At 40.0% G+C, this 124,493-nt stretch overlaps 3 protein-coding genes across 9 annotated transcripts; 2 read left to right on the top strand and 1 right to left on the bottom strand.

Annotated features, from left to right (window-relative positions):
- Positions 1 to 53,788: 53,788 nt before the first annotated feature.
- SLC25A14 (solute carrier family 25 member 14) lies at positions 53,789 to 88,337 on the top strand. Of its 7 annotated transcripts, none has more exons than XM_081566598.1 (11): positions 53,789 to 53,854; positions 54,460 to 55,191; positions 59,054 to 59,147; positions 60,658 to 60,805; positions 63,303 to 63,397; positions 64,676 to 64,761; positions 68,209 to 68,304; positions 76,380 to 76,504; positions 77,300 to 77,435; positions 86,562 to 86,642; positions 87,900 to 88,337. In XM_081566598.1, exons 3-11 carry the CDS (start codon positions 59,084 to 59,086, stop codon positions 87,939 to 87,941), a joined length of 873 nt encoding a protein of 290 aa, XP_081422724.1. In that variant the 5' UTR covers positions 53,789 to 53,854; positions 54,460 to 55,191; positions 59,054 to 59,083; the 3' UTR covers positions 87,942 to 88,337. The 7 variants fall into 7 exon arrangements, with proteins under 7 accessions (XP_081422724.1, XP_081422725.1, XP_081422723.1 ...); XM_081566599.1 differs by lacking the exon at positions 54,460 to 55,191 and adding an exon at positions 53,985 to 54,155; XM_081566597.1 differs by lacking the exon at positions 54,460 to 55,191 and adding an exon at positions 53,985 to 54,225.
- Positions 88,338 to 104,167: 15,830 nt separating this feature from the next.
- GPR119 (G protein-coupled receptor 119) lies at positions 104,168 to 105,175 on the bottom strand. The gene has a single exon (XM_081564231.1). It carries the CDS (start codon positions 105,173 to 105,175, stop codon positions 104,168 to 104,170), a length of 1,008 nt encoding a protein of 335 aa, XP_081420357.1.
- Positions 105,176 to 113,532: 8,357 nt separating this feature from the next.
- RBMX2 (RNA binding motif protein X-linked 2) lies at positions 113,533 to 124,065 on the top strand. The gene is made up of 6 exons (XM_081566593.1): positions 113,533 to 113,593; positions 113,794 to 113,909; positions 115,037 to 115,088; positions 120,060 to 120,189; positions 121,814 to 121,991; positions 122,449 to 124,065. Exons 1-6 carry the CDS (start codon positions 113,589 to 113,591, stop codon positions 122,982 to 122,984), a joined length of 1,017 nt encoding a protein of 338 aa, XP_081422719.1. The 5' UTR covers positions 113,533 to 113,588; the 3' UTR covers positions 122,985 to 124,065.
- Positions 124,066 to 124,493: the final 428 nt, after the last annotated feature.

Raw genomic sequence — 124,493 nt, 5'->3', positions numbered from 1 at the left:
AAAAAAATGCCTGGTGAGAATGGAATCAGCACATGGGAAATTATTTGGATGATTTTGACTAGTCTATCCTTAAAACTCCTCTCCAGGCTTCTGGTTCTTTTGACTAACTGTCCCTATGTTCCTTTATTTCACCCAGGACTACCATTAATCAGGATTTACTCCTGTATAGCCTTTTTGGGGGCAATTTTTAAACTGAGATAAACTAACATAAAAATTCACCATTTTAAAGTGTACAGTACAGTGATCTCTAATATACTCACAATATTGTATGATTATCTCCACTGTCTAATAAGAAAATTTCCATCATCCCCCAAAAGAAATCCCATACTTGTTAATAGCCACTCCCAAGTGCCTTCTACCCACATCCCCAGCAACAATTCTGTGTCTCTACAGATCTACCTATTCTGGACATTGCACATAGATGGGATCACAGTATGTAGCTCTTTGTGTCTAGCTTCTTTTACTTACCATAATGTTTTTGAGGTAGGTTCATCATGTAGTAGCCTGTATCAGTAGTCCATTCCTTTTTAATGACTGCATAATATTTCATTGTATAGACATACCAGTTTTTGTTTATCCATTCTTCAGCTGATGGATATTTGGGTTGTTTCCACTTTTGGTCTATTATAAATAATGCAGCTATAAACACTGGTGTATAAGACTTTTTAAAAAAACAACTTTATTGAGATACAGTTCACATATCATACAATTCATTTATTTAAAGTGTATAATTCAGTTTTTGAATCATAATCACAGATATCAATGACCATCACCATGGTTAATTTCCAGAAATCCCCTACATATAAACTACCAAGCATAGTTAGAAAGTAGACTAGTAGTAGCCTAGGACTGTGGTGGGGGGTAGTTGGGGAGTGGGTGGGTAGGGACATGGTAGTTAACATGTATGTGTAATATGTAATTACCCTCTCCTATAAAGAGGGTAATTTGAGTTTGAATAAAGTCACTGATTGCAATAAATAAAGAAAGCATTAACACTTAAGCATTGTCCCACTTGCTTCATTTCTCTGTTCCCTTCCCAGGTGGTGCTAGTGATAAAGAATCCTCCTGACAATGCAGGAGACATAAGAGACACGGGTTCAATCCCTGGGTCAGAAAGATCCTCTGCAGAAGGGCACTCCAGTATTCAGGCCTGGAGAATCCTATGGACAGAGGAACTTGGTGGGCTACAGTTCAAAGGGTCACAATGAGTCAGGCACAACTGACATGACTTAGCACATACTCTCAATGTCCTGATATCAATAACTATTGAGCAACTACTGCCTCAGTATAAGAAGACTACTGATGGTTTATACCTAAATCACCTAATCCACAGCTTCGTGGATATCTTTATACCTTGCATTGAGTTTGTCTACAAAGAAAAACTTTCTTTCTTTTTTTAAAATAAATTTATTGAGTCATTTAAAGTAACTATTCATGGTTTGCTTGCTTTTTAAAAATTATTTATTTTTGGCTGCTCTGGATCTCCATTGTTGCACATGGGCTTTCTCTAGTTTTGATGCATCAGCTTCTCATTGCAGTGGCTTCTCTTGTGGAGTATGGGCTGTAGAGCACTTGGGCATCAGCAGCTGTGGTGCATCTGCTTAGTTGCCATGGCATGTAGAATATTCCTGGACCAGGGATGGAACCCATGTCTCCTTCGTTGGCAGGTGGACTCCTATCCAGTGGACCACCAGGGAAGTCTGAGACATCCTTTCAAACTCAAATTATTCTCTTTCCTATACTAAGAAGTGCCAAGTGAGCAGTTGAGGTTCCATTTATATATAGGAGAGGCTTACTCAACACTATTAGTTGGAAGTAGATTTTAGATTTTGCACTCTACACAAAAAAGAGAAATGGTCAGTTGTCAATACAAATGGAGGGGTGGCTACTAATAGGCAGGCTGATGGAGATTATGGAAAAATTAAATATCACATTGAGAAAGAATGGTTGATAACATGAAGCAGGGCTGCAGCAAGTAATTGAATAGCAAATCAGGAGAAGAAAACTAGTTACTCAACTTCTCCTGAGTCATGTCGCATTTACTTTGAAGAGAACTCCTACAACATATATTCAAATGTAAATAAAAAAATCCAAATTCAAGTAGAAAAATATTTGAGTGTTGCATCTTTTGTGGGATACCCTTGATTCCATTTTCCCTCCACTAGTTAAAAAAGGCCATTCCCAAGCAAAATGGTGACATCGTGAAAGAAGTTTGTCTGCAAGTCCTTTTTCTTCTTCCCTTTCCATGTCTCCTCCCCTACTACCAACACACTCCAGTATCCTGGAAATTCATGATGCTTTTGTGTGTTTATGACACCTACCTGAGTTTGCCTTCTCCAGAGACTGTCTCTTTCTATGTCTTTTTATTCTTACGTCTTGCCCTTATTTTTCTCTGAAACCTCACCTACCTTTAGCATAACCTTCAGAGACTTGCTCTTTGCTAGGTAGGTATTGTAATTAACTGACCTGGGCTAATGGACTGGTTTTATTCCTAAAGAGTGTTTGCACACAGGAAAGCATGGCAATTCTTATGCCTTGGAAGTTGGCTATGGTAGGAAAATTACTAATCAAGGCTTACTTGTTCTAAGAGAACTGATTTACTAGTGCAACACTGATTCAATTCTGTGGTTCCAGTGCCTATGGCCCAATGCTTAACTAACAGGTGTCTCTGGAAGCTCCACATCTTCTCTTTAAGTAAAGCAGCAGCTCCATGTTTATATTTTGAACTTCTACCTAATATTTATGTGAAAAAAGTTTCACTGATACAAATAAATAATAAACATTTGAAAACTATTGTTCTAGACCAACTAACTGATTTTAAAAATGAGTCAATGGAAAATTGTTGCTGGTCAGTCTCAGTCATGTCCAACTCTTTGCAACCCCATGGACTGCAGCACGTCAGGCTTCCCTGTACTTCACAATCTCCCAGAGTTTGCCCAAAGTCATGTCCATTGAATCAGTGATGCCATCCAACCATCTCATCTTCTGTTGTCCCCTTCTCTTCCTGCCTTCAATCTTTCCCAGCATTAGGGTCTTTACCAATGAGCTGGATCTTCACATCGGGTGGCCAAAGTATTAGAACTTCAACTTCAGCATCAGTCCTTCCAATGAATATTCAGGACTGATTTCCTTTACGATTGACTGGTTTGATTGCCTTGCTGATCAGGGGACTCTCAAGAGTCTTCTTCAAACCACAGTTCAAAAGTATCAATTCTTTGGCACTCAACCTTCTTTATGGTCCAACTCTCACATCCATACATGACTACTGGAAAAACCATAGCTTTGACTAGTTGGACCTTTGTCAGCAAAGTGATGTCTCTGCTTTTGAATACATTATCTAGGTTTGTCATAGCTTTTCTTCCAATGAGCAAGTGTCTTTTAATTTCTGGGCCACAGTCACCATTTGCAGTGATTTTGGAGCCCAAGAAAATAAAGTCTGTTACTATTTCCACCTTTCCCCCATCTATTTGTCATGAATTGATGGGACCAGATGCCATGATCTTAGTTTTTTGAATGTTGAGTTTTAAACCAGCTTTTTCACTCTCCTCTTTCACTTTCATCAAGAGGCTCTTTAGTTCCTCTTCGCTTTCTGCCATAAGGGTGGTGTCATCTGCATATGTGAGGTTATTGATGTTTCTCCCAGCAATCTTGATTCCAGCTTGAGCTTCATCCAGCCCGGCATTTTGTATGATGTACTCTGCATATAAGTTAAATAAGCAAGGTGACAACACACAGCCTTGACGTACTCCTTTCCCAATTTTGAACCACTTTGTTGTTTCATGTTCAGTTCTAACTGTTGCTTCTTTTAATGGAAAATTGAAAAGACTAAAAAGAGTTGTCCAATATCACACAAACGGCAGAGAAAAATGACAGGACAAGTACTAGAACCTAGGTCTCCTTATTTCCATACACTCACTTGTGGCTCAAATGGTAAAAATCTGCCTGCAACGTGGGAGACCCTGGTTCGATCCCTGGGTCAGGAAGATCCCCTGGAGAAGGGAATGGCAACTCACTCCAGTATTCTTGCCTGGTGAATTTCATGGACAGAGAAGCTTGGTGGGGTACAGTCCATGGGATCACAAAGAGTCAGAAATGACTGAGAGACTAAAACTTTCACTTTCCTTATTTCCAATCTAATTAATACTCTTCCTATTTGTACTCAATGGTCACACATTAAAATTTTCCTGTTCTGTTTCTCATTGTATGAAAAAAACCAAAGATATCAAGTAGTACATCTGATTGCATAACCAAAGTTCCCAGTAATGTATGCTTACTATGAAAGACGGGCCTTCTAGAGAAAATATCCTCTCAGAACATTTTAGTGAATGGAAGAATTGTATGCAAGAAGAAGGAAGAAGCAGCAGTAGAGATAGTGGGTATATAGTAATGATTACAATTGTAATAGTTTATATAACTAAAAACCATATAACACTTGTTTTGTGCCAACACTGTTCTCAGCAATTTATAATATTGATTATTCAATACAATGTATGTATTCTTTTTTATCAACCCCATTTACAGATGGCACAAAGATGCTAAGTACTTTGTTTGCATTCACACAACTAGAAAGTGATAAAGCCAGGATTTGAACCCAGACATTCTGGTTCTAGTATCTGGAACCTTAGCCATTATACTGACCTATCTCTTCAGATGTTCAGCAAATATACGTTGAATGAATTAATGACTGAATAGATCGTATATGCTGGGATCAGAGATTCTTGGGGGCATATCAAATAACAGAGGAATATCAAACAATGCTGACTTCATGTAAAAGAAGTGTAATAGAGCAAGTAGAATGAACCTCTCATTAAGAAAAAAATCACTCTTGTCTTATAAATTTTGGTGGGAAAAATATAATTACATAGGCCTCTAAGATTCTCAGTTAAGTGTTTCTATGTCCTTCACATGTCTGATTGAACCACTTGGCAGTAGAGGGCTCTTGAACAAGTTTCAAGGATGGTCAACCCACTTATATACAGTAATTTCTAGGAAAAGAGAGTTTCACACTCCTCTGGTAACTGTATGCAGAGACTGACTTAGTTGAAAGGTTCAAAATTTTGTAATCAATACTTTGCATTATGCTCTATATTAAAGGGGGGATAGAGAAGTATACAACATAGACCCTTCTCTTATGGTGTTACCATTCAATTGGCAAACAAGGCTCAAAACCCCAGAAATAATTAGTGAGCAATGCAAGAACTCTTATGATCATGTATGTGGTTCAGACTGTCAAGTACAGTGAAAATTCAGAGAATAGGAAACTAGAGCAGATGGAAATAGATGTGAAAGGCCTGGTCTTAAGCTGAGTTTAGACTAAGCAGAGTCTTACATGATGAACATAACTCAATAAGACAGAGAAGAGAATTTTAGGTAAGATGAGAGACATGAAGGAAAACAAGGAGGCATAAATAAAAATAATGCTTCCATGATTCAATAAATAGACCAGTTTGCATAGAGCAGATATTATGCATCAGGGGTAAGAGAATTGAGTTTGGGTATTTATTTATTCATTTACTCATTCACTCATGGAGCAAATGCTAAGTGAGCACAAGGTCATGTGCTGGGAATATTGTGAAAAATGGGACACAATCCTTGCCTTCAAGGTGCTTGTATTCAAGTAGTAGAAACAGATTAATAAGTATAATAGTGATATAATAGAATTATGCTCCAAGAGGGCTCCTGACACAGCCTGGGTGTGTCAGGGAAGGCTTCCTGAAGGACCTGATGGCTGAGCTTAAATTATAGTGGTAGAGAGAAGAATGGACAAATCCTATAGGAGTAAGATCATGCAGCAGTCACATCAATAGTCCACTTCGATCTCCCTGTGAGAGAACCTGCTGTGGAGATCGTTGATGACCGACAGACTCTAGCTATAGTACATTTGAGTCCATTGCAGCTTTTCCACCAGGCTGTGCTTCCCCCTGGGGAATTCTCAGACAATGACTATGCATAGCAGGGTTACTAGTACCAGTCCATTCCTGCCTATTATGAGATACTTTTAATGGGCAATTTTTGCTTGAGTACTCTGCATCCACCTTGTCCAAGACTTTCTTAGAACTGCATCGCATTATGAGGTTCTTCCTACTCGATCTTTCTTTCCTCTTTTCTTTCACAAGTGTCAGACTTGCAACATGGTTTCTAAGCTCCTCCCACCTCTTCTTGCTTGCTCCCTTTTTATCCTTTAAAAATGGTTCTTCCAATAAATATTTTGCGTGTCCAGTCCCATCTGACATCTGCTTTTCCAAGGGATTAAACTGACACAAAGCAGCAAAATATATTCAGGAGAACTAGAAATCACACAGTATTACTTGTGAGTAAGGGCCAATGGAGGGAAATTAGATGAAGAGGTAGATGGGGGTGAGGGAGGGGCAGATGAACGAGGGCATTGAACACCTTGCACAGGAACTTGGACTTTAACCCTGTGGACAGACATAGGGAGCCATTGAAAATTTTTATGGAAGAATGAAGTGCAGATTTGTGATTTACTTTGATCTCTCTGGACTCAAAGTGGAAGAGAGACTTGAAGGAATTAAGGCTATATGCATCAACCAGAGACCTGATTTTAAATTGGACCTCTCCTATTTATTATTCACATCTGTAATATGGTAGTATTTGTAAGTAATTTACTCTGAGTCTTTGTTTCCTCATTTGTAAAATAGAGGAAAAGATCTACTCCACAGGACCGTTTTTAAATAACATATGATAATATAGGTAACATGTGCTATATATATAAAATATAGGTAATATCAGTAACTGACATCTTTCTTTTCCCTATTGCTATTATTTTACACTTGTAACTTAAAAAAATTAAAGTATTGGTTAAGATAACAGAAAAAAAGTCTAGATGCTTGGAGACTAATTAGGATGCCTTTGTGGTTTAGAAGGAAATAAAAAGGACAGTGACAATAGGATGGCAGAAGAGAAGAATTTAAGTAATATTTAGGCATAAAAACTGAGAGGATTTGGTGACTGCCTGGTTGTGGGGGTGAAGTGTGAAGATGGAACCTAACATGAGGCCCAGTTCTCTAGTGTGGCTTCTGAGTAGAGAATATGGGAATAAAAGCCAGTTTCAAGTTCCATTTAAGATATGTTTGGGTTGTTGCTCTGTGGATCATGAATGGGACATTGAGATGTCCAGCAATTTGTCATATATAGAAGTCAATACTCAAGAGATAATTCTGAGTTGGGGAAAAAGATTTGGGACAGATTAGTGTGTATATGACCTCACCAAGGGGAGTGTGTCAAGTTAAGAAGAGCAATGAGCGGAAGATGAATTTAAAAGTGACACTCTTTGCATAAATATATGTTACAGAATATTATCTTTGAAACATATTCAAAGGAATCTGAATTCAACAGGATTTGCTATTCATCACTATCCATTTAAAAATACTAATACCAGGAGACCTAGCCATTCCACTTTTAGATATCTAAGAGCAATGAGTATATACGTCCACCCTGAGATATATACAAGAATAGCCATCATATTTTATTTGTAATAACCAAAACCTCTAGAAAAACCAATTGTCCATCAGCCATAGAATAGATAGATAAATAATGGCACATAGAGACATTGGAATATTATATATCAGTGGTTCTCAGAAGCCCTTTGCAACCTTAAAAAATTAATTGAAGACCCCAAGGAGTTTTTATTTATGCAAGTTACTTATAATATTTTTTGTATTAAAAATTTTAAAATATTTATATAATTAATTTTAACAATAATAAATCTATCACATGTTAGCATACATTGCATAATGCATATATCGTAATGACAACTACAGCTAAAGGTTGTCACCATAGATTCTACAGAGGTTAAAGGATAATAAGAAAACATTGTGAATGACATTATGTCAACATATTCAACAAGGATGAAAAGGACAAATTTATTGAAAAATACAGTTTACCAAAATATGCACGAGAAGCAGAAAGTCTGAATATCCCTCTATCTATTAAACAAGTTGAATTTGTTATTAAAAAACTTTTCCACAAGAAAACTGCAAGTCTTCATCACTAAATAGCACCAATTTTACAAACACATTTCAGAAAACAGGAAGAGGAAACACTGTTTAGCTCATTTTGTAAGGCTAGCATAGCCTTAACACCAAGACATGAGAAAGATACTGTAAAAATAAAATTACATATCAATATCCTTCATAAATATAGAGGCAAAAATCTTTAACAAAGCATTACTAAATAAAGAGTCATACTTCAAGACTCTGCTTGCAGGCATGCTCAGTCCCTCAGTTGTGTCCCACTCTTTGTGACCACATGGACTGTACCCCATCAGACTCCTCTGGACTAAGTAGGGTTTATTCCAGAATGCAAGGTTGATTTAACATTCAAAAATCCATCGAAGTAATTCACCATATTAACAGGATAAAAAAGAAAATCCTTACAATCATTTCAATAGTTGTAGAAAGAGCATATGACAAAATCCAATGTCCACTCATGATTGAAATTTTCAAAAAATTAGAAATAGTAAAAAAAAAAAAAACTTCCTCGAATGAATAAAGAGCATCTATAAAACACCAGTAGCTAGCATTATAATTGATGGTGAAAGATTGAATTGTTCTTTCTTAAGATGGGAACAAGGCAAGGATGCTACCCTCTTCTCTTGTATTCAACATGGTATTGAAGGTTCCAGGCATTGAAATGAAAGACAGAAATTGAAAGCACTGAGATTTTTTAAATCCCTATTTGTAGATGATATGATTATTAATGTAGAAAATCCCAGAGAATCTAGAAAACAAATTTTAGAACTAATAAGTGAACTTAGCAAGGTCACAGGATACAGGGTTAATGTAGAAAATCAATTGCATCCTTATATACCAACTTTTGCCAACAAAGGTCCATCTAGTCAAAGCTATGGTTTTTCCAATAGTCATGTATGGATGTGAGACTTGGACTATAAAGAAAGCTGAGCACTGAAGAACTGATGCTTTTGAACTGTGGTGTTGGAGAAGACTCTTGAGAGTCCCTTGGACTGCAAGGAGATCCAACCAGTCCATCCTAAAGGAAATCAGTCCTGAATATTCATTGGAAGGACTGATGCTGAAGCTGAAACTCCAATGCTTTGGCCACCTGATGCGAAGAGCTGACTCATTGGAAAAGACCCTGATGCTGGGAAAGACTGAAGGCGGGAGGAGAAGGGGATGACAGAGGATGAGATGGTTGGATGGCATCACCGACTCGATGGACATGAGTTTGAGTAAGCTCCGGGAGTTGGTAATGGACAGGGAAGCCTAGCATGATGCAGTCCATGGGGTCGCAAAGAGTTGGACATGACTGAGCGACTGAACTGAACTGATACCAACTCTAATGGCAGAAAGCAAAGAGGAACTACAGAGCCTCTTGATGAGGGTTAAAGAGGAGAGCAAAAAAGCTGGTTTAAAACTCAACAGTCAAACAACTAAGATCATGGCATCCGGTCCCATCACTTCATGGCAAATAGATGGGGAAAAAGTGGAAACAGTGACAGATTTTATTTTCTTGGGCTCCAAAATCACTGTATACAATGACTGCAACCACTAAATTAAAAGACACTTGCTGATTGGAAGAAAAGCTATGACAAACCTAGACAGTGTATTCAAAAGCGGAGGCATAATTTTGCTGACAAAGGTCCATCTAGCTGCAATACTTTGGCCACCAGATGTGAAAAGCCAGCCCATTGGAAAAGACCCTGATGCTGGGAAAGGTTGAGGGCATTAGGAGAAGGGGGCAACAGAGGATGAGATGTTTGGATGGCAAAGGTTGAGGGCATTAGGAGAAGGGGGCAACAGAGGATGAGATGTTTGGATGGCATCACCGACTCAATGGACATGAGTTTGAGCGAACTCCAGGAGACAGTGAAAGAAGAGAAGCCTGGCATGCTGCACTCCATGGGATCATGAGTCAGAGATGACTTAGCAACTGAACAACAGCAACAATACCAAGAGTAAACAATTGGAAAATGAAACTCAAAAAACAAATCTACAATAGCACTAAAATGTAAAATATTTATAAATAAATCTGATTGAATTTCTCTACTTGGAAATTGCAAAACAAAACTGAGGAAAATTGAAAAGTACAGAAATATACCATGATTCAATAATGTTAAGTGACAATTCTCCCCAAATCTATAGGCATAACACAAACGCAAAACTCCAGTAAGTTTTTTTTTTTAATTTTTAAAATGCACCATTGAGAAAAAGAAAAGGCAAGCCAGATACTGGGAAAAATATTCACAATACATATATCAAACAAAGGAAATATCCAGAATATGCACACACACACAGTCAATAATAATAAGATAAAATAACAATGCAAAAAAATTTCAACATACATTTGACAAAAAGAAGAGACAAATGGCCAATAAGGTCATGAAAAAATACTTGAAGTCATTAGTCATTGGGGAAAGGAAATAAAAAACCACATTGAGATACCACCCATTAGAATAGACAAAAATTAAAAAACTGACCATATCAAGTGTTAGCAAGGATGTGCAGCAACTGGAAATCTCATACTCTGCTTGTGTAAATGTACCATGAGTACGACCAATTTGGAAAGCAGTTTGACAGTTTCTGAAAATTTTTAACATAAGCCTACAATATGATCCAGCCATTCCACTTCCAGATATGCATCTGTGAGAAATGAAAACATATGTTCAAATTGACTTGTACACAAATGTTCATAGCAATTCTATTTGTAAGAGACCAAACTGGGAACAACCTAAATGTCTATCAACAGATGAATGGATAAACAAATTGTGGTATACAATGGAAATTGAGGTATATCCTCAAAATGGAAAGCATCAATAAAAAGGAACCATTATTAATGCATGAAACAATATAGATGCATCTTAAAGCCACCATGCTGACTGAAAGAAGTCATTAGAAAAATACATAGAGTGTGATTCCATTTGGTTAAAATCCCAGAATGCAAACGAATCTATAATGACAGAATGCACAGATCAATGAGTACCTGTACTTGAGCTGGGGATGGAAGGAGAGATTCAAAAGGTTGAGGTATGAGGAAATTTTGGGGAATGATGGAAATGTTTTATATTTTTCTTTCTTCCTTTTGAACTTACATTTTCATTCCATTTCTCTACAGAATTTTATCCTCATGAAATATATTTCTATTTTTGAAAGTCTTTAAACATCCTCAAATATTTCTCTGTGATAAAATCATAGGCATATTCTTAAGCTGGTAAATTTTAGGGAAGAATTCAAAATGAAGTTGAGAATCTGGAAATTCTACTTTGAAGATGATGGATGACAGCATTCATTTGGCATTTACTATGTTAAATTACTAAATAACATTATCTATGGATGTCTTATTTGACTACATAATTACTGGATAGTTCATTGAAGGCAGGAATGTATCTCAGATGTCTGGCACACAGTAGATGGCTCATTGATTTATTTTCTCATTCGTATATGCAATAAAGATTTCTTGAGCATTTATATGTAAAGTACTTACCAGGACTTGGGCATATAATGAAGGATGTATCCAGAGCTCCATAAATTTCTCTTGATAATTGATTGACAATTATTAGGCACATTTCAAAAATAGTGTGATTCTATTTTCCCCTATAAGTATAGGTGCATTATAGGTCCTATTAACCCTGTTGTAAAATCAAAGACACTAAGAGACGGAGATTAAGTGACTCACTTGGGATTGTGCACTTTGTTGTGAGTGAAGCAATCATTAAGACCCTTACAGGTTCTTTCCTGAAGCAAGGTGCTAGAGGAATTCATTCAGATTGACTGGGGTTTATATTTTCATTTAAACGTTCTCATTTCACTTCTGCTACATCCACCTTCTCAGACTCATATTTCTGAATTGCTTTACTTCCACTTTAGACACTGTCAGGATAAATTAGACACCAAGGGTCCATGGTATTACCTGAAGCAGAAATAATGTAAGTACAAAATACAACAAAGCAGTTTTTTATTTCTATATAGTGTAATCCTTTTTTTTTCCAGAGATTTTTTTTCCCTAGGAGCAAAAATGGAAATGATAACTTGGGTGGATGTTGAAGCATAAAAAAAGAAAATAAAATTTTATTTTACTATATATCCTCCAGCAAGTGTAGCCAAAGGAGTGTAGGTAATAGTAAATATTTTATTGCCTGACAATGCATCTACAAATCATTCTGCTGAATAATCTGGTAGATTCCTGACTATGAGCAGATAAAGGGTAATGACTCTGATTACACATAAACTTGGATCACATACAAGTGCCATTTTTGCTGTAATCACCCATCCATGGCCTAGCCCACTCAGTTGACATGGCATATTGTTAATAAAGCATTAGTGCCACAAGTACCACCTTCCCAGGTGGGACTAGCGGTAAAGAACCTGCCTGCCAATACAGGAGATGTAAGAGATACAGGATCGATTCCTGGGTTGGGAAGATCCCTGGACAAGGGCATGGCAACACACTCCAAAATTCTTGGAGCATTATATATATATGAAATATATATATGAATGATATCATATCACATTTTTCACTGAGGCCATTGTTTCAGACAATTGTGGTTTCCAACAAGATAAACGCAGTGTAAGACAACATACTTGTGGTGTGTGCGTGCTAAGTTGCTTCAGTTGTGCCTGACTCTGTGTGACCCTATAGACTATAGCCTACCAGGCTCCTCTGTTCATGTGATTCTCTAGGCAAGAGAGAATCCACTGGAGTGGATGCCATGCCCTCCTTCAGGAGTGTATGCCATGCCCTCTTCCTGACCCAGGAATCGAACCCTAGTCTCTTATGCCTCCTGAATTATATCAAGATCAAAATAATTTAGACTACTAATAGTAGCTGTTCATGAAGGATTAAAATATGGGTTTTACTGTATAGAGTTTATGACTCACCATTGCTGTTATGTTCTGTCTCCATTCTGGTCCCTCTGAAAGAGCCAAGATTATCAAGTCAAGTCTTTTTTTTTAAATTAATTTATTTATTTTTATTGGAGGCTAATTACTTTACAGTATTGTAGTGGTTTTTGCCAAACATGGACATGAATTAGCCACGGGCGCACATGTGTTCCCCATTCTGAACCCCCCTCCCACCTCCCTCCTCATCCCATCCCTCAGGGTCATCCCAGTGCACCAGCCCTGAGCACCCTGTCTCATGCATCGAACCTGGACTGGCGATCCACTTCATATATGATAATATACACGTTTCAACACTACCCTCTCAAATCATCCCACCCGCGCCTTCTCCCAAATAGTCCAAAAGACTGTTCTCTACATCTGTGTCTCTTTTGTTGTCTCGCATATAGGGTCATCATTACCATCTTTATAAATTCCATATATATGCGTTAGTATACTGTGTTGGTGTTTTTCTTTCTGGCTTACTTCACTCTGTATAATAGGCTCCAGTTTCATCCACCTCATTAGAACTGATTCAAATGTATTCTTTTTAATGGCTGAGTAATATTCCATTGTGTATATGTACCACCGCATTCTTATCCATTTGTTGGCTGATGGGCATCTAGGTTGCTTCCTTGTCCTGGCTATTATAAACAGTGCTTCGATGAACATTGGGGTACATGTGTCTCTTTCAATTCTGGTTTCCTTGGTGTGTATGCCCAGCAGTGGGATTTCTGGGTCATATGGCAGTTCTATTTCCAGTTTTTTAAGGAATTTCCACACTGTTCTCCACAGTGGCTGTACTAGTTTGGATTCCCACCACCAGTGTAAGAGGGTTCCTTTTTCTCCACACCCTCTCCAGCATTTATTGTTTGTAGATCAAGTCAAGTCTTGTGGGAGAAACAAAGCTCCCCCATCAGAATGTGAACTGCATGCAGGTGCAGAACCTGATTTATTTAGCAGTGTCTTCCTAGTATATTGTTCTTAGAATGTGCATGCATGCTCAGTTGCTAAGTCTTGTCCGACTCTTTGTGACCCTATGGACTGTAGCCTGCCAGGCTCTTCTGTCCATAAGATTTCCCAGGCAAGAATACTGGAGTGGGTTATCCATTTAAAATATAGTAGTGTGTACATGCCCATCCCCAACTCCCTAACTATCCCTTCCCCCCATCCTTCCCCCCAGCAACATAAGCTTGTTCCTTGAAGTCTGCGAGTCTGTTTCTGTTTTGTAAGTAAGTTCATTTGTATCATTTCTTTTTATATTTCACATATAAGAGATGTCATATTTCCCCTTCTCTGTCTGAGTATGACACTCTTTAGGTCCATCCATGTTCCTGCAAATGGCATTATTTTATTCTTTTTCATGGCTGAGTAATATTCCATTGTATATATGTACCACATCTTCTTTATCCAGTCCTCTGTTGATGGACATTTAGGTTGCTTCCGTGTCCGGGCTATTGTAAATAGTGCTGCAATGAACTTTGGGGTGCATGTATCTTTTTGAGTTTTTATTTTCTCTGGATATATGCAAAGGACTGATATTGCTAGATTATATGGTAGTTCTATTTTTAGTTTCTTAAGGAACCTCCATACTATTCTCCATAGTGGTTGTACCAATTTACATTCCCACCAACAGTATTATGAGGGCTCCCTTTTCTCCACACCCTTTCCACCATTTATTGTTTGTAGACTTTTTTTGGTTTGTTTGTAGACTTTTTTGATGATGGCCATTCTCACTGGTGTGAGGTGATACAGCATTGCAGTTTTGACTTGCATTTATCTAATAATTAGCTATGTTGAGCATCTTTTCACATGCTTTTGGGCCATCTGCACATCTTTGGAGAAATGTCTATTCAGATCTTCTGCCCATTTTTTGTTGGGTTAGTTTTTTTTTTTTTTGACACAGAGCTGCTTGAGCTGTCTGTATATTTTGGAGATTAATTCCTTGTTAGTCTCTTTGTTTGCAAATATTTTCTCCCATTCTGTGGGTTGTCTTTTAGTTTTGTTTATAGTTTCCCTTGCTATGCAAAAGCTTTTAAGTTTAATTAGGTCCCATTTGTTTATTTTTGTTTTTATTTTCATTACTCTAGGAAGTGGATCAAAAAATATCTTCCTGAGATTTATGTTAAAGAGTGTTCTGCCTATGTTTTCCTCTAAGAGGCTAGCCTTACATTTAGGTCTTTGTACCTAATTGTTTTGATAGCACTTTCTTTGCTCCCTCTTATTAGGCTGCTAATTACCCATACCAATGGCATGGGCCTATAGGTAAGCCATAGTCTCAGGAGAATATAATGCAAGTGAGAAAACAAGGCACAATTTAGTATTTGCCTCCTTCAAATGTCTATATCAATTGCCTCATAGGTCTGCAAATGTGCGCAAGAGGTGGTAGTGCTGTTTTTTCCCCCTCAGATATAAAAAGAACAAGATATCAAATGTTCTGAATGAACCACAGCCGAAAACCAAGTGAGAAATTCACCAATTTAAGACTCTCTTGGAAGAGAACACTCAAGAATGTTGAAAGAGTCCATGGAGTCGCTAAAGAATTATGAAGGGTACAGTCTTTTTCCTCACCGAGAAGTCTCCATGGCACCGCTCTACATGCGGTCTGTTAGGAAAGCCCGGACAGTGGTGGAATGCTTAGTGTAAACCTTGACAAACATGCTAATTAATATTCTAACGAACATTCTTTTTCCTCATTCATCTTCACTTTAGAGAGAATTATAAAGGTGTTCAGAAGGCAGGGTCAACAACTGGAGAAGGTTCAAAGGAGAATCGCTGAGGAAGTCAGAGAGAAAGAAAAACAGAAAAAGAGAGAAAAGAAAAAAAGGCAAGCAAACAAGCTGGTGGGAAGGGGAGTGTCCGTGGGGGTTGAGGCTGCTCGTATGAGACGATTCTGTAGAGCTAATCTCCTGCCACTCATTCCGGCAGACAACTGGGCTGGGGCCCCAGACCCCTAGACTCTCGTAGCTCCAGCTGTGCAGGACCAGGCGGAAGGACAAGTAGTCCCCTTTTAGGGCGGCTCGTCCTCCCAGAGGCTAGGGCAAAGTGAGGCGCATGGACTGGACCGGAGCTTCTCTCCTAGTGCCACAGTCTCCATGGGTGGATTTCACGTCCCCGGAAAAAGCATTCATTCCTCTACAGTTAAGTATGCTGCTCTGTCACTGTGAAGCATAATGTTAGCTGTAAGTTTTTGTAGATGTTCTTTACCAAACTGAGAAAGTTCCTCTCTATTCCTTTTTATATGCTACTACTGCTGCTAAGTCGCTTCAGTCGTGTCCGACTCTGTGCGACCCCATAGACGGCAGCCCACCAGGCTCCGCCGTCCCTGGGATTCTCCAGGCAAGAACACTGGAGTGGGTTGCCATTTCCTCCTCCAATACGTGAAAGTGAAAAGTGAAAGTGAAATCGCTCGGTCGTGTCCGACTCTTCGCGACCCCATGGACTGCAGCCTACCAGGCTCCTCCGTCCATGGGATTTTCCAGGCAAGAGTACTGGAGTGGGGTGCCATTGCCTTCTCCGCTTTTTATATGAATGGGGGTTAAATTTGCCAAATGCTTTGCGGTATCAATTGACATGATCATAGGTTTTTTCTTCTTTAGCCTATTGATATGGTTGGTTACGGGGCTTCCCAGGTGGCTCAGTGGTAAAGAATCCGCCTGCCCATGCAGGAGATGTGGGTTCAATCCCTGGGTCGGAAAGGACCCCTGGCGAAGGAAATGGCAACCCACTCCAGTATTCTTGCCTGGAAAATTCCACGGACAGAGGAACCTTATGGTCTACAGTCCCATGGGGTTGCGAATAGTAGAACAGGAGTGAGGGACTGATCACATGGCTGATTACATTGAATGATCTTTAAATGTTTAACTAGCCTTTTGTACATGGAGTAAAGCCTACATGGTTGCAATTTGTTTCATAATTTTTTAGTCTATTGTTAGAAGATTTTGTTGAAGATTTTTGTGTCTAAATTCATGGGAGATATTGGTCTCTAGTTCCTGTTTTGTGCTCGTTGTCTGGGTAATACCAGCCTCATAAAATAAGTTGAGAAGTGTTAGCTCCTGTTTTCTTTTCTGGAGGAGGTTGCATAGAAATGGTATTTTCATTTAAATGTTTGGTATAATTATTCAGTTCCCAGCCCAAGGATCGAACCTGGGTCTCTTGCATTGGCAGGTGGATTCTTTACTGTCTGAGCCACAAGGGAAGCCTCCCGTAATTATTCAGTAAAATTATCTGAGCCTTGAATTTCTTTTTGAGAAGGTTTTAAATTACGAATTTACATTCTTTAGTAGTTATAGGAGTATTCACAGTAACTTTTTTGTCTTTAATGAGTTTCGTTTGTGGTTTTCAAGCAATTGGGTTATTTCACCTAAACTCTAGAATTGCTTGCAATATTTGCTTTCTCTCCTTTTGATGTCTGCAGGATCTGTAGTGATACTACCTGCTTCATTCCTGATATTGGTAATTGTGTCTTTTTTTTGTCAAACTTGTTAGAGGTTTGTGAATTTGATTGATCTTTTAAAGGATCCAGCTCTTTGTTTCATGGATTTTCTTTATTGTTTTCCTGTTTTCAGTTTTATTGATTTCTGTCCTTAGGTACAGGCCTTTTGGAAACTCGGTGTAGAGCAGAAAAAGCTTGTGTAACAAATAATTATAACTGTATGGTTCTATTTATTTAAAATGGCCAGAAAAAGCAAATCTATAGACACAGAAAATAAACTAGTGGTTGCTAAGCCCTGAGGGTGGATATGGGGATGAACTAACTGTAAATAGGCCTGAGGGACCTTACTGGGGAGACTAAATGTTCTAAAACTAAGTTATGGTGATGGTTGAACAACTTGGTAAATTTACTAAAAGTCATTCAATTGTACACTTGAAATTGGTGAATTTTATTTATTTTTATAGTTTTAAAAAACTTTTTATTTTATATTGGAGTATAGCTAATTAACAATGTTGTGATAGTTTCAGGTGGACAGCAGAGGGACTCGGCCATCCATATACATGTATCCATTCTCCCCTAAATTCCCCTTGAAATGGGTGGGTTTTAGACTATGCAGTTTGTATCTCAGTAAGGTTGTAAAAATAATTATGAAATAATGTGAATAAGTGAATAGTAAAATCAGATAATCTTGTCCTCCTTTAACAGTCAAGGAAATGGAGACTAAGTGATTTGCCCCAAATCACATAACTAACTAGTTAGTGACAGGGTTAGCATGTGAATGAATCTAGTTCTATTAAACCAAGACCAGTCATCACCAGCATGCGTGTGTGCTAAGTTGCTGTGTGTTAAGGCTCCCCTGTCTGTGGGATTCTCCAGGCAAGAATACTGGAGTGGGTGTGCCATGCCCTCCTCTAGGGGATCTTCCTGACCAGGGATCAAACCCAAGTCTCCTGCGTTGGCAGGCGGGTTCTTTACCACTAGCGCCACCTGGGAAGTCCAGCCATCACCAGAGGTACTAATAAAAGAAGGGACAGAGACGTGCATGTCAGGAAATAGATACCCTTCCCACAAGTGGAGGTTGCCCCTCTCTCAGAAATGTCTTCACCCTGTGAAGCAAAAATCTCACTGAGTGGTGACCTAGACAGCATCTCACATGCCAGTTGGTGGGGCTATGCAAGCCAGCTAGCCTCTGGCAGACCCTTTGACTTGATCAGAGTGCTTAGTTTCAAGCAACAAATACCAATTCTGAGTGATTAAGGAAAGAAAAGGAAATGAACAGCTCACAGAATCATTGTGAGGGTTACGAAGTAAGCTCAGAGCTGGGCAGCTAGGAACAATGCTCAAAATCACACTGCAGGTTCCGCCCAATGGGAAGACTGCTGTTCCTGATGTTCCCAGGTATCCTGGACTCTGCCCCTTCCTTTACCACCACTGCCACCTTGGGTTTACAATTTGGCCAGTTTGCAACTGGGGCTGTTGCAAGAGAGAAAACTCACTGCTTTCATAGTTAATATGTGACTAGTTCTTGACTCAAATTCGTATGTAGGTGCTTCTGATTGGCCCCATGTTTTTGTTGTTCAGTTGCTCAGTCGTGTCTGACTCTTTGCGACCCCATGGACTGCAGCACGTCAGGCTTCCCTGTCCTTCACTATTTTCCGGAGTTTGCTTGTGTCCATTGAGCCGGTGATGCCATCCAACCATCTCATCCTCTGTCATCCCCTTCTCCTCCTGCCTTCAATCTTTCCCACCATCAGGGTCTTTTCAAATGAGTTGGCTCTTCACATCAGGTGGCCAAAGTATTGGAGCTTCAGCTTCAGCATCAGTCCTTCCAATGAATATTCAGGACTGATTTCCTTTACAATTGAATGGTTTGATCTCCTTAACTGTCCAAGGGACTCTCAAGAGCCTTCTCCAGCACCACAGTTCCAAGCATCAATTCTTCGGTGCTCAGCTTTCTTTATGGTCCAGCTATTACATCCATACATGACTATTGGAAAAACCATAGCTTTGACTAGACAGACTTTTGTCCTCAAAGTGATGTCTCTGCTTCTGAATACACTGTCTAGGTTTGTCATGGCTTTTCTTCCAAGGAGCAAGCGTCTTTTAATTTCATGGCTGCAGTCACTGTCTGCAGTGATTTTGGAGCCCAAGAAAATAAAATCTGCCACTGTTTCCATCTTTTTCCCCATCTATTTGCCATGAAGTGATGGGACCAGATGCCGTGATCTTCATTTTTTAAATGTTGAGTTTTAAACCAGCTTTTTCATTCTTCTCTTTCACCTTCATCACGAGGCACTTTAGTTCCTCTTCACATTCTGCCATTAGGATGGTATCATCTGCATATCTGAGGCTATTGATATTTCTCCCAGCAATCTTGATTCTAGCTTGTGCTTCATCCAGTCTGGCATTTTGCATGATGTACACTGCATATAAGTTAAAAAGCAGGATAACAATATACAGCCTTGACGTACTCCTTTTCCTATTTGGAACCAGTCTATTGTTCCATGTCCAGTTCTAACTGTTGCTTCTTGACCTGCATGCAGATTTCTCAAGAGGCAGGTCAGGTGGTCTGGTATCCCCATCTCTTTAAGAATTTTCCACAGTTTGTTGTGATCCACACAGTCAAAGGCTTTGGCATAGTCAGTAAAGCAGAAATAGATGTTTTTCTGGCATTCTATTGCTTTTTCTATGATCCAACAGATGTTGGCAATTTGATCACTGATTCCTCTTCCTTTTCTAAATCCAGCTTGAACATCTGGAAGTTCTCAGTTCATGTACTATTGAAGCCTAGCTTGAAGGATTTTGAGCATTACTTTGCTAGCGTGTGAGATGAAGTGCAATTGTGTGGTAGTTTGAACACTCTTTGGCATTTGCTCTTCTTTGGGATTGGAATGAAAGCTGACTTTTTACAGTCCTGTGAACACGGCTGAGTTTTCCAAATTTACTGGCATATTGAGTGCAGCACTTCCACAGTATCATCTTTTAGGATTTGAAATAGCTCAGCTGGAATTCCATCACCTCCACTAGCTGTGTTCATAGTGATGCTTCTTATGGCCCACTTGACTTTGCACCCAAGAATGTCTGGCTCTAGATAAGTGCTCACACCATCATGGCTATCTGGGTCATTAAGACCATTTTTTTACAGTTCTTCTGTGTATTCTTGCCACCTCTCCTTAATCTCTTCTGCTTCTGTTTCGTTCATACCATTTCTGTCCTTTATTGTGCCCATCTTTGCATGGAATGTTCCCTTGGTATTTCTAATTTTCTTGAAGAAATCTCTAGTCTTTCCCATTCTATTGTTTTCCTCTATTTCTTTGCATTGTTCACTTAAGAAGGCTCTTATCTCTCTCCTTGCTTTCCTTGGAACTCTGCATTCAGTTGGGTATATCTTTTCCTTTTTCCTTTGCCTTTTGCTTTGTGTAGATCATGGAACTAAATCCCCATGTAGATTATGGAACTAAATCCAGGCTGCAAGGCAGTCTGGTAAAATGAGTATTTGACACCTTCCTTCTGCTTTCATAGTGAGAGCCAGGCTCCACGTTCCTTCAGGAATTATGTTGGTGAATTCCTTATGCTCAGAAAGCAAGTTCAGATGCTGGGCAGCCAAAACACACACACACACACACACACACACACACACACACACACTCAAATTTCCACTACAGCCTTGCTTAAACTATGGTCCAGAAACCAGCATCATTAGCATCAACTGTTAGAAATTCAGATTCTGCTGCAGATCCTCAGAATCAGAATCTATTTTTCAACAAGCACTCCAGATAATTCATATGTATACTCTATTAAAGTTTTAGAAGTGCTATTCTACCTTGTACAATATGTAGTCCTTTTTAATTTCCTGAGATTAGTCACTGTTACTCTCTACTCATCCTTAGGGTTGTCAGATTTAACCAATAAAAACACAAGACTCTCAGTCAAATTTGAATTTCAAGATAAACAATGACTCCTTTTTTTAGTATGAGTATGTTCTTTATTTTATCTGGCAACTCTGCTCATCCACATGCCCCTCTCTTTGCAGTTAAGAAAATGAACAAAAAGAAGAATGAACATAATGGCTGAGAGGAATGCATGTATACCAGTTTTGACATGGTAGATAATAAGTAACGTAACAGCAGAACATGTAAACTCTACACAGTTTCCAGCATACTGAGTTCTGTGCAAGCATTCCAAGCCTGAGGTCTTTATAATTTGAGGAGTGAGTGGCTTTCTCTTTTAACTGTACTATAGAATAAAGTCTTTTTTCCCCCAATAGACCTATGAATTGCAGCTACTTAATGAACTTTGACCAACACCTTTATCCCATAGAATCAGACTTGCATTCCTTTCAGAATATGGATTAAACAAATCTTAAGTAAAGAAAATACATGGTAAAAAAAAAAGAGAAAATTTGAAAATATGTGCTGACTTTCCTCTGGAGAGTACTTCAAGTATAAGACAGCTTAATTCACTCTAACATTTCAGCCAATACACCTATTGCCAAGCAACCAAATAAGGAATTTTGCATGGTGGGGAGAGAGTGCTTTCTGTTTATAATTCTTAAGAATAAGGGATAAGTTTCCTAGGTAAAAGCTTCTTGCATAGGTGAATAAGAAGTGAGCTCCCTCCAATGAAGGTTAACAACACCTTTCAGTTATCATATTCCTACCCAGTGTTATCCTCTACTGTACTCATTTTTGAATGGTTTCTTTCACTCAACACTGTTATTTTGAGATTCACTCAATCTTATGCATGTATCAGTAGTTCTTCCTTCCTGCTGCTGAATAGTATTCTGCTAGACACTTCAGTTGTTCCAGTTTTAAGCTATTACAAATAGAGCTGCTCGGGACAATTGTATACAAATATCTGTGTAGATATATGCTTTCATTTATCTTTGGTAAATACATAGGGGTGGAATAGCTGGCTCATATGGTAGTAATATGTTTCACTTCAAAAAATATTTCACTGCACCAGGTCTTAGTTGCAACATGCAGAATCTTCGATCTTTGTTGAGGCATGCGAGATCTTTAGTTCGGGCATGTGGGATCTAGTTCTCTGACCAGGGATGGAACCTGGCCCCACTGCATTGGGAGCACAGAGCCTTAGCCACTGGACCACCAAGGAAGCCCCCCTGTTTCACTTTTAAAGAAACTGCCAAACTATTTTCCAAAATGATTGAGTGATTTTACACTCTCTTCAACAATGTATGAGAGCTCCTCCACAACTTCACTAACACTTGGTACAATCAGTTTTTCAATGTTAGACCTTCTTATAGCGTGTAGTGGGCTTCCCAGGTGGCACTAGTGGTAAAGAATCCACCTGCCGATGCAGAAGACGTAAATAAATGTGGGTTCAATCCCTGGGTTGGGAAGATCCCCTGGAGGAGGAAATGGCAACCCACTCCAGTATTCTTGCCTGGAAAATTCCATGGACAGAGGAGCCTGGCAGGCCACAGTCCATGGGGTCACAGAGTGGAACATGAATGAGCACGTGCATACAATTATCCTCTTGACTGGTGATGAAATGTCCAGGGACTGTCACAGGGATTATAGTTCCAGGAAAAAGCAGAATATCCTTCGAGGCTGATGAGTATTAGGGCCTAAAATGTACTTAATTTCCTCTCTAGAGGTTTTATTTCATGTTTGCTGCTACCTTTTATTTTCCTAATTATTTTTTTTGCTTCCACCTTTTGATTCATTGTTTGCAAGTCCCACTGTAGAAGCAAATGTCTATAATAGGTAAATGTCTATAATAGCAAATGTCTATCATTATAGAATTGATAGAATGTCATCATTTTGTTATCCTTAATGAAGCGGTACAAGGAGGAAAAGATCTTCAGAGACTGCTAACTTCAGGGAAACAATAGGTTAGGCCCTAAATGAGTCAATTGACTAGGCTTTTGTTAAATATCAATGTTAAATAATAGAGAAAACAGTTATAAGGTCATTATCAGTCACTTGTACATGCTATTTCTACAAAATAGCTCAGTATTTAATTTATAATACAGAATAGTTACAGAAACTATCTAAAGCTCTTTCCCTCCAAATAGTGGACTAGTTAAATAAGAAGTACATTCAAAAGATGTAGCCATTAAAAATCATCTTTTCCAGGTCTCCTTGGACATATAGCTGTCTCTAGGATTGGAGCAGGAAATTACAGTGTGATCCTGAAACATCTTGTCATATCAGAAAAGTATCAGTGATCACTGGATCTTGCTAAAAAGAGTTCAGGAGCAACTTGAAGATCCCTCCTGTTGTTCAAAGAGGGGAAAATCTGAATATCAATGAGAATAGTAACTCTATTGGATTGAAACATATCAAATCTATTTCAATGCTTAGGTCAGATTGATACTGTAAAACCACACTAGGGAATCAACTCATTTTAAAAACTAGAAAATAAAAGAGAATGAAGGATGTATTTATCTTGCCTTTCATAGGGCATATTGTACTTGAGGATAACCACAGAGTTAGTAAGAGGATGTTTCTCTTTATAAAAGTATTCTAGTTGATAAATGGAGAAGAAATGATAGAATGTCATCATTTTATTATCCTTAATGAAATGGTGCAACCAGGAAAGGATCTTCAGGGGCCATTAACTTCATAAAAACAAACATTGTTTATTTTTATGAAGTCCAAGGCATTTACTTTTTCTTTTCATGCTTGTACTTTTGGTATCATAATTAAGAAATCATTTCCTAATCCAAAGTCACAAAGATTTAACTTATGTTTCCTTCTAAATTTTTATAGTTTTAGGTTGTATTTCAGGTTTTGATCCATCTGAGTGAATTTTATATATGGTTTGAGGTAGGAGCCGAATATCAGTACGTTCTTTTGTATATAAGTATCTATATTGTCACAGAATGATATGCAGAAAACACTATTTTTTCCCATTGAATCAATGTGTCACACTTGCTGAAAATCAATTGCCCATAGTGATATAGCTTACCTCTGGATTCTCATTTTATTTCACTGTTATATATTTTCCTTCCTTATAGAGAAACAACACTGTTTTGATTATTGCAGCTTTATACTAAGTTGTATAATTGAGTAGTATGAATCCTTCACCACAGCTCTTCTTTTCCAAAATTGTTTTGTCTAGTCAAGGTCTTTTGGAATTCCGCATGAAATTTAGGATAAGCTCATTTACTTCTATAAAAAAGGTATTTTGATAGTTCTTTCATCAAACTGAAGACCGATTTGGGAAGAATTACTGTCTTAACCATATTATCTCTCTATTAAATTGGGCTGACTTTCTGCTTATTTAGATCTTTGTTAATTTCTTTCAAGAATAGTTTGTATTTTCCAGTGTACAAATCTTGCATTTCTTGATTAAATATACTAAATATATTCTTAAGTACTTTTTTCCTTGATACCTTTTTAGAGGGAGTGATAATGGATTTTTCAAAAGAGCTTTATTGAGATATAATTTGTATATAATGGATTTTCTGAGTTAAAGAGTACAGTACAGTGGTTTTTTTGTGTATTATGCTATTTTAATAGTGGCAAAATATGTATAACACAAAGCCATTTTATCCATTTTAAGTTTATGATACAGTGGCATTAAATGAATTCATATTATTGTGTTACCATCACCACTATCTTATTTCATAAATTTTTCATCACCCCAAATCGAAAGACTGTAACCATTAAGCAATAACTACACATTTCCGTTGCCTCTCAGTGCCTGGTAACCTCTATTGTGGTTTCTTTTTCTATAAATTTGTGTAATGTAGATAACTCATATAAGTGGAATCACACAGTACGTGTCCTTTTGTGTCTAGCTTATTCACTTAGCATAGTGTTTTCAAGTTTTGTCCATGGTGTAGCATGTATCAGAATCCCATTCCTTTTTTTTTTGAAGTATTTATTTATTTTTGTCTGTGGTGAGTTTTTGTTGCTGCGCAGGCTTTTCTCTAGTTGTGGCAAGCAGGGGCTACACTCTAGTTGTGGTGCGCGGGCTTCTCATTGTGGTGGCACCTCTTATTGCACGGGGCTCTAGGGCATGCAGGCTTCAGTGGTTGTGGCTCCCGGGCTCTAGAACACAGGCTCAATAATTGTGGCTTACAGGCTTAGTTGCTTCGCAGCATGTGGGATCTGGATCCAGGATCAAGGGGATGTGGGATCCTGGAACAAGGATCCAACCCATGTCTCCTGCGTTGGCAGGCAGATTCTTTACCACTGAGCCACTAGGGAAGCACCCATTCTTTGCTTTTTAAAGCTGAATAATATTCCATTGTACATGTATACCATATTTTGTTTGTCCATTTATCTGTCGATGGACATTTGACCTTTTGGCTGTTGTGAATACCACTATTATGAACATGAGTGTACACACACCTGTTTGAGTCTCTGCTATCAATTCTTTTGAGCATATACCCTGCTGCTGCTAAGTCGCTTCAGTCGTGTCCGACTCTGTGCGATCCCATAGATGGCAGCCCACCAGGCTCCCCCATCCCTGGGATTCTCCAGGCAAGAACACTGGAGTGGGTTGCCATTTCCTTCTCCAATGCATGAAAGTGAAAAGTGAAAGTGAAGTCGCTCAGTCGTGTCCGACTCTTAGCGACCCCATGGACTGCAGCCCACCAGGCATATATACAGAAGTGAAATTGGTAGATTGTATGGCTTTGCTATGGATTAAATACTTGTCTTCTAAAATTCATACGTTGAAACTCTAACCCTTAATGTGATGATAGTTGGAGGTGGGGGCTTTGAGAGGTAAGTTTAGATGAAGTCATGAGAATATAGCCCACATGATGAGATTAGTGTCCTTATAAGAAGAAATCCTCTTCTCTTGATTTCTCTCCTCCTATGTGAAGATACAAGAAAGCAGCTGTCTGTGAGCCAGGAAGAGGGCTCTAACTAGCCCTCTAGGGCTCTAACTAGGAATGGAATTGGCTGGCACCTTCATCTTGGACTCCACAGCCTCCAGAATGGTGAGAAATAAATGTCTATTGTTTAAGTCAACTGAGCATACTGAGAAAATAATTATGTGTTTAACTTTTGAGGAACTGTCGAATTGGTTTCCCACAGTGACTGCATCATTTTACTTTCCCGCTTGCAATGCAAAGGTCTTCCAGTTGCTCTGCATTCTCACCAACTTGTTATTTTCTCTTTTCTTTTGAATATGCATGGTAGTGGATGTGAAGTGATGTCTCAGTTGTAGTTTTGATTTGCATTAAAATGATGTCAAACATCTTTTCATGTGTTTATTAGCCATTTTTGGTGAAATGTCTGTGTAAGTTCTTTGCCCAGTTTTTTCCATTACCCATTTTTTTAACTTGACTGTTTATCTTTTTGTTGTTGAATTCATAATGCCCAATGAGAGAAACTAGACAGAATGGTCATATGTATTTTTTATTTTTTTCAAACTTTAAACTTTTTTAGTTTGTATTGGGGCATAGCCAATTAACAATGTTGTGATAATTTCAGGTGAACAGCAAAGGGACTGGCCATACATACACATGTATCTATTCTCCCCCAAACTCCTCCCCCATCCAGGCTGGCACATAACATTGAATAGAGTTCCATGTGCTATGCAATAGGTCACAAAGGTAATATATTGTATGATTTTTCTTAATGTGAAATATCCAGAATACCGAGTGCATAAAGATAGATAGCAGATTAGTGGTTGCCAAGGCATGGATGGAGAGGTGAATGGGGAGTGAGTGTTTATCGGATTTGGAGTGTTCTTCTGGGATAATGAGAGGATTTGAAACTGGATGGGGGTGATGGCTGCGTAGCATTGTAAATGTACTAGATGCCACCAAATAACACTTTAAAATGGTTCATTGTATGTGATGTGAATTTTACCTTAATAAAAATAAACAAGAATACTAGCAAGGTTTAGAGGAATCTTTGTATCTACCAATGTTCAGAGAGTAAATCTAAATAAATTTTCTACCAGGGAATCCCAGAGATGGGATTTTCTTGCTGGCTGATAGAGGAGAATAGTGGGAGTAAACTGGCTTATGATAACATAGATTTAAATCTTGGATTTTTTTTAAACTGACCTCATAAGTCTTCATATATATATATGTGTGTGTGTGTGTGTGTGTGTGTGTGTTTGGCTGTCCTGTGTCTTTGTTGCTGTGAGGGCTTTTCTCCAGTTGTGGTACACAAGCTTCTCATTGTGGTAGCTTCTCTTGTTGTGGAGCACGGGCTCTAAGGCACATGGGCTCAGTAGTTGTGGCTCCCGGGCTCTAGAGCATAGGGTATAGTTGTGGTACAAAGGCTTAATTGCTCCTTGGCATGTGGGATCTTCCCGGATCAGGGATCAAACCTGTGTCCCCTGCATTAGCAGGCGGATTCTTTACCACTGAGCCACCAGGGAAGCCCCCTAAATCTTGGAGTTTAGTTCAGTGATAACTGACATGTCGTGAACTGAAGGGTTTGATTGCTATTAAACAATTTTTAAAATCATATTGTTCCCTCTAGTCCCAAGTGTACAGAGTTATAGGAAATCCCCTGGTGGGAATAATAAAATATGTCATTAAAAATAATTTAAAATGACACATGCAAAGACTGTGTTGTGGCATAAATTTTTTTCTGTTATAATGTCAAATGATTGATACATTACATTCCAGCTCCCATTTTTTGAGTGTCTGCTTTGTAGTATGTTATACAAAAATGCCTGGCAACCCCAGCTTTCATGGGGTTTGAAGTCTACTAAGAAAAAGAAAGCATAAAATAGAAATATTGTGGGCCACAATAGCTATGAAAAGTTCTACCAGTCAGTCCCTCACAGGAGTCACTCGCCATGACTGAGGATTTTGGTAGATGGCTGTTTCTCCCTCTGAATCAGTTGTCTGTAAAGGGTGAAAAGTTGGCTGTTCATTACTCTTGAAAGCAGACGTGAATCCCTCAGATCAGGTTACGGGCTTCCTCCTTCTCCAGGATTTCCTTTTAGCTCTATCACTCAAATGCGGTAGTCTTTTATCACTGGGATAGGGCCTCAAAAGTTATTTAATCCATCTGCCCATTTGATGCTTGGGTCTTTGCTATCAAAAATGATCATTGGGCCTGTATTAGTTAGAAATGCGAAATGACAATTAACAGAAAACTCAAATCTCACTACCCTAATCAATGAGGGTGGACCTAGACTGAAAAACTGCCTGATTCAGAGGCTCAAAAATGGCACCAGAGTCATATTTCTTTCTGCCTGTGCTTCTTGACGTGTGCTTTATTTTGACTTGGCTCATTCTTATTGCTGACACGTGGCTGCCTGCAATTATCAGGGGCTCTTTGTTTCTTTGAGCACATGCAGAGGAGGCTGTTGCTTGCTTCCACATTCCTCCAGATAATGAAAGAAAAAGTTTCTCCAAAGCCCCAGGAAATTGCTACCCTCACCTGCCCTAATTAGATTATGCTCATAGCCAGTGGCAAGGAATGGGACAAGGCTGATTAATTTGGATTTGAATTGTGCTAATTTGCTAAGATTGGAATCATATGTTCTGGGAGGGAATTAGGGCAAGGATGTGACATTAAGGAACAGGAGGTGGCCACTGAGATAAGAAGGAGAGGGTATTGGGGAAGTAACCACAGGATCTGTCTGGTACAGGGTCTTGGGTTAGCCATTGACAGCACCATGAAAATCCCCTGGAGAAGGGAATGACAGCCTACTCCAGTATTCTTGACTGGAACATCCCATGGACAGAGGAGCCTAGCAGGCTACAGTCCATGGGGTTGCAAAGAGTTGGACACAGTTTAGCGACTAAACAACAACGAAGCTACAATTGCCTTCCCTGCTGGACAACTCCCATTTTAAGAAAGTATATTTTCCATTGAATCAACCTTTCTGTTTCTATCCAGCTCAGAGTACCAATGGCTCCTTCTTGCCTTGAATTCATTACTCTGGATGTGCCTTCCTTCTCAGCAGCCTCTTCTGCCTGGGCCTTACCATTCTTTACTGAATTCACTGACCCCAAAGGTGACTGGCTGTCACTGGTATTTCTTCCTGAATTCTGAATTGAACTGAATGGAGGTTCAGTTATCTTTTCTTTCTCCTCCGTTTGTGGGTTCTTCCTCAAGCCAAGTTCAGAAGTTGTGCCAGATAGTGTATGTGATAGAACCTATCTGGTTCTCTGTGGTAAAATGAAGAGGACCGTCCTGATCCATTTCCAAGGACTGGTCCCACTGCAGTTCTGTGACATGTTAACTATGAAAAATTCTCCCAGTCAGTACCCACACAGAAGTCGCCATGACTGAAGATATGGGGAGCTGGCTATTTCTCCCTCTGAATCAACTGTTATTCAAAGGATGAAAAGTTGGATTCTGGTGGGAAGAAATGATTCTGGGCCTGAGGGGCTCCGTGAATGCCGTGTTTGGAAACCTGAAGCCCACACTGCTTTGTCGAGTTTGAGGGAGTTTCTGCCCTTTGTTCTGCACTGGGCTCCGCACCGAATGTGACCAACCTAAACCTACTCCGAGGGTAGGCCGAGGTAGCCTGGCCTCCCTTCAACTCACGCGCGCATCTTCTTCGCCAAGCGCAGCGTAGCCGGTCCAGGCCTGAGTCGCCAGCAGCCAGAGCCGCTGGCTCGGGGACGGCAGCGATCAATGGCCTGGGCAGCGGATCCAGATGCGTCCGCAGCTGCATCTCCTTCTGGCTCCGCTTCGGGGCAGAGGAAGTAGCTGGAAGAGCAGAAGGCTGGAGGCGCCCCGGTGCCCGTCGCCCCGCACTCCCCAGGGGCCTGCAAGCCTCTCGGCCGCCCCGCCTTCCCCTACAGGCGGCTTTGTCCTTCCGCTGTGCAGCATCCCCTTCCCCTCCCCCCTGCTTTAGATTCCCGCCGGCCTTTCTGCGCCCCCCGCCCCTCAGCCTCCAGCGGGTCCCTACTTCCCCCGCGCAGGTGGCGCCAGCGAGGCGGGGACTAACGGGTTAACCAGGGGTTCTTCTAGGCGAAGGGGGCTCGCCAGAACGGGCCCTGGGGCCGAGCCGGTGCTGAGACCACCCCAGCGACAAACATGCCCGCCCGAGGCGGCCCACTAGCTCTATTCCCGGGGACGCCCCCCTAGCCCGGGAGGAAGGGGCGACCCGGACGGCGGGCCGCCTCCCTCGCCTGGACTCAGAGCCCCTGCTCTGGGTGAACCAGAGGCGCTCTCCCCACCCAAGGAACTGAAATCCGGGTGGCTGGATGAGACTGTGGGGTGGCTGGCAGTTTCGGGCTGGCGACGGGGAGAGGAGTGACCCTGGCCCGCGCCCCCACTCCCGCGCTCCTCGGTAGCGCGGGGAACCCCTAGCTCGGTCTGCACTGGGGAGGGATGGGGGCCGCGAATCTGGGATCGCGAGTCCGCGGGCGGCGTGGGGGTCTGGGGCCGGGGCCCGGGCTCGGGGGCGCGTGGGCCAGAGCGCAGCTTTCGAGCACAGCGAGCCTTGTGGTCTTGGTAGGTCCCGAGCCGGTCGGCCGCGGGCGCGACGGCAAAAGTGGGAGGAAGCCAAGCCAAGGGAGGAGGATGCTGGGCGACAGCGAGACGTTGTTTTCTTTTTAACAACGCTCCTTGGACCCGCTTTCCGACTCCAGGGCCCCTTTGAGGGTATCCGGCGGCCGCTCAGACCCGGCCCTGCCACAGGCGCCTTCCCATTCCCAGCATCAGGGCCATTCTATCCTTGCGGGGCGAGCGGGTCACTTCTTGTCTCTCCTCGCCGCTGCTGCCGCCCAGCTGGCAGGGATGCCCCACTGACCTCTCACCCGGCCTGGGCTCTTCCGCCTCCTGCCCACACCGCTTTGGGAACTAGTAGGGGACCTTGGGAATCAGCCCGGCGCCCCCAACCTTCTTCCTCTTTCCCGACGCCCTGCTGCATCTGCCCACTCCCCACTCTGGCTTTGGTGGTCTCTCAGTGAGCCTCTTTCCCCAGTTTAGGACCTGCTGGAAGGGGTCCTAAGATGAAACTCAGAAGCAGCGCGTGGCCACCGTGGGGACCTAGGAGCTGAACAACCTGCTCCACTTCAGTTCGTTATGAGACCTTTCCGCCGCATCTTGGAATGCTGCGCAAGTTTACAAACAAAAAAAGAGAGGAAAGAAAAAAAATGAAAAAAAAAAAAAAGCGATTTGGAGGTTAGGCAGCTTGAATTCCATCTGCTTTGAGCAGTAGTTCTCGGGGCCAGAGTCCAGCTTCCCTGACTTGGACATCTGAATTTTGATGTAATGTCTAGACTTGCAGATTTAAAACTTGACTGCCAGAGGGGTCATTTGATTTAACCAGTTGAAAACAGTGAAATCATGAGTCACTCTCTGACCCTGATACTTACTAGGAATTTAGGTATTTGAGGTCTTATATGAAAAAAGGTTAATTTTTTTTTTTCAATATCCCTTTCATTCCCTTCTCCAAGATCAGATTAATACAGTTAATGCTATCTGGGCTTCCCAGGTGGCGCTAGTGATAAAGAACCTGCCTGCCAATGTAGGAGATGTAAAAGACCCGGTTCCATCCCTGGATGGGGAAGATTCCTCTGGAGAAGCAAATTACAGCCCACTCCAGTATTCTTGTCTGAAGAATCTCCATGAATAGAGGAGCCTGACAGGCTATATAGTCCATAGCGTCGCAAAGAGTCAGACACTACTGAAGCGACTTAGCAGGCATGCACGTGACATCTGAAAGATGTCAGTTGTAAGTACAGGGCTAGAATTTTCAGCCAGTTTTAACTGGGCACTTTTATTTTAAGACTCTTTTGGCTTTCTATTTTTGACACAGGAAATAATTTAATACCTTAAAAAACCCCTTGGTTTTGGCTGATATTTTTTAAATTATTAAATTAATGGGTTGAATTTTGTTGTTAACTGCTGCATAAGAGGCAGAACCAACACTTGTTCTATCGAACTGTCACATGGTGAATCTTTACTGCGTGTGGTAGTGTCACTGGACACAATTTTGACTGCATATATGTAAATGTAGAGTAAATGTAGTGAGAGTTTCTTTCTTCCGAAATGAAGCTCAGAGGCAAAAATTACAATGCAAATATAACAATCTTAAATTCTCTCATGTAAGTGATTAGTTTTTCAAAACAGAACCACCGTATTGTTGGGAAGTAGTATCACTCAATGCATTTGCCGTATATTTGTGGACTATTATTTAAAATGTAAATGAAATAAATGATACAAATGAATAGAAATTTAGATTTAAAATTAAATGAGATTTTTATTCCTGGAGTAGTGCTGTCTTAAGTTTACTTTCTGTGTATTTATGACTAACTCCATTATTAAACATTTAGCCTATTTTTGTTTTTCAAACTTTTGAAACATAAATTTTTATCAACATTCCAGAAGCAAGGTCTATCTTATCTGTAAGGGGAGTGTGAGAATTACATAAAAGAAGCTTTATAAATTGTTTAGTAGAATATCTGGAATTTGTTAAGCACTCTATAAACACTCATTCCTCTTTTTACTTCTGTTCCCATGAAAAGTTGCAAATTGATTCTGATACAAACCATGTTGGGAACTCTTAACAGTCTTGGATGCTCCTTGGAGAGGCAGCTGTTTTGAATTCCTGCAGTTTGTTCTGAGCAAGATATGGACCTCTTAACCATTTTTTCAAGTGCTCAACCAAAGGTTCTGTAAGTCAGGAAAATTAAATTGTTTGTAAAATTGGAGTCATTGGAGAAGTTCCCTACATTAAGAGGTTTTTCTTGGTTTGGGAAATTATTGAGAAAAAACCGGGTCAACCCAGATTCTTATGACAATGCAGATTCTTAGAAGACAGAATGCCTCAGTTTCTCAAATCTTTTTAAAGGGAAGGGAAGATATTTACCTCACAGGGTAGTTATGAGACCTAATGGGGTATGTCTGTCAAGAGTTTGTCATGCTCAATAAATATTAGTTCCTTTTGTTTATTTTTGGTTGCATTGAGTCTTTGTTGCTTCATGCAGGCTTTCTCTAGTTGTGGTGAGTGGGGGCTAATCATCACTGAGGTGACTTCTCTTGTTGTGGAGCATGGGCTCTAGGTAAATAGGCTCCGAAGTTGCAGCCTGCAGGCTCTAGAGCACAGGCTCACTAATTGCGGTCCATGGACTTCAGTTGCTCTGCAGGCTTGTGGAGTCTTCCTGGCCAGGGATTGAACCTGTGTCGCCTACATTGACAGGTGGATTCTTATCCCCTGTACCACCAGGGAAGTCCTTCTTTTTGTGATTTGCTTTTGTTTTCATATATTCTAATACTTTTATTTTGAGAATAACAAGCTTGAAATGATTTCCCTCAATATATTGAACCTCTACTTATTTATGATTTATATCCAATGTTACCTAACTGAAATGATTATTTTAATGTTATTATGTGTTACTGTGCATTTTTTTTTGCATGGAGCAAGGCATTTTCTTGGCCTTTAGCATAGCTAATTTTGCAATAAGGTACCAGCTGTCCTGAATCAAATATCTTCTCTGCATTAAAGATACCACTGTATCTAATTGTTTCTTCTTTCCTCATTTCTTGCTGTGCTGTTCTTAATTTCCCACCAATCCTATCTCCCTCCGTTGTATCACTTTTGCTCAGTATATTTTTTCCAACTTGGAGTCTTATGCTCTTAGATATCTGTACTCTTGTCCTTGGACTGTTTACATAGAAATCTGCCCCCTGCTTTCATTTGTGAAACATTTATTGAGATTCTATTGTATTCAAGTCACTGGAACTGCATGGACAAAATAAAAATGATCAGTCCACATTCCCTGGACAGGAGTGCTGAATTCCATGGGAAAGACAAGTGATTGTACTATATGCTGATAAGTGATATAATGTAGACAGCCCATGGAGTAGTGGAAACACAGAAATACAAGCAACACCTGTTTATGAAGCCTTCAAGGCATGCACTAAACTGAATGAAAATGATAATCTGTTGTGTGATACAAGGAGCAGAAGATTTCTGCCTGGGGACATCTTCCATTATTCAAGTGGTCTTGGTCAAGTAAATCACTCTATCTAGATATCCCATTCCTCGCGTGTAAAGCAAAAATTTGGAACAAGACCATGGTTTCCAAAGTATATTTTATGGAATATTACTAGTGTGCAGATAAACAGCTCCATGATCAAATGCATTTGTGATTACTGGGTGAAACCAAATTAAGCAGATTTGTTTATTGTTGGATTTCTCAGTTTTTGATTGGATATTGTAAATTATACATCTTCAAGAGAGGAATATAATTCTTTACATTTTTTATACCATAGAATGCCTTTGTATCAGAAATTAAATGCTACATAACATTTCAAGAAATATTTAACCTTTAGGTCTATGATTCATTGCGAGTTTATTGCTATATGGAACATAAAATGAGTGAAGTGATTTTTGTATGTGTGTAAGATTATCCAATTTTTACAGCGTCATTTACTGAAAATATTATCCATGTCACCTCAGTGGAAAAATAGTTGACCATACATGTATGGGTCAACTTCTGGACCCTCTGTTCTGTTCTGTTGATCGCTGTGTCTATCCTTCTGGCAGTACTATTATGTCTTGATTACTGTAGCTTTATGATAAATCTTGAAAATAGATAGTGTAAGTCTTTAACTTTGCCATTCTTTTTCAAAATTGTTTTGTCTATTCTAGGTCCTTTGCATATCAATTACGAATTTTAGAATCAGTTTATCAATTTTTACTGGAAAGCCTCCTAGGATTTTGGTTGGTATTGTGTTGAATCTATTCCTCAACTCGAGGAGAACTGACATCATATCAATATTGAGTCTTCCAGCTCATGAGGATAGTATCTTTTTCTATTTAACCCGTCTTTAATTTTGCTTAATGATCTTTCATATTCTTGTAGTTTTCAATGTCTAGGTCTTGCACATTTTTCATTCCATCTATCTCTAAGTATTTCATATTTTGATGCAGGTTTAAATTATTTTGAAAATCTAAATGTCTGACTAATATATGAAAATACAATTGACTCTTGTATATTGACTTTATATGCTGTAACCTTTCTAGGTTCATCTGTTAGTTGTTGTAGCTTTCTGGTATTAATACATTCTTTAAGATTTTCAGTTTCAACAGTTTATCATCTTTGAATAATGAGAACTTAACATTTTCCTTTCTACCCTAGATGCATTTTTTTCTTGTCTTCCTGCTCTGACTAGAATTTCTAGTATAATATTGAATACAAGTGGTAAAAGTGGATAGCTTTGATTTGTTCCTGATGTTAGGGGAAAATCATTCAGTTTCTCATTAAATATGATGTTAGCTATAGGATTTTCTTCAGACTGAGGAAGATCCCTTCTATTCTAAGAGATTTTATGCTTTTGCTAAGAAATTTTATGCTTTTGTCCAATGCTTTCTGTGTCTAATGAATTGATTACGTATTTTCTTTATTCTTTTATTAATATGGTGAATTACAGTGATTTTCTTTTTATAATTGAGGTATAATTTACAATGTTTTGTTAGTTTTAAGTGTACAGTAAAGTGATTTAGTTATACATATACATATTCTTTAAATTTTTTGTTTTTAATTTTTTTATTGAAGTATGATTGACTTACAATGTCATGTTAATTTTAGGTGTACTGCAAGGTCATTCAGTTATATATATACATGTCTGCATATATATTCTTTTTCAGATTATTTTCCCATATAGGTTGCTAAAAAATATTAAGTATACTTCCCTGTGCTGTACAGTAGGTCCTTGTTATAATTTGTTTAATATATAATAGTGTGTATTTGTTAATCCCAAACTCTAAATTTATCCCTTCCCTCTACTTTCCCCTTTGGTAACCAAAAGTTTGCTTTCTATGTCTGTGAGTCTATTTCTGTCTTATAAATAAGTTCATTTATATAATTTTTTTAGATTCCATGAAGTGATATCATATATTTGTTTTTATCTGACTTACTTCACTTAATATGATAATCTCTGGGTCCATCAATGTTGCTGCAAATGGTATTATTTCATTCTTTTTCATGACTGAGTAATATTCCATTTTGTATATACCACATCTTCTTTATCCATTTATTGATGTACATTTAGGTTGCTTCCATGTTTTGACTATTGTAAATAGTGCTACTATGAACACTGGAGTACTTGTATCTTTTCAAATTACAGTTTTCTCTGGATATATGCCCAGGAATGGGATTGTGGGATCATATGGTAGTTCTATTTTTAGTTTCTTAAGGAACTTCCATACTGTTTTCAGTAGTGACTGCACCAATTTACATTTCCGCCAACAGTGTAGGAGAGTTTCTTGTTCTCCACACCTTCTCCAGCATTTATTGTTTGTAGACTTTTTGATGTTGGTCATCCTGAATGATGTGAAGTGATACCTCATTATAGTTTTGATTTGCATTTCTCTAGTAATGAGTGATATTGAGCATCTTTTCATTTGGCCATCTGCATGTCTTCTCTGAAGAAATGTCTATTTAGATGTCCTGCCCAGTTTTTGACTGGGTTGTTTGTTTTTTTGATATTAAGCTGTATCAGCTGTTTGTGTATTTTGGAAATTAATTACTTGTTGGTCACATCATTTGCAAATATTTCTGCCCATTCTGTGGGTTGGCTTTTCATTTTGTTTATGGGTTCTTTTGCTGTGCAAAAGCTTTTAAGTTTAATAAGGCCTCATTTGTTTATTTTTGTTTTTATTTCCATTACTGTAGGAGACAATCCCCCCAAAAATGTTGCTGTGATTTATGTCAAAGAGTGTTCTGCTTATGTTTTCCTCTAGGGGTTTTATATTATCTGGTTTTACATGTAGGTCTTTAATCTATTTTGAGTTTATTTTTGTACATGTGTTAGAGAATGTTCTAATTTCATTCTTTTACATATAGCTGTGCAGTTTTCCCAGTACCACTTATTGAAGAGACTGTCTTTTCTCCATTGTATGTTCTTGCTTCCTTTGTTATACACTGTGCTGTGTACTTAGTCACTCAGTCATGTCCGACTCTTTCATGACCCCATGGACTGTAGCCCACCAGGCTCCTCTTTCCATGGGGATTCTCCAGGCAAGAATACTGGAGTGGGTTGCCATGCCCTCCTCCAGGGGATCTTCCCAACCCAGGTCTCCCACATTGCAGGTGGATTCTTAACCATCTGAGCCACCAGGGAAGCCCAAGAATACTGGAGTGGGTAGCCTATCCCTTCTCCAGGGGAACTTCCTAACCCAGGAGTCCAACTGGGGTCTCCTGCATTGTAGGCAGATTCTTTACCAGCTGAGCTACCTGGGAAGCCCTTGTTGTACATTAATTGATCTTAAGTGCATGGGTTTATTTCTGGGCTTTCTATCCTCTTCCATTGATCTACATGTCTGTTTTTGTACCAGTGCTATACTGTTTTGATTACAATGATTGATTTTTGATTGTCAAACATAATTTGCATTCCTCAGATAAATCCTATGTAGTCATGATGAAGTATCCTTTTTACACATTGTTAGACTTCACTTGCTAAAATTTTGCTAAAAATTTTTGCATATAAGTTCTTGAGGAATCTTGTTCTTTGTTTTCTTTCTTATAATGTCTTTGATTTTGATTCTGGAGTAATGCAGGTCTCATCGAATGGGCTGGAAAGTAATTTGGTAGCTTCTATTTTCTGGAAGTTTGTGTAGAATTGCAATAATTTCTTACTAAATGCTTAGGAACATTCACCAGTGACATCATCTGGGCCTAAAGTTTCTTTTGTGGAAAAGTTTTTAAACTACAAATTAATTTTTGTAATAGTTGTAGGGCTAGTTGGGTTGTTGATTTCTTCTTTTGGAGGCTTTTAAAAAATATTTTAAGTTAATTTTTATTGGAGTATAGTTGCCTTACAATGTTGTGTTAGTTTCTACTGTATAGCAAAGTGAATCAGCCACATGTATACTCATATCTTTTTTTTTCTTTTTTGGATTTCCTTCCCATTTAGGTCACTACAGAGCATTAAGTAGAGTTCCCTGTGCTATACAGTAGGTTCTCATTATTTATCTATTTTATTGTACTAGTGTATATTTGTCAATCCCAGTCTCCCAATTCATCCCATCCTCCCCACCAGTATCCGTATGTCCGTTACTGATTTCTTTTTTTTTTTTTTTAGATTTATTTATTTAGTTTTAGCTGCACTGGGTCTTCGTTGCTACACTCAAGCTTTGTCTAGCTGTAGTGTGTGGGGGCTACTCTTCATTGCAGCGCATGGACTTTTCACTGCAGTGGCTTCTTGTTGCAGAGCATAGGCTCTAGAGCATGGGCTCAGTAGTTGTGGCACACAGGTTAGTTGCTGTGAGGCATGTGGAATCTTCCCAGATCAGGAATCAAACCGGTGTCCCTTGCATTGCAAGGCAGATTCTTAACCACTGGACCACCAGGGAAGCCCCTGATTTCTGCTTGAATGAGCTTTGGTAGTTTGTGTATTTTAAAAAAATTTTCCGTTCATCCTTTTCATTGACATTGTCAAATTTATTATCATAAAGCTGTTGATAGTATTTCCTTATCATTTTACATTCGTACTGGTTAGCTATTTCTAAATAATAAGTTACCCAAAACTTAACAGCTTAAAACAATACATATTTGTTATCTCACAGATTCTGCAGTTCAGGAATTTGGGTACAGCTTAGCTGGGCTTGTCTGGTGGCTCAGACGGTAAAGAATCTGCAGTGTAGGAGACCCAGGTTCAATCCCTGGGTTGGGAAGATTCCCCTGGAGAAGAGAATGGCAGCCCACTCCAGTATTCTTGCCTGGAGAATTCCATGGACAGAGGAGCCTGGCGGGCTACAGTCCATGGGGTCACAAAGTCGGACACGACTGAGCAACTTAACACTTTCACTTTCACTAGCTGGATCCTCAGTTCAAGGTCTCCCATTAGGCTGTAATCAAAGTGTCAGCCAGGGCCAGGGTCTCATCTGAAGACTTGACTAGGAAAGAATCCAATTCTATGCTCACATGAGTGTTAACAGGATTCAGTTCCTTGTGGGTTGTTGAACTGAGGTCCTCAATTTTTTGCTGGATGTTGGCAAGAGATGGCCCTCAGTTCTTTGCCATATTATCTCTCCAGCATGGCAGCTTGTTTCATTAAAGCCAGCCATAGAGGGTAGCAAGATGGAGTCATAGCCTAGTTATGGAAATGACATCCCCCTACCTTTGCCATATTTTACTGGTTAGAAGCAATTCACTAGGTCAGTTCACACTCAAGGGGAGAGGACTACACAGGGGCATGAATGCTAGGAGGCAGGCATCAATGAGGATCATTTTAGACACAATATTTGTAGGATCTATGTTCTATAGTTTATTGACATTCTCAAATAACCAGCTTTTCTTTGTTTTTCTGTTTTCACGGTGTTTGAATTCTGTCATCTTTACTTTGGGTTTATTTGCTTACTTTAAGTGTAATTTGCTTTTTATCTTTTAATTTCTTTTTTCTTTTTTGGCCACACCATGAGGCATGCAGGATCTTAGTTCCTTGACCAGGGATCAAGCCCATTCCCCCTGCAGTGGAAGCACAGAGTCCTAACCACTAGACAACCAGGGAAATCCCTTTTAATTTTTTAACGTGAAAGCTAAGGTCATTGTTTCCAGGTCCTTAATGTTTTCTAATATAGGCATTTAGTGCTATCAACTTTCTTCTAACAATTGCTTTAGCTACATCCTATAAATTTTTCTGACTTCATTTTCTTTTTAGCAGTAGAATTTTTATTTATTTTTATTGAGGTGTAATTGGCATATAACATACTAGTTTCAGATGTACAGCATAATGGTTTAAAATTTGTATATATTGTAAAATGTTCACCACGATAAGTCTACTTATTTGTGTGTTCATAATTTACAGTTATTAACAACTGGCCATGACCAGAAAACTCAGCACCCTAGCATTCTGGTTGACTCAAGCAATGAAAACAGGTTCACGTCATCAATCTTGATATTTCTGTGCCAAGCAACCCTAACAAGATGATACAACAGTGTCTGCTACTCCAGGTATACACAACAAAATCATCAATCCATTGGTAATATAAAGAACACTCTGACAGACACATTCTTTTGGGTTGGCTAAGGATCAGTCATGGTTCTCTTGGAGACAGGCAAGGAGTAAGTTACCAAGCCTGCTGTGTGAACTCTCTACCCACAACACACAAGCATGAGATTTCCCTATTGTTAACTCCTGCAGTTTGAGGAACAGGTCTCAGTGATGGGGCAGTGAAAGAGGGTCAGGGATTGGGCACCATTTGGGTCTATAATCACATATAACCTGGGGCCATTTGTTTCAATGGAAATTACTCTCTTCTTCATTTAAAAATGTGAAGAATAGATACCTCCATTTTTTGTGGGTTTGCTCTTTCCTGATAATGTCAACTTTCTCAGACTCTTAGAATAAAATCCAAAGTTGTTACCAGGATGTTACAGCTCTACCTGGTTTGCCCCAACTCTTTTATGTTTTTGACCTCATCTCCAACTGCTGTCCCTCTTTATCCATCTGCTCCAGCCACTCTGGTGATCTGGATGTTCCTCAAACACACAAAGCTCGCTCCTGCTTAGGGGCCTTTGCTATTGCTGTTCTCTTTGCCTAGAATGTTCTCAAAGATCCTTAGAGCTCCCTCTCTCACCTCTTTCACGCCTCTCTTCAAATATCATTTCATTAGAGAGGCTTTCCTGACCATTTAATCTAAAACAGCAGCCTCTGCCATTCTCTGTGTCCTTTCCTTGCTTCATTTTTCTTTACACTTGATAATATGTTATTAACCTGAATATTTGCTTCCTTTTTGCCTGCTCCTCCGTCAACCAGATAATCTTCTTCATGGGGGCAGGGGCTGTTTTTAGTTCATCACTAGATTTCCCACGCCCAGCAGAGTACCTGGCACACAGTAGGTGCTTGTAGGTACTTATCAGTGAATTAATGAATGACTCTGATATATAGATATATGTCTATCTATCTAGATGTATTTATATATGTATCCATAGATAGAGAGAAGGAAGGCATTTAGAACACAAGATTCTTTATCCTCAGCTCCAGACTACAGAGGAAAACAGCTCAACTAAAGTCAACTTTTCTTGCAGGATGTGAGTATGCAAACATATTTAATATCATAAAATCTCTTTTATAAAGATGATTTTTTTCTTTACTGTTTTCAGATTAGGAGTAACGCTTTTGGAAAAGAAAATGTAAGCAATGAAGAAAGGACTAAGATGGAAAGTGAAAGTCCTCTGGACTGAAGATGAGGAGAGAGCGCGCAGGCCTGGAGACTGAATTGCACTGTGCATCGGGACAGGGCACTGGGGAAACGGCAGCTGCACTAGAGCAGTTGTGTCAACAGGGCCCATTAGGATGTCCCCACAGAGAAACTGGCCACATCAGACTGTCTTGCTTTGCTGCTTATTATCTTCTGTCTATTTTTCTAGGAAAATACCTTTCAGTCTTCATATTTTTTGAAGTTATGAAGCTCGTTGTATACTAAAGAGCTTTTAGTCTGTCAAATTTGTTACAATTTTTTCCCCAAATTATTGTTCGTCGTCTAATTTTTTGGTGTTTTCTGCCATTCAGAAATGATTTTTATTGTGTTGTCAGTTCTAATAATCCTTTACTTTTGTTGTCTCTGCCTCTGATAGCATGCTTAGAAACTCTTCTCCAGCCCCAGGGTTATAAAAGTGTTCACTTGAATTTTCTTCTACTACTGTCATGGTTTGATTTTCTTTTTCATGTTTAAATTTTCAGGGGACCTGGAATTTACTTGGTGAAAAGGCATGTCTGGAATGCTTGTGGTGTGCCAGGTTTTATTCCAAGTGCCTTACATGGATCACCACATCTGAACACTCAGAAACTCAGGAGGTGGGTACTAGTAGGAGCGTTGTTTTCACAGGGGAGGAAATTTAGGAACAGGCAGGGTGGGTACTTGTCCAAGACCACACAGCTGGTTGAAACCTGGCCCATCAGTGGGAAAGCCTAAACAGGGTTAAGGAATAGAGTTGGCATCTGAAAAGTTTCTGAAATATAGTAATCAATAGAAGGTAGAGTTTATTACTACTATTATTATTATTACACGGTTCTCATGAACATAATTTCTGATGGCTGCAAATTATTTGAAAAATAGTGTATATTTAAAGCAAGCACAACTCTAAAATACTATTCCTTCAAAAACATGTTTAGAATTTCATGGTAACAAAACCTTTATTTTAAGAAACAGTTGTCATAAAAAGAAATTCAGGAAGAATATTTATCAACATATGAAGAGTTTTATAGGATAATGGGATTATAGATTTTTACAAAAATCTTATCTCTGTACTCCAGTTTTCTTAAAAGAGCATATTTTTAAAATGTTCTGATCAGAAATAAAGCCATAATAACTGTTCTTATTGTTTTTTTTTTAAAAAAAGCTATAACAAATAATGAAGCTGATATGAAAAGCAGTTTGGTGGTTCCTTGAGAAGTTTAATATAGAATTACTATATTGCCCAACAATTGCACTCCTAGGTATAGGCCCAAGAATTCAAAGCAAGGAGTCAAACAGATTCTTGTACACCAATTTTCAAAGCGGCATTATTTACAGTGACCAAAAGGTGAAAACAACCCAAATGTCCATCAACATATGAATGGATAAGCAATATGTGGTACATATATCAGTTCAGTTTAGTTCAGTCGTTGAGTCGTGTCTGACTCTTTGTGACCCCATGGACCGCAGCACGCCAGGCTTCCCTATACATCATCAACTCCCGGGGCTTACACAAACTCATGTCCATCAAGTCGGTGATAACATCCTACCATCTCATCCTCTGTCATCCCCTTCTCCTCCTGCCTTCAATCTTTTCCAGCATCAGGGTCTTTTCCAATGAGTCAGTTCTTCACATCAGGTGGCCAAAGTATTGGAGTTTCAGTGCTTCAGCATTAGTCCTTCCAATGAGTATTCAGGACTGATTTCCTTTAAGATGGACTGGTTGGATCTCCTTGCAGTTCAAGAGACTCTTAAGAGTCTTCTCCAACACCACAGATCAAAAGCATCAATATTTCAGCTTTCTTTATAGTCCACCTCTCACATCCGTACATGACTACTGGAAATACCACAGCTTTGACTAGATGGACTTTGTTGGCAAAGTAATGTCTCTGCTTTTTAACATGCTGTCTAGTTGGTCATAGCTTTTCTTCCAAGGAGCAAGCGTCTTTTAATTTCATGGCCACAGTCACCATCTGCAGTGATTTTTGGAGCCCCAAAAAATAAAGTCCTCACTGTTTCCATTGTTTCCCCATTTATTTGCCATGAAGTGATCGGACCAGATGCCATGATCTTAGTTTTCTAAATGTTGAGTTTTAAGCCAATTTTTTCACTCTCCTCTTTCACTTTCATCAAGAGACTCTTTAGTTCTTCACTTTCTGCCATAAGGGTGGTGTCATCTGCATATCTGAGGTTATTAATATTTATCCCAGAAATCTTGATTCCAGCTTGTGCTTCATCCAGCCCGGCATTTTGCATGATGTACTCTGCATATAACTTAAATAATCAGGGTGACAATATACAGCCTTGATGTACTCCTTTCCCAATTGGGAACCAGTCTGTTGTTCCATGTCCAGTTGTAACTGTTGCTGCTTGACCTGCATACAGATTTCTCAGGGGCAAGTCAGGTGGTCTGGTATTCCCATCTCTTGAAGAATTTTCCACAGCTTGTTGTGATCCACACAGTCAAAGGATTTGGCATAATCAATAAAGCAGAAGTAGATGTTTTTCTGGCATTCTATTGCTTTTTCTATGATCCAACAGATGTTGGCAATTTGATCACTGATTCCTCTGCCTTTTCTAAATCCAGCTTGAACATCTGGAAGTTCTCAGTTCATGTACTGTTGAAGCCTACCTTGAAGGATTTTGAGCATTACTTTGCTAGCGTGTGAGATGAGTGCAATTGTGCAGTAGTTTGAACGTTCTTTGGCATTTGCTCTTCTTTGGGATTGGAATGAAAGCTGAATTTTTACAATCCTGTGGACATGGCTGAGTTTTCCAAATTTACTGGCATATTGAGTGCAGCATTTTCACAGCATCATCTTTTAGGATTCGAAATAGCTCAGCTGGACTTTTCATCACCTCCACTAGCTTTGTTCATAGTGATGCTTCCTAAGTCCCACTTGACTTTGGACTCCAGGATGTCTGGTTCTAGGTGAGTGATCACACCATTGTGGTTATCTGGGGCATGAAGATATTTTTGGTATAGTTCTTCTGTGTATTCTTGCCACCTCTTCTTAATAGCTTTTGCTTCTGTTATGTCCATACCATTTCTGTCCTTTATCGAGCCCATCTTTGCATGAAATGTTCCCTTGGTATCTCTAATTTTCTAGAATAGATCTCTAGTCTTTCCCATTCTATTGTTTTCCTCTATTTCTTTGCAGTGATCACTGAGGAGGGCTTTCTTATCTCTCCTTGCTATTCTTTGGAACTCTGCATTCAAATTGGCATATCTTTCCTTTTCTGCTTTGCCTTTAGCTTCTCTTCTTTTTCTCAGCTATTTGTAAGGCCTCCTCAAACAACCATTTTGCCTTTTTGCGTTTCTTTTTCTTGAGGATGGTCTTGATCACTGTCTCCTGTACAATGTCATGAACCTCCGCCCATAGTTCTTCAGGCACTCTATCAGATCTAATCCTTTGAATCTATTTGTCACTTCCACTGTATAATCGTAAGGGATTTGATTTAGCTCATACCTGAATGGTCTAGTGGTTTTCCCTACTTTCTTCAATTTAAGTCTGAATTTGGCAATAAGGAGTTCATGATCTGAGCCACAGTCAGCTCCCAGTCTTGTTTTTGCTGACTGTATAGAACTTCTTCATCTTTGGCTGATTTCGGTACTGACCATCTGGTGATGTCCATGTTTAGAGTCTTCTCTTGTGTTGTTGGAAGAGGGTGTTTGCTATGACCAGTGTGTTCTCTTGGCAAAACTCTGTTAGCCTTTGACCTGCTTCATTTTGTACTCCAAGGCCAAATTTGCCTGTTACTCCAGGTATCTCTTGACTTCCTACTTTTGCATTCCAGTCCCCTATAATGAAAAGGACATCTAAGGGGTGTTAGTTCTAAAAGGTCTTGTAGGTCTTCATCGAACCGTTCAACTTCAGCTTCTTCAGCATTACTGGTCTGGGCATAGACTTGGATTACTGTGATATTGCATGGTTTGCCTTGGAAACGAACAAAAATCATTCTGTCATTTTTGAGATTGCATCCAAGTACTGCATTTTGGACTCTTTTCTTTACTATGATGGCTACTCCATTTCTTCTAAGGAGTTCTTGGCCGCAGTAGTCGATATAATGGTCTTCTGAGTTAAATTCATCCATTCCAGTCCATTTTAGTTCGTTTATTCCTAAAATGTCAAGGTTCACTCTTGCCATTTCCTGTTTGACCACTTCCAATTTGCCTTGATTCGTGGACCTTGATTCCAGGTTCCTATGCAATATTGCTCTTTTCAGCATCGGGCTTTACTTCCATCACCAGTCACATCCACAACTGCGTGTTGTTTTCGCTTTTGGTCTGCTGCACCCAGAGCCCTTGCCTATGTGGCAGGCCATTGCTGACCCGTACCTTTGCAGGAGACACTCAAACACAGTTCTGGCTCAGTCTTTGTGGGGTCTCTGGGTCCTGGTGCGCACAAGGTTTGTTTGAGCCCTCTGAGCATTTCTGGCAGGTAAGGGGTTTGATTCTAAATGCAATTTTGCCCCTCCTACTGTCTTGCTGGGGCTTCTCCTTTGCCCTTGGACGTGGGGTATCTTTTTTTGGTGGGACCCGACATTCTCCAGTTGATGGTTGTTCAGTAGCGAGTTGTAGTTTTGGAGTTCTCGCAGGAGAAGATGAGTGCACGTCCTTCTACTCCGCCATCTTAATTGATCTCGCTCTATAATGTTGGTACATATATACAGTGGAATAATTATTGTACAAAGGAAGGAAATTCTGAAATAGAGTACAACATGGATTAACATTGAAACCCTATACTAGGTGAAATAAACTAGATACAAAAGGACAAATATTGTATGATTTCACTTATATGAGATACCTGGAATTGTCACATTCAGAGAGACAGAAAGAACAGTGGATATTAAGGGCTGCAGGGAGAGGAGAAGGGGAAGTGATTGTTTAATGGGCTTATGTTTAAAATAATGGGAAGTTCTGGAAATGGATAGTGACTCATCACAGGTCGCAGTGGTAAAGAACCCGCCTGCAATGCAGAAGAGGCAGCAGGAGCCACAGGTTTGACCCCTGGGTGGAGAAGATATCCTGTAGAAGGCAATGGCCACTCACTCCAAAATTCTTGCCTGGAAAATTCCATGGACAGAGGAGCCTGGTGGGCTACAGTCCAGGTGGTTGCAAAGAGTCAGATACGACTTAGCGATTGAGCATGCATGCAAATGTTGTTTGCACAACATTGTGAATGTACTTAATGCCACTGAACTATTAAAAGGATAAATTATATATATTTTACCATAAACAACAATGACAGCAGCAACAATGACAAAAGGAGTCAAAATTAGACTATTTTGTAGAGTTGTTCAGTTGCTAAGTTGATTGAGTTTGCTCAAATTCATATGCATTGAGTCAGTGATGTTATTTAACCATCTCATCCTCTGCCACCCCTTTCTCCTTTTGCCTTCAGTCTTTCCCAGCATCAGGGTCTTTTCCAGTGAATTGGCTCTTCGCATCAGGTGGCCAAAGTATTGGAGACTGAGCTTCAGCATCAGTCCTTCCAGTGAATATTCAGGGTTGACTTCCTTTAAGATTGACTGGTTTGATCTCCTTGTAGTCCAAGGGATTCTCAAGAGTCTTCTCCAGCACCACAATTTGAAAACATCAATTCTTTGGCACTCAGCCTTCTTTATGGTCCACCTCATGTCTGTCCACAACTATTGGAAAAAACATGGCTTTGACTATATGGATGTTTGTCTCAGAGTGCTGGGCTTAAATGAGATAATTCTTGTGCTGTGGTTAACATAATGCTGGGCTTACAAATATATTTCTAATACTTGGAACCATTTGAAGATGGAATGGGCTTCCTTAGGGATGGGATAGTGAGTCCATGCTACTGGATGTGTTTAACAGGAAGTGGATCAGACTTAAGTTTTGTGTGCAAATGAATTACCTGGGGATAGTGTTTAAATACAGATTCTAATTTAAATAGGTCCTTTGTGGGGCCTGAAATTCTGCATTTATTATTATTATTTTTTTGGAATTTTTTGTTTTTTTAATTTATTTATTTTAGTTGAAGGCTAATTACTTTCCAATATTGTAGTGATTTTTGCCATACATTGATATGTATCAGCCATGGGTTTACATGTATTCCCCATCGTGAACCCCCCTCCCGCCTCCCTCCCCATCCCATCCCTCTGGGTCATCCCAGTGCACCAGCCCCGAGCACCTGTCTCATGCATCGAACCTGGACTGGCGATCTGTTTCACATATGATAATATACATGTTTCAGTGCTATTCTCTCAGATAATCCCACCCTCGCCTTCTCCCACAGAGTCCAAAAGACTGTTCTATACATCTGTGTCTCTTTTGCTGTCTTGCATATAGGGTCATCGTTACCATCTTTCTAAATTCCATATATATGCTTTAGTATACTGTATTGGTGTTTTTCTTTCTGGCTTACTTCACTCTGTATAATAGGCTCCAGTTTCATCCAGCTCATTAGAACTGATTCAAATGTATTCTTTTTAATGGCCGAGTAATATTCCATTGTGTATATGTACCACAGCTTCCTTATCCATTTGTCTGCTGATGGACATCTAGGTTGCTTCCATGTCCTGGCTATTATAAACAGTGCTGTGATGAACATTAGGGTACACGTGTCTCTTTCAGTTCTGGTTTCCTCGGTGTGTATACCCAGCAGTGGGATTGCTGGGTCATATGGCAGTTCTATTTCCAGTTTTTTGAGGAATCTCCACACTGTTCTCCATAGTGGCTGTACTAGTTTGCATTCCCACCAACAGTGTAAGAGGGTTCCCTTTTCTCCACACCCTCTCCAGCATTTATTGCTTGTAGACTTTTGGATAGCAGCCATTCTGAGCAACTTGAAGCCTGAGCAGTGTAGCCTGGGAAATTCTGCATTTCTATAAGCCCCAGGTGATGATGACGATGCCTAGTGATGAAATTTGAATAGCATGGAGCTAGACGATTCTTTGGAGTGAGGGGATGCTGGAGAAGGTCTGTGATACTCCATCAGGTGGAGCATTGAATTAGATCTCTGCTATCCAGTATGGTGGCCACATCACCATATGTAGCTATTTGAAATGTATCTTGTCTGAGATGAGTTGTGGGTATAAAATACACAAGAACTCAGTATAAAGAAAAGAAACTGTAAGACAGCTCATTAATACTTTTTATATTGATTACATTCTGAAATGATATTATTTGGTTATATTGGGTTAAGTTGCTAAGTTGCTAAGTCGCTTCAGTCATGTCCGACTCTGTGCGACCCCATAGACGGCAGCCCACCGGGCTCCGCCGTCCCTGGGATTCTCCAGGCAAGAATACTGGAGTGGGTTGCCATTTCCTTCTCCAGTGCATGAAAGGGAAAAGTGAAAGTGAAGTCGCTCAGTCGAGTCCGACTCTTAGCGACCCCATGGACTGTGGCCTACCAGGCTCCTCCATCCATGGGATTTTCCAGGCAAGAGTACTGGAGTGGGGTGCCATTGCCTTCTCCGATTGGGTTAAGTAAATATTGTTAATTTTTTTTTACAAGGGCTGTGAATAGAAGGTGATTGGGCAATAACTAGAGGGTGTCACGGGATTCAGTTCAGTTCAGTTCAGTCACTCAGTCGTGTCTGACTCTTTGCGACCCCATGAACTGCAGCACGCCAGGCCTCTCTGTCCATGACCAACTCCCGGAGTCTACCCAAACCCATGTCCATCGAGTCAGTGACGCCATCCAACCATCTCATCCTCTGTCATCCCCTTCTCCTCCTGCCCCCAATCCTACCCAGCCATTAGGGTCTTTTCCAATGAGTCAACTCTTCGCATGAGGTGGCCAAAGTATTGGAGTTTCAGCTTCAACATCAGTCCTTCCAATGAACACCCAGGATTGATCTCCTTTAGGATGGAGTGATTGGATCTCCTTGCTGTCCAAGGCACTCCCAAGAGTCTTCTCCAACACCACAGTTCAAAAGCATCAATTCTGCGGCGCTCAGCTTTCTTCACCATCCAACTCTCACATCCATATATGACCACTGGAAAAACCATAGCCTTGACTAGACGGACTTTTGTTGGCAAAGTAATATCTCTGCTTTTAAATATGCTATCTAGGTTGGCCATAACCTTCCTTCCAAGGAGTAAGTGTCTTTTAATTTCATGGCTGCAATCACCATCTGCAGTGATTTTGGAGCCCCCCAAAATAAAGTCTGACACTGTTTTCACTGTTTCTCCATCTATTTCCCATGAAGTGATGGGACCAGATGCCATGATCTTAGTTTTATGAATGTTGAGCTTCAAGCCAACTTTTTCACTCTCCTCTTTCACTTTCATCACGAGGCTCTTTAGTTCTTCTTCACTTTCTGCCATAAGGGTGGTGTCATCTGTCACAGGATTAGAAGAGGATTTTCTTGCTTTGGCAGCCTGGAAAGAATATGAAGCTAATAAGAAAGGGAGACTTTGGCTCTCCAGGATCAACAAGGTGGGTGAGTAAGGGAGTGAGGTCTATAAGGAGAAAAGGAGGCTAAGACAAGGTTTGTGTGGCTTGTAATGTTGTTTAGTCGCTAAGTGGTATCCTCCTCTTTGCGACCCCATGGACTGCAGCATGCCGGGTTTCCCTATCCTTCACTCTTGTGGCTTGTATACAGTTATATAAATGATGGGAAGACTGGACGGAAACATGTAGAAATGTTAACACCAGTATCTAGGTAGTGGGGATGATGTTTGCATTATATTTTTGTAAAAATGAATAGAAGCATTACTTGCTTCAGTCGTGTCTGACTCTTTGCGATGCCATGGACTATAGTCCGCCAGGCTCCTCTGTCTGTGGAATTCTCAAGACAAGAATACTGAAGTGGGTAGCCATTCCCTTATCCAGGGGATCTTCACGACCCAGGGATCAAACCCGGGTTTCTTGCTTTGCAGTCAGATTCTTTACTGTCTGAGCCACCAGTACTTTGTATATGTTTTTGTATTTTCCTTTTTCTTCCATAAAGATGTATAACTTTTAAAATTGGGGAAATGTAGAGGGACCAGAAATTAGAGGTAGCTTGGAACACTGACTTTAGCACATGAGGTCACCCCAGAGAATGTGTGACAGGAGCACACAAATCACAAGAATGATAGTATAATAAGCAAATGTGTAGGCATAGAAAGAAGACTAGGAAGAGGTGCTCCACACTGTTAAGAGGAGTATCTATGGATATTAGGATTTAAGGTAATTTATACCATCTTTTCACTCCCAATCCAGGGATCGAACCCAGGTCTCCTGCATTGCGGGTGGATTCTTTACCAGCTGAGCCATAAGGGAAGTCTTAAATACCATCTTTTCACTTTTGTGTATAATTCACTTTTTGTGTATAATTCACTTTTTGTGTATAAAGTTTTAAAATGACTATGTACTTTTTTATAATCAGAAAAAGAAGCTATTGTACTTTTGAAAAATAGGCATATTCTTTCCTCACAGAAAATAATAGTCCCACTATATCCCGTGTCGATAAAACCACATCTTAGGCTCTTGTCTTCTGCCGGCTTGGAAGAAGCAAGTGGCCTATAGAACTGCCTGTGAACTGCCTATGGAGAGGGCCAAACCATGGGAAACTGGGCCTGCTACAGGGGCTGGGAGTGGCCTCTGGCCAACAGCCAGCAAGAAAATGAAGCCCTGGTGGTACAGCCGCATAGAAGTGAATTCTGCAACAACCTGAGTAAGTTTGGACATGAATTCTTCCCCAGTCAAGTCTTGAGATAAAAACACACTGGCTATTTATAGGAGAGAAGGCAGGAAGTCACTACAGGTGGGTCACTGCAAGATTATTGCATTACACACCATAATCTGGAGAGAAAAGGGAGGAGGGAGTGTCTTTTAGGGCTGTTTAAGAATCACTGAAACAATGGACTATTACTCAGCCATAAAAAGAATGAAATAATGCCATTTGCAGCAGCATGGATGGACTTAGAGACTGTCATACTGAATGAAGCAAATTAGAGAAAGATAAATACCTGGTTCTTAAACAGCCCTAAAAGACACTCCCACCTCCCTTTTCTTTCCAGACTTTTATGAAGTGTCTTTCAAGTATTTTTCCTATTAAAAAAAATGAGTTGCCTGTCTTTTGATTGCTGAGTTTAGGAGTTCTTTATTTACACTGGATATGAGATTTGGTGGCATACGTGGATTAAAAATCTCTTCTCCCAGCTTACCTTTTCACTCTCTTAATTGTGACTTTTAATGAGAATAAAAATGTTATCAATATTATTTATTTTTTATTTTTCCCTCAGTTTTATTGTAATATAATTGACATAATATTGTATTAGTGATGTGAACTTCACCTCAATTAATTAAAAAAAAGGGCTTCTGACTCCAAATACAATTCTTTTTTCATTTTTTTAAGACCAGGTGTTTCTCTTGGGAGAGTAGAAAGATGAAAGCACTTTTTGGTTCAACATAAGTGAGAGTTTTCAAACAGAACTATCAAAGAGCTTAATGGGTTGACTTGTGATCTATGCTTACACTGGAAGTATTCTAGCAGGGACTGGACAACTGTCTGTAATGAATATTATAGAAGGGACCTCTAAATCTCCTTCCGACTTGAAGATTCAAGGATTCTATTCACTTGAATAGCTGATCTCTTGGAGAGATCAGAATTTGGCACCCACAACTACTGCATAACCCAAGACAGAATGTAATTGAATTTGGGTCGTGTGGTAGAGACTATAAATAGAAAGTGATTAAAAAGTGGCCAACTTTGACAAATTAGATTTTTTTTAATTTGTAGTTTTAGAAAAATGTTCGAAACAAGCAAACTGCAAATGTGTTAAATAAAAGCGTGCTATATGTTTATAGTGTTGTTTCTACAGATGCTATTTTAAAATTCATCTATTGTAGATCTTTTAAAATAAGTCATTTGAAAACAATGCTTCTTTTAACGAAGTTTACCTAGGTGTTTGGTGAGATTAGCTAGCAGTGGCTGAGGAGACAAAAGTGCAGTGCAGTCTTGTAGAAAAGCTAAGAGAGTGATTTGGTCACAAAGAGAGCCATAATTCTACAAGGTTGGGCAGTCTGGGTGTGAGGGACAGGCCCGGGTCACAGCCACAGCTAGACATACGGTTCATGTCACTGGAGAGAATATAGTCCTTCCAATTTAGAAAGACTCTAAGCTGTAACCCCCTTAGTCTGGCTGGAAGAGAGTACTTTGCTGAGATGTAAATTGAAGGGTATTCACATTTTGGAATGCATGTACAGGTTTCTCACATTATTTTTAGTAAGGAAGTTTCTGAAGGTAACAAGGCTATTACTAAAGTTGAAAGCAGTGTAGCATAGTGGTTAAGAGCTTGGGCTCTTAAGTCAGAACTGAATTTGAATACCAGCTCTGCCACTCACCAAGTTACTCTCTTAACTTCTTAAGACCTCACTTTTCCTGTCTATCAAAAGGGGGAAATAATAGCCCCTGTCTCATAGGGTGGTTTCGTGCACATGGAAGCTTTTGGCACCACCCTGGTAAGTATTCCACAGTGTCGGCTGATACTATGTGAGCTGCCTGAATAAATTTTTTAATGGGGGCAAAAAACCAAAATGTGAACTAAACTGAGAATGATCCTTTTGGAACAAAGGTTTTCTGAACATTCATTCCTTTAACAAATAATCATTTAGGGCCACGTGCTTTGCATTGACTTTTACTCAACATCTAAACCATACTATTTTGTATTCCCGCGTGATTATGGATCCTTCACGCAAGAGGCTTAAAAGTGTAGCCCATTGGTTAACGTAATCACCTAGGGTGATTTGAAGTTGTCCCTTCTGGTTCCTGGGGGTGGCTAGAGCTCGAAGCTGGTCACCAGGCTGTCTTATCATTTGCTGGCTGATTGTGAAGCCCGGATTAACTCTCGGACTCCCCTGTTAGTATTTCCACTCTTCATTTTCTTTAAAACTTTTTATGGTTCCCTTTTCTGCTTCTAATTTGCTCTTTCTTAACCAAGCTTTGAGGGCCTGGCGACCTCAGACCTGATGCTGAGGTTATTTGCTTACTTGATCTTTATTTCTGTCTCCTCCGCCCCCATTTCCTGCCCCCCGCCCCTCCCCCAGCTCAGGCACCCCTCTAAATACCGCTCACGCCTTTTCCCACTTTTAACATCTTTGCCCCGCCCCCTCACGCTCCCTCCATTTCGGTACTCTGCGCGCAGGCGCCCCGCCCCTCGTAGCCACCCCGCTTCTTTCCCTAGACGTTGCACGCGCGAGGTGGGTGGTGATGCGGTAACAAGACATCACTGCGCCCACGTTAGCTGCGGAAGCTGCCAAATTCTCATGCCTTAGCCTCTTCTCCTTGCACTTCCCTAAAGTCAGGTTGCCCCTTCTGGACCTTTGCGCCGGCAGCCTGCCAGACTCCCCCGTTAAGACCCTTGTCATTTCCGCCTCTTCTTTCGCGCCTCCGTTTTTAGGCTCAGAGGGGCGGAGTTGGGATGGCTGTACCACCGTTGCCGAGGCGACAGCTTGGTTACTTCCGTTGGTATCAATACTTCCGGGTTGGCGTTGCAGTGGCGCTTCCGACTGTGGGAGCCTCGGCTTCCCAGTCGTCCGATGAGCCCGAGCAGGTGAGGGGGAGCTCCTGGACTTCCAGGCTGGGGAGCGGGGCTGGGCCGCACCAGGCCGCGCGGGGCCGGGCTGGCCTGGTTCCCGACCTGGGAGGGGCTTAACGGTCCTTTGATCTCTCTCTCCCCTCAGCTGAGTCCCTTCCCTGTTTTTCACTCTTCTGGCATCGGTGGTTTTACTTCTTCTTCGATTGAACCCTGCTTCCTCGACCCCCCAGGGAGGCCGCCTCATTAAGGCGCCTCCCTTCTCTCCACGAACTCGCTCTGACAGCTGAGGAACTGGCAAGATCCTGCTACCCAGAGGGTGAATGGGTATCTTTCCCGGAATAATCCTAATTTTTCTAAGGGTGAAGTTTGCAACGGCGGCCGTGATTGTAAGCGGAGTAAGCAAACACCTCCATTGTACTAGCGTGAGGGATGCTGTTGAAAGATGCTCCCTTTCAGTTTCTACCCCCTGTCACTCCTTGAGGTCAAGGCATTGAAGGCATCTATTAAAATGCAGTTCAGCTAACTGATGACAGCCATTATGAATAGGAATTAGCTTCTCAGACAAGGTAACTGCAGGGACATTTACAGTTCTCTGTCAGTGTTTCCTTTTTTTTTTTCAGGCCAGGGGTGCTTCAAGTCCATCATCAACTCTTCCCTCACCTTCATTCCCTACATCATCAAGTTCCTTTGTGTCTCCATTTTAGAAGTTTATCTCTAACGTCGCTGCCAACAAACATCTTGTCTGCTTTACTTCACACCATCCTAAGCTAGTTCCCCTGCCTCTCCCATTTGTAACGCATTGCTTGCTGCAACCCTAGTAGGCTAACTAAAATGTGGTAGAGTTCCTCAGGTCACTAGTCTATTCAGAAATTTACAGTATCCCTTCCACCCTGCCACACGCACTTTGATTTCATGCCTTTCAACTGAATCTGTTCCTTATCATACTGTTTGTCTGATATTGTTTCAATATAAACAATATGTAAACAATATATTGTTTCAATATAAAATAATTCTCTGTTCCAGTTAGGTTGGGTTCTTCCTTCTGAGAACAAACCATACTGATGCTTGCCTCCACATTCTGTGTTTTTCCTCAAATTTGTGTCTGTCTAGCCTGTTCTCCCCTTACCCTCTCCTTTACCTACACCTGTTAATATTCTACCTGCCCTCTATCAAGGCCCACTTTAAGTTCTCTCATCTCCATAAGCTTTTTCGAATTATTCAAGCTCATGTGGATTGGTTCCTTTCCCATGCTTTTCCTGCTCTTATAGTTTGTGCTATATAGTTTAGCACTTATTTTTTTTCCTCTGATGAACTACTTTGATTTATTCCACCGGATTATAAGCTCTTGAAAGGCAAGTACTGTATTTCATACAACTTTCATCCCCATACCCATCTCCTTAATTATCCGGGAAACATAAATATTGTCATGGTGTTAGAACATATGTTATGTGTTTTTTTTTTTTTTTTAAACATGGCATTTGTACCTGTTAGCACATTTGGGCATTTAGTATGCCTTCAATAAACATTTGCTTGAGTCTCTATTTTACCTCCTGAATCTGAGACTATCTAATGCCTACTCTTTCTTAAAGGGGAAACCAAGAAAAGCACCTGGATTTTTCTGACCAGAGCTTTGCAGTGGTGTGACAGGATTATGTAACTTGTGTTCTAGGACATTCTTCTCACTCTTTAGGCTATCAGATTTTCCTTAGTCAGATTTCAGAATACATGTCTGCATTTTGAAGGCATTTTTCATTGGCTTCTTTACACAATAAAAATACTTAAGGTACTGTATTTATATTTTAACTCAGATGTGGCTTCTTTTACCCATATCTGGGGATAGACCCCACAAATCAAAATCCTTTGGGGAGTATTTTACACAAGTAATTTTCTGCAACAAAAACCTAGGGAGAGAGTCTCTGAGGATCAGCAAAGTGTCATGTACAGAGTGTGTAGTATTGGTCGGGTCCAGCAAGTTATCTTTCTGATTTCCCCTGTAACCTTTTACATACAGGCTGTATACATGCATAAAGGACATCACGCTGGAACCAACCAAGTATTTAATGGATGTGTACCCAATTCTGTGTAAGCTATTTTAGGGGTTATGAAAAGTACAGTGAGACCAGGTGCCAGCCTTCAGGGATCTTACCTAGTTAAGAGAGAAAATAACGTGGGGCAACCAGAATATAAATCTCATCCTAGTCATTATTTGTATGCCTGAGATTTAAGATATAGAATGGATAAGTGAAGGCTCAAAAGAGCATTACACAGCTGTGGAATAGGTATGACATAACATGCATGCATGTATACAGCCTTACGTAAAAGACTTGGAGATTATAGCTGACATTTTAATGATTCAGTAGTGTGATATGATTCCCATAAAAGTGACTGCAGTTTCAGCTATAGTAACTGAAGTGTAATATGGAGAACAACAAAAATTATTGGTAGATATTTAGCATAAAAAATAAGATGTAGGAGAAAATGGTAGCTGCCTTTACCTATTTGAAGGACTCCCCTGGGGAAAAGAATAAATTGTTCATACTGCCTCCAAAATATGAGTGAAAACTAGCAGAAGACAGACTTTTGGCTCAATGAGGAAGGAATGTCTAAAATCAGGCTTAAAGATGATACAGGATTTCTTCATAACAAGATTCTTTTCCAGCCTTGGAGGGAAAGAAATTTTACTATCAGATGGGAGTGGGAAGATGGCAGCGGTCCCAGACTTTTAGGATTCATGGACCAGTAAAATTGAAATGAAAGTGTGGGGAGGGGGCACAAATTAGGGTAGCCAGTCTTATTTTGCCAAATAAGAACACTAAACAAAATCAACTGTGAACTATTACATTTCATATAAGAAAGGTGATTTTTGAAAAATGCTCCAGGAGTAGGAAGAACATGATCTTCTAATAGTCCTTTAAATGAGATACATTTAGCTGAAAAAAGGCACTTGGTGCCCTTATTTTCTTTATTTCAATTCAGGATTGTGAAAATTTCGTTAAAGAACTACTGGGCTAACTGACCAGAGATTGTGACTGGTCTTTCTGCTCCCTGCTGTGGCTTTGCCCCGGACTTTAACTGCATTAGTATTATTCTCTGAACCCTGAGCACATCTTCTTTATTAAAAGGCTGGGTAGCAGGTAGTCAATCAGGCTTCTTCTATAATGAAGAGTTGAAAGAAGTTATAGAGAGAGCTTTGGAGAGAAGCATAGCTGCTTTTTGAAATGTTTGACTGTTTTGGGAAGCTCTAAATTAGTGAATGGAAAGTGCATTCCCCCTCCCCTAAACTTAGAAAAGGGATATGCCAGTTCCTTGCTTTTCCATACCTACCCTCTTATTGTGTGTATCATGTGTTGCTATTATTTGGAGTCTTAAAATATGGGCATAGCTGAAAATGTTGATAAGGTAGTATTTAGTGCTCAAGACTCTTCTTTCAAGCTGCAGCTGATATTTAAAGTACTTATTCCTACTTTGCTTTTTAGAATTCTTTTAAACAGTTTTTCTCAAAAAGAGCTATGTTTTGCCGACTCTGTATGTCAGATGGGCTGGCTGATCATACTATGCCTGAAAGGAAGTTTCCGTAATTATTTTTGTGGCCTTGTAAACATTTGTCTGCATGTTAGCTATCCTTTCTGGAAAATTGTTTTTCTGTGCTTAGTTACAGAGGATTCCTTATGTGGAAACAAAGCAAAACCTTATCTCCTCTAAAAAGAGACTGTCAATTCAGTGCTAATCCCAGACTGGGCAGTAGGGGAGGTGGGCAGTGAAGTATTATCTGTTAAAATATATATATTTGAGTACTTAACTATTCAAAAAATGTAATAATGGTAACTAATAGTTGTTGAACTAGGTGCCAGGTACTTTTCTAAGAGTTTTATGTGTTTTATTTAATTTTCACAACAACCCTAATATATAGTACCTATTATTATCCCCATTTTACAATTCAGCAAACTCAGGCACATGTGGTTAAATAACTTGCCCAAGGTCACAGAAAAAGTGGTGGTGCCAGGATTTAAACGTAGGCAAGTCTAACTTTTCAAATCCTTATTCCTGGCCAAAGACCAGTTGAAGTTGCTTTTGAAATTCAATAGTAGGCAGACCTTGAAGATCTGAAAAAGGAATATTTAAGAGAAATCTGAGAAGCCATCCTGAGAAAATAGCTTCCAGCTGGACCAGAATTTAGTAGGCAAGGCCTAGAGTGGTAGGTCTTAAAGCTTGAAAGTATCATCATTACTTGCAATTTTCACATTCTCAGGCCAGACCCAGACCCAGACCACCAATCAGAAACTTGCAGGAGTAAGGCCCAGCAATCTGTGTTTTAATCTGCCTTCTGGGTGATTCTGGTGCCCATTAAAATTTGAAAACCACTCATCGAGAAGGCAGAGCTGTGGGGAAAATAAAATTCCAGAGAGAAATAGCTGGGAGTGGCAGGAAAAGAAAATAGGCTGAAAGGATTGAAGGTGACAGGTCTAATGGGGGCAGGAGGAGGAGGGAGGTAAGGAGGACTGGGAGTAGAACACTTTGTTAAAGAACTCAAACATCAAAGAAAAACAGTATTTGTATTTATGTGATTTAAAAGGACAGGGACAAGGAGATTCACTAGATGGATATATGTTAAATGTCAGAGAGAAGAGAGACATCATCCATGTTGCTGTCATTCCTCCAAGAAACAAGGAAGGTGAAAAGGTGCTTAACTTGGCCTGGGCCTAGTGGGAGGAGGTTATGTGTAGCTGGAAAGTAGTTAGATGAAATAAAGTTTAGTGGAGAGATGAGAGTATATGAGGGGGTAGTGATGCCAGTCTGTGCTTTGCACCTGAATCTAGCTAACAATACCATGAACTGCTTTTATGAGATGCCTCAGCCTATGTCATTTAAACTCCAGATTCCTTCACTTGTCATTGTCTAGTTGAATGTCTAAGTTGGGTGTGCTAGATGTACTGAAACCTCTTCTTCGGGTGGGATGGGGATAAAACACTAAAGAAACTAGAGAATGTGAAGTGCACAGGTTGACATTTGAGTGAATCGCACACTTACCCCTACAGAAAGGCAGTAAAAAACACATACATGGTCATCTATCACATAAAACAGGAGCCTTCATTTTGTGTCATTATACTTGGTAGGGTTTTTCTCTGTGTCTGTTTTGTTTGCTCTAAGTTGTGATCGTACACTGACAGGTGCTCCTCACTCTTGTGCCTTGTTCTGATTTGTGTTTATTTTTAGCACCAGAAAAGTGCCACTGTAAGCCATGAGATGTCTGGTCTGAATTGGAAACCCTTTGTATATGGCGGCCTTGCCTCTATTGTTGCTGAGTTTGGTAAGAATGTGGAAACTGACATATCTGCTCCTTTAGGGTATAGATATGGTAATGTTATTTTTGGTAAAAAGTGGAGAAAAAGGAGCTTGCCCTACTTGTTTTAAAAACTGTTGTCTCATACATCAACATGGATCATCCAGAAACCAACACAATACTGTAATTATCTTTCAATTAAAAATAAGAAAAAAACTTGTCTCAATGCTATCAAGTAATATTTTTTGGGAAAGTACTACTACTGCAAGTGATGTTAAGAAAAGTCAAACTTAGGACGCTGTTTTGGTGGTTTAATGATTTAATTTGCTAGGCTTAAGAAGTATGAATGAAAATATAGAGGCGTTCGATAAGAGCAGTTTCTTCTATATTCTTATACTAATGGCCTTTCCTTTGTGCTAAGTTGTTCATCAATTTCTTAATAAGTATTCAAACTCCTTTTTTTCAAACCTCTTTCCCATTTTGGAAGAAAATTGACCAACAAGATCAAACCAGATTCTTCTCTTTTTGATTTTAGTTTTGAAGTACTTTTAGATTGTTTTTCATTTTCCAAATTCTCTTTCCTAAATTGTTTGTAAGTGACCCCACTAGCTTTTCTTGACTTTCTTGTTGTGAACTCTGGTGTTAGGATGTCAGGGTCATCAGTGACCAGAGTTGCATAATCACTGTGTTAGTTTTAGACCTTGAAATAGTCCTTGAAACATTTTGCCAATGTAATGACTACTTGTCTGTGTTATAAAAGAGAAAAAAGTTTGGTTAAAGAAATTTTCCTGCTAAACACTGTGCTGGTTAGTCCTGAATTACCCAAGGAACCATATGAGTAGGCTATTTAGTCCTATTTAGGACTTTACCATTATCTTTCATAATGCTAGAAAACTGTTTCTTATAAACGGATAAAAGAAAGACCCACAAAACTTTGTAATAGTATTTAAGAGTATGTGGAGCAGCAATCCCATGCTTTCCTATCTTCTTTGCAAAAATTTGTGGAGATTTTATGAGGGAGAAGAGGAGAGACGAGGTGGGAGGTGGGGCAGAAGGAAGAGACAGATAATTGCCAGATTGTATGTTAAGATGAAATTAAAACAACATGTAAGTTATTTTGCATTTATACTGTGTTAGGATTATGCTAAACCACTTTATTATATCACAGTTTCAGTTATACTGTGGGTCAAATCCTGCTGCCTAGATATAGTACATTTCACTTTATCATATACTGCCCTTGTCCTCTGATTGTGATATTTTAGTGAAGATCTAGCTGTTATAAAAAGGACTTTGCCTTATGTTTTAAAAATTACCATTGGCCTGAATTCATCCAAAATTTTACTGTGGCTCTCTGGCTGCTGCTGTTGCTGCTGCTAAGTCGCTTCAGTCATGTCCGACTCTTAGCGACCCCATGGACTGCAGCCTACCAGGCTCTTCCATCCATGGGATTTTCCAGGCAAGAGTACTGGAGTAGGGTGCCATTGCCTTCTCCGATGGCTCTCTGGAAAAACTTATAAATGAGTGTGTTACTTCATAGGAACTTTCCCTGTGGACCTGACCAAAACACGACTTCAAGTTCAAGGCCAAAGTATTGATGTCCGCTTCAAAGAGATAAAATACCGAGGAATGTTTCATGCCTTGTTCCGAATCTATAAAGAAGAAGGTGTATTGGCTCTGTATTCGGGGTGAGAATGGATTCTTTCCTTACATCATGAATAGAAATAATTTTTTGAGAAGCCATGTAGTTCAGCGTTTGATAGTTTGTGCCCTTTATATTCACCATTTCAACTTGTAATTCAATATTTTTTTAACTTTTTGTTTTATATTGGAGTATAGCTGATTAACAATGTTGTGATCATTTTAGGTGAACAGTGAAGGGGCTCAGCCATACATATACACGTATCCATTTGCCCCCAAACTCCCGTCCCATCCATGCTGCCACAAAATGTAATTCAGTATTAATGTGCCAGTTTATATTTCACTTGCTTGTAAATCTTGAGCTTTGGATTTTGTGTTCATTTGGCTATAAGTGATACATTTTTTAAATATATATCTCAGTGTAGCCCTGGCTTTCTCCTGTTTTCCTGAGAGTCATCCATAGCCACCATGAATAGCAGAGCACCAATTAACAGTATATATTTCTATGATATTCTTCCTGAGTTGCCAAATCCTGACTTAAAATTTTTTTTTCCTCTTTAAAGAAATACTATTCTGGCAGTTTAAACAGAAAATGAAGAATAAGAGAGAGGGAGACCCATCATTTTGGAGGGGGAATCATCTTTTGATTATTTATAAGTTGGTGGCTTATTGCCCACTGTGTTGTTTAATCTGCTGCCAATTTACTCCAGCATCTAGGGTCCCAGCTTATTGCTCTGGGAATGGATATCAATTTTATTATTAACTTATATTGGACTTAATTTCAAAGATAATTTACTTGGGGCAAAAATCAAGAATTACATCCTGAAGCAAGTGAGTCATGGATCGTGTGTTTCACCTTGTTCTTTCATCGGCACAGATAATCACAAGATATTTTTTTCAGATAGCAAGCAATAAAGTCAGAAATATGCATGTTTTGTCATCATTTTAAAATCTTAACTGTTTGAACTGCTGCTGTCTTTCTATTTATAACTGCTAAAGTTTAATTCTGCAATATGGAAGAATCTCAAAGGAGGTATGAGTGAGAATGTCTCCAGTTTATAAGCAGAACTTAAACAGAGTGAAATCTTGGCTCTGGTGTCTCCTGGATAAGATTAAAGTTGTATCTGCAACTGCTAGGAAGTAAGGTGGATTTAAAAAAAAAAATCTATGAAGCAGGTAATAGTGTATACTTCTTCTGCATTACTGGATTCAATTTGCTAATATTTTGTTAAAGATTTTCGTATCTAAGTTCATGAGAGATATTGGCTTGTAGTTTTCCTTTTCTGTACTGTTTTATTCTGGTTTGTTATCAGGGTAATACTAGCTATATAAAATAAGTTGAGAAGTGTTCCCTCTTCTGTTTTCTGGAAGAGATTTGTAAGATTGGTGTTAATTTATTAAATGTTTGGTAGAATTCCCTAGTGAAATTATCTGCGCCTGGAGATTTCCTTTTTGGAAACTTAAATTATAAATAAAAATGTTTTAAGTGTTATGAGATTATTTGGATTATCTTTTTCATATTGATTGGATTTTGGTAGTTTGTGGTTCTCAAAGAATTAATCCATTTCTTCTGAGTTGTTGAATTTATATCATAAGGTTGTTTATTGTTATTGTTGAGTCGCTAAGTGATGTCCAACTCTTTTGAAACCCCATGGACTATATAGCCCGCTAGGCTCCTTTGTCCATGGGATTATCCAGGCAAGAATATTAGTCATTCCCTTCTCCCAAGGGACCTTCCCAACCCAGGGATCAAAGCTGGGTCTCCTGCATTGCAGGTGGATTCTTTACCACTGGGCCACCATTCTTCTAATGACTGTAGGGTTGTAGTGTTATTCCCCATGTCATTCCTGATACTGGTGACTTACTGCTTTTCTCCTATCACTACCATGACCCTTACTAGAGGTTTATTAATTTTGTTGACTTTTTCCGGAATAACTTTTTGTTTCATTGATTTTTCTCTATTTTCCTGTTTTCAATTTTATTAATTTATGCTGTTTATTATTTACTTCCTTCTGCTTGCTTTGGGTTCACTTTGCTGTTCTTTTTTCTTGTTTCATGAGGGTAGGAACTTAGATTATTGATTTTGAGACTCTCCCTCTTTTCTAATGTAAGCATTTTGTGCTATAAATTTCTCTCTCAGCACTGCTTTGGCTGCATCCCGCATATTTTAAAAGGTTGAAATTTCGTTTTCATTCAATTTTATGTGTTTAAAAAATACACTGATGTCACCCAAGGATTGTTTAGAAGTATCATTTAATTTCCAAGTGTTCGTGGGTTTTCCTTACCTTACTGATTTCCAGTTTAATTCCATTATGGTGAGAGAACATACTGTATATAATATCAATTATTTTAAATTTTTTGAGGTTTGTTTTATGACCTAAATATGCTCTCTCGGTGCATGTTCCATGGATACTTGAAAACAATGCATATTTTGCTGTTTTTATGGAATGAGGTGGGTGATGGAAGTGAATAGGCAGTCTAGATATGTATATTCTGCAAGTATACGATAAGGATAACTTTTTTTTCTTTCCTTCTTTTTGGCAGAATCGCTCCTGCTTTACTAAGACAGGCATCATATGGCACCATTAAAATTGGCATTTACCAGAGCTTGAAGAGATTATTTGTAGAACGTTTAGAAGGTCAGTGTAGACTCCTCATTCTCTTTTGAGATAACACTCAAAGGGATTGTTGAAATTATGCTTAGTGAGAAGTATTAATCATGGGGTGTCTGAGAATGGATAACAGTCATTGCAAGGACAAACTAAGCTTGTACTGATTTGAGATTAATCCCACTATAGGTTTGAGGGATCTGCTCTTCAAGTTTGTCCCTTTTCCTGTCAAACAGAAAAAGGCTTCTGGTCATCACAGAGGGAACATGGAACACACTTGTTGATAAAATTAATGCTGTCCTCATCTATAAGAGAACTTCAACTATAAGGAATCCTCAACTATAAGGAATCCTAGCTATGGGTTTTGATAAGCTTTGGTTAAATAGAGTGGTTTTATATATACATAAAATATGGCCATCTTAACCCATATTCAGTATTACCATATGTCTATTTGCTGCTATAGCTTTTTCAGCTACATACTGTACTAAAATGATTATTTTACTACAGGCCTGAGGCTGTTGCATAGTTGGGGACAGCTGGAGAGCTTTTCGGTTAGTAATGTCCTTTGAATTGCTTTATTTTCTAAATTAGCTTTTTCTGAAGCCTCCTCTTTAAGGATCCTGAAGTATTCTAGTCCTGAAATAATTTCCTCTCACATTTTCTTCACTTGGGTTTACCTAGTTTCTCTTCGTAGGCTCTTCATGGTAAGGAGGCATGGTGAAGATTGAATTTTAGAATAATATGCTCTGTGGTTTCTTTGCTCTTTTCTCTAGCTGAGAGAATTTAGGTCCAAGTGACTAGTTTTTCACATTTAACTACAGAAATCTTCTGTAAATAAATAGAGGCTAGTAGCTATCAAAGCCAATGAAAATTAGTATGTAGGAAATTTTTTTCTATTAGACATAAGATTTTATTTTTTAATATTTGGTTCTGAGTCTTTAGAGTTGATGATTCTCTAGAAAGAGACTTAAGATTTTTTCTTTAGATGTTTGAAGTGATTAAAGTGCTATTTGTACTTTCTGAATTTATATGGAATATTGGCAGTTATATAGAATAATAGGATATATTCCAGTGTATTTTAGAAATATTTTAAAATAATCTATGTTTTACAAGTTTTTTGTTTCAGTACTCATTTGGAACCTAGAAATATTTGAGTTTCTTTATTTTCATAAGCTTTGTAGTTCATTTCTATAGTCATTTCTCTGACCATGGTTCCCTTCCTCTGATAGCTCAGTACTCTCTTTTCAGAAACCCTCTTCTCAGTGCCTCTTATAAGCAGACCTTTCTTTTTTGTGTTCCTTTTTACAGATGAAACTCTTTTAATTAATATGATATGTGGAGTAGTGTCAGGAGTGATATCTTCTGCTATAGCCAATCCCACCGATGTGCTGAAGGTAAGAGAAGTCTGGTTGCATTGGGTGTATTCAGTGTGAAGCAAAAAGAGCATGAGCTTTGTATCAGATTTGGTCACAAATCCCTACTGTGTCACTTGCCAGTTGTAAAACCTTGGGCAGATCACTTAACTGCTTTAAGCCTCAGTTTTCTCATTTGTAAAATGAAGATAATTCAGCATATAATACATGAAGTTGTCAAGAATTAAAGATAATATATGTAAACTATCATTACACATGGTAAATAGTAGATGCTCAATAAATGCTGCTAAGTCGCTTCAGTCGTGTCCGACTCTGTGCGACCCCATAGACGGCAGCCCACCAGGCTCCGCCGTCCCTGGGATTCTCCAGGCAAGAATACTGGAGTGGGTTGCCATTTCCTTCTCCAGTGCATGAAAGGGGAAAGTGAAAGTGAAGTCGCTCAGTCGTGTCCGACTCTTAGCGACCCCATGGACTGTAGCCCACTAGGCTCCTCCGTCCATGGGATTTTCCAGGCAAGAGGACTAGAGTGGGGTGCCATTGCCTTCTCCGGCTCAATAAATAGTAGTCGATTTATTATGATGTGCATTAATCCATTGGTCTGCAGACTATAGAGTATGCAAACCTTTAAACATTCTTTCCAAGGGCTATGCAATTTTAAGGGTATCAATTTCCAGACCCCTTACTTTCTTTATACCCTTCTCAAAAACTGATCTAAAAATGAACTCATGTTTATAACAACCCTTTCCCCACTTCAAAGGAGGAAGGCATATTCCCCCACCCATCCCAAATCTTAGTATGGAATATTGACCTGTAGTGTAATCTGGACTATCAAACAAAGGGATACACTGAAATACAGTTTTAGAGAAACCTCCTTTAATGACTAATTGAGGTATCTTAAGTCTATAATGTCAATGTCTTTTCCTGTCTTATCCATATTTCTATTAAGGATGAGATTTGGCTTAAAATTATATATTTTGGCCTATGTTGAGATATTCTGAATTCAGAACCAGAACATTATAGGTTAGTGGTGCTGAGTTTTTTACAATATAATTGGATTTCTTTCAGTATTTATCAGAACACAGAATGAAACATTTATTTAATTATATCAGTAATATCAGTCTATATTTTGTTTAATCTAATGATTGAATTTGATCTAATAGTATCAATCTATATCTTATATTTGAGATAGAGTGGTAAACATTTCCAACTTATTAACTCATTTAAGCTTATGGTAATTAAAATTACTAAATATATGATTAAAATGTATAAGAAGATCCCAAGTTTTAAAAAATTATTTTAGGAGAAATGTGAGGGGAAAAAAAGTAAGAGAACATATACTTTATTCATTTGAAACCACAGGTGGCTAGGTTAAGTGGAAAGGGCATCTGTTGTGATTCAGAGAGTTTTGAGAACCGAGAGAGTGACTTGAAAAACAGTACACATGAAAGAAACCAGTGGCGGTTGATGAAGAATCTATGAAAATGATATTTCTGGATTAAATTGAGAAAATTTTACCTACAGAATTTTTATATCACTTTAGAGTATACAGACCAAGTATTTTTAAAGATAACTGACTACATCCTAAAATTCTAAAATATTTGCAATGTAATTACACTTGTTAGAATGTACTTTTCAGATTCACTTCAGTTTCCTGTCCCTCTGACCTGTCTGGTACAGTTGCAACCACCGACCAATGCTACAGTCTACCTTTTCCTTTCTTATACTTAGGTAGGACTGAGTGGTGAGTGGTGGTGGGGAGTGGAGGACCAGGGTAGTCACAATCTTATTAGGAGTTATAATCACTGTTGATCTGTTTAATCCTTTCACTTATCCTTGAACAGTTCTCTCTCTGAACTATGTGCTACTTTCTTGCCTGTGTGCATGTAGTTCTCTTTTTGCCTGCAATGATTTTTCCCCCTTTTCTCATGAATTTGTCCTTCAAGACGGTTCAGAAACAGAGTCAGGACTAGGACAACACAAGTGAGATACTTCCCTTGGGTGCAAAATGTAAGGATGTGCCAAAAAAACCTCAATAATCAAGAGAAATAACATTTTATGCAATCTTTTTTAAAAATTAAAATGAGTGCAAAAAATTCATGATGAAACAAAATAGCCATATTTTGTACAATCCATCTCACTTGCTTACGTTAATCCTGCCCTGTTGGATCCTGTCTTTAGTTACAATTTTGATGATTGGTTCATCGTGGGTTTTTGTGCATTCATTTTGATTTTTAAGAATATTGCATTGAAATATCATTTATCTGAATTGCTGAGGTTTTTTTTTACACCCCCCTGCTATATTCTGTGGCTGAGGAAAGTGCCACACTTACCTCGATGTCATCCCAACCCTGCTCAGGAATTACCTCCATAAAGAAGTCCTCTACTTACCATAGGATATTTATGGTTTCAGTTTGTCTTTGTGATAGTTTCTATTTCATTTTAATATGGTTTAGGTTTTATTTCTACACTCTTAGTAGTAGCAGTTGACTTTCCACATAAAAACATATTGCTGTACCGTGACTTACCAAGAACATTTATTAAAACCTAGAGTTGTGCTTAATGAAAGTCAGGCCTGCAGTTGGTCCACTAGAATTTAGTGACTGACTACTACGATCTGTGTGTGCTCTCAGTGGTGAATTGTACCAGATCTTTCACATGGCCTGTCAATGCTATGTCCCCTTTCTTGTGCCTCTCAGAGGCTACTTTGCAGAATACAATGTCATGCTTTTTACAAGTAAAACTCAATGTAAGGTCTTGTGAGCATTAAATTATATTTTCAAACTCCCCCCTGCTTTTTACACCTCAATAAACAATGCATGTTCAATGTAGCAAAAAGTGGAAGGCAGAAAAAACACAAAAGAGAGAAATGCCCACTTATGGCTTCATCACTTAGATTTAGGCTGCCATCAACATTTGGTTGTGCATATGGTTATTTTTAAGTTTATGTATTTTTGATAAAAATGATATGCCATACATACTGCTTTGCAACCTGCTTTTTCTATCTAGCAGTTAATTGTTGACATTTTCAAATATCCACAAATATTCTACAATCAAATTTTATGGCTGCATACTATTCCATTAAATGGATGTTTCATACTTTATGCAACTAATCTTTTGTTATTTTTGAACATACAGGTTGTTTCTAGTTTTTCACTAAACTAATCATAGTTTAAATGGATTCTTTTCTACCCTCTTTGAGTACTTGTTCTTTTTTTTCCCCCAATTTTCTTCCAACTCCAGAAATGATGGACTTAATATGAAGAATGTGAGGATGATGAAAATCATCTTTATAAAATATACTTTGACACAAATAATGCTTTCTATACATAGCTTAAGTCATTAATTTCATCCTAATTGCAGGCTGATTTTTTTGATAATTCCCAAATACTGTTTTCTTCATTTTAAATGAGTGAAATGTTTCATTTTGGTTCTCTGTCAAAACAAAATGTGCACCTCTTCCGATTTTAGATTCGAATGCAGGCTCAAGGAAGCTTGTTCCAAGGCAGCATGATTGGCAGCTTCATTGATATATACCAACAAGAAGGTACCCGGGGTTTGTGGAGGGTGAGTACTCTTGGTATTATTATTTACACCTGGAATTTGTGAAGAAGACCTTTTATATAAAGCATAAAATTGTGAATTGTCACCTTATACTATGTAAGATTCTTGATAACCTCAAAAAGGTAAGAAGGTAAGAAGCTCCTTATCACCTTTGAAAGGACCAAAACTTATCAGTTGTCTTTCAGTTCAGTTCAGTCACTCGGTTGTGCCCAACTCTTTGCTACCCCATGGACTGCAGCACAACAGGCCTCCCTGTCCATCACCAACTCCTGGAGTTTACTCAAACTCATGTCCATTGAGTCAGTGATGCCATCCAACCATCTCATCCTCCATTCTCCCTTTCTCCTCCTGCCTTCAATCTTCCCAGCATCAGGGTATTTTTTAATGAGTCAGTTCTTCGCATCAGGTGGCCAAATTATTGGAGCTGCAGCTTCAGCACTAGTGCTTCCAATGAATATTCAGGACTGATTTCCTTTAGGGTTGACTGCTTTGATCTTGCAGTCCAAAGGACTCTCAAAAGTCTTCTCCAACACCAGAGTTCAAAAGCATTAATTCTTCGATGCTCAGCTTTCTTTATGGTCCAACTCTCACATCCATACATGACTATTGAAAAAACCATAGCTTTGATGATATGGACCTTTGTTGGCAAATAAATGTGTCTGCTTTTTAAAAAAATTTATTTATTTTTTAATTGAAGGATAGTTGCTTTACAGAATTTTGTTGTTTTCTATCAAACCTCAACATGAATCAGCCATAGGTATACATATATCCCCTCCCTCTTGAACCTCAAGAGGAACCACAATATGATGGGCATATTTTGCCCATCTTTGCATGAAATGTTCCCTTGGTATCTCTAATTTTCTTGAAGAGATCTCTAGTCATTCCCATTCTATTGTTTTTCTCCATTTCTTTGGATTGATCACTTTAACATTATAAAAGTTAAAAGATATACTATAAAATATTGAGAAAATATATGAAGAAGAAAAATATCCAGTAATCCCACTAGCTAGTAATGTCTGTGCTTTTTAATATACTGTCTAGGTTGGTCATAGCTTTTCTTCCAAGGAGCAAGCGTCTTTTAATTTCATGGCTACAGTTACCATCTGCATTGATTTTGGAGCCCAAGAAAATAGAATCTGTCACTGTTTCTATTGTTTCCCCATCTACTTGCCATGAAGTGTTGGGACCAGATGCCATGATCTTAGTTTTTTGAATGTTGAGTTTTAAGCCAGCTTTTTCACTCTCCTCTTTCACTTTCATCAAGAGCCTCTTTAGTTCCTCTTCGCTTTCTGACATAAGGGTGGTATCATCTGTATATCTGAGGTTATTGATACTTCTCTTGGCAATCTTGATTCCAGCTTGTGCTTCATCCAGCCTGGCATTTTGCATGATGTTCTCTGCATATAAGTTAAATAAGCATGGTGACAATATACAGCCTTAATGTACTCCTTTCCCAATTTGGAACCAGTCTTGTGCTCCATGTTCAGTTCTAACTGTTGCTTCTTGACCTGCATACAGATTTCTAAAGAGGCAGGTGAGGTGGGCTGGTATTCCCATCTCTTGAAGAATTTTCCACAGCTTGTTGTAATCCACACAGTCAAAGGCTTTAGCGTAGTCGATGAAGCAGAAGCAGATGTTTTTCTGGAATTCTCATGCTTTTTCTATGATCCAGCACATGTTGGCAATTTGATCTCTGATTCGTCTGCCTGTTTTAAATCCAGCTTGAACATCTGGAAGTTCTTGGTTCATGTACTGTTGAAGCCTAGCTTGGAGAATTTTGAGCATTACTTTGCTAACATGTGAGATGAGTGCAATTGTGTGGTAGTTTGAACATTCTTTGGCATTGCCTTTCTTTGGGTTTGGAATGAAGACTGACTTTTTCCAGTCCTGTGGCCACTTTTGAGTTTTCCAAATTTGCTGGCATATTGAGTGCAGCACTTTCACAGCATCATCTTTGAGAATTTGAAATAGCTCAACTGGAATTCCATCACCTCCACTAGCTTTGTTTGTAGTGATGCTTCCTAAGGCGGCCCACTTGACTTTGGACTCCAGGATGTCAGGCTCTAGGTGAGTGATCACACCATCGTGGTTATCTGGGTCATGAAGATCTTTTTTGTACAGTTCTTCTGTGTATTCTTGCCACTTCTTCTTAATATCTCCTGCTTCTGTTAGGTGCATATCATTTCTGCCCTTTATTGTTCCCATCTATGCATGAAATGTTCCCTTGGTATCTCTAATTTTCTTGAAGAGATCTCTGGTCATTCCCATTTTGTTGTTTTTCTCCATTTCTTTAGATTGATCACTTTAACATTGTAAAAGTTAAAATACATACTATAAAATATTGAGAAAATATATGAAGAAGAAAAATATCCAGTAATCCCACTAACTAGAAATATCACTGTTAACATTTTGTCATATTATCTTCCAGTCTTCTATGTGTACTTTGGGTTTTTTTTTTTGTTCCTGTAACTTTTTATCCTATGTTAATCACTTAAGTTTGTAATGTTAAATAAGACTACTAGTAGTACAGAGTATAATGGGAAATTCATTAATAGGTTCTTAAAAGGGAGAGACTCACTTTTATTTTTTCTTTATGATTTTCCCTAACAGTGCTGTCCTGTGCTTAGTCGCTCAGTCGTGTCTGATTCTTTGTGACCCCATGGACTGTAGCCCTCCAGGCTCCTCTGTCCATGGGTATCCTCCAGGCAAGAATACTGGAGTGTGTTGCCATGCCTTCTTCCAAGGGATCTCCCCAACCCAGGGATTGAACCCACGTCTCCTGCATTTGCAGGCAGATTCTTAAGCCACCAGGGAATGTCAAACATACAGAAAAGTTGAAAGAACACAACAATGAACAGAACCTACATACCTGGATTAAATGACTCAAAGTTTAGTCATATTTGCTTTATCCACTTACGTATATGTATACACATATGCATACCCACCCACCCACCCCCACACACACACACTCTTTCTTTTTGCTAAACTATTTGAAAGGAAGTTGCAGACATCATAGTACTCCCCTAAGTACTTCGTTATGCATATCCTAAGAATAAGGACATTCTCCTACATAATGACAATAAAGGCTCCAATATTTTGGCCACCTGATGTGAAGAACTGACTCATTAGAAAGGCCCTGACGCTGGGAAAGATTGAAGGCAGGAAGAGAAGGGGACAACAGAGGATGAGATTGTTGGATAGCATCACTGACTCAATGGACATGAGTTTGAGCAAGCTCTGGGAGATGGTGAAGGACAGGGAAGCCTGACGTGCTGCGGTCCATGGGGTCACAAAGAGTTGGACACGACTGAGTGACTGAACAACAACAACAAATTGTCACACCTCAGAAAATTAATAAGTCCCTAATACCTAACACCTAGTCCATATTCAAATTTCCTTTACTGATGATATCAACCCAGTTTTCTTATAAAATGTTTCCTTGCATTTCCCCTGTATTTCCTGTATACTGGAGGTTAGATCTGTTGGCTTGATTAGATGCATGTGAAATGTTTTTGGTAAGAGACCTGCATAGGTGACCCTGTATGTCATATTGCACCACAGCAAGAGGCACATAATGTTAGGTTGTCCCCAAATTAGTGATGCCAAGTTTGTTCACTTGTTAAGATACTGTCCACCACCTCTTACCATAATAAAAGATAAGTTTTCCCCCCTTTGCAATTAGCAGGTAATGTTTATGGTAATATATCTAACAACAACATGCATATATTCTGTTACTTAATAACCTTTCATCAATGGCATCCATCAATGATACTTGAGGTTTGGTTTTGGATAAAAAGGCCCTTTGAGGTACCCTATCTTGATTAGTCTAATTTAAAACCAGAAAATGGAACTAACTAGAACTCTTTCACTTTTTCACAAACTAATGCTAGGAGAAAGACAAACACAGAGCAATAAATAAAATTGAAGATTTTTGTCAGGGGAACATAGCTACTTTATTTTTATTTAAAATAATCTTTTAATTGTAATAAAAGATATATAACACAGTTTTACATAGTTGTACAACCAGTCTCCAGAATTCTTTTCACCCTGCAAAATTGGGACTCTGTACCTGTTAAACAACAACATGCCATTTCCCCCTCCCCCAGCCCCTGGCCACCAGCCTTTTATTATCTCCCTATGAATTTGATGGTTCTGAGTACTTCATGTAAGTGGAATCATACAATATTTGTTTTTTTATTACTGGTTTATTTCACTTAGCATAATGTCTTCAAGGTTCGACCATGTTGTCACATGGGTCAGAATTCCTTTTTTAAAGCTGAACAATACTCTGTTATATACATACACCACATTTTGTTAATCCATTCATCCATTGATGAACATTTAGTTTGTTTCTGTATTTTGGCTCTTGCGAATAATGCTGCTGTGAACATGGATGTGCAGATACCTTTTCAAGACTGATTTCAATTCTTTATGTATATACCTAGAAGTGGGACTGCTGGCTTGTATGATAATTCTGTTTAACTTTTTGAGGAACTGAAAATGGCTGCTTTTACAATTCAGGCTGTTTACATCATCTAGACATGTAAGGTAAAGAAATGAAATACATTGTGTTCTGTATTCTTTTGACTTCCCAGGTGGCGCTAATGGTAAAAAAAACCCACCTGCCAGTGTAAGAGATGTGGGTTCAATCCCTGGGTTGGGAAGATCCCCTGGAGGAGGAAATGGCAACCCACTCCAGTATTCTTGCCTGGAGAATCCCATGGACAGAGGAGCCTGGCAGGCTACAGTTCAGGGGTCGCAAAGAGTCGGACATGACTGAGCAACTTAGCACATTCTTTTGACACAGACACGTATTATTTACATATTAAAATGCAGGAATCTTTTTTTCATTTCAACAGGGAAGTATGTTTGCGTTTTTCTTCAAACACAGGGCTCTTTTCGTCTGTATTTAATTTTCTTGCTTTGATTATAATAACATGGGTACTAGAAAGATTTCATTTTCACTGGAAGCATTTCCCTTTCTTCTTAACTCCATTGTAAGAAATAACAGCAGGATGAAGAAGGAAATGGCAGCCCACTCCAGTATTCTTGCCTGGAGAATCCCAGGGACAGGGGAGCCTGGTGGGCTGCCGTCTATGGGGTTGCACAGAGTCGGACACGACTGAAGCGACTTAGCAGCAGTAGCAGCAGTAGACACCAAAGTAGGTGGAAAGGTCGCTGGCTTCATTTTGTCAGCTAACAAAGCCAAGACCACATAAGAAAAGTTTCTCAAGGAAGGTGACTGAACAGGGACAGTCCTCTGCCCTGTAGCTGATACCACTTCCAACGTTCATTCATGAACATGCAATGTAAATGTTCTTTGATTCATTCATTAAATAAAGGGTGACTGTTAGGTGTCAAGAAAAAAAAAAAAGAAATAACAGCAGGAGTACAGTAAGAAAGTGACGGCACTTAGGTCAGGGTTGGAGAGACAGTAGAACAGTGACCTGGAAAGCACTTGCCCTGTTCATTGCTGCCGTGCACTATGGGAGTCCAGTGTGGGCTTTCAAGAGAGGCTGAAAATCTGCATTCCTGTGTGAAGTATCCATTCCTGCAGTGTTGTTTTTTTTTTATGTTGACAGCTAATTCAGCCTTCTAAGAAACACTGTAGACCACGTAAAAAATGTCTGTGACCAAAATTCAGCCCATGGGGCCATACTTTCACCAAATTAGTCTTCTGGGGCCACCTTCTAACAGAGTTGAGCAGGTGGAAGGGTCAGAGAGAAAGGTACTGCTGGGCGAACCAGCCTGATCAGCAGAATCAAGCATCTAATGACAGCACATCTCCATCACGCCCACTTTATGAATTGCGTTTGGGAATTTAGAGAGGATTGAACTCTAATTTTAACAGGTATCCCAGAAAGCAGTTACTCCTCCTGGTATATTATTTTCAGTTTTTTATCAAGTTATTTTAAATTTTATTTTCTGGCCATGTCACACAGCATGTGGGATCTTAGTTCCCCAACCAGGAATCAGACTCATGCCCCCTAGATTGGAAGCATGGAGTCATTACCACTGGACCAGCAGGGAAGTCCCTCAGTTTTTTAAATGATATTTAAACACAGTTATAAAAGTAAAATATTCCTTGTAAAAATTTTTACATAAATATGTCATTTGTGTATATATCTCTCCTCCTAAAGTTAGAATGCTCAGTCACTTCAGTTGTGTCTGATGCTTTATGACCCCATGGATTATAGCCCACCAGGCTCCTCTGTCCATGGGTTTCCCAGCCACTGGAATGGGTTGCCATTTGCTACTCCAGGAGATCTTCCCGACCCAGGAATCGAACCTGCATCTCACATGTCTCCTACATTGGCAGGCAGATTCTTTACCCACTGAGCCACCTGGGAAACCCAGTTAGAATAATGCTATCTCTTCCCTTCTTTAGCATTATAAGCATTTTCTTGTGTTATTATTATTCTTCAAAAACATGACTTTTTAATGCTCTAGCAACCCTGTGTTGTAATGTAAGCTGTGATAGGAATAGTGTGCTCGTGATTGAAAAGCTGGTAGTGTTACTGCAGGAGGACTTGTAAGGAAGTACACTTTGCCTTGGCCTTCTCCCTGGCTATGTCATACCTTTTGTGTGATCCTAGTGTATCCTTTCTGCACATCCTAAATTCTGTGAATTAAACTCAAAAGCTCTCCTCTCCCTACTGACTTTTGCTTCATGCTTTTATTTTTTAAATTATTTATTTATTTATTCTTGGCTTTGCTCGGTCTTTGTTGCTGTGTGTGGACTTTCTCTAGTTGTGGCAAGCGGAAGCTACTCTTCGTTGCAGTATGTGGGCTTTTCATTGTGGTGGGTTCTCTTACTGTGGAACACGGACTCTAGGGCAGGCTCAATAGTTGTTGCTCCCAGGCTTAGTTACTCCTGGCCATGTGGGATCCTCCCGGACCAGGGATTGAACCCGTGTCCCCTGCATTGGCAGGTGGTTTCCCAACCACTGGACCACCAGGGAAGCCCAACATCTTTATTGAGATAATTCACATACCATAAAATTTGCCATCTTAAAGTATATAGTTTAATGTTTCTTGGATATCCACAGACTTGTACAACCATCACCACTGTCTAAGTTTAGAACATCTCATCACCAGAGAAAAAACCTTATACCCATTCATAGTCACTTCTCACAACCTCCAACCCTCCCAGACCTAGGCAACCACTAATCTGCTTTCTGTCTCTGTATATTTCCCAATTCTGGCATTTCATGTAAATGTAATTATACAATATGTGGCATTTATGACTGACTGCTTTAACATACTATTCTAAGAGTTTCATCTGTGTTTTAGCATTTATCAGTACTTCATTTCTGTTTATGGCTGAATAATAATTCTATTGTATGTACATACCACATTTTGTTTATCCTTTCATCAATTAATAAGTATTTGTACTTTTGGGCTGTTATGAATAATGCTGTTATGAACATTTATGTACAAATTTTTGCATAAATATATGTTTGAATTCTCTTGGGTATATCTGGATGCGAAATTGATTGGTCATATAGTAATTCTATGTTTAACTTTTTCAGGAATTGCCAAAGTGTTTATCACAGTGGCTGCTCTATATGGTATTCCCACCAGCAGTATATGATTGTATATCTTCTTTGGGGAATTATCTTCGTTGGGAAAATGCACATTTTAAAAATTGGATTGTTTGTCTTTCTATTGTTGAGTTGTAACAGTTCTTTATATATTTTGGATTCTGGTCCATATATTAATATAATATATGCTTTGTACTAGTCCAGATATATGATTTGCAAATATTTTCTCCCATTGTGTGTGTTGTTGTTTTACTAATCACAAGAATGTTTAATTATGATGAAGTCCATTTATCTATTTTTCTTTTGTTGTTTGTGCTTTAGGTGTCATATCAATGATTTTATTTTTAGTACAATAAGAGAATTGGGAATTTATAAATGTTTCAGTATATGCGATTGATGTGAAAGAGTGATCTTATGCTGCAGACTTGGATTTTTTTCTGCCATTTTTTAATTCCTGACCTATTTTGTTCACCTTTTGACTTAACTCACTACCAATGTATTTCCCCAGTGTCTCATGTCACTTATGTTTTGTAGGGTGTTGTCCCAACTGCTCAGCGGGCTGCCATCGTCGTGGGAGTAGAGCTACCAGTATATGATATTACGAAGAAGCACTTGATATTGTCAGGGCTGTTGGGAGACACAATCTTAACTCACTTTGTGTAAGTCTGATAGGTTGTGTTCATTCCATATTGTCAGTACTTCAAGCACAAAAATCATCTTTCACTGAAGTCCTCATCTAGAACTGGTAATGGGTACATATGGCCTAAATACCTTTTTCTCTCTCATCACCAGAACTTCAAGCCTTCTGATAAACATACAGAGATTCCAGATGCAATAGGCACTTTGGTACTTGGGAGCAGTGACTAATTCCAGATGTCTGCAGTATTTGCATTTGTTCATATATAGACTCTATACCTAATAAACTCATCTATTATTTGCTTTGATTAATTTTGGGTCAGAGAGCAAATTTTCTCAATGATAAACAGAATAAAAGGGTGAAATTTTATAGGGCTTGTGAAGCAAGACCACAGTTTTGGACTGAAGACTGTTGCTCATTTCATCTTACATTTTCTTCATCTTGCAACTTTTATGATATTTTACTACTCAGATTCCTTTTGCATATGATGTTGTGACTTGAAAAGTTTACATAACTAGTAGATGATGCATAATACTTCCTGCTTAGGAAACTTGCTAGACTTACAAACTGTCTCTTTTTTTAAAAAAAAAAAAAGCTATCTGAATTTTGGATTGAAAAATGAAGGGGACAGCTTCACTTTTAAGAGACTAATGTCTCTTTAGTAAAGATTTCCTTTCTCTTTAGATTGTAATAAAAGAGCAAGTGCCAGGTTTTATGTGATGTCTGATTCATAGTACATTTATGTTTGACCTAATTTCTGTTTACGTGGGCAGAGGTGAAAGTGAGCAGTCTGTCTTCTCACAGTTTTTATCTTTAGTTCCAGCTTTACATGTGGCTTGGCTGGGGCTCTGGCTTCCAATCCAGTTGATGTGGTACGAACTCGCATGATGAACCAGAGGGCAATTGTGGGACACGTGGACCTCTATAAGGGCACTTTGGATGGCATTTTAAAGGTACGCACATAGTGAACTTGGATTATATTTTTTATTTTCGTTGATGTCTCAGACCTTCTTGCAGTCCTTATTCTTAGTTGCTGCTCTGAAGATGGAAGAATCATTATGTCTATTTTTAGTAGCCTCTCAGAGTAATTCCCAGGTAGGAAAACTGTCTCCTTGGTAATCTGCTGATGCTTAGTGGTCCTTGATATTATTATTCCAGTTTGAATGCTTAAGACTGCAGGATACCTTATCAATAGCACCATGTAGAATTACTGATGAAAAGGACCTGACATATTCCACATTTGCCCACTTCAGACAAGGCAGAGATGCTGTAATAGAAAATCTGATACTCGATTCTAGTTCAGTATTGTACTATTGTTCCCAGTTTGGCTTTGAAAGTTTCTGCTGTGTTATGTTTGTAGGAAGCTGAGAATCATACTGGTATTATGCATTATATAACCACTAGTAATAATACTTCTAAAAAAGCAAATTTGGAGCTAAAATATGATACTATTATATAGTTTCTCTACTGTTATCAGTTTAGTTAACTATTATCTATCAGATACCATTTTATTTTATTAATATTTTATTTTTTAATTAGCTAATTATTGGTTGTGCTGGGTCTTCATCCTCCTGGATCAGGGATCAGACCCATGTCCCCTGTACTGGCAGGTGAAGTCTCATTCACTACCACCAGGGAAGTCCCCAGGTACCATTTAATAGAAACAGAGGAATTAAAGTGTACCACAGGTATACAACAGATAATCAACACATCTTGTTAAGTGATAAACTCAGGGCTCTATGGGAGGAAATTTTAGTCCAGTTTGGAAATTTGGGATAGGTTTCCTGTAGATGGAAGAATACTGAATATAATAACACATCTGTTGAGTGCTTTACTATGTGTCAGGGACTGTTCTAATGAGACTTTCATGTATTCGTTCATTAATTCTCACAATTACAACACACTGAAGCACTAAGAGGTTAACTAACCTGCCCAAGGTTTCACAGCTAGTAGGTGAGAGAGCTGGGATTTCAACTCAGACCGTTGGTTTCAAACCAACATTTTTAACTACACTGTGGTGCCTTCCCTATGTTGGTGGCTGACGGTTAGTTAAGTTATAAAGGATATTAAATTCTATGTTGAGATGCTTGGGCTTATTTTTTTTAGATGATGAGGAGCTGTTGAAAGGTTTAATCAGGTCAGATTTATATTTTAAATAGATCATGCTGGCTTTGTGGAGAGTGGATCTAAGACAGTGGTTCTCAATCTTAAGTGCACACTGGAATCACCTGGGGAATGTCCTCAGCTTCTGTGCTCACCTCAGACCATTGACATCAGAATAGGGGTCCCCACCCTCTGGGGTCTAATGCCTGATGATCTTAAATGGAGCTGATGTGATAGTAATGGAAATGAAGTGCACAACAAATGTAATACACTTGAATTATCTCAAAACCATCTTGCTCTCCCAGTCCATGGGAAAATTGTCTTCTACAAAACTGATCTCTGGTGCCAAAAAGGATGGGGACCACTGCTCAGAATGTCTGGAGTAGGAGCCAGGTTGTCAGGATTTTCAAAACTCCTCAGGTGATTGCAGTGTTCACCCAAGGTTGAAAACCATAAAACCAAGGGAATAAGCCTGAAAACTTTAACATGTATCTGTACCACCTGGAAGGGAAGGGAAGTCGCTCAGTCGTGTCCGACTCTTTGCGACCCCGTGGACTGTAACCTACCAGGCTCCTCCGTCCATGGGATTCTCCAGGCAAGAATACTGGAGTGGTTTGCCATTTCCTTCTCCAGGTACCACCTGGAGGGCTTGTTAAAATGCAGATGGCTAGGCCCCATCACTGGACTGTGATTCAGTAAGTTTGAAGTAGGACCTGAGAATTTGCATTTCTAACCAGTTCCCAGGCAATACTGATGGTGCTAGTTTGGGACCACACTTAGAGAACTGCTGACCTAGGGATAGGGAAACTTAGTGGAAGGCTCTTAGAGTGGCCTGAGCAAGAGGTGATGAGAGGCTGAACTTGGCATGAATAGTAGGGATAGAGCTGAGAATAATTTAATTGATAAAGTCAACAGGATTTGGTTGACTTGGTGTGGAGAGGTGGGGGAGAAACAAGGTGTCAGAGATAATTTCCCAGTTTTTGGTTTTGGTGACCATGTGGTGACTTTTATTGACAGAGACACTGCAGGAAAAGGAGCAGGTTTTGTGGGGGACATCACAGTTCTGAGATACTTAGTTTGAGGTGCGTGAGGAATACCCAGTGAATATATTTGAATATCCTAGTCTTAACTTGGAGGTTCAGGGGTGGAGGTAAGAACTTGAGGAAACAGTAGTGTACAGGTGTTACATAACTGTGGAGGGGGAGACCAAGGAGAGCAGAAAGAAGAATTCACAAATTTGTTGCTTTCGTCGCACACTGGAGTATTGTAAAGCTCCTTCCATTACTAGTGATTCACAGAAGCAATGATTCTCATACTCTGAAGAGTAGAGTTTTACAAAAGCCCTCCTTTCTATTGCTAACATGCTCATCCTTCCACTTGACAATCACTGGTATAGAGAGAAGAGTAGGACCAAAGAAAGAATTCCCAATTTTTAAGGGCTTGACAGATGAGGAACTCAGGAAAGACACCAAAAGATAACAGTTCAAAAGATATGAGGGAACTTACAAGAGATACTATTGTCATAGAAGCCAAAGGAGAAATGAGTTTCAGGAATGGATGAGAAGTTATTTAATACTGAATAACTGGGATAGAGAGATCCAGTATAAGGGCTGCAAAGTCTGTTGGGTTTAATATTTTCTAGAGGAGGTTTGCTGGATTGGTGTTTGCAAAAGCCAGATTGCTGTCCATTGGAGACTGTGTTTAATCATTCATTCATTTTTTGCAAAATTGTTCAAGTGTCTTTTGTGCTAAGTACTGTTCTAGGTTGGTGAACAAAAAAGTCCCAGCCTTCGTGACATTTTAATTCTAATAGGAAGAGACAGATAAACACATAGGAAGTGAGGATAAGTAGACAAGTGTAAAATACTCTTTCAAGAAGGTTAGCCAACCTTCTTGAAAGAGTATTTTACACTTGTCTACTTATCCTCACTTCCTATGTACATATACACAATGGAATATTACTCAGCCATTAAAAAAAATACATTTGAATCGGTTCTATTGAGATGGATGAAACTGGAGCCCATTATACAGAGTGAAGTAAGCCAGAAAGAAAAACACCAATACAGTATACTAATGCATATATATGGAATTTGAAAGATGGTAATGATAACCCTATATGTGAGACAGAATAAGAGACACAGATGCATAGAACAGTCTTAAGGACTCTGAGGGAGAAGGTGAGGGTGGGACGTTCTGGGACAATAGCATTGAAACGTGTATATTATCATATGTGAAACAGAACACCATTCCAGGTTCGATGCATGAGACAAATGCTCAGGGCTGGGGCAATGGGATGACCCAGAGGGATGGGATGGGGAGGGAGTTGGGAGGGGGGTTCAGGAAGGGAAACACATGTGCACCCATGGCTGATTCATGTCAATGTATGGCAAAAACCACTACAATATTGTAAAGTAATTAGCCCCCAACTAAAATAAATAAATTTATTAAAAAAAAAAAAGAAGGTTGGCTAAGAGGAGATAGAGGGTACAGTAATATAGTAATAGTTAGCGTTTATTGAATGCTTATTATGTACCACACACTAGAGTATATCCTTTAACGAGCAGCAACCATATAGAGTAGATAATATCTTTGCCATTTTATAAATGAGAGAACTTCGGTTCAGAGTAGCTAAGTATTTACCCAAGATTATATACCTAGTAAGTAGCAGATCTGGGATTTAAATCAGGGTTCATCTGATTCCAAAGTTTATACTCATAACTACTATGCCATATGGTATCATCAGAAACATATTTTCATGTTGACAGTAACCTTTATGTACTTACATTTACCAGCCATTCATTTATTTGCTATTAAAACAACTTTGCTCCATATTGTCATCATACTTTATTATTTTGTCTGTAAGAGTTCACTTGGGTGAATGGAACGATGCATTCCTCTTTGATGTAGAAATGAGCAGCTGTACATCTCATCCTCTTAACCTCTATCTGCAAACACTTGAATTGCTTCTCATTGACACAAAGCTCATATTATTAGATCTCTTTTTACTGCTTACAGCCTTATCTTTGCTACCTTTATTCTATATCCAGACAGACTGAACAAGTTCTAGTACTAGACTTTGTTTTATTGCCAAGTTTTCACCCATGCCGTGTACTTTGTTAGATGGCTAGCTCCTACTCATTCTTCAGATTGCATTATTTATAATATTTTTTAGCACGTGTGAGAATTCTCCTTTTTGTTTTTTTAAAAACATTTTTGAATCGTTTTTTTTTTGGCTGTGCCACGTGGCATGTGGGATCTTTTCTCTCTTTGCTTTGTTTTTTTTTAATTTATTTGTTTTTAATTGAAGGATAATACTGTAAAGAAATTATTTTTAAATTTTTTTTCTTTTATTTTTTTATTTTTTTTTAATAAATTTATTTATTTTAGTTGGGGGCTAATTACTTTACAATATTGTAATAGTTTTTGCCATACATTGACATGAATCAGCCATGGGTTTACATGTGTTCCCCTTCCTGGACCCCCCACCCACCTCCCTCCCCATCCCATCCCTCTGGGTCATCCCATTGCCCCGGCCCTGAGCCCTTGTCTCATGCATCGAACATGGAATGGTGTTCTGTTTCACATATGATAATATACATGTTTCAATGCTATTCTCCCAGAACGTCCCACCCTCACCTTCTCCCTCAGAGTCCATAAAATTGTTCCATGCATCTGTGTCTCTTATTCTGACTCGCATATAGGGTTATGGTTACCATCTTTCAAATTCCATATATATGCATTAGTATACTGTATTGTTGTTTTTCTTTCTGGCTTACTTCACTCTGTATAATGGGCTCCAGTTTCATCCATCTCAGTAGAACCGATTCAAATGTATTTTTTTAATGGCTGAGTAATATTCCATTGTGTATATGTACCACAGCTTGGAGGATAATTGCTTCACAATGTTGTGCTGGTTTCTGCCATAAAATTGCGTTATTTTCATAAGTGCCTTCCCTGACCATTAAACTATATATGTGTGTGTAGTTTTATGTTCTTGCTCTCTCATAGCATTTATTATATTTTGAAAAACATCTTTTTGAGGGTCAACTCACTAATTCATAAAATTCACCTATTTGTGTAGCTTTTGGTATGTTCCAAGCTATGTGCAACCATCAACTCCACAGTCAATTTTAGAACATTTTCATGACCTCAAAGAGAAATCCTGTACCTTTTAGCTATTACCCCACTATCCTCCCAGCCCTAAGCAACCACTAATGTACTTTTATTTCTGTAGATTTGCCTATTCTTGGGTATCTTATATAAATGGAATCATACAACATGTGAGGTTTTTGACCAGCTCCTTTCACTTAACATGTTTCAAGGTTCATCCATGCTGTAGCATGTGTCAATCCAGGCATAGCTCTGGAAGAGATGTGCTTCCAGACCACCACAATAAAGTGCATACTGCAATAAAGTGAGCCACATGAACTTTTTGGTTTCCCAGTACAAGTAAAAATTATTTTTACATTACATAGTAGTCTATGAAATGTGCAGTAGTATTGTCTAAATAAAACAATGTACATACCTCAAAATGTTAACTATCATCTGAGCCTTCAGCGAGTCATAATCTCTTTACAATAGTAACATCAAAGATCACAGATCACAGATCACCAAAACAAAGGTAATATAATGAAAAAGTTTGAAATATGATGAGAATTACCAAAAGTGACAGAGAGATACAAAATGGGCAACTGCTGTTGGAAAAATGGTGCTTACAGATTCACTCAACTCAGGGTTGCCACAAACTTTCAGTTTGTGAAAAATCCATCATCTGCAAAGTGTAGTAAAGTGCAATAAAATGATGTATGCCTGTACTTTGTTCCTTTTTATGGTTGGATAATATTCTGTTGTATGGCTGTATCATATTTATTGACATTTGTTACATTTTATTGTACAATTGACCCTTGAGTAACTCCAGTTTGACCTGCACAGGTCCACTTATATGCAGATTTTTTTCAGTAGTAACTACTACAGTACTACACGACCTGTGGTTGGTTGAATCTGTGGTTGCGGAGTGCTGACAAAAAGTTATACCAGGAGTTTTGACTGCACAGAGGGTCGGTGTCCCTGATAACTGTGTTGTTCAAGAGTCAGTTGTAGTTGCTTTTAATGTCTGTCTGCCCAGTAGACGTAAGTTCCATGAAGGCAGGAACATATCTTATTTATCTCTCTATCCACAGCAAATTATTTATTGAATGAATGTATAACTTCATAAAGTAGACTCTTGTCTCTGTGTATCTACAGAAGTTCTTGTTTGTTTTTACTCAACTGCCTCAAGCCAAAGAGTGTGCATCCTAGTTCTAATGTTTGGAAGAAGTTGGTCCCTGTTTTGGAACTCAGCAAGGAATCATCAGGCTCATGAGATTGTTAGTGACTGTGTGTGGGTAAAAGTTTGTGTGTTCATTTACTCAACAAATACTTATTCAGATATTTAGTGGAGACTTTACTATGCCAGAGAGTGTTTGATAGTGGAGTAGAATGGTGAAGAAGACCAACATGGTCCCTGCTCTCTTGCTTTCCTGGAGATTACATTCTAGTTGAGGGAGACAGAGAATAAACATGCAGATAATAAATGGTGTAATTTCATAAAGAAGTAAATGCTATGAAAAAACTAACACAGCGTAATGAAATAGTGACTCTGTGATGGTGGTGGGGAACTCCTTCAGCTAGGATGGTGAGGGAAAGGGTGTGAGGGGGTGACATTTATTTGAGCAGGGGTCTGAATGATAAGAGGGTGGTCACGAGAAAATCTGAGAGAAAAGCATTTCGGAAAAAGGGAATGGATACTAGGGCTCTGAGTTTGGAATGAGCTGGACACTTTCAAGGGTTAAAAACAAGGCTGGTGTGACTGTGTGTGATGAATGAAGGGAAAAGTAGTAGGAAATGAAACTGGAGAGAGGCAGGGCTAAATCATGTACGATCGTGTAGGTCATTGAAGAAAATTTACAATTAGAATCAAATCCACTGGGAAGTCATTGGACAGCTTTAAGCAAGAAAGTGACACTATCTGATTTATAATTTTAAAAGATTGCTTGATTTCTAGGTGGGGATCATAGACCAGTTAAGAGGCTTGTTGTGGTGTTCCAAGTGAGAGGTGATGAGATTGGCTTGTATCTCTGAGGTCCTTTGTCTTAGCAGTCTGTGATTCTAGGTTATCTGCATCCAGGATTTATTTTGGTTGATTTTCACAATTTTCCAACATCAATTTTGGTCTGAGACCTTTAGCATTTGCTCATGATCCATTGGGACAACCATATGACCACTGTGTTTTCATAAATAGTGCCCTTATGTTACTATTTGCTTCAAAAATGATTAGTAAGGATAATCATATCAAGTCTTCTTAATCTACAGTATAGGATAAGGGATATTTAGAAGTCTGGATTCTCATATTGTTGTTTTCTCCAAATATATTCATTTTTTAGTATAGTGGTGGGTTTTACTTCGCCAGTGAGAGGGCAAAATAACATTTTTCAATGCAGGACATAATATCTTACATGAATAAGATTATATAATATCTTACTTAATATTTATCCATTAAGCAGGAACTGTTTCTGTTGACTGAATTTAGCACACATCATCAATTTATGACCTTTGGTATGCATTATTTGTGATTTAATTCTAATAATCACTCAGTTGGTATATGTAGGACACCCATCATATAAAACAGAAAACTCAAATTCAAAACATTTCACATTGTCCCTCACCTAATCCTCCAGCCATTCCTATAAAGTCAACCATGGCATTACATATGCAGAATTTGCAATGATGAAACAGACTCAGAAAGGACAGTGACTGGCCCAATTCCCTATTCCCCTACCCTGCTTTAGTTTTCATATTAGTACTTATCATTTCTTAATATAATATTATTAATTTGTATATTTGTTCATCAGTTCCACTAGAGTATGCATTCTATGGGACTTACCTGGTAGCTCAGGGGTAAAGAATCCACCTGCAATGAAGGAGACACAGGATACGCTGGTTCGATCCCTAGGTCAGGAAGATTCCCTGGAGGAGGGCATGGCAACCCACTCCAGTATTCTTGCCTGGAGAATCCCATGGACAGAGCAGCCTGGTGGACTGCAGTCCATCGGGTCACAAAGATCTGGACACGACTGAAGCTACTGAGCACACACATGCACGTGTGCATTCTATGAGGGCAGAGAATGTATAAGTTATCTATGGCTGTGTAATAAATGACTCCAAAGCTCAGTGCCTTAATACATCATACATTTATTATCCCGCAACTTCTGTGGATCAGGAATTCAGAAGCAGTTTAGCTGAGTGATTTCAGCTTTAGGCTCTCTCATGAGGTAATTGTCCAGATGTCACCTAGGGCTATAATCATCTGAAGGCTTGACTGGTGCTGGGACATCTACTCCAAAGATCACTCATGTTGTTGTCAGCAGGAAGGCTCTGTTCCTCTCTGGCTGTTGGCCAGAGGCCTTAGTTTCCCCCTACATGGGCCCCTCTTCATGATACGGTGGCTGGCTTCCTCCAGAGCAAATGATCCAAGAGAGAACAAGGCAAAACCTTCTTAAATGCAAAGTATCTTTTATAGCATAGCATAGCATTGTTAACTACTGCCATATGCTATTGGTGACACAGACCAATCCTGATATGTTGTGGGAGGGACTACACAAGGGTATGAATAACTGGAGATGGTTATCATCGGGGGCCGTCTTGGAGGCTGGCTACCACAGTCACTTTCTCTCTTGTTTACTATTATTACTATTATCCCAACACCGAGAAGAGTATCTTGCATATTGTAGGTGTTTAGTAAATATTTCTTGAATGAGTGGGTGGATGGATTTAGAATACCATACTAATTAAAAATGTATGTTTTTAGCAAAAAGGACCATTCATGGATCCTAAGTTGTTGGGGAGGGGCATGGAAGATGAGTACTATAATAACAGTGATTGTCAGATGTAAAGTGTAAGGAGAATTCACTCTTATTTTTTTTATATCTTTCCCTCAGATGTGGAAACACGAGGGCTTTTTTGCGCTCTATAAAGGATTTTGGCCAAACTGGCTTCGACTTGGACCCTGGAACATCATTGTATCCTTTTAGAACATGAGAATGAAAGCACATGCTTCCAGCTCCCAGGTAATTCAAGGCTATGGGAAGGAAAATTTTGATTATTGGAGCCTTTTAGGCAAATGAGAATCTATTCTAGTGATGACCATTGCAGATGGAACTAAGTACAGAAATGGCTTTCAGTTGGAGTCTAATACAAACTAAAGGGATTAGAAAATAAATGCCAAAGTTTAAAACAAACAACAACAAGCACAGCCAAATCTGGAAGGGGCTAGGAAGGTTTTGAAAACCCTGCTATGAGGTGTCCACAGGAAGGTCCATGCTGCGGTAGTCCACATTTCCTACCCCTAAGTATAGGACCAGAGTAGCTGGGGAAATAATAAGACAGAAAATACTCATAGAACAAAGGAATCCAGAGCCAAGGGGGGCTCTTTCCTCCTGGGTAACTCTCCTTCCTTTAACTGTGTTCAAGCGCCTCCTGTGTGCAGAGCCGTGAGTTGGATGGTGTGTGTGGTGGTGTTTGTATTGTGGTGAGCACTGCAGGGTTGAAAAGTCATTCCCTGCCCTTGTGGAGGCTATAGGTTGAGGGAGATAGTGTCTCCGTTCCTCTTCCTGATCATCTAATGTCTGTAACAGTTACTCTGCTGCTGCTGCTGCTAAGTTGCTTCAGTCGTGTCCGACTCTGTGCGACCCCATAGACGGCAGCCCACCAGGCTCCCCCGTCCCTGAGATTCTCCAGGCAAGAACACTGGAGTGGGTTGCCATTTTTCTCCAGTGCACGAAAGTGAAAAGTGAAAGTGAAGTCGCTCAGTTGTGCCTGACTCTCAGCGACCTCATGGACTGCAGCCTATCAGGCTTCTCCGTCCATGGGATTTTCCAGGCAAGAGTACTGGAGTGGGGTGCCATCGCCTTCTCTGAACAGTTTCTCTAGCACTGAATTTTATGTTGTTGATGTTCTTGTGTGTGTGTGTGTGTGTGTGTGTGTGTGTGTGTGTGTGTGTGTGTGTGTGTGTGTGTGGCCTATTTGCCCCTAAAGAATAGAAGTATGTTAGACTTTTAATATGCTTACATTCCTAAATGCCAACAATCAAAATTGGTGCATGATGGGCACTCAACACATACTTGATTTGCCAGATGTAGTTTTTAAAAAGACTTTCAAGCAAGTATAACTTAGAATAGCAGAGACTAAGTATCCCAATAAGAGAATGCAGTGTACAATTTATAACCAGGTTTGACATTCAGTATCATTCCAGTGATCTTCCATGACTTACTCTTCAGTTTTTTATTACATATGAGCAGCTCAAGAGGCTTCAAATCTAAGGATGTGAGCCAAACTCTGCCAACCTTTCTACTTTTCTTTCCCCTTTTTTTCTGTGTTCTAATGTATTTTGATCAAGTTGTAAGTGTTTACTGAACCATTGGTCTCCCAAGGCCCTTCTGGTGGAAGAATGATAGGGTGGTTCAAAATTGCTCATGTGTTTGTGTTGCCATGTGAACTTTTCCCTGAGAGGAAGTATTAACATTGAGACTCTGGCCCCAGATTGGTATCTTCTGTGAAGATGGATACTGATGGATGATACTCAAAATGGCCTCTTCAGATGTGGGTTAAATGTAATTTGTTAGCCCCAGACTTGGGCTAGAGCAAAAGGCATAGGCCAGGGCAGTTACTGCTATGTACGTTACAGACCTCAGTTCTCATTAAAGTATTTATTGACAGAATCACTTTGGCTTTGTCTTCATTTACTGTTCTCTCATCTGCCAACTCTTTAAGTTATATTCTCCGGAAATTGATAAAGATAAGGTGACTATGAAATTGAGTCTGGACTCTTAAAGCACCTTTATGGGAACAGACTAAGTGCATTGTGCTTTCCCACTGCCATTCATTCTCATAATGCCACTCACTTGTAAACATCAGACAAGTGGTTCTAACCTGAAGAGTGAATAAGCAAACAAGGGGCTCATTTGGACAGTTTCCACAGATAAAATGCTGAAAGAGGCTTAAAATAGAACCCTGTGTCCAAGGTTCTAATTGCCTTACAGGCAAAAATTTCTGGCTACTTTCTTATACTAAAATAGTATCTACCACATTGTAGGCACTCAAATACTTGTGAAAGGAATAGTTTAGTTCTTCAATCTTTAGCCATCCATTTATTTGTTCAGCAAACATTTATTGTATGTCTGGTATGTCCTAGATGCTGGAGATGTAAAAATATATTAAGACATAATCACTACTTTAGAGGTCACATCCAAGGAGAAACAGACATGTAAATAGATTCTAAGTACAGTACAGTAGGTACTACGTACTGTCTGACAAATGAACTAAGCGCTGTAGAAGCACAGAGGAGGAAACAGTCCATTGCCTGGGGGCCGGGCTAAAGGCTTCACAGTAGAGGTGCCATTTGTGCTAAAAAGTGGCTGTTACTATGTAGGTTAAGGCAGGGAAGGACATTCCAGGCAGGGGAATAGGGGGGCAGTTCAGCATGGCTAAAATACAGGGTTTTGGTTTTCAAATACCATGTGAGGCAGAATCACCTGGAGATCTTGCAAAAAATGTAGATTCTTGTGTCCTATCACCTGAGATTCTAACCTTATGTGAGGAAGAGGTATTTGCTTTTGTCACAGGCATTTGATGGTGGGTGATCCTTAGATTCCACTTTGAGAAGCAAAGTGGGCTAGAATGAAAGGAAATTATAGCGTGGCCAAAAGGGTCAAATTATGAAGGCTGTCTATATATCCATAAGAAAGAGTTTGGCTTTTATCCTGGAGGGAGGAGGCAGACAAAGGAAGCTGAAAATAGGGGATAATATAACCAGCTGGTGATTTTTAGGACGATAACCCTGGTGTGGAGGGTAGCCTGGAAGGATGCAACCCAAACCAGGTTAGGATCCACTGAGATCTACTCCCCTTTATGTACAAGGTCCAAAAAAGCTAAGAAAATGTGTCTTAAGTCACATAACCTGATTGTGGCGGGTTTGAGGCTAGCACATAGTTGTCAGATTCCTTCTCTGTCTCATTCTACCACCCCACAGTACCTTCTTATTTGTTAAAGTACTGCCTTTTCAAAATAAACTTGTAACAAACTTTTTTTTTAGAGAATTTTTAGGTTAATAGCAAAATCGTGTGGAAGGGGTAGAGATTTCCTGCATACCTCCTACCCCCACAGATGTGCAGCTTCCCCCTCATCAAAATTCCTCACCAGGGTGATTCATTTGTTAGAGTCAGTGAAACTATATTGGCACATCATTATCACCTCATATCCATCATTTATATTAGGGTTCACTCTAAGTGTCATACATCCTGTGGGTTTTGGCAAATGTATAATGACATGTATCCACCATTATAGTATACGGTAGAGAGTTACTGTCCTAAAAATCCTTTGTGCTCCATCTATTCATTCTTCCTTCTCCCCCAAACCCCCAGAATCCACTGATCTTTTTACTGTCTCTGTGGTTTTGCTTTCCCCAGACTGTCATATAGTTGGAATCATACCATATGCAGCCTTCTTAGATTGGCTTCTTTAACTTAGTAATAGATACTTAAGGTTCCTCCATGTCTTTTCATGGGCTTACAGCTCATTTTCTCTTTTTTTTCTTTCTGCACATACCACAGTGTATCTATCCATTCACCTACGGAAGGATGAACAAAGCTGTTATAAATATTCATGTGCAGGCTTTTATGTGGACACAAGTTTTCAGCTCATTTGGTTAAACATAAAGAAGTGCAATTGCTGGATGGTATGGGAAGAGTCTGTTTAGTTTTGTAAGAAACTGCAAAACTATCTTCCAAAGTGGCCATACCATTTTGCATTCCCACCAGCAATAAATGAGAGTTCCTATTTCTCCATATCCTTGCCAGCTTTTGGTGTTAGTGTTTTGGATTTTGTTCATTCTTATAGGTGTGTAATGATACCTCGTTGTTTATTTTTTATTTTTAATTGGAGTATAATTGCTTTACAACGTTGTGTTAGTTTCTGCCATGCAACAGAGTGAATCAGCCATGCTGCTGCTGCTGCTAAGTCGCTTCAGTCGTGTCCGACTCTGTGCGACCCCATAGACGGCAGCCACCAGGCTCCGCCATCCCTGGGATTCTCCAGGCAAGAATACTGGAGTGGGTTGCCATTTCCTTCTCCAGTGCATGAAAGGGAAAAGTGAAAGTGAAGTCGCTCAGTCGTGTCCGACTCTTAGTGACCCCATGGACTGCAGCCTACCAGGCTCCTCAATCCATGGGATTTTCCAGGCGAGAGTACTGGAGTGGGGTGCCATTGAATCAGCCATAAGTATACATATATCCGTTCCCTTTTGAACCTCCCTCCCCCGATCCCACCTCTCTAGGTCATCAAAGAGCACTGAGTGAGTATTATACAGCAGCTTCCCACTAGCTATCATTGTTTATTTTTAAGACTACTACACCAGTCAGATACTCTACTCCTTTCCAAATAGATGAATGAAAAGGAAGCCACTTTTTTCCACAGTGGTATAATTTCCTGTACAAGAAAGATAATTTCTTGTAGGGTGTGTATATGTTGGAAATTGACTTTCAGCTCAGTTTAAATGTTATTCCTTCAGAGAAACCTCCCATTGATTTCCTCTCCACTAATCTAAATCACTTTTGTCATTGTAATTTGTTATACCATGAATTTATAACTTCATATTATATTTATGTGATTATTTGATTAATAATATCTATATCTCCCATTAGTCTGTAAACTCCACAAAAATAGGGATTCTGTCAGTTTCATTTACTGCTGTGTTCTCAGTGATGAGTACAGTTATATATACTCAGCAAATATTTGTTAAATAAATTGACCTGTATCCAAAGACCTGATAAAATGTCTAAAGCATAGCCAAGGTTCAGCAAATGCTGTGGGATTTAAATGAAATGAAACTAAATTTGGAATTATTAGATAATGGTGGGGTGATGGGTTATTTAAGAGAGAACTCCAGTACTCTTGCCTGGAAAATCCCATGGACGGAGGAGCCTAGTAGGCTGCAGTCCATGGGGTCGCAAAGAGTCGGACAGGACTGAGCGACTTCACTTTCACTTTTCACTTTCACGCATTGGAGAAGGAAATGGCAACCCACTCCAGTGTTCTTGCCTGGAGAATCCCAGGGACAGCGGAGCCTGGTGGGCTGCCGTCTATGGGGTCGCACAGAGTCGGACATGACTGAAGTGACTTAGCAGCAGCAGCAGAGGTGCTTGGGGAGATGCATGTCACCTTTTAAACTGATTATCTGTTCATTTGTTCATTCAACAAATATCCATGCCTCATGGAGCTTATAGTTTACAAAGGGAGACATCATAAAAAGATAAATGAGTAATATATAGTATATTGGATGGCAGTAAAAGGTTTATAAAAAAATAAAGTGGAGGAGAGATGGGGAATATAGGAGTGGGGTTGCACACTAAGAAAGCCAAATTGGATTGAAGTCTATAGGTTAAGAGAAGAAGCCAATCTAGGGTTAAAGCAAATGCAAGACCCCTCAGGTGAGAGTGTGCCTGGAATCTAATGTGGTGATTCAAGCAAGAACTAATGGTGGCTTTGATAAAAGTAGTAGCAGTGGAGGCTGTGAAAAGTGGTTGAAATTCCTATATGTTGGAGAAGAGTGAATAATGACTTGCTAAGGGATAGGATTTGGGCTTTAAAAGAGAAAAAGAGCAGAGGTAAGGATTACTCCAAGGCCTGGGCCACTAGAAGGGCAGTATTGTCATAGAGATGGAGAAGACTCTGGAAGGTACAAGGCTTTTTTGTCAGGGGTGGGGGGCAATACTTTTGTACATGTTAAGTTGGAAGAGCCAGTTAGACTTTTGGAGAGATGTGGTTTAGGCAGTGAGACACTGAAGTGTGGAGTTCAGGGGGGATATGGGCTGGAGATGTATATTTGGAAATCATCAGTATGTAGATGGTGCTTAAAGCTGTGATAATGAATGAAATCATTAAGGGAGTAAGCGTCAATAGATAAGAGGTTCAAGAACTGAGTCTGGGGCAGTCCTTCATAAAACAGTTGTCTAAAAAAGATCAATATTCTGGTGATAGAAAAAGAGTGAAGGAGGCAAGGAGGTAAATTATTTTCAACATGAAATTTGAAGAAACAGAGTTTGAAGCTAATGAGATCTTTAGCCGAATTGCCAAAGCTTTAATGATTGCTGCCTTTAAGTAGCTATATCATGAGCAGATAGTTCAAATTCAAGAATTTGACTTGCTATTTTTATTTTTGGTGTAGTATTCCTATCCTATCTTAGTCATGGATCAGTACAGTATCCCCCTAGGTAAGCAGTATGATGAATAGAGCCTTTTGATTGAACACTTAAGGGCTAACCCATTTCTATAGTGAAATAGGCTACAGTGAGGGCACCTCAGTGAGTCAGAGTCTGGCTCTGGCCACATCACATTTGAAGGGGATTATTTCACATGCCTGAAGAACTCAATGTTTCACAAAAATATTCACCATAGAATTCCTGTAAGTAGCAGCTCCCCAGTGTATTTTTGAATTGCAATTTTTGATTGGAAAAAAACTTACAAGGGTATGTCAGATGTGAACTAGATCCACCCAGGGTGTTTTGAAGGTAGATTGAGAAGAAACTCTTTGGAGTCAGTGGGTACAAGGAAACCGTCTTTAAAGAGACTAAGGACCTTGGTTGAAATCTTGTATGTCAAGGAACAAAACAAGACTAAACTCTGTACTGTCTGCTCAATTTATCTATAAACCTAAACTGTTCTAAAAAATAAAGTCTATTAATTTTTAAATGCTCTGAATGAAAGGGCAACACAAAGATGACCAGGCACCACTGGTTCAGAAGAGAAATAATTATTTTCCCAGGTAAAAAGTCCAACATATCAAAAAGATACAATAACAAGAGTTGGCAAGGATATGAAAAAGTCAGAACTTTTATACATTGCTGGAGAGATTGTAAAACAGTGCAGCTCTCTTTGGAAGACAGTTGGATGAGTCCTCTATAAAGTTAAACATAGAATTGCCATCAGTTCAGTTCAGTTCAGTTGCTCAGTCTTGTGCAACTCTGTGACCCCATGGACTGCAACACACCAGGCCTCCCTGTTCATCACCAACTCCTGGAGTTTACTCAAACTCATGTCCATTGAATCAGTGATGCCATCCAACCATCTCATCCTTTGTTGTCCCCTTCTCTCGCCTTCAGTCTTTCCCAGCATCAGGGTCTTTTCAAATGAGTGAGTTCTTCACATCAGGTGGCCAAAGAATTAGAGTTTCAGTTTCAGCATCAGTCCTTCCAATGACTATTCAGGACTGATTTCCTTTAGGATGAACTGGTTGGATCTCCTTGCAGTCCAAGGGACTCTCAAGAGTCTTCTCCAACACCACAGTTCAAAAGCATCAATTCTTCAGCGCTCAGCTTTCTTTATAGTCCAACTCTCACATCCATACACGATGACTGGAAAAACCATAGCCTTGACTAGATGGAACTTTATTGGCAAAATAACGTCTCTGCTTTTTAATACACTGTCTAGGTTGGTCATAACTTGTCTTCCAAGAAGCAAGCATCTTTTAATTTCATGGCTGCACTCACCATCTGCAGTGATTTTGGGGCCCCCAAAAATAAAGTCTGTCACTGTTTCACTGTTTCCCCATCTATTTGCCATGAAGTGATGGGACCAGATGCCATGATCTTCATTTTCTGAATGTTGAGTTTTAATCCAACTTTTTCACTCTCCTCTTTCACTTTCCTCAAGAGGCTCTTTAGTTCTTCTTCGCTTTCTTCCATAAGTGTGGTGTCATCTGCATATCTGAGACTATTGATATTTCTCCCAGCAAGCCTGATTCCAGCTTGTGCTTCATCCAGCCCAGCATTTCTCATGATGAGCCTCTTGATGAAAGTGAAAGAGGAGAGTCAAAAAGTTGGCTTAAAGTTCAACATTCAGAAAACTAAGATCATGGCATCTGGTCCCATCACTTCATGGGAAATAGATGGGGAAACAGTGGCAGACTTTATTTTTTGGGGCTCCAAAATCACTGTAGATGGTGATTGCACCCATGAAATTAAAAGACGCTTACTTCTTGGAAGGAAGGTTATGACCAACCTAGACAGCATATTGAAAAGCAGAGACATTACTTTGCCAACAAAGGTCCGTCTAGTCAAGGCTATGGTTTTTCCAGCAGTCATGTATGGATGTGAGAGTTGGACGGTGAAGAAAGCTGAGCGCTGAAGAATTGATGCTTTTGAACTGTGGTGTTGGAGAAGACTCTTGAGAGTCCCTTGGACTGCAAGAAGATCCAACCAGTCCATCCTAAAGGAGATCAGTCCTGGTTTTTCATTGGAAGGACTGATGTTGAAGCTGAAACTCCAATACTTTGGCCACCTCTTGGGAAGAGTTGACTCATTGGAAAAGACCCTGATGCTGGGAAAGATTGAGGGTAGGAGGAGAAGGGGACAACAGAGGATAAGATGGCTGGATGGCATCACCGACTCAATGGACATGGGTTTGGGTAGACTCCGGGAGTTGGTGATGGACAGGGAGGCCTAGCGTGCTGCGATTCATGGGGTTGCAAAGAGTTGGACATGACTGAGCGACTGAACTGAACTGACTCTGCATAAAAGTTAAATAAGCAGGGTGATAATATACAGCCTTTATGTACTCCTTTTCCTATTTGGAACCAGTCTGTTGTTCATGCCCAGTTCTAACTGTTTGAGTCTCTGTCTTCAATTCCTCCTATATACATACTAAAAGGAATTAAAGACAGAGACTCACACAGACACTTGTACACCAGTGTTCGTTGCAACATTATTCACAATAATTAAAAGATGGAAACAACCCAGGTGCCCATTGACAGATGGATGAGTAAACAAATGTATATCCATACAGTGGAATATTATTCAGCCATAAAGAGTATGAAGTGCTGACACATTAGTGCAACATGGATGAACCTCAAAAACATGCTAAATGCAAGTAGTCAGACTCAAAAGGCCACATATTGTATATTTCCAATTAAATGTTCAACATAGGCAAATCTATAAAGACAGAAAGTGTTGATAAAGTAGTGATTGCCTAGGGCCCGGGGGAAAGAGGGAGGCACTGCTTAATGGGTATAAGGTTTTGTTTGGGGATGAAAATATTCTGAATTAGATTATGGTGATGGTTGTACTATGCTGTAGATGTACTAAGAAACATTGCTGCTGCTGCTGCTGCTAAGTCACTTCAGTCGTGTCCGACTCTGTGCGACCCTATGGACTGCAACCTACCAGGCTCCTCCGTCCATGGGTTTTTCCAGGCAAGAGGACTGGAGTGGGTTGCCATTGCCTTCTCTGAAGAAACATTGAACTGTATGTTTTAAACAGGTGATAGTTATAGTATATAGATTATATCTCAGTAAAACTCTTAAAAAAAAAAAAAAACAAATGGATGACTACTGAAGGGTTTCAATGAAGCTGCTTGGTACCAAACTACAGACTGATTCATGTTTACTCCAGATGACCACACGGATATTTTCCTCTGGAATAAGCAAATCTATCATATTACCAGTAATGTGAAGCTTCAAACAACTAAAATTTCTGATCAGGAAACCTCAGGTTTGAGGGGATAAAATGATGATCAAAATCTGCAGGGTGTAAGATGAACAAATTTTCAACTTCTCCCCCCCACTATTTTTTGAGAAGGTAGAGTGTGAGACAACTCAGATAATAATAGTAATAGCTAACTCTTACAGCTTTTATTATGTGCCAGACACTGTTTTAAGTGTATTATGTTTATAAAACTGTTTACATCCTTATAGTAACCCTGTAAGATAGGTACTATTCTTATTTTTCAGGTGAGAAACTCAGGCACAGAAAGGTAAAATAGTTTGATCCTGGAAGATGGCAGAGGTGGGATTCTAACCCAGGCGGTCTGGGTCATGAGCCCATGCTTATGGTACCATGCTAGAGGTGTACTGACTCAGCCTTATCCAGGGTCACTTAAAGTTTATAGCAGGTGAGCAGCAAAGAATACCAATTTCATTCTGTGTCTTTATAGCACCTCTGGAGAGAGAAGGTCAATAGTTGTTGTGGTTGGTCACTCTTGGACACTTGACTGTAATACTAGATTTTAAGTTCTTTCCAGGAGACCTGGGACTGCAAATATATCATTTTCCTCTTATTCTCTACTTTCTACTTTATTTTTCTTCTTTATCTTTCCTTTGTTGACCTTTCTTCTCCATGACCTGCTTCATCACTAGCCCACTCTTCTTCCCCAGTCTAAGTGAGCACACCATACACACAGGGGTGTGTTCTTGTTTGTATGTTAAACTATTGATTGAAGAACTTTGAGTTATTGATACAGATGTATGTCACTAGTTTCAAATTTAACAATTTGGACATGTGACTAGACTTCTCACCCTCTCTTCTCCGATGCAAAGAAGTATGCTGTTAGGCTTGTAAACAAATTTATGGGAGGAGTGATAAAACTTCTAAGGACCTGCTTATCAATACTTCTTCTCTATCCACTAACACATATAACTTGGGGGATAATATTTTCATTAGCCTAGCACAATCAATGGAGAAGGCAATGGCAACCCACTCCAGTACTCCTGCCTGGAAAATCCCATGGATGGAGGAGCCTGGTAGGCTGCAGTCCATGGAGTCGCTAAGAGTCGGACGCAACTGGGCGACTTCACTTTCACTTTTCACTTCCCTGCACTGGAGAAGGAAATGGCAACCCACTCCAGTGTTCTTGCCTGGAGAATCCCAGGGATGGGGGAGCCTGGTGGGCTGCCATCTATGGGGTCGCAGAGAGTCGGACACAACTGAAGCGAATTAGCAGCAGCAGCACGATCAAAATATTGCATGTAAGTTAGAGTGATAAAGTTGCTTTTTAAAAATACCATCATATCTTCTCAGTGAGAATGGCTGCTCGCATTAATCTTAATTCCTGAGGTTTCAATAAAGGATATTTCTTCTCTCTATTCAGTATCTCAGTATCAGAATTCAGTTGCATTTGGTGCTGTGCCTAACTCATTATAAGCACTCTTCATGCATCCTTGACTCTCCCATTTATTTAGTAAATAAGAAAAACAATTTAACACATCATTGCATAAGATTTCTAGGGGACCTGATAATTTTAAGGTGGTAGTTGGAATTTTGGATTATGAGCCCATTTTCCACATTTGAAATAACCTCATAGCCTTCAGCTCTAATTTCTTGGTTCAGTTTTCTTAACCATTTAAACCACCTCTGAGATGACATCAGTTTGCTTTTCCATAGGATGTGCTTTAGTACTTGTGGAATGGCTCAGTGGGAAAATCTGCAAATTTTATGAATCATAAAAGCACATTTATAAGACAGCATGGCATTTTATTGGGCCAATGACTGTTATCTCAGCATGTTCATCATCTTTTAAAAAATTAATTTTACTGATTTTTTTTTTTTTTGGCTGCACCATGTAGCATGCAGGATCTTAGTTCCCCAACCAGGGATTGAACCCACACCCTCTGCAGTGGAAGTGTGGAGTCTTAACCACTGGACCACCAGGGAAGTCCCCATCCTTTTAGTGCTGTAATGTCAACACAATGAAGACAGAACTGGAACCGATATGGATTTATTATAGTAAATGGGAAATAGAATTCAATCATGAAACTATTGGGTAACATACACCAAATGAAAGCAAACCTTAAAAAATAGAGGACCCCCCCCCCATCCCCCAGGTTCTTGGTGTTATTCTAGTCCCTCTGGTGCTTTAGAGCAAATGAATCCTGCCTGCCCCATTGTGTGGAAGGCATTTGAAAGAAACAGGCACTGCTTTGTGCATTAAAACAGACTCTGAGACCCTTAGCAGCTGCATCAGTCATTTCTAGGACTCCTCATGAGAGGGCTCTTTGAGCTCAATGGCTGCTTATGGTCCCAACAGCTTGGCAATCCAGTGAACATACAGCTGCCTAGTTGCCTGTGAAGCCCTCCTGTACTTCAGCCTGCCACAGTGGATCTGTTAGGTGGAGCACATCTTTCCCGGTCAGCCAGGCTGCGAGACTATGGCTTCAAGGCTCCAGCTGCATCAAGAGCTGACTCCTGGCTCCATGTGATCGTATTTTCATATTCTCATGCCTACTTAGCATTTTATGGTATTGCATAAAGCAACTCCCTCAGAAGATTTCAAGAGTGAAAACACACTGAAACTGGTATCTATATCACATGGTGCTATATCAAGGATGCCTTTGTCCTGTGAAGGAGGCTGTTAAACTGCTGTGTCCCATTAGTCCAGATTTCTGGATTTGCAGATTAACCCCATGGCAGAACATACTGACAGATTTTCTTTTGTAAACACAAACAAAATAACTGATGAGCCCTCTTGGTATGGATTATGCTTTCAGGAAGCCATGCACATTCATTTCTTTGAGATATTCATATCAATATGACCTGTTCATTTATGGCTCACTTTTGACTTCTTGTAGCAAATATCCTAGGGAAACGTTTTGTTGTTGTAGTTGTTTACTCGCTAAGTCATGTCAGACTCTTTGTGGTGCTGTGTACTGTAGCCCACCAGGCTCCTCTGTTTATGTAATTTCCCAGCCAAGAATACTGGAGTGGGTTGCCATTTCCTTTTCCAGGGGATCTTCTTGACCCAGGGATTGAACATATGTCTCCTGCATTGGCAGGCGGATTCTTTACCACTGAGGCACCCGGTAAGCCCCCAGGGAAACATTACCCTTCAAGAAATGCCAGCAAAAGTGTGAATCAAAATTCTTATAAGTGTTTAATGCTCCTTGACCTAGTAATACTACTTTGGAGAATTTTATCCTGAGGGATTAAACAGACATGTCAAAGATTTATGGGTGTATGCGTGCTCAGTCGTTCAGTCGTGTCCAACTCTTTGCAACCACATGGACTGTAGCCCACCAGGTTCCTCCATCCATGGGATTATCCTGGGAAGAATACTGGAGTGGGTAGCCATTATCTCCTCCAGGGGATCTTCCTAACCCAGTGACTGAACCCACATCTCCTATGTCTCCTGCACTGGCTGGTGGATTCTTTACCACTGAGCCACCTGGGAAGCCTGTCAAAGATTTATACATAAGGGTGTTTGAAGTGGTATTATAACAATGAGAAATTGGAAATAACAAATGTACAACTATAGAAAAATGGTTATTATATATTCATGTTGAAAAACATGCAGCCTTTACAACTCATGTTTTTGAAGAAAGCCTAATGACATAGGAAAATAGCACAATATAATGTTAAATGAATAAAACAGATAAAGGAAAGTAACAGTGAATATCTCTGGATGGTATAATTATAGGTACCTTTATAATTTTCTATATTTTCAAAAACTTCTAAAATAAATAAAAATTACTTTTATAATCAGAAAAGAGTAATTAACATCATGTATACATGAATATATATCTCTAAATGAAATCCAGGAAATCTGGGATAGTTTTAGCACCTAGCTCTCAATAAACATTCATGGGGTAGGTAGACAGATGAATGAATAAATGGCAGTTGACACTTATAGGTACCATCATTGAGTTTATATGATTGCAAGAAATAACAAATGAAGATTTATTAAGTAAAAGGAGAAGAATTTCAGACCAATCAGCAGTTTGAAGGATGACATAGAAGGTACTGAAGGAATCACAAAATGAGTGGCTGGTGGCAGCTAAGGTGTGGGGCTGGTTGCTGTTCTGATTGCCCAGCTGTCAGCGCCATCTTTCTTCTCGTTCTGTGCATCCTCGGAAGTATCTCTCAAGCCTGCTGTTTTCACTGGTCTTTGTTCACTTTGGCCAGTGACTGAGCAAGTGCAGTTGAAATCAAAGTCACAAGTTCATTTCCCATGTGAACCAGCAAACACTTCATCATACAGGGCGACAGTATCCCAAGGCCAAGTCTGGCTAGCCAGCTCTCAGAGATGGCTGTTTGGTCATGTGGACAAGCAGGGGGGTGGTGATGGATCAGGGAAACCTGCCTCTAACATTTGTGAGACAACTCAAAATGCCCGTTTCCAGAGGGCTGTGTGTTCTGTTCTTGAGGGTTGTCCTCTGAAACAGAGGTGTGCTATGCATAACATTAGCTACCCAAGGAATTAGTATAAAACTTAGCCATGTCACGGTATTTTTTTTTTAACAGATTCACAGTAAGCTCTTCATGGAAATGATTAATGAGCCCAATTGATCTACATTCTGTCCTACAAGGTATTAGTATCTTTTGGCTATTTTGATCAAATTGCTGAACAGGATCTGGCTTCTCTGCAAGTGCATCGGGAGACAACATTGGATGCGTGAATGAAATCTAAATATTTCCACGCCAGTGCATTCCCTTATCTGTACAGGAACCTGCATCAAAGAAAGCCATTATACTAGTACAGAGCTTTCTGTATCTCTGCTCTTGGTGGCTTATCAAACACAGGGTTCTTGATTGTGGTTACGCTTAAACCCAAGTATATGATAACAGTGCCCTGTTTATATCTCCTCTGTCTTGATCCTGCTAAGGTATTAGATTTATGTTTGTCTTTTCCAGCCTGAGTCACCTCTCATCACTCATTTTTCAAAACCCTTATTCAGGGATTGAGGAATTCATGGTTTGGAGCCTGATAGTCCTTGTCCTAGAGGTCACAATGCCTGCAAACGTGACTGATTCCCTTGAATCGATCAGCTGGATATTTTATTCCTCAGGATTTTTAAGGAAGAGGAAGAGAATATTTTCTGAGCACTAACAATGTGCAGTGGTTTACTAGGCATTTTCATATACAGTGTCTGAGTTAATCCTCACTAATAACCAAATAAGGTAGGTATAATTACCCCCAACGTTACAAATGAGAAAGCTGTGGCTTTGAGAACTTAAACAACTGAATCATAATTTGAATACTGGTTGGTTGGACTTCAAAACCTGTGATTTTCGCACTGGAGACACTGACTCCCAGGAATAGCAGGATTTTTTTAGGCTGAACCTCATAGCACAACAATCAGCTGGCCTCTGCTCAGCTCCTGCCTTTCTCCTGTAACTAAATTCCATTCCACTTTGCTTGTGTTACCTTGGCAAGATCAGGCCTTTGCAGCAAGGCCAGAAAATTAAGCTTTGAACCACTAATAAGGAGACCATTGATTTGAGCCTGCTTTCAATTTTGTCCTCAAACCCAGTTACTCTTTGTGTTTTACCTCATTCCCAGTAACTCATAACCCAGTCCAAGCTGGCATAACTGGTACTTGGTGGGTGCTCAGCCTTTCAAGGCATATTGGACTCCATCATCCACTCAAGAGCCAGAAAGTTCTTCAGTTGTAGGAACATAAAGGTTACTATGGCAAAGGCAAGCACGGCCCTCCTCTAGGTCAGAGTGGCAAGCAGAACAACTTGCAAAATGATCTACCAGAGGAGGCTTGATGTGTATTAGAAGAGATGAGAGAAAAATGTGCCATTTGGTCTGAAGGTAAGAGAAGAAAGGGAGAAGGGAACTTTCAAGAGCATGGACATGAAAAGGGATGATTGTTAACTTCAGAACAACTGAGAAGAGCAAGCTGGGGTTTAATCTAAGACTGAAGGGGAATGAAAACCCAAGTGCAAAGCATCCTTCTAAGAGGCCAATTCCATCCAGGTTCTGAGCATCATAGTTTGAGATTGGAATGAAAATTGTCAGAGGCCTCTTAGAGTTAGGCATTACACATTAGGCTCAGATGTATCCCCAAGTCATCATTTTTAGAGATATCGTGGGGTTTACCTACCAAGGTTGTTTGGCACCAAGTCCCAGACAAATCAATCTGTACTGTTTTGGTTTCTTCCTTTCTCATTTTTGTTGTCCCCTTGGCAGCTTTCTAGGGAAATAATCTAGTTTAGGGCCTTAGGAGACAAACTTCCGAGCAATGTATTGTGGAGACTAGGAGGTTGGAGAAAGGGTTATAGGAAACTCAAGAAGGCTGAAAATGGCTCTTAGATTTCTTCCCCACTATGCTCTTATAGTTTCTGCTGCCAGGGTTGTCCAGAGGAAGCCTGAGCATAATTCCCAGTTGCCAACTGTCATTTTCTGTACCCACAAGAGAGCAAGATGAGGCTGGTCTCCTGGGCCATTTTGGAGGCATCCTCTTATGCAACTGAATTTCTTAGGGAAATGCAAATGTGGGAGTAAATGGCAGAAGGTCAAGCTTTGAGGAGCAAAGTGGGCCCAGTGTGGAGAGCTTGGCAGTGCCGTGTTTTGGTACCTGCCCCTTTCTTCCCTTTAAGTGTCTTGGAATCTGTGGTTCAGCATTGTCACCAGCCAGAAGCTACAAGTGACATAAGAGGCCAACTGAGGGGAAGGGGCACCACAGAGTTAAGAAGGTGGTGGGGCCTATTATACAGAGTGAAGTAAGCCAGAAAGAAAAACACCAATACAGTATACTAACACATATATATGGTATTTAGTCAATCGGTCAAGATAACCCTGTATGCGAGACATCAAAAGAGACACAGATAAATAGAGCAGTATTACGGACTCTATGGGAGAGGGCGAGGGCGAGATGATATGGGAGAATGGCGTTGAAGCATGTAAATTATCATATGTGGGGCGAATCGCCAGTCCAGGTTCGATGCATGATACAGGGTGCTCGGGGCTGGTGCATCGGGATGACCCAGAGGGATGGGATGGGGAGGGAGGTGGGAGGGGGCTTCTGGAAGGGGAAAACATGTACACCCATGGTGGATTCATGTCAATGTATGGCAAAACAAATACAATATTGTAAAGTTAAAAAATAAAAAATAAACTAATTAATAAAAAAATTAAAAAAAAAGAAGGTGGTGGGCTGGGTGGGTAGGGGATTAACAGCAGAAATAATCACAAGACTGGTTATTTGTCAAAGAAACACTCTTTTGAACACCATGAAGTGTGGGAAAAGACCAGCTTTAGTATCTATTTCAGGTTCCTACATTTATACAATCTCACTACATAAAATGTCTGATTACATCAGGGAGGGCAGGACTCCTCATTTTATCAAAGCAATCACTATAGTAAACAGTTACAAAGAACAGAACCTCATTTTTCTAGTACTGTTCTGTCTAATCTGATAGCCACTGTCCATGTGTGGCTCTTCAGCATTTGGAACATGCCAGTTTGAATTGAGATGTTCTGTAAAGGTAAGATACACAGCAGACTTCAAAGATTTAGCACGAAAAAAAGTATAATATTTTATATTGATTACAGGTTGAAATAATAAAGTTTGAGGTATACTGAGGTAAATGAAACATTAACATTAATTTTGTCTGTTTCTATTTTTACCTTTTTAACACAAATACAAGAACATTTAAAATTACATAGGTGGCTTGCAATAGATTTCTATTAGGCAATGCTGCTTTAGTGTGTTCAAAAATAAGATTTGAGTTTAAGCATCTTTCCAGTAGTACACTTGTTGCTTTAAGTAAGTATACCTGTATAGGAGAGACAGACTCATTGCAAAAGAAGGGCAGGGAGGAATGGAGATTTGCAAATGGGGAGGCTGATTATAGAGGGTGAGATGGTGCAGGGGTACAGGGGATGGTCAGTTGCCAGAAGCAAGTGCTCTCTTTCCCCTACAGCTCCATCTGAGCTCCTAGCTGGGGCTCTGCGAAGCGAGGGAGAGGCACTTTGAAACTGGTCTGCCTTTACCATATTAGCCTTCAAGCTCTGAGTGGGACATGGTGGTGATGTAACGCACACTTTCCCTGTGCCCTTCTGGACCCCCATCCCTGGCCGAGAGAAGAAGAAGGCACGCGGCAAGCCCCTTCTTCATAGCCAGGGCCATCTGGGAAAACTGTTGCCGCACCTCCTTCTGCCAATAGGCGTAGATGAGTGGGTTGAGCAGGGAGTTGCCCACACCGAGCAGCCACAGGTACTGTTCCAGCACCAGATAGAGGTGGCACTCCTGGCAAGCCACCTGCACAATGCTCGTGATAAGGAATGGGGACCAGGACAGAGTGAAGCTGCCAATGAGAATGGCCACCGTGCGCACAGCCTTGAAGTCACTGGGGGTCCGTGGGGGCCGGTGAGCCCTGGTCAGGGCTCCCGCATGCTCCATGTTGCGGATCTGCTGGCTGTGCGTGGAGGCAATCTTGAGTATGTCACAGTAGAAAAAGACAAAGAGCAGCAGGGCTGGAAAGAAGCCGACGCAGGAGAGGGTCAGCACAAAGCGTGGGTGAAACACAGCAAAGAAGCTGCAGGAGCCCTTGTAGGTGGTCTGCTGGAATCCGTGGATCCCGAGGGGAAGGAAGCCAATGAGGTTAGACACCAACCACAGCCCGGCAATGCAGGCCCCGACCATGAACCCATTCATGATCTGGAAATAGCGGAGGGGCTGCTTGATGGCAAGGTACCTGTCAAAGGCAATCAGCATGACCGTGAGGACAGAGGCGGCTGCAGAAGAAGTGACAAATGCCATCCGAAGGCTGCACAGCGTCTTCTCTGTGGGCCGAGCCGGGCTGGAGAGCTGGTCTGTGACTAGGCCAGAGATGGCCAGGCCAAGCAAGGCATCAGCCACAGCCAGATTCAAGGTGAAACAGAGACTGACGTTATCATTCTTGAGGATCAACAACAGTACCGCCATGGCCACGAGGGCATTAGCAGCAATAATGAGGGAGGCCAGGACAGCAAGGATCACTCCAAATGAGACAGATGATTCCATGTCTTGAAGTGGCAGGATTTCCACTTACCGGGGGATACTGGCCCTCCAGCTCAAATTCTCACCGGCTGGGTGAGACGGAGCTGTGTGTTCAGAGCTGGCAGTCCAGGCTGGCGGCTGGCCGTCTTTGGGATCCTGCTGGTCATGGAGAATCACTCCCTCTCTGGTTTTCAGTCCTCAGCCTCTTGCCTCTCCAGTGATCTGAAGGCAGCAACCCCAGTGCAGATGTATCCCTTGGCCCTGAGCTAGTCCCTCCTCCAACAACCAAGTTACTAGACAACTCCCAAGTACCTGCCTCCTGTTGTCTCGCCAGGCTCTCTCCCCTCACTAATGTTTCAAGGACTTTGTTTGGAGAGACCAGGGCATTCATCAGGTCTCCTCTCTCAACAGAAGATATAATTGACTCTAATCACACGTTTTTTCCTCCATAATTTGATCTTAAATGTCCACTTCTTTTCTTCCTAAGCCTCAAATACTAGCTTGACAACTAATCTCAGCTGAATTAAGCATTTTCTGCATAACGAATTCTCAGTCACTATTATGACTGCTTTTAATCAAGCAAGATGATCATAATCCATTGAAGTGGGAAGTGGGGCAGGCAAGCTATTTTAGTATCCAGTATACTTTCAGGAGAGTTATACACATGTTGGCCGTTTCTTATCTTTCATTTTCTAACACCTCAGATTCTAATTCTTTCAAATAGGGTGTGCTGGTCCCCTATTTCTCATCCCTCAAAGCTTTATTAGTTGAGGATTCAGAAAGGCCGGAGAAGCAAAAGAGAATTGTTACTAGCTGTCATTCAGTTTAGAAGAGAGCCTGCTCCCTATTGAAAGCTGCTGTCTGTTGGGTATACTCATTGAGAAAATTTCTGCCTTATGTTGGACCCTGTCTCTGGTCAAGAGTTGTGGCTGCCAGCCTTGTACTTTCTTCTTTTTGGCTGTGCCAAGCAGCATATGGGATCTTAGGTTCCCTGACTAGGGACTGAACCTGTGCCCCCTTCAGTGGAAGTGTGGAATTCTAACCACCAGACTGCCAGCAAAGTGCCTGCCTTGTACTTTCTTGATCCTGTGACCTTGCCTTTCTTTTTAAAGAATTTTATTTTATTGAAGTATAGTTGATTTACAATGTTGTGTTAATTTCTGCTGTACAGCAAATTGATTCAGTTTTATATATATATACATATATATATATATGTATATATACACACACATTCTTTTTCATGTTCTTTTCCATTATGGTTTATCATAGGATATTGAGTATAGTTCCCTGTGCTATATAGTAGGACCTTGTTGTTTATCCATCCTACATATAATAGTTTGCACTTACTAATCCCAAACTCCCAATCCCTCCCTCCTCCTCCCCCCCTCCCTGTTAGTAACCACAAGTATGTTTTCTGTGTCTGTGAGTCTGTTTCTGTTTCATAGATAGGTTCATTTGTGTCATATTTTAGATTCCACATATAAGTGCTATCATATGATACTTGTATGTCTCTTTCTGACTTACTTCACTTGGTATGATAATCTTTAGGTCCATCCATGTTGCTGCAAATGGCACAATTTCATTCCTTTTTATGGCTGAATAATATTCCATTGTCTATATATGCCACATCTTCTTTATCCGTTCATCTGCTGATGGGCATGTAGGTTGTTTCCATGTCTTGGCTATTGTAAATAATGCTGCAATGAACATTGGGGTCCATATATCTTTTTGAATTATAGTTTTCTCCAGATATATGCCCAGAAGTGGGATTGCAGGATCATATTAGCCTGTTTTTCTTGATCCTATTGACTTGAGGTATCTCTGGGACAGGAGAAGGCGAGGTGAGCTGTACTCTGGAAAGTGTCTGCTCTAATGTTTGGTTGTGGAATTTTCCATTTTCCAGCGATAGAGTTAGACCAAAGGACAGCAGTGTTGCTGAGGCAGGTGAGATGGGCCCAGGGAGGGTGACTGTGTAGCTCATTCTTATTTTAGATTGTATATCCATTTGCTCGGGTACATTAGAACTAACCTTTTGCATGCTACTCTCATCTTGGATACCAAGAAGAGAGGGGTGGGGAAAAGAGTGATTAGAAGCTTATTTACTCAATTCGGGTCAGAGCACAAATGGGAAAGGTTAGTGTTTTAAGTGAGAGCGTGGAGAGCAGGGTACAGAGTTGGAAGCAAATATTATTTTCCAGGATGTTTTGACAGTCTGAGAGGGCCTTTGGCAGATGTCTCTCTTACCAGGATCAGAAAGCCTGTGGGGTGGTATTCCGGTTGCCAACCTGAACAGTTCTTATTCTTTGGTACATCCATTAGCAGGCTGGTTTCAGTCACTTAGCACCTGGTCTAACTTTATACCTGGATCTAAGGCATGCTTTTGTTTCCCCAGCCCCTTGACTCTATGTGTGGAGTCAAGATGGCTGTTTCAAGGCCATGCTAAAATTCAAGAGTGCATCAGAGTCCCCCGGAGGGCTGGTTAACACCTGGATTCTTGAGGCTCACTGCCAGAGTTTCGGGTTCATTAGTTCTGAGGTGTTCCCAAGAATCTGCATTTCTAACAAGCTTCCAGGTGATGCTTATGCTTATGCTCCTCTAGTGAAATGCTCCAGGGAAATGGTTCTTAACCTTAACTGTGCGATGGAAACACTTGTTGATTCCAAAAGTACTGACGTTTGGGTCACACACCAAGGGATTCTGATGTCCTTAGTCTGAGATGTGACCTCTGCATCTGGAATTTTAAAAGATCCACAAGTGATTGGTGGGAACCACTGTCCAATGGAAAAAGCACAGGCTCTGAATTCAGGACACCTGGGGGACACCCCAACATTAATTCCTCTGCTTTTGTGTGGACAAATGACTTCACTTCTCTGACTTAGCTTTGGCTTCCTCATGTGTGACATGAGGACAATGATACCTACATCTTAGTGTTGTGGGGATGATGAAAATGAGATTATGATGGATATGAAAAGGCTTTTTAAAAGATTGTATTTATTTATGGCTGCAACGGGTCTTCGTTGCTCCACGAGGGCTTTCTCTAGTTGGGGTGAGCAGGGAGCTACTCTTCATTGTGGCGTGCAGGCTTCTCATTGCAGTGGCTTCTCTTATTGTGGAACATAGGCTCTAGGGCATGTGGGCTTCAGTAGTTGTGACACACGGCCTTAATTGCCCTGCTGCATGTGGGATCTTCTTGGAGCAAGGATCGAACCTATGTCTCCTGCATTAGCAGGTGGATTCTTAACCACTGGACCACCAGGGAAGTCCATAAAAAGGCTTTCGTTGAGTTTACATTCTTATTGAGGAGAAGGAAAATAACATGAATATCCATCCGATGTTGATAAATACAATGAAGGAAAAGGGCTTCCCTGGTGGCTCAGATGGTAAAGAATCCACCTGCAATGTGGGACACCTGAGTTCGATCAGAATGTGGGAGACCTGAGTTCGATTCCTGGGTTGGAAATATCTCCTGGAGGAGGGCATGACAACCCACTCCAGTATTCTTTCCTGGAGAATCCCCATGGACAGAGGAGCCTGGCAGGCTACAGTCCATGGGGTGGCAAAGAGTCAGACATGACTGAGCAACTAAGCACAGCACATGGAGGAAAAATAAAGCAGCTAATTGTGTCCAACTCTTTGTGACTTCATGGACTGTTGCCTGCCAGCCTCCTCTGTCCATGGCATTCTCCAGGCAAGAATACTGGAGTGGGTTGCCATTTCCTACTCAAGGGAATATTCCCTACTCAGGGATCTAACCCGAGTCTCCTGCATTGCAGCCAGATTCTTTACTGTCTGAGCCACTAGGGAAGCCTTGTCTTCTAGCCTCTTGTGCACCAAAAGGTGAAACAGATCAGGAACATTGGTATGACCTGAAAACTTTGTAAAAATGCAAATCTTTTGCCTTTGGTAGTTTTTCTGCTGGTTCCTCTGCTTGAGATGCTCTTGCTGCTGGCGCCCATTCCCTATCTTCCATCTACAAGGTGACTACCTTCAAGGTCCAGTTCAACTGTTATCTGCCTTTCTGTAGTACACAACAATCTGCTTTCCATCCCCAGCTTCCTCTGACCCCAAGCAGTCAGAATGAATTGATGCCTTATCTAGTTCCAATAGCATTTCACTCATGTCTTCACTGCAACACTCATCCTTTTGTATATTTATTCACATATGTAACTGTCTGGCAACACTGTGAGCTGGAATCATGTAGTTTTGTTCACTGTAGTATCCCCAGCATCTAGACCAGCACCTGAACACTAACAAACACAGGATATGACTTTATGTTGGTGTTAGACGTGTTCTTCTTCTTATTTTTTTTAGCTTAAAAAGATGCCAGCATGGAATATCACCTCCTTTGCTATCACCCTGAGGCAAACCACCATCATCTCTTGCCTGAATTATTGCGGAGCTTCCCAACTGGTCTTCCTGCTTCTATCCTAGGCATTTCCACGCACCCTCCCCACCCCTGACTTCCCCACCCCCGGCCACCTCCAGTCTGCAGCCAAGGTGATCCTGCTAAAATGTAAGTCAGACTAACATCCTTTGGTGGCTTCTCACCTCACATTGAGTAAAATCCAAAGTTGCCACCCAGTATGTTCGTGCCTGATCTGCTCCCCTGACCCCCATTTATCCTGTGCATAGAGGCTAAAGATACAGACTTTGGAGCCACACTATCCTGGTTCTCCCATTTATCAGTTATGTTACCTAGGGCAAGTGACTTAACCTCTCTGTGCCTCAGTTACCTCATCAGCAAAATGGGGACAATAGTATCTCCTTCACAGGGTTGCTGTGAGAAGTAAATGAATTAATATGTGTAAAGTACCTAGAAAAGTGTCTAGTATGTGGTGGGTACTAAATCAGATTTTGTTAAATAAATAAAAATCTGTCATTCTTTCCCTTGCCCGCTCCTCTCCAGCCAGTCTGGCATGCTTGTTGTTTCTAAAACACACTCCTGTCTCAGGACCTTTGCACGTACTGTTCCTGCTGCCTACAATACTCTTTACTCAGATATCTCCAAGTGTTGCTCCTCATCTTCTTGTAGATCTCTGCCTTCATGTCACTTTACTGGGGAAGGGGCTTCTTTGACTGACACCATTTATAAAATAGCAACACTCTCCCACTCTCTGTCACCAGTGCTGCTTTATTTTTCCTTCATAGTATTTATCAAGATTGGATGTATATTCATGTAATTTTCCTGCTCCTCAATAAGAGTGTAAACTCCATAAGGACAAGAATTTCACTTCCCTTGTTTACTGTTATATCTCCAGCACTTATACCAGTGTCTAGCATATAATGGTTGCTCAATAAATATTTGTTGAATGGGTGAATAAAAGACAAAAGCAAGAAAATTAAGGTCATGCTCTTTCTGCCAAGATAACACGGCAATAAAAATGTGATAAAGAAAAGATACCTGGATAAAGGAAAGAAAATGATAACGGTATAGAAAGGGACAAAGGGAAAATAAAAGCCTCTTTCCCTTTACCCTCATCTGTTCCCGTAAAGGTAACCATAGCTGTATTTTCAGTTTCATTAACCAATAATTGTATTGTATACTTGCTATGTGTTTGAGGTTTGAGGCACTGAGAGCTTAAAAATGCAGTCTTTACCTTCTAGGACCTCACAGTCTTTCTGGGGGGAGAACATAAAAGAGCTGTGAAGAACTGCAGAGTTCAGAAGTGGGAGCCATCACTGCAGGCTGGTAAGGTCAGGAAAGGTTTCCTGAATGAGAAATTCCTTGACTGGAGTTTGGAGCTCGGGCAGGTTTCAGTCAGAGAGAGGTGAGTGGCCCAGGGATATATGGATCTCTAAGAAGAGGTATCTAGGTTGGATAATGAAAGGGGCCCTTGAGATAACAGATAGAAGTGGAGCCTGGCTGAAACTGAGGCTTCATGGGGTGGGGGAGCAGTTGGAGGAAAGACTGAAGAATAGGGGCTGGGGCAGTTATAAGAGTACTGAAACAGCTAGGAGGCGTGTGATGATGACTCAGAACATCACTGAGAGTAGACAGGATGTGTTTGACAGACACTAAGTCTAAGTCTAAGTCGCTTCAGTTGTGTCCGACTCTGTGCAACCCCATAGACGGCAGCCCACCAGGCTCCCCCGTCCCTGGGATTCTCCAGGCAAGAATACTGGAGTGGGTTGCCATTTCCTTCTCCAGTGCATGAAAGGGAAAAGTGAAAGTGAAGTCGCTCAGTCATCTCTGACTCTTAGCGACCCCATGGACCGTAGCCTACCAGGCTCCTCCGTCCATGGGATTTTCCAGGCAAGAGTACTGGAGTGGGGTGCCATTGCCTTCTCCTGACAGACACTGAAGTGGTGCAATTATTAGGAATTGGTGATTGGACAGATATCTTTGGGTAAATAGGAATAGGGAATACAAGCATGACATCCCCGTTTTTGAACATGGGCAACCAGGAAAATGGTGATAACATTCCCTGAAACAGAGAAGTCAGGAGGGGAAGTGTTTGGGGATGTAGTGTGGTGGTCAGAAGTGGAGAGATGAATTTGACTAGCCATATTGTTGAGCCTTTCCTTGAACATGGGGACTGCCATCAATTTCCTTAGCATTACCCACTGAACCTAGAAATGCGCTCTGCATACAATGGGTGCTAAATGAATGTTATTGGTGAAGAAAGGAGTAGAAGCTGGGAAAGCTGAAAACCTTCCCAGTTTGCCTGGGACATCTCCATGATGTACTTCCAATTGGTAGGAATTGGTAGGTAAGATGATGCCTAGAGATTTCCGTAAGTCTGAGTGGAAAGGGGATGAGAATCCAGAGGACCCTCTGATTTTAATGTCTGAGAGGAGGACCAGAGTTTGCCATCCCAGGTGTCTATTATTTGTTTGGTCTTACTCTCCTCGTTTGCTTCAGCTTCCTTTTGAACTCTGATGACCAAAGCCTAAGTATTGCTCCAATTGTCTCATTTCACAGTTGCTGGAAGAATTCAGCCAGATAATGCTGCATGCTAGTTTACCACTTTGCAGTGACTACTTCAATCCTACAACTAGGCAACCTAAGGTTTCTAGGAGCAGATAAAACCCCTGTGCAATCTGTCACTGTTTAGTTTTCATTGCCAATGTAATTCTACCAAGTTAATGAATAGCTGGGTTGGAGTGGGGGAAGGGAAGAGATGCAGAATGAATGAAGAGAAACTGTCATTTATGGGCAGATTCTGTTCTGCTTCTTAGCAAGACATTGGGTACATGGTGAACCATTGAGGGTACAATTGTCATCATCACCATCATCATCAAAGTACTTTTATGAAGTGCCTAGTTTCAGGGCTTCTGAGCTAGGCCTACATAGAGAACTACACAGTTCTGGAATTTCACTTTTAGACCATGCATGGTCTAAGACCAGATACTGATGTGGACATGTGCAAGATGGATTTAAATCCTCAATATGGTTTATTTACACATTATATGTCACCACCTCTTCTACAGGTTCCTGATTATTTCTGGAGTAAAATCTATCAAGCAGATATATCCTGTATGCTCAATGATATTATCAGCTCTTTGAAGGCAAAGAACCCAACCTTACAATTCTGTCTACAGACTTGCTGTACAGAACATATATAGATGCTCAGTATGGATTCATGAATCAACCAGACCTGATGGGTAGACAGAGTACCTTTCAAACCATTAATATTTAACTCCTTTGAACCTCAGTTTCTTCTATAAAATGGAGAGAATAATTGTATCACAGACATCACAGGGCTGTTGTGAGGATAGAAAGCCAATGCATATAAATTGATTAGCACACAATTTAGTATTGTCTGCTCAACGGTTAGCTATTAATTTAACAACACGAATTTCTACCTCCCGCTTACGTAGGAGACTGTGGAAAAGGGGTAGCAGCTTTTCACACAAATCTGGGTATTCAATTCAGCCTACGGAGGTATACTTGTCAGTTGCCTCTGCATTGGGATTTGAGAGAAAAAAAAAAAGATTCACCCTCTCAGATATCTTCGTTTCTTTTCTGCCGTCACTCTTGAACAAGGATGCTTTGTTGGGGGTGCGCGTGTGAGTTAACTGACTGGGAGTGAAGGATGGAGGGGGAATTTGGGAGTGAAGGCTAGGACTCAAGTGGCCGTATCAGGCACTTTTTCAGTCTTAACTCAGCAAACATTTGTAGCTAACCTAACCAATGCCAGGTGTCGTCCAGGAGCTAGCAGTCCTAGAACAGACCAGGCTCGCACCCTTGCCCAATTTTACGGAGGAACGTACGAACGGACCAGAGAAAAACTCTGATTAAACAGCTAGTTCAGCCGAACAAGGAAACCCGCTTCTAGCTCTAGTGCGCAGGCGCTACGCCCCCGGCGCGCCAGCGCTCTTCCGGGGCGTCGCAAGCTCCGCAGCAACCAATGGGCGCGAGGCGCCGGGACCGCGCAGGCAGCTTGCGGCTTCTCCCGGAAGTCGCTTCCTAGCTTCTGAGCCCGAACCCGTGGAGATGAAGTAAGGCCTCAACTGCCCTCTGAGGAGGGCTCAGGGGAACTGGTGCCCGGGAGCAGCCCACTGGGGCTGAGGTGGTAGAGCATCTGCGAGGCTGACGGGCGGGAGAGGCGGGGAGTCTAGAAAATTAGTCTCTTGGTTTTGTTCTGTTTTACCTCAGGCCGGGGCGCGCTTACACGTCCGCTTTTCCTCTCGGTTTACAGCCCTTTAACTAAAGTGAAGCTGATTAATGAGCTGAATGAGCGCGAGGTCCAACTAGGGGTGGCGGAGAAGGTGTCTTGGCACTCCGAGTACAAGGACAGCGCTTGGATCTTCCTGGGTGAGGCCCACGTTTTCCTCCACGTTTTCCACCCTCCTTCTCTCCTGCTCTGCTTCCTAACATTTCAGCGTTCCCACCTTTCATTCCTCCCGACATTCACCACCCACATTTATTCCCTTCCGCTGTCTCCCTGTAAATACGTTTTCCTTGTCTGTTTTCTCCCCATTTCTAGTTTGCTCTCTCTGCCAAGTCAGTGCTCATAATAGGTACTGCCGGTCGTTCGCTGTGCTGAAAATCGTGCCACTTGGTTTCTCAGATACCGTTATTATCATCCTCCTGTCCCTCCCCATTTATACAACTAAAGAAACAGGTGCAGAGAAGTTAATGACTTCAGGTCACATAGCTTAGGAAGTGGAATAGCCAGAACTATGGGACTCTAGAACTCATGGTCTTAGCCCCGATCTCATATTACTTGCCAACTCCCTCCCCTCCTCATTCTCCTTCCCTCAGAGTTTATTTTCCTCATCTAATTATCTCCTGCCTTCTATCCGTGGCCATATCACCATCTCTATATTCACTTTGTGTCATATGAGGTAATTTGACAATTTATTCAAAGAGGTTATTGCACCAGACATTGTGTTAAGCATTTTATTTCCATTTATTTAACTATTATAACAATTCTGTGAAGTTAGAACTGTAATATCCTCATTCTATGGATGAGGAAGGAAACATTTGCAGGGAAATTTATTTCCTATGAAATGCTTAACAATTGACTTTATAATCCTTAGTCTTTGTGAGGTGGGGTTAATATTTGCATATTTAAACTGATTTTGGACCTTAGCTGTGAATTTGCAGATAGAGAGCACATGAGTTCAAGATATGTTTTTGGAAGCCAAGTTTTGTGCTGGAAACTATCTGCTTTGTCCAGAAGATTTTGGGTGTGAGGGGGGTTAGTTTGGTTAGGGGTGACCCCAGCTTTTCCACTCAAAGTTAATCACTCTTTTTTTCTGTATTACTGCTGCATCTTCTATGTGCTTCTGTCATTGCATTAGACTAGGTTCTTTGAGGGAAGGCCTTGTTGCTTATTCTGATTCACATCCCAGAGCCTGGCCTAGTGCATGCATCCATGGTACATAGTAGACACTTGGTAAGTGTTTGCTAAACTGAAATGTATTTTTCTTTTTAAGGGGGACTTCCTTATGAACTGACTGAAGGGGACATCATCTGTGTGTTCTCACAGTAAGTCACCTTTTTTTTTCTTCTTTTTAGTAAGTCACTTTTTATTTCTAACCTGGGTCATCAGAGTAGTTTGCTTCTGTAATGCATTTTATGGCATCACAAAAGCCCATATATTTTAACTCTAGACTGACTGGCCTTCCTGCATGGGGAGGCCTGGAGCTTCTGTTCTAGTCTAGATCAGTCCCAGGACATGGTTCTGGAACTCTCCAATGTGCCAGATCCAAGAAGTTGGTTGATATAGGAGCCTGTCTTGGAGATTCTGGTCTTTTTATGGCCTTTTCACTGAAGCCTATACTGGAACAGACTGGAACTCCTAGGAAGGTATTCTGTTGGTCCATCTCCTTGGGCTCTTATAAACTAGTGGTAACTCATGATCATGGGGCCATTCTGGGCCCACACCTGTGTGGCACTGTAGGATTAGGGCAAAGCACAGAGGAACTGGGGAAAAAGCAAAAGGTTTAGGCAGTAGTTTTCTTCATTGTTGTTGTTTGTTTCTAGTTGAGTGTAAGGTTGGTGAGCAGAGCCAGTCTCTTAAACTGGAGACTGAGAATCACAGGCTGATGAGGGATAAGAATGAATAGGAGAACCTTATAGTCTTCATTCTGCTACGGGATGATAGCAGCAGCACTAGGTGGGAGAGAGTCTTGGCAGCTCACACTAGTAGTGGCAGCTGGTAGGAGAGGGGTTGGGTACAACCCCAAAGCTACACAGAGTAGTTAGTCCATAGATGCCAGAAGGCCTTGGCAGCTCACAGCAGCAGAGAGCCACGACCCCTGGACTGTGGAGTCCTCAGGCAGAGGACCATGATAAAAGAGGTTGGGCAAGCAGACAGTGGCTGGCTTACCCTGGCAGAGGCATTACCATGGCAGGGAATGGTTGGGCCATCCAGTGGGCAGAGGTCCCTGGCTGATTGGTTGGGCCATATATAGGACAGAAGGCCATGGGAAAGAAATTGGGCAAGAAAAAGGCCATGGTAGAGGGCCCTGGCAGGGCCTGAGGCTGCTTCTTCCAACTCTTGGGTATTAGGAAGTTCACAGTAGGTACAGCCTATAACTTTCACCCCTTTGTGGTAGCTCTGCCTAGTCCAGTCTTCCACCTGGGAGCTGTTTTTGTCTTATTTGCATTGAGCGATGATCACTAGTGTGTGCATTTATTCCATTTCTCTGTTTTGCCTCCACACATTGCTCTCCATGAAGATTGCTTGTGTCACTGATAACAGTGGCTTTCAAAAAATATTTTGTTTTCTGATTATCAGAGTAATGTATAGTAGTGGTAGAACATTTAGGAAAAAGAAAAAAGTATGAAGAATAAAATAATAATGTACTTTAAGGAAAAAATGTTAACATTTTTGTGTTTATTGTCTTCAATGTTGGGCATTATTTCCAGTATTTTGCTGTTATGAATTATACTGCAGTGTACATTGTGATATATACATCTTTGTATGCCTCCCTGATGGTTTCCTTCATGAAATTAATTTATAAACATTGTCATATTACTCTGAAAAGTTTGTATGTTTTCACTCTGACTGGAATGCTCATTTTCCTGAATCCTAATCAGTAATGGTTATTTTAAGAAAATATTGCCATATGACTTCTCATTATTATTTTACTTTGCCTTTATTTTATCATCAGGGAGGTTGAATATCTCTTCATAGATTTATAGGCCCTTATTCTTTTTCTTTGAAAATTGTCTATTAAGATCATTTGCCTATTTTTTCCCTGTTAGTGTGTTCCTCATTTTCTTACTGATTTTACAAGAGCCCTTCATGTATTAAGGATATTAACTTATTGTTTTTAACACTTTACCATGTATTGTATTGCTGTGGACTTATTTTTTTAATTTGATGTGTTATACTACATTGCCATTATTATTTCTTGATGCTCAAACTGTCCCAGTTTGGTCTGTAGTTATCCTGTCAAGCCAGCTCCTGTATTCTTTTTTCTTTTACTTTTTATTTTGAAATACTTGAAATAATTTCTGGGTTAAAACAGGAAAGTTATGAAATAGAATAAAGAATACCTATATCTCCTTTACTCAGAGTCCCCAGATGTTAGCATTTTATCACATTTGCTTTATTATTTCTCTCCACCTATATGCATATTATTTTTTTTCTGAACCATTTGGGGGTCAATTGCAGACATGATGCACATTTACCCCTAAATTCTTCAGTGTGAATTTCCCAAAATACTGGGACATTTAACTTCAGGGTAGTGATCAAATTCAGGAAATCAACATTGTTACACTGTTATCTAATCTGTAGACTTTATTTGACTTCCAGTTGTCCTGATAATGTCCTTTATAGCAAAAGGGAAAAAAATGGCTTTCTAGCCTTAATCTGTGATATAAATTGCAGACGTTTTTCTCCTAGTTTGTCATTTGACTTTGCTTATTGTGATTATTTTTTTGCTTTGCAAAATTATTATTTTTAAATTTTTATGCATTCATTTATTCATATGTTTAAATGATCTTATGGTAACATTGACTTTTTAGGGGATGTACAGTCCTATGAGTTTTTTTTTTTTTTAATACTTGAAGAGATTTGTGTAATCACCCTCACAATTAGGATGAAGGACAATTCCATCATCCCCCAAACTCCCTCATGCTGTCCCTGTATAGTCTGTCCTCTAAGTATTTCATGTGGTCAAATTTATCAGTCTTTTATTACTTCTGGATTTGAGTCATAATTGGAAAGTATTTCTCCCCACCCATCCGTGTTCTCTTCTAATACTTGTATGGTTTCAGTTTTATGGATTGAAATCTCTGATCCATTTAGAGTTATTCTAATGTGTAGTGTGAGATATGGACCCAATTTCATATTTTTTAAATGGCTATCTAGTTGTCCCAACAGCATTTATTTAAAACTCCAAATTTTCCCCCAGCAAATTGGAGTGTCACCCTTATACAGAAGTATTAACTTGGGAGGTGATTTTGATGTCTTTATAATGTTGAGTCATCTTATGCAAGAAAAAGAGATGTTTTTAGATTTATTGAAAACTGTTTGTGTCTTTCAGTAGTTTTTAAGAGTTTTCTTTGCATAGACCTTGTACATTGCTTGTTGTTAAATTTGTTTCTAAGTATTTTATCTTTTTGTTGTTGCTGTTATAAATGGGGCTCCTCTTTCCTTATATCTTATGATTATTGTTTGTAAGAGGGTGGTTTATTTTTGTTAACTTTATATCCTGTTATCCTACAGATTTGTTATATTGTTTGTTTTTATCATTGTTTATCATTGCTTCTCTTGGGTTTTCTATATATATCATCATACATAATCTTCATACAGAGATAGCTTTACTTTTTCATTTTTTAATTCATTCTTAAAATTAAAGTATAGTTGATTTACAGTGTTGTATTAGTTTCTGCTGTGCAGCAAAATGAGTCAGTTATACATACACATATATATAGTCTTTTTTTATATCTGTTTTCTCCTGTCTAATTGCATGGGCCAATACCTACAATATTAAATAGTGTTAAATAGTTGAATACCGTAGTTGAATCATTTCTAGTGTTTTCTTTTAAGTAAGATGCTAGATTTTGGACTGAGGTATATGTATGGGATCATGTTATAACATTTCCATCAGTTACTATTGTATTTTTATGACTGTAGTTTTAAATTTATGAAGCTTTAACTTTTCTGGAATTAATTTTTATATAATGAGTAAGGTAGAATTTTTTCTATTTTCTTTTTAATTAAATTATGTCTTTATTAACTTCCACCTACCTTCCTTAGATTTACTCTCCCCTGCCCCCTAGTGGCTTGTGGGAGCTTAGTTCCCTGACCAGGGTTTGAACCTGGACCCTGGCAGTGAAAGCACCAAGTCCTGACCACTGTGGCTGCCAGGGAATTCCCTTTTCCTTTTTAACAATAAAATTCTTTAATGTTACAGATTTTCCTGAGTGTGGTTTTAGCCACATCCTGTAAGTTTTGGTGGGCTTCCCTAGTAGCTTAGATGGTAAAGCATCTGCCTGCAATGCAGGAGACCTGGGTTTGATCCCTGGTTCAGGAAGATCCCCTGGAGAAGGAAATGGCAACCCACTCCAGTATTCTTGCCTGGAGAATTCCATGGACAGAGGAGTCTGGCGAGCTATAGTCCATGGGGTCGCAAAGAGTCGGACAAGACTGAGCGACTAACACACATAAACACTAAGTTTTGGTATATATTCCCATTTTTGTTGTTTTCTATGTAGTCTACCATGATTTCTTTATTTTATTTCACTTTCTTTCGCATCCAGTAGTTAGCCTGGAGAATAGGTTTCAAGTTCTAGTTAGGGCATTTTTTGTTTTGAAATTATTGTTCCCAGCTGTTTCACATTATGATTGGAGAACATGGTCTGTGCTGTTTTTGGAGATGATGGACGTTTACTTTGAGATCTAGTCTACAGTCAATTTTAATATGTGTTTCATGGTTTCTTGAGAAGAAACTCTTTTTGTACAATCGAATATATCTGTATATCTACTAGTCTGATGTTAATATTTTTAACAATGTAATTGTTATATTATTAAGTATATGTTTATTTGTAGTTATATAATTTTATGTTGATTCCTCTGACTTATTTTTCTCAATTTTATGTGTTGTGAACTCAAAGTGGTGTGTTAAAATCTCTCATAACTTTCACTCTTAGTTGCTCTTTATATTTTTAATTAAAATTTTTGATGTGTTAATTTATGTATAAAATTTCATGACTTATGTATTAGGACCTTTTCCTATGTAAAAGAGCCCTCTTAGTCACATTTAAATGTTTCTTTTGGTTGGCCTTGAATTCATCTTTGATCTTAATAGTACCACCCATTTTTTAAATTGGGTGTTCTTGATATATCTTTTTCTAACTTGTAATTTTCAACCTTTCTTTGTCATCTTGTTCTCAGTGTGTCTCCTGTACAGATTATATAATTTGAATTTTGTTTTGTCATCCCATATGAAAGTTTTTACATTTTAAATCAATATGGTCTTAACTCTTCTATAAATTAAATAGATACGGAGAGATTGTTAACATTAATCTGGTACGGGACAAGAAGACTGGGAAATCCAAAGGATTCTGTTTCCTCTGCTATGAAGACCAGAGGAGCACAGTTCTAGCTGTTGACAATTTTAATGGGATCAAGGTGAGTATGCTTACTGAGCGGAACTTTTCCACTGTGTGGGGTTTCAGTTTCATTTCCCAGCTGATGACTACAGGCTCAAGGGCAGTACTGGTCAGCTGAGTTGCAGAGGTGTGGGGACATACTGACCAGGAGATGACCCCAGGCAATAATTCCGTTGGCTCATGACCCTGTCAGCATGTGTTCCTTTTCCCCATCTCGTAGCAAGCTATGTCCTCAAGAGCATAGGTACCATGACCCCCCACTCCCCTTCACCTTGCACCCAACCAGGCATCTGTTTCTCACCTTTTCCTTCTCACACTCCACTCTCATTTCTGCTATATTGGAACGCAAAGAGACTAGCAAACACTGCTGTTTCATGCTGTCCTGTATCAGGGAATTGGGGGTTCTGTCATGGTTTCGTGGCTGAGGACATAGCCATGTATGTCTCTCACATGTCTCCATTGATTTAGCAGTACTGGGCCCTGAAAATTCTCTAGTTAAAATCTGATGACAAATTCTATGAAAGTAACTCATTCTGAAGTTTTCTGTCCTCTGTTCTCTCTCTTCCATCCTTGTAAGTGAGACAGGGTGAGTGATGACATGAGAGTGAGACATGAGAAGGGGATGGGGCAAGTCAGGGTTATCCATGCTCCACATGCTCCCTGTGCTCATTTAGGAAAAGCACTGCCATTGAATGAGCATTGTCACAGGTTGGAGGGGTGACTCTTGACTTGGAGAATTTGTCACTGATGGCACCAGCAGTGAAAGGAAGTCACCATAAAAGGTGACTTTATTCCACCTTTTATGGTGGAATGGGATAGGTGAAAGTACTCAGGCTTAGGGGTAAGAGTAAAAACTTGCTCTTGAATGGAACAGTAAAAGCCAGACATTTCAAATTTCGGATGGCATTGCCTGTAGAATAAGTCTGTATCTGCCTGAATGTTTTTGTTTTAAGTGAGGGTTTAATTTTTTGTTGTTCACCTGGATAGTTGTGATTCGCAGTGATAGTATCAGCATGAGCCAGTGGTTCCAGTATGGTGGGAGTGGAGCAAGGTGTGAGGGCTTAAGAAAAAAGAAAGTAGTCCTTTCTAGATTCCTTACCCCCTTCCAGCTATTGTTCTGCTTTGGCCTCATCCAGTTGTGTTGAGAAAGCAGCTGTAGCCTTGAGCTGAATTTCAGGAATTCCCTTTAGCTTCCAGGCTTTTTCACAGTGTGTTTCACTGTAAATTAATGTTACAGGAAGGTAATTCATGTTTGTGCATCTAAACTCTTGCAGTTTTCCATGCTGCTTGTGCTTTGGGGGAGTACTTCCCAGCCTTTTTTCACTTCATGGCACACTTACAACATGGAGATATTTATATAGAACTCTGGGATAAACTGATGAGGCTCCCAGGATCTCCAGCTGCCCCAGGCCCCACCTGACTGCCCCCAGGGCTGAGCAAATGTGTAGGGATGTGTGCTGTGACACATCAGTTGGGCAGGTCTGCTTTTGAGATTTTCTGAGAAACAGAATTAGCAAGAGGGTAATGGGAATGGTTCAAACCATGGATTTCTGCAGCTGGGTTCAAATAGATAGAAGGCTGTGTTTGGTAGCAAATAGTTAGATGAGAAGGCTATCTGCTAAAGCATTACCCGTCTGTCTTAGATCAAAGGAAGAACTATCCGAGTGGATCATGTGTCTAACTATCGAGTTCCTAAGGACTCAGAAGAAATGGATGAGGTGACCAGAGAGCTGCAGGAGAGGGGCTGTGGGGCTCATACTCCTCCACCAAGTTCATCTGAGGGCTCTGAAGATGACAAACCCATCAAAAAACGCAAAAAAGGTAAATGGTTAAGGCCTATGAGAAGATTCTGGGTAGGCTTAATGTTTGCTCTTCTTAGCCTTCACTGAGAGTTGGTAGTCAGTTCTCAAGTGTGAAGGGGGCAGGTGTGGGGAACCTTACTTTAACTGGGAAAGAAGAAGTATCAGCAAAAGACGAATGCTGTGGGCTAAATTCTGGCCACCAAAATGCATATATTGAAGTCCTAACCCTCTGGTACCTAACAGTGTGACTGTTTGGAGGTAGGGTCTTTAGAGAGAGAATTAAGAGCTGGAGTTGCCTTATGCAGCAACCTGATGTATTAAGGGTGATAGACATCCAGCTTGGATTCTTGGAGGCACATTTCTAGAAGTAGAGACTGTGAGTGTTTCACGCTGCTGCCAAGCATGCTTTCCTTTTGTATATCCTCCATCTTTTCCATCTTCTTTTTCTTACTGATTGCGCCCCTCTTTTCCTCCAGACAAAAAGGAAAAAAAGAAAAAAAAGAAAGACAAAGAGAAGACTGGCCAGGAGGTACAGGCAGAGCAGCCAGCCTCCTCTTCATTGCCCAGAAGCAAGACAATAAAGGAAAAGGATGACCCTGGCTCTAAAAAGCACAGTGGCAAGCACTCAGAGACGGCAGAGAAGGGTCAGAAGTCAGAGTCCAGGGAGGTGCGGAAGCCCCACCCCAGTTCCCCTGAGGTCAGGATGACCTGCCGTGGTGGAACGGAGGACCGAGAGAGGGAGCCAAGGAAGGAGAAGTCCAAGCACGAACACAAGTCATCAAGCAGGAGGGAAGAGAGAGAAGACAGGCACAGGGAGAGAGACAGAGGTCGAAGCTCAGACATGCATTCCAGACGGCATGACAGGCGCTCTGAGGGGCGGCATGACAGGCGCTCTGAGGGGCATAGTCACAGGAGTAGAAGTAGGAGCCGAGATAAATCCCACCGGCACAAAAGGTCCCGGCACTCCCGGGACCGGGAGTCCTCTAATCCCAGGGAGCGCAGGCATCACTGATGCCACAGCCTGTTCAGCTATTCAGTGAGGTAGAATTAAAACTTAACTGTATTTTTCAAATACAATGAAATTCAGTTATTTTACTATTTTTACATGTAAAGTCTCTGAGAATGAATTCTTTTGATCCCTTGAGTATAAGAATCATCAAGAGAGCTGTAGTTTTGCTGTTAAAACAGCAAAATGTCCTGGATTCTTGAGCAGAATCCATTGTCCCTGGGAGTATACTCGGTACTTTTAGTACTTACCAGAGCATGTATCTTAAATCTGGGTTCATAAATATGGCAGTTGAATTTATGACCCCAGTTTATGATGAAATGGCCAGGAAGGGGAAATACCAGACAGTTCTAGAATTCTAGTCTTTGTGCTACATGTTAAGAACCTTTGCAGTAACCTTTCCAGTTGGCAGCTATAACCACTGAGCAGAGAAGTGTGGCTTAACTAGGTTCAGACAGGTTGCTATGAATGTGATAAGGATTCTTAACATCAGCCTGCTCCTTCCTTATTTTCGCCTACCTGCCCCCTGGTTTTTGAAATTGTAGACATCTTTTTTCTAATTTTGCTGTTTTTGTTTTGGTTGATATGTCTACATTTTTTTCCTTGTAACTTATTTATTTATTTTATTGAGAAGAAATTCACATGAAATTAACCATTTTTTGAAAATTTTTATTTATTTCTTAATTAAAGGATAATTGCTTTACAGAATTTTGTTTTCTGTCAAACATCAGCATGAATTACCATAGGCGTACATATGACCCCTCCCTCTTGAGCCTCCCATCTCCCTCCCCATCCCAACCCTCTAGGTTGATACAGAGCCCCTGTTTGAGTTCCCTGAGACATAACAGTAAATTCCCATTGGCTATCTATTTGACATATGTTATTGAAAGTTTCCATGTTACTCTCCATAAATCTCACCCTCTCCTCTCTTGCCGTGTCCATAAGTCTGTTTTCTATGTTTCTCCATGACTGCCTTGCAAATTCATCAGTACCATCTTTCTAGATTCTGTATATATGCATTAGTATATGATATTTACCTTGAAATTAACCATTTTTTAAAATAAATTTATTTATTTTAGTTGGCTAATTACTTTACAGTATTGTAGTGGTTTTTGCCATACATTGACATGAATCATCCATGGGTTTACATGTGTTCCCCATCCTGAACCCCCCTCCCACCTCCCTCCCATCCCATCCCTCTGGGTCATCCCATTGCCCCAGCCCTGAGCATTTGTCTCATGCATTGAACCTGGAATGGAGTTCTGTTTCACATATGATAATATACATGTTTCAGTGCTATTCTCCCAGAACGTCCCACCCTCACCTTCTCCCTCAGAGTCCATAAGACTGTTCTATGCATCTGTGTCTCATTCTGTCTCGCATATAGGGTTATCGTTACCATCTTTCAAATTCCATATATATGCATTAGTATACTGTATTGGTGTTTTTCTTTCTGGCTTACTTCACTCTGTATAATGGGCTCCAGTTTCATCCATCTCAATAGAACTGATTCAA

This window comes from Giraffa tippelskirchi, chromosome X (assembly GCF_054371585.1).
Source record: "Giraffa tippelskirchi isolate mGirTip1 chromosome X, T2T-mGirTip1v1.2.pri, whole genome shotgun sequence".
NCBI classification, from domain to species: domain Eukaryota; kingdom Metazoa; phylum Chordata; class Mammalia; order Artiodactyla; family Giraffidae; genus Giraffa; species Giraffa tippelskirchi.
This window is presented reverse-complemented; position numbering and strand designations above follow the sequence as displayed.

Coding starts and splice junctions, on each gene's coding strand:
- GPR119 (XM_081564231.1), bottom strand. CDS start 105,175: ATGGAATCATCTGTCTCATTTGGAGTGATCCTTGCTGTCCTGGCCTCC.
- RBMX2 (XM_081566593.1), top strand. Junction 115,089..120,059: donor ATCATCTGTGTGTTCTCACA/GTAAGTCACCTT, acceptor TAAATTAAATAG/ATACGGAGAGATTGTTAACA. Junction 120,190..121,813: donor ACAATTTTAATGGGATCAAG/GTGAGTATGCTT, acceptor CGTCTGTCTTAG/ATCAAAGGAAGAACTATCCG.
- SLC25A14 (XM_081566596.1), top strand. CDS start 54,160: ATGGGTATCTTTCCCGGAATAATCCTAATTTTTCTAAGGGTGAAGTTT. Junction 68,305..76,379: donor GTACCCGGGGTTTGTGGAGG/GTGAGTACTCTT, acceptor TATGTTTTGTAG/GGTGTTGTCCCAACTGCTCA. Junction 76,505..77,299: donor ACAATCTTAACTCACTTTGT/GTAAGTCTGATA, acceptor TTTTATCTTTAG/TTCCAGCTTTACATGTGGCT.